Source organism: Callorhinchus milii, unplaced genomic scaffold (genome assembly GCF_018977255.1).
Source record: "Callorhinchus milii isolate IMCB2004 unplaced genomic scaffold, IMCB_Cmil_1.0 Scaffold5, whole genome shotgun sequence".
Classification (NCBI taxonomy): Eukaryota; Metazoa; Chordata; class Chondrichthyes; order Chimaeriformes; family Callorhinchidae; genus Callorhinchus; species Callorhinchus milii.
The window spans coordinates 8,982,582-9,095,665 of record NW_024704746.1 but is presented as its reverse complement, the minus strand read 5'-3'; the positions used below and the strand labels follow the sequence as shown (position 1 = coordinate 9,095,665).

General features: G+C 41.0%; 4 protein-coding genes across 5 annotated transcripts; 2 read left to right on the top strand and 2 right to left on the bottom strand.

Annotated features, from left to right (window-relative positions):
• The first annotated feature begins 376 nt into the window (after positions 1-376).
• smg7 (SMG7 nonsense mediated mRNA decay factor) lies at positions 377-57,955 on the top strand. The gene is given in 24 exon segments (XM_042335061.1): positions 377-530; positions 25,086-25,117; positions 27,425-27,542; positions 28,275-28,407; positions 29,290-29,461; positions 31,389-31,460; positions 32,026-32,176; positions 32,867-33,002; positions 33,396-33,453; positions 33,456-33,557; positions 36,547-36,703; positions 37,419-37,489; positions 38,703-38,763; positions 41,101-41,220; positions 41,657-42,077; positions 43,274-43,418; positions 44,350-44,693; positions 46,021-46,395; positions 47,818-47,967; positions 52,796-52,882; positions 53,129-53,288; positions 54,225-54,398; positions 54,540-54,688; positions 55,717-57,955. Coding segments are annotated over 24 exon segments (3,531 nt in total). The 5' UTR covers positions 377-501; the 3' UTR covers positions 55,831-57,955.
• Positions 57,956-58,390: 435 nt separating this feature from the next.
• ncf2 (neutrophil cytosolic factor 2) lies at positions 58,391-80,774 on the bottom strand. 2 transcript variants are annotated; one of them, XM_007895562.2, is made up of 15 exons: positions 80,008-80,774; positions 71,847-71,929; positions 70,881-70,989; positions 69,981-70,115; positions 69,075-69,182; positions 68,329-68,388; positions 67,604-67,647; positions 66,658-66,799; positions 64,861-64,908; positions 63,151-63,229; positions 62,814-62,872; positions 61,990-62,141; positions 60,840-60,948; positions 60,097-60,181; positions 58,391-59,569 (listed from the first exon to the last, which is right to left on the bottom strand). In XM_007895562.2, the coding sequence occupies exons 2-15, from the start codon at positions 71,918-71,920 to the stop codon at positions 59,463-59,465; spliced, it is 1,311 nt and encodes a 436-aa protein (XP_007893753.1). In that variant the 5' UTR covers positions 71,921-71,929; positions 80,008-80,774; the 3' UTR covers positions 58,391-59,462. The 2 variants fall into 2 exon arrangements, with proteins under 2 accessions (XP_007893753.1, XP_007893752.1); XM_007895561.2 differs by lacking the exon at positions 80,008-80,774 and adding an exon at positions 73,197-73,730.
• LOC103180068 (nmrA-like family domain-containing protein 1) lies at positions 75,317-78,701 on the top strand. The gene is made up of 4 exons (XM_007895686.2): positions 75,317-75,614; positions 76,058-76,313; positions 76,670-76,863; positions 78,312-78,701. The coding sequence occupies exons 1-4, from the start codon at positions 75,351-75,353 to the stop codon at positions 78,504-78,506; spliced, it is 909 nt and encodes a 302-aa protein (XP_007893877.1). The 5' UTR covers positions 75,317-75,350; the 3' UTR covers positions 78,507-78,701.
• Positions 80,775-83,673: 2,899 nt separating the features above from the next.
• arpc5b (actin related protein 2/3 complex, subunit 5B) lies at positions 83,674-93,378 on the bottom strand. The gene is given in 4 exon segments (NM_001292877.1): positions 83,674-84,126; positions 84,888-85,064; positions 85,601-85,673; positions 93,105-93,378. Coding segments are annotated over 4 exon segments (453 nt in total). The 5' UTR covers positions 93,245-93,378; the 3' UTR covers positions 83,674-84,063.
• Between the last annotated feature and the right edge of the window lie 19,706 nt (positions 93,379-113,084).

Sequence of the window (113,084 nt, the reverse complement as noted above, 5' to 3'; positions counted from 1 at the left end):
CCACCACCACCGGGGCCTCGCTCTCTCGCTCGGCGTGAGGAGAAACACGGTCAGGACAGCGAGCCCGAGCAGGGGGGAGACCCCCGACCTCTCCGACCGCCGCCGCCGCCGCCGAGAGAAAACCTCATCGAGAAGAAGAAGAAGAAGGAGGAGGAGGAGGTGTAGGGGGAGAAAAAAGCGTCCGTCTCTTTCTCGCGCGCGGTGACTTGACTCCCCGTTAATATCATTATTATTATTATTATTTGTTGCTGTTGTTGTTGTTTTTCGGGCCCTGCGGGGCTCCGCTCCTCGCCACCCTGGCTTTTCCTCTCGCCCCCCAGCGCCAGGAGCGATGAGTTTAACCTTCTCCTCCTTCTTGCCGCCGCCGCCGCCGCCGCTGCCGAGCACACGGACACGGACACGGACACCGCCGCGGTCGTTCTCGTCGCTGTTGTCGTCTTCGTCGGGGCCTCGGGAGGTTACATGGCGTCTGCCGCTGCCGCTGGGCGCTAGCGAGGAAGAATGAACCCGCTCTGCGCGCAGTATTTACGGTAAGAAAAGAAGAAGAAGAGGAGGGAGGGAGGGAGGGAGGGTGGAGGGGGAAGAAGAGATGGACTGGCTCGCCGTTAATGGCGGCCTCGGCGACGGTTGGAAGGAGCGCGCGGTGTGTGTGTGTGTGTGTGTGTATATATGTGTGTGTGTGTGTGTTGTTAGGGAGTGAAATAGCTTTTATTATTGTGGTTGGAGCCCGTAGGCCTGTCTCGCACCCTCTCCCTCCCTCCCTCCCTCCCTCCCTCCCCGCGCCCGACCGCAGTGCGTGTGTCTGTGTGCGCGGCGTCCGGGAGCCCCGCTCGGTTGCTTAGCGTCGCTTCTTCCTCGGATGCCAAATAGTGAGCCACCGCCAGCTGAACTCCCCCACTCCCTCCCTCCCCCCACACACACCACCACCACCGTGCGGAGACATGCATCCTGCTTCCTGCCAAATAGTGTCCGCTTTTTTTTTAGAGGGAGACCTGGTCGTGCTGGGGGTTTGTGTGTGATGCTAAGTGAGGAGGAGGGAGGGAGAGGACAGCACAGCGCAGGGCTTCCTGTTGCTGGCTTTGTGCACTATCATTTTCTTTTACCAGAAAACAAGAAACACCCACTCTACGCACCCGCAGGTTTCCAGTAACCCTCCTTCCTGCATGTGCTAAAATACTACAGGAAACCCTGTCTCCAATGCTATCTGTTACCTTGTCTGAGGGAGAGTGGTCCATCGCTTTCAGGGCCCATCCGGTCGGTCTCTCCCAATCTTGAAATTGCGCTCGCTGTGACCCGTTTTAACCTTGTAAGTTCCAAGCATTGATGGTTAGGATGATTCTAGCCGGACAAGCACCGGGAGAGCTTGGCGCTCTTTGAAGGGATGGAGCACGCTTTGTTTTACAGAGCAGACTTTAATTTTTGTGTATGCCAGCAGCAAAAAGCCACCTCACTCGTACTGAAGCTTTTGACAGCTGCAGTGTGATGTACTGCCCATGATTTACAGGGTTTTCACTGTTATAAGTAATATATTTCTATGGGAAACTCTTCGAAAGTTTGCGTAGGTCGTGACTCCCTTTATTTTCGTTCCTGCAGTAAATCTTTGTTTTAAAAAATTAAAATATCAAGATGTTTGAGTGGGTGTTGTATCAGTAATGTTGGTAATTTCACAAGCTGATAGAATATGGATCTGAATCTCATTTTACCAAATAGTGTGTTCCCTGTGTTCGGGAAGATGTGGAGGAGGAGTCAACTGAAAGGGAAGGGGGGAGAATTGTTGGAGGCAATTAGGTGGCTTTGAGCTGAAATTCTTTGCAGTGAATGGAGCCTAAAAAAAGGAAGAAAGATGAAACAGTTTTCCTAATTTTTTAAAGATAATCAGTAATGGAAAATGTTTTGGTGTCATTAATATTCACATCCCTACCTTCAGCATGAATTCTTTATTTATGCAAGTGTGTATTCTAGTCGGTAATCTTCACCATACTCCCCAGGCTAAATTTCTGGGGATGTCTAAAGGAATATAGTTTACTGTAAGGTCTATCGTTTACTGTTCACAAAATATTTTTTCTATTCAATTGTTTATGTTAATAGAAATTCCGGTAAAGTTCAAGGTATTGAGCCACAGAAAATAAACCGTTTTGAAGTTCATATAATACTGCAAATCATTGATTTTTAGAGTGTATTATTCCTGATCATCAGGTGTCACAAACCTGCTGCTTGTATACATATGGTACCCACAGCATAAAGGTAACACTGATACAGGAGACGCCAGTGTTTGATTAGCTGCTGTATTTGAGATGCAAGAATAATACCAAGCCATCTCTGGTTAAAAGCTTGTGCTGCTGTCAGATACCAACTCCTCTAGGACAAACATGACTGTGTCCGTTGCAGGTTTTGTTAACTGTTTCCAAAGGTATGATTAGTAAATGGAGTATACTTATAAATTTGGATTTAGGGGCCAGCAGTTTATTGTAGGCCCACTACCTGTGTCAGATGCTTTTGTCCTTTATCTTGGAGTCTGATATGTTTGAATTACCTTCTATCTGAACATGCTTGTAGCAGATATTTGTTCTGTTCTTGGCATAAATAATGAAATGCTGCTGAAGTATTCTAGTGTGAGGATAACGTTGGATTTCTTTTGATAAATAGTGTAATTTCTTATTGTACAACAACATTACATTTATATAGCGTCTTTCACGTCGGTAGGACGTCCTGTACAAGTTTACAATAAGTTTTGAGGAGATTAAAAATACAATAGTATGATTTGCTGTTTTCTGAAATTTGCAAATTGGGGGAGTGAGTCGTTTCCTGCTTTTGTGATTGACTGAGAAATATGAGGAATGGCAGTTTTTAATATTGTCATTGTATAGTTCGATTATTAGATGGTGTCACACCTATCGTCAGGAGCCTTCCTTTTAATAGGGAGGATGCCATTTGATATCTTTTGAAGAGTTTGTCTATCTAAATTCTGGTTCACAGGATTCTTTCAGTGAAGCTGTTAACAAGTTTGATTAGGCACTGAAATTTGACTATATTGAAACAAACTATTCCATATTTCATTTTCATTTATGATTGGATGCAATTTTGGTCCTGTATATTGGAGGTGCTTCAGTGAATAGGTAAAGTAAGCTTCTTGACTTGGCCCTAGGTCAGAAGGAAAACCTTTGGAAATTTATATCATCTTATGATACCTGAGTACTTCCAAAAAAAATTGGTTTGTCTATTTCAATTTAGTAGTACTCTTGTCTCTGAGTCAGAAAATTGTGGGTTCAAGCTCTGCCGTCTGGGTATTGATCTCATGATCTTTGCTGGATGTTGAGATGTTAAAATGACATCTGGTTTACCTGTTCAGGTGGAAGCTAAAGATCCCATGGCGTTTCGCCCACAAAATATACAATCAATTATTATTATCAATTCACTTTATAGTATATTCTGTGAAGTGCTTGGAGACATCTCGAAGGCACTATATCAAATGCAAGGATTATTATTTTTATGTCACTATTCAAAAAGAGAAGGTAGTTTTTTCCTGGTGTCCTGACCAAATAATTTGTTCATTCATTTCATGACTAGTTTTGGAGCATTGCTGTCTGCAAATTGGTTGCTGTGTTTGCCTACAAATACACAATGTAATTCATTTAAAAATTGCTGGATAAATATATTATACATAATAATAATATAATTTGGAATTGATTTAAAGTTATAGTAACGTAGTTGGAGATATAATTCATGGTCTGTCATTGGCAGTGCCTTAAGTAACTACGGACCCACCTGGCTCAGGAACCAGACTACTTAGATTACCACCAGTGATGAATTACAAAATTATGTTGCCAAGCATGGCATCTTGGAGCCATCTTAGCTCCAAGGAGGATAGTCACGAGTTGGTTATTTGACAACTGGCATGCGTAAGTTTGATCCTCACTAGGTGAAACAGCAGGTACCAGGAACTCCCTTTGAACATCTTGGTGAGCAATCAGCATGAAATATGTGTGAGGATTGCTGGACAAGCAGCGGGAAACTGACCAGACAGTGCTTTCAGTGGCAAGCTATTTGCTTTCAGCTGGTTGAATTCGAGCAGCACCCCAAGACATACTGGGGTCCCCAATCTTTGACTCTTGCCAAACTGTGTCTAATCGTCTAGACATGCTGTACTGTTGAAGTCAGTGAGATGTAATTTACAGACAGCAACCGGCCTGAATTAAAGAATAGACATGCAGCGATAGCTCGCTAGAGATACTGAAATTTTGTTTACTTTTGGGGTTTCGGAGAAGTTTTCAAAATTTAACCATCAGGTGATTTTATACTGCTGTCACACACTCAACAATTTTCTCTCTGACTCCTTCTTCCATCTGGTGGGACACAGGTACTGGTTGCACTCTACTGCTGTGGAGGGGCCTTAACAATACACTGTACTCACCTAGATTATAAACTTGAATCCTAATTTTGCTGATTTATCAGTACATTTCTCTTATGTCATAATACGTATAGCAGAGATAATGCAAAATAATACATTTTCTTTAGCATGATAGAATCCAGAAAATATAATAATCCTTGCATTTGATATAGTGCCTTTGTGTCATTTCAAAGTACAGTGCAGGATTTATTGTAAAGTAACTGTGTTTTGTAGGCGAACACAGCAGTCAATTTGCACGTAGCAATATCCTACTATCAGTCATGAAGTGAATAAACAATTTCATTGGTAGATTGTTGGCTAAGACACTAGGACAAAGTCCATTCACTTTTCAAAAAGATTTAATAAATAAAATGTCAAAAGCTTGTTTTTGAATGAGATATCAATAAGAAATTCAATGGGAAGTTAAGTATAGAACTGTACAATCGTCTTTAAAATATGCAGTGTGACTGGCATCAGTGTGTATATGTAATGTGTGAATAGAATTTGCACAGAAAATATATGTAATTGTAATGATGCTTCAGTTCTAATACAGTATATAGTTGAGGCCACATAAATACACCTGTAATAAATGTTCCATTTCTTGTTTTATTCACAACTTTTAAAACTGAACATAAAATTTGAACGTAACTATTGTCTTTAAATCAAATAACATAGTTGATCACACATTATCAATGGGTGCTCAATAAAATAGAGAATAGTGTTTGAAAGTCAGCCTTAAAGTGGAAAGTCCAGGCTTCCAGGTTAGGGAATTTTTATAGTATTCAATTGCCTCTTGTGGAATAAATATTGTAAAACATTGTAAAGTTAGTATAAAGCTTCCAAGGTCCCTGGAAAGTTTGGAGAACTTGTTTCCAAAAAGCTGAACTCTGTAGAGTGCTGGTATTTTATAGAGTGGTTCAGTATTTAAATTTTTTTTGATTGTGGCCCAACAGTAGTGCTCTCAGCAGATGTCTAACTGTAAATGGGATAATTTGTACAGTAATTGGGACAAAACACCATGCTTGATTGTGCTCTGGTTAACATCTTTGATTTTTGCTATATCTATTATCTTGTTGGTGAGGATTTTAAACTTAGATTTTGGAGTGGGAACAACAGGTCTTTGAAGAAACAGTTTGATGAATTTTGTGGAATACTTTTCCCCAAAGTCCATCCTTGAACACAGGTTATGTCTGTAGGATAGTTGTGGAAATTGTGATCGTCGTTACTTGTATATACTTGTACATACAATAGCACATAGACTTGAACCTCCCCCTTTCTCATAGACAGTACAGTAGTTGAATTTGTTTATATTCAATTTCTGTACGATGGGAGTTATTTGCCAAAATGATTGTTTTAAGTATTCTCTCTCTCTAGGTACATATCGCACTTCTGTAGTGGCTTTTCAGCCGAGTACAATATTTTTCACAATAAGTAAGTTGGTGTGGTCTATATCGCCTGCCATCAACTCGTCTTCTACCAAGATAACAGCGCATGTCCCATTTCATCAAACTTCCGTATGATTTTATAGCAGTTTTGAACACTTGAATACTTTTTCCATGCAATTGTCCCAGGAATTGTGCCATTTTTATACTTCTGCAATGTTAGAATTCAAAGTTTGGATCTGTGATAAACATTGTAGGCTTCCTTTGAATATTGAAGTTAAATACAATTTACTATTGTAATACTATACTGTGTGGTATACAGTAATGCAAATACTTACCATCAGGGTTTAAAGAGGCTACTTGGTGAAATAATGCTAGTACATTCTTTGGAAATTTGACTTGTGTGCTATTTCAATAATATACTGATATTTTTAAATTGTTTTAAATCAAAGTCAACAATATTGAGGTGACAACCTTAAACTGTTTCTTGTGGTACTTGGAACAAATCTGGTATCGTTTTAAAGACCAGTTTCTGAGCTACTCATTAAATAAAGAAAGTCAAACTCATAGGTACAGTGCAATTGAGATGAGAAAAACAATTAGATGGGTATTGTGGTGATGTTTTGGGGAAGTATTTTTCATCCAGGTTTAAAATCACTGCTCTCGTAGGCTGCTTCCTGCTAGTTTTCAGGGCATTTTTGGTTTTCTGGAAGGTTTATATTGGAAGATTTCAAAATCTTAATTGATTTAAGACGCATTAAAGTCTCCAATGCAGTTTGTTTGCCCCTCTCTACAGGGAGCAAAGTGATGTGTGGATTTTGAACTTTTGACATTAACATTCTTTTTGTCAGTATTAATTTTGACTTGTCTTTTTTCATTCAAAATAATTCAGTTAATCATGTCTCAAAACAGTTTCACAGTAGACCGATTGTAATTACAGAAGATGGTAATTGAGTTGATGTCTATTCTGTAGCTCGGATCATATTTAGGATTATATCACACAATTCAGACCCGATGCCCTCGTCTTAGGAAAACCTGTCAGTAAATTTGCAATTATTCTGGTATGTGTAACTACTTTTGGATAAGTGTATGGGTGAATGTTTTTAATGCTTGTGTCCTTGTGATTTTTAAAGGAGGAAATTAGAGGAATGTAGAAACTGGTAATTGATTGAAAAAATAATTGAAGTCACTCTGACAAATCTATATTTTTTAACATTGACATTTCTAGGATTTTAAAAAAATCAACAATCATAATTGTGGTTGGCTTGGTTAAAGACATGATTAAATATGAAGAATAATAGCAGTTGAAATCTATTAGAATTGAAGCATTTTTAAGATATGCAGTGGGTATCACTTTACTGATGGACAAAGCAGTTACTTTGCGTGCATCTTGTACTTACAGAGCAAATTAGTTGAATAAAATTTTACAAGTTAGCATTAAGTAAAGCACTGTAAGTAATTGTCTTGTTAATGCAATACTTTTAATGTGCTTTTTTAATTGAATAATACAATAATGCTTGCATTTTGCTATTGTGGATGATACTTGTAATTGTAGTAAATGTGACATTCAATTATAGCAAGATCCCACAAACAGCCATGACAAACTCATTGATTCACTTTTGCTCATACATACAATATTGTAGAAAAACAAAGTAAATGTAAAGGAGTTACAGTGCTGTTCAGGCTTGTAGGATGTATTTTGGATGTTGTGACATTGGATTTGATGTATTAATGTTTTATCACAACCCTCTGCTTCAAGGTAGATTTGCTCTGTCCAGTGTGTTAGTACATGCTCATAAATAAATGTTGGTGACCTGAGGCTTATAGCCTCAAATATGAAAAGAACCTGCTGAGCATTAGCCAACACTAGAAGCCAATAAGGTCTCGTAGTCAATTCATGACAACGTACACTTCTGTTTCTTTATTTATCCACCTCAAAATCCACATTGCTTTTCACAGTACCAAACTTATAATTGTGACATTGTAGAAGTTAAAAATTGTGTTTATCACTAGATGTCAGCCTGGCTGTTTCTCTTTTGGATCAGGTTTTGGGTTCAAGCCCCACGTCGGGGCTTTACGGTTACATCTAGGCTGATACTTGTTGGAGGAAGAGGTGTCGTCCTTTGGATGAGACATTAAACTGAAGTCCCGACTGCCTATTCCGATGGGCTTTACAAATCCCATGGCACTACTTGAGAAAAGAAGGGAATTTCTCCTACTGTTCTGGCCAACAATCCCCCAAATAAAATTGGTCACTCATTTCATGGAGCATTTAGCTGCCACATTTACGCGTAAATACAGTTGATGCACTTTTCTGTGAAACACTTTGAGGCGTTTTGATGACTTGTTCAGGTGCTAAATCAAATGCATGGAACATTCTAAGAATAAACTGGTATATTTATGAAATTATAATAATAATAATCCTTGCATTTGATATAGGGTTTTTCACTTCTTCTAGATGTCTCAGAGCACTTCACAGAATATACTGTAAAGTGAGTTGACTGTATATTTGTGGGCAAAACGCGGCAGCCAATTGCGCACGGCAGTGTCTCACAAACAGTTGTGGATTGACGTGACCAATTTATTATTTATTTATTTCACCCTGCCAGGAATCGAACCCAGGTCTCTCGTTTGCGTGGCGAGTGCACGAGTCCTGTAGCTAAATTCGCAAGCGAGAGACCTGGATTCAATTCCCAGCAGGGCAATACCTTGGACAAGTTTCCTTACTCCACACGCCTGATAATCCCTCAAGAAAAAAAACAATAATAAAATTGGTTATTTCAATCCATGACTGTTTATGGAATCTGCTGTGCACAATTGACTGCCGCGTTTTGCCCACAACTATACAGTCAATTCACTTTACAGTATGTTCTATGAAGTGTTTTGAGACGTCTAGAAGACTTGAAAAGCGCTATATGAAATACTAGGATTATATAAGTACCAAACTTTGTGTTCTCCCATTCTCCAATTTGATAGTTTTGCCTCCTACTTACTTGTTCTATTAATAAAGTTGAAGGGAAGGGTAAAGCATTCCGGAGATAAACGGGCAACCTGTAATTGTGAAGGAGTTGTTGTCAGTGTAGTTAGCTCCGAAAAGAATTGAGATATAATTCATCCGTGTAAGCTTTGGACGTATATCTAAATTTGTCAATTCCAAATTGCAGGGATGCTTGCCTTCCCTTAACTTCCAATGGAACACTTAATGCTGATGAACCCCATGGCAAATTTGAGTCTCTATTTATGCCTTCAATGGCTTATGGAAAAACTCATCTGATATTTTTCATGCAAATTAAGTGTACCTTTGTGCATCTTTAAATGCTTTTGTGGAAATTATCAATTACTATTTTATACATTAAAATTAATAATTCATCTTCACAGTATCCTGTCAAAGGGACAGGATTGACAAAAGTTTGAGTAAAACCATAAAATAATTTGGTCGCTCAGTCCACGACTCTTTGTGGGATACTGCTGTGCGCAATTGGCTGCTGTGTTTCGTCCACAAAAAAACAGTCACTGTATTTTCTGTGAAGCACTTTGTGATGTCTTGAAGACGTAATAAGGTGCTATATCAAATGCAAGTATTGTTATTAATTTGGATTATTTTATACTCGCTGTCATTTAGTAAATTAACTGCTACATGGAGCTGAAAGCACTCTGTTCTCTGTTGTTCTGCCAATGACATAGAAGTATTCTGTGGAAATTTTAAACAGAATATGTGAAACTTTTATGATGTCAGCTGGGGGAAACATGCAGTGATGGTTTCACTGCACTGGTTGGGAATTTCCTTTTAATGGATCTGTAGGATCTACAGCATTATTTGTGAAAGAGAGGGGAGTTTCTCCTGGTGTTCTGGCCAATAATCCCCCAAATAAAATTGGTAATTCACGTCATGACCGTTTGTAGGTCATTGCTGTGTGCAAATTGGCTGCCGCCGTTCGCCTACAAATTACACAATCGCTGGACTTCGCAGAGTATATTCTGTGAAGCACTTCTGAGAAGTCTTCAGACATCCTCCTGGCATGAATGGCGCTATATCAAATGCAAGGATTATTATTAACAAGGATGCAGTTCCATTTTCCCTGTTCTCATTGACTATGATATTTGATAAAGTGGCAAAATTCTGCAGACGGTTTTTATTGTTGGAGGAGGATCCACTCTGTGAAGACATGAGGTTGGAGAGCTTCTCCAGACCCAATGAGTGGGACGCAAAGCATCCTTATGAATCTTTTACTATCTCTGGCTAATCTTGTTCTGACTATCTGATATTGCGTTTCAGGTAATTAAAATTGTATTTTAGTTCTTTAAAAAGTTTTCTTTTAAAATGCCACCAATCTTCTAAGAAAAACTGTGGCGTACTCAGGCACCTACCAATGGAATATGCCCAGTATCTTAGGTGAACAGAGTGTTGTGCAGAAATATAATAATAATCCTTGCATTTGATATAGTGCTTTTCACGTCTTCTCAACGTCTCAAAGTGCTTCACAGAATAGACTGTAAAGTGAATTGACCGTATATTTGTGGTCGAAATATGTGGAGACGACAGGAAGGTACAAACACTCGTGAAACTGAATGCTAATCTACAGTTTTATTTGGGCAAAGTAATTGTTTTAAAACTGATATGTTTGGGGTATTTAAGAATAGGCCAGTCCTTGTCTGTGTAAGCAGCAGATTCTAAGTGTGTGTGGGCGATTTTATTTTAACTTATTTCGGATATTCAGAAGGTTAGTAAGTATTAACTCTTTAACGTTTGAGCGACTGATGATGAGAATTGGTTATAAGATGAAAGGCTGGAATTCTAAACCAAATGAAACCCCAAATCAAAGTGAGGATTGGGGATTCAAACATGAAAGATTTGTCATTAGTCTGATATTTTGCATATATTTTGTAATTTACCCGTTGAATATATTCTAGAAAATGAAGGGTGATGGAGCAGGAGCTACATTATGCTTATAAAAGACTTGTGTCTTTACAAAGGCTTGTCACTTACATTTATTGCTATCATCTGAAAGAGCTGAGGTCTGTCCATTGTGATGCTATATTGCATGGATATTTATCTGGGGAGTTTTACTCAATTTCGGGGAGGGGGGTGCCCTTGGTCCATGCTATATTGCTCTGCAGATTGCTGTAATGTTTGAAAATCCTGATATTTTAAAATGTTCTTATTCTCAGGCTGCCAACTGAGTGATTTAACAGCGTAACTGATTGAACGTTAACGTTGGCAGATAATTTTGGTCGTTTTATATTGCGGAATGTTAGCTGTGGACTAAGTTCTGAAAATCTTCACAAAGATAATTAATTCATAAAAAATTGATAATGTAATTTATTAGTAGTTATCACTGTGTAAATTGGGACAACTGTCAGCCATGAAAAAAGTTCTGAGAATAATTTCTATTGTTACCACAGCAACATCATTACCTTACACAAGATGACTGTACGAGCTGGGTCCATTTCTTTGCTGAGATAAATTAATTTATTGTGGAGAAGGGGGGGGAAAGAGTAAATAACTGCAATGTATTTATGGTGCGATTAACATTTGTTTAAATTATAAAGACTAAGTAACAAGTGGTGTTGCTATAGCACAGACAAGAACGTATCCAAAAAGTTTTTCTTAATGCAGCCACTAGCAATAGCACAACTGACAACCTTTCGTGTCAGGTGGTCTCAAAGCATTTCACACAGCTGACTGGGTTCCCGAGTTGGGGGTGTGAGGAGCTGAGGAGGATGAGGGAAAGTGTAGTTGAAAACAAAGTTCTTCATGTGGCTTTTAAAAAGCGGGGAGGAAGGAATGAGGTGGAAGTTCCAGGGAATGAGGGCAGAATGGCTGAGAGCTTGCTCACCAATGGCAAGGCGGATTGGGCAGTGGATATGAAGCAAGCCAGTGTTCAATGAGCAAAGGGAGAGTGGACTGATTAGTTAACTTATCCGATGAAGTCAATTTACATCTAATGTATTTTATTTAGCAAAACTTCAATGAATCAGAAACTGATGGAGAAACTTGCTGGAGGTACCAAACATGTTTGTTGCACCAGGTTGAGTTCCAGCTTTGTGGCTGTTAAAGCACTTCTGTTCATAGTGTTGAGTTGCTGATATGATTGCATTAAAAGAAAAGTTTGAACTGTTGTAAATCCTGTTTAAATGGAAGGCATCAGAAATCAAAGAAAAATATTTAAGCAACGTGGTAAGAAATGGTAAGTCTTGCCCGTGTTAGTTAAATAACTAGTGTACATATATCAATTAAACCAAGATCTAGAAGAGCTAGATATAAAATAGTTTGATTGTTAATGTGGCACAAAATTTTATACAAATCTCATCTTGGTGTAACTCCCTCAAACATAAGGAGCAGGTCTATGTGGGTGGAGAATGAAGGGAGGGAAAAGTTAAAAGAAAAGTTCAGTAAGGAATGAGATTTTACCAGAACAACCAGTCATGCTTGTCTACTCTTTCTTCTGGGAGGCAAGTAGGAGTTTGAATACAAAATAATTTAATGCTAGTTTTGATGGGGAAAATAATTTGTGATATCTGGGAGAAGTCAAACGTCAGTTACGGACTCTCCCATATATACCCATCCACACCACAAATTCTGTTTTTCAATTGAATGCAAGTCTTGAGTATGCTTGTATGATATCAACTAAGTAAACCATTTGATATGCCTTATGTAGGAATAGTGTTTAGCTGACTGCAGTTATTCACAGGTGGTAGTGTCTTCCTCAACCAGAGGGCTAATAGCACAAGCTATTTGATCGCTTGTGGTGCTATTCTTGAGAAAATCATATTTGAATGTTGCTGGAAAAGCGGGTAAGGAACTGGAATGTTTTTTACCTCAGAGTTCAAAAGCATTAAACTGGGAATGTGTATGTAGGAAGGGCTCTAAGTTGGTCAATGTGGTGCATGAATGTTTCTTGGTTCAATGTGTTAGGAAGCCTGCAAAAGACAGCTCTTGTGACGTAGTACTAATCAGTTATTGTTCAGTTAGATGTCACAGGAGAGGGGGTAACTCCACCAAGCTTCAGTCATTTCTTAGAAGCACCCCACCTCTCTAGTCTGGTAAACCTGGCTTCCAACACTGACTCGCAAGTCTCCTGAGCTAAGAGATGGCTGGCTTCTAAATCATTGGGTCATTTACTTTCTTGCACATTATCAGCTATACAAAGGAAGTGTTTGATGCCAATCTTGTTTATTGCACATGTGCTTTATGTGCACAAAGTGCTGCTAATATTAGTTCACAGAGTAAGTGATGTTAGCAGGGCATGTTATGCACAACATACAGGAAGTAACAAATGATTCCGAGTCGGACCTTTTATCATTCTTTGTTATACCATGGCCTCTGCGATATTTGACTGGGTGACTGCATCATAACGGAATTGACTGTTTATAGACTGATGTGACATCTGATTCAAAAATGGCTCTGGCATCTTACAAGTGATTACTTTCATGCAGATGTGTCTACATTTTTGTAAGTTTAACGGATGCATGAAAAGGAAGCTGATTCATAAGTGTTGAGTAAAGGGAGGGGAAGCCAACTGTTGCACCGTCAACCAACGCAAAATTCTATGATTTTTGTCTTTTCAGACAGTTTAACGCACAGTGCAATTAGCATACAGTACTGTTTGGGTACTGGTGTGTTCTCGCTTGCAATTGAATATTTAAAGCACACTGATCTTATACTCCTTATGATACGATGGTCTGCTGAAACTTGCTGTTGCCGCATGAAAATTGTTCACATGGATGAGGTATTGGAGAGTGGATGGCAACTGCGCCCAGCCTCACTCTTCACCCTTATAAATTGCCGTTAGGTGAAACATAGTTCCAGCAAAGACAAAAAGAATGGAAAATGAAATGAAGAAACGTACAAAATTACTTAAGAAGCAGTTGGGAAGGCTGACATCGGAGAATGGTGTTTCTCCAAAATGTTGGTTTTTGTGTATCTAAAAATCTATGTTGAGTGTAGTCACTAGGTGTAAGCTCTGTTCCAGAAATCACTGCGTATCGAAAGCAGACATTTGTTTTCACGATCACTGCTGCAGTTTTTCTTCAATTTTGATCTGTCCTTGTGTTCCCAGCTACCCAGCTACTCAACTTAGTTAGTCTGAAATGTATTGATTTTCCTAGCCATGGACCAAAAGAGGGTTCTTGCTGCAGAACTGACAGTGCAACTTGATTAGTTCCTGTAAGGCTTCCAGTGTAAGTTATGGTTTTGAAACCCTACAATATTGTTTAGCAAGAAGGGTCAACTATACAAAGTTATTTCATCCTCAAATTCTCATGCAATTATAACTTTTTCTAGCCTTTCCTAGCTGAACTTTGTGTAAAATTAAGAGTAGGTACATTATCAGCAGAATTTCAAGGCAACACCAGAAAACCAGGTGGAGTTTGTTTAATCGTTTTTTTCAGTTTTTCCTTCACATCTTGCTTGGGCATAGATAATCGTCTGTATGCATTCATGCTGGAACCTGTATGTGAGAACCTTCTCAACTAGGTGACTTTGATGAGCAATTGATGATCATTGTTGTGCTGAGGCAAGACTTCATCACATCAAAACCTCTAGGATCTTGAGTGCGTCAAGATAGAATGTAATAACTTGACAGATTGACTCAACTAAAATTTGCTATTTGCCAGAAAATCTCTCAATTGGCATGGTCCTTTAAAGTGAAAGGCAGCATGCTTCAAGATTAATTTGAATCATTCATAACTTGTTCACAGAAGTCACACGATGGTTGAAAAACTTCAATCCATCTACTTGAGTTCAAACTTGAGTTCTTGTGGTACTCCCCCAGGACTGTTAGTTCGCTGATGTTGGGAGAGTAGTTTATAATAATCCTTGCATTTGATATAGTGGCTTACCACATCTTCGCAACATCTCAAAGCGGTTCACAGAATATACTGTAAAATGAATTGACTGGATATTTTGTGGGCGAAACGTGGCAGCCAATTACACATAGCAGTGTCCCACAAACAGTTGTGGATTGAGTGACCAATTTATTATTGTTTTAAGGAATTATTACCCCCGGAAAAGCCATCTGCCCCCCAATTGAGTAACGACTGGGTTTCTACTTACTGCCAGGTAAACAGAGGCTGTGGAGTAAGGAAACTTGCACAGCATTTCGCCCTACTGGGAATCGACCCCTACTGGGGTCTCTTGCTTGTGAGGCGAGTGCTCTAATCACTGAGCTACAGGACTTCATAGGACTTTTATGTTAATAAAAGGCATGGAAATCCAGTGTGGTTTTGAATTCGATGTGTGTAAGCTGCTATGCCCTTTATTTGAACTGTTGAAATATTGATTACATTTCTTATATCTTAAAAGTATTATCTAGAAAAATTGGTGACTCATATAAGCTTGTGTGGATTCAATTAAAATAGATCAACGTCAGTTAGTTTTTGCAATTGTTACCCAGTCCATTGCTGATTCTCTTCAATAAAATCTATCATTTTTTCATTGATTCCTTGAAAGTGAAGAATTGAAAAAGAATGAACGCAACTGGATCTTTAGAAGTGGTATGTAATGGTCTTATAATGTAGTGGGGTTAAAGGTCAGAGAGGAGGACCTGAAAAGGGCATCTCACCAGCGGGTATCTGAAATGTATGTTTTGACTGAATCAGCAGAGGAGTTCCGGAAGTCTGTGGCTCATCCTCCAATTGCAAGTATCCAAGTGGTGTTGTAACAACTGAAAAATTAAATTTTTTAAAAGGTTTTTAGTTGACAAAAATCAGAAAAAATAAAGCTTAATTTCCACCAGCCCTAACCTTGTAAGCTCTGGATGTTGATCAGATAAGATGGACTGTGACATTTTACCTGTGCAGTTAAAATTTCCCTTTGTCACAAAATGTTGATTATGGCTTTTTTTTGTCTTTAATTCTCTTTGGCAACTGCACACTAATTCTACTATTAATTAGGAGTGACTTAACCTTATTTGCAAGGATTATTTTGGACATTCGGCACACATTTATTAACTGTATGGACCTGTAAGAGGATTTCAGATTTGGAAAGTCATTTGAAGTGCAGAGTTAATTAGATATTGGGTTCTTCCTAATTATAGTATAATAAATATAATGCCTTATCACATCTTCAAGACATCTCAAAGCACATCACAGAATATACTGTCAAGTAAGTCATCTGCTTGCATTAGACATTCACCCTATTGTCCTATCTTAGCTGATCATCGGTAGCAATCTGCTCTATTAGTGTTCTATGATTTGACCTATAATAATAATAATCCTCGCATTTTCGGGATGTTTCAAAGCGCTTCACAGAATATACTATAAAGTGAATTGACCATATTTTGTGTACAAAACACGGCAGCCAATTGCGCATAGCAATGTCCCACAAACAGTTGTGAGTCATGTTATTATTATATCCTGTAGCTTTATTCTTAAATATGCAAGTTTTTTCAAGTGACTTAATCTAAAACAATGTGTCTTGTTCTATTACTGTCAGAGTTATGCGTATTCCTGCATTTTCTGTGGTAAATGAGTCAAATCATCAGTTGGGAACATTATTTCTTGATGAAATGAAACTCATTACATGTTGGTACTTTTAAGTATTTTTAAATAGAAATTTCAACTGGCATTCGGGATTCTTTTCTCCACAACCCACTGTGAATTACTGTTGCCATCTGTTGACTTGATGCATGAGCAAATGCAGTTGTTGGCATGTTCCCAGGTGATGATCTAAATGTGTAAATTGGTATATTGTAAGCACAGGTGATGGTTTTTCTGGTTGTACTCATGCTAGTTGCATTATTAGAACTGTTGTTGCAGTGCTGTGTTTTTGCAGCTGAAGCTCTTAAGAATTTGGGAAATAAAATTTGCAGCAGAAACCACAACTTAATCCACACATTTCATGGACCCGATGGATATTTTCTTCATGCCTTGTAGACGTTTATACCCAAACTCCAAACATATGCATAATACTGATGGGAAAAAATGTGTATATGCAATATTGTGCAAGCAGAAGTTTTCAGCATATTTAAACCAGTCGTTTCTTGGAATTGCTCTTCAGCAATCAGTTTTTTTTCATCCTTGCAAATTGCAAATCTGTGCAAAAACTCACATGGTAGTATTTGAATTGCAGCACTGCACATTTTCTTCTTGCGTACTGCAGTCAATAAAACTGGAATGGTGCATCAGCGTATTTGAAGATTTTGATCCTTTTTATTTTTAATTTCTAACAGGTTCTTGTATATCATAGAATAAGAAATTACACTAAACCTAAATTAGAACCGCTGTATTTTTTCCTAAATTGTTAGGAAAATACTAAAGTAATATTTTCCTGCATATCAAGCCTGGAATATTCCAGCAGTTGCATTAATTATGCAATAATGTAGCCAAAATGTTTCATTATATCCTGCACCTGAATTATTCTTAAATCTGCAAGTCCTTTCAAGTGATTTAATCTAGAACATGTGTCTTGTCTTTATTATTGTCAGAGTTGTTCTGTTCAACAATCCCCTCATAGAATTGGTCATTCATTCGGGAGATGGTGGAAACAGAAAGTGTTGATCCTTTCAAGAACAATTTAGATAGATTTCTGTTAGGAAATAATATCTCAGAATACAGTATATAGTTTAGAACTCCACGTGTCAAGCGACTGCCAGGATGGTGGAAGGCAAACTGGATAGACTTGGTCTTCTTTCACCTCACAAATTTGTATGTTCTTATTCACTTCAAGGCTGTCCGTGGGACATTGTTGTGCACAAATAACGACCACATTCATCCAGAAAAACAGTAATTCCAATTGTCAGTATATCCTGCTTTGTAATGTCATCCTGACTTGAAAGGCACTATGCTAAAAGTAAGGATTACTATTTGCTTGTGCTGGAGAAAATTAAGGGCAAAATAAATGGAGAAGGAAATTTCAGAGAATGTGAAAAGACACATTTACTTATTGTCATTCAAACAATATCTTGCTTCTAAGAAAATCTGATTAGATGTTCTATCTTGCATTCTGCAATGCTAAGCATCATGATGGTTGAATGCTGAGAGTATAGGAGATGTCCATCTGATTGAAGTGTTTGAATAATGAAGTGAAGCCAGGTGGGCAACACTGGTATTGCAACAAGAGTGGTTTGAACAGTTGTTGTGAAATAATCTTGTGTCAATAACACTGTATATGGACATTGTGTGTGTATCTTGCCCTAATTGTGGAGGGGTTCAGAACGTGAGTAATAGAATTAGTTATGTTAGTGGTCTGATTGGAGCTAATCAAGAGCACTGGGAAGACATCTGGTGGAGATGAAGCATTGTGTAGGAAAACAGACGGATTGATGTCCTGAGGAGAGTTAACTGTACAAAAGCCTGTTTTTTTTAAAAGGATTTGTCCATGTCAGTACTAATCTTTATTGCTTTGTTGCGGAAATACAGTTTTCTTGAAAGTGGTGCAAGATCAGGAAAAAGACGGTTGTTAAAGCTTAATTGTTGCACAGACTTGAAATGACAGAGTAGCTAGTACTCAGGTAATTTTAGTCAGGATTTTCATATATGTTGCACATGCATCGTACTGAAATGTGTGTTAAACCAATTTCTGAAATTACCATTATTTAAATGGATAAACATAGATTGCAAAGTAGGGTGATAGGATTATTTCTGCTTAGCAAATTTGGTGGTTGAAAAATCTGGACACAGTCATTGTGTCAATCATTGTAATTCAGCCGTGTATATTAGAGGCATCAGTGAACAGGTCTCAAAGATATCTGTGATCACCTTCCATGCTGATGAGGAGGCATCCAAGGTGTGATGATTATACAAAATCCTGTATAACAGATAAAACTGGTATCCAGAAATGTACTGAATAAAATCAAAATATTCTTTCATTTATTTATTGGACACATGATCCGGTTGATATTTGCTGCAGAGGACTCCCAACATTTTTTTCAAATGACCTGAATTTGGTAAAATAGTATCCACTGATATATTTAGTAATGGAGAAGTTGAAAGCTGTCTGTCAGTTTACACTCGTAAAATAAACAGAACATATAGATAATAATAATCTTTGCATTTGGTATAGTGCCTTCCATGTCAGGAAGATGGTGCAGAACGCTTCAAAGAATTTACTGTAAAATGTAATGACTGTGGGTTTTGTAGGTGAACCAGTCTTTCAAAGTTATGAGACTGTTAAGTTGTAGTTCACACAAAGGCACCGGATCAGAGTTTGTGCATAAAGCAGCTCAAGGCAGCGTTGAGTGAATTGAAGTAACTAGTACTAGATTCCACTGAAGATATAATTCATTAATGTTATAATATTCCTTGATTAAGTATTTCTGGTATAGCAGTCAAAGGAATTTATATCCATAGTTTAGTACTGGATAACTATTGCACACGTAGAACACTTATTACATTCCTGTGTGATATGACTGAAATCACACTCTGCATAAGTTAACTCCACAACTAAGGCAAGATGTTCTAGATTCACTTCTTATTTCGTGACGTGAGCAGTTGCTGTAGCTTCCTTTTTTTTGTTCCCATTAGTAGGTGATATAATCATTTCTCTTTCTAGTTATTATTATTTGACCGGAAACTATGCAGGCATTGTTTTGCAAGTTTCACCGTGAACTGCATTAAATGCAGGGTCAATTTTTTTTGGCTATGGAGCACCTGACGTAGTGGGGATTCTTTCATTAGAATGAAAATATTGGAAATGGCTGTGTCCCATAAAAAAAGAAGAGGTATTTCCATCATGTGGTAGATTTTCTTCAGAACGGATATTGATTCTGCATGCCATGAGCACTCTGTTAATATGCTTATTGTAATCTGCTGCCACAACTAGACATTTAGTTAGGCAAGAGAGCTGTCACAGAGTTGTTTGGATACAGTGGTTGGTCAATGTAGGTAAGATCTGGATATGTTGACAGAAGTAGTATAGATTTATACTGTACTTCCATGCAGTGGCAGTTAGTGTTCCACGTTGAAGCTGCTTCATGTAACACGGAGGTTCTTTCAGCGCCTTGGGACGTCCTCCCGACATGAAAGGCGCTATACAAATGTAATCTTCTTCTTGTTTTAAGATAAATCTACTGCTCAGCTACCGAGGCCACACATGACTATTGCGGACAGCACCACGGTCATAAACCCCTTCATGGTAACGCTCTCTGAAGAGCTGTGGCATGGTTAACAAACTATTACAATAAATTAAATGTTTCTTTTTCCTGAGCACAACAATGAGGTTCCAGACTATCTGAACCCTGGGCCAAGCGTGTCGTGCTCCCACCACTGTGCACCTGGAATTCACAAACAAATCCACTGTGAGCGTCTCTCTCGCGTAATATACAGTTTTTTTTACAATTTCACCCACAAATATACAGTCAATTCACTTTACAGTATATTCTGTGAAGCGCTTTGAGACGTCTAGAAGACGTGAAAAGCGCTATATCAAATGCAAGGATTATAATATGCCGCTTGCAGGATTTTTCTTTCATATTGTAGAACACTTTACCACCGAACCCGGTTGTTGCTTCACTGACGGTGTTTTTTTCGGTGCGGAAAGTAAACTGTTCCCGGGCTTTGTGTCTTAACACAGTCAGTGCTCTGTGAAGTCGGTCGCGGCCCAAGTGCCCGTGTGGTGGACTGGTCGTGTTTTAGTTGATGTGATAGTACTTTATTGGAGTATTTCCTCAAATCTGTGCCTGGTTATCAGCTGTTATTTTGTGTGGAAAAGCTCCCGAACAGACAGTCGTTGCTCCTGTGCATCTCCTAAGAAGGGAGGCTGACAATAGACATGCAGATGCATTGTGGAGTCCTGGAGCTCAGTGGTTAGAGCATTCGCTTTGCAAGTGAGAGACCTGAGTTCAATTCCAGGCAGAGGGCGAAACCTTGGGCAAGTTTCCTTACCCCACAGAGCCTAATAATAATCCCTCCAAAACCAAAAACAATAATAAATTGGTCATTGTCAATCTACGACTGTTTGTGGGACATTGCTGTGCGCAATTGGCTGCCGCGTTCGCCCACAAATATACAGTCAATTCACTTTACAGTCTATTCTGTGAAGCGCTTTGAGACGTCCTCCCGACGTGAAAAGCGCTATATCAAATGCAAGGATTATTATTATTATTATACCCCCAAAATGCCTCTCCCTTTCGGCTGTTGTAGTCACCACTTGGCGCCTGCTCTCCCAGACTTCTGTCCGCTGTTGCTGATACGCACACGTGTTTGTTTACATGGCAATGTGCTCGCAGAGAATCGGATGGAATAACGGATGGGTGAAGTCGATTCCTTCCACTCGGGCTCCGGTCGGCAAAGAGTCCCTGATTTCTCCGCCAACAGCTTCTCTTCGCTGTGCAGTCCAGAGCACCGCGTCTTGTGTGTGTGTGTGTGTGTGCGTGAACGAGACGAGAGCACCGCGGCGAGTCGCTGCTTCCCCCCCTCGCCCTGTTCCTCCTTCTTTGCCGATGTCCCAACGTGGCATCGAGTCCGATCCGCTCCCACCACCCGCCGTGTGTGTGTTTTGTAGGGAAGGTCAAAGCGTGTGCCGGCGCCGCGGCGGTCAAAGTGGGACGCGGCGCCGGTGCCCCGTCCCCTCTGTCTCTCTCTCTGTGCCCTGTGTTCCCAACGGCGGCGCTCAGCCAATCAGAGGGCCAGTCACATCGTGCCAGCACCACGCTGGCTGTCACGGCTATGCTGATTGGAGCTCAGCACCGCCCCGAATGGTGACGCTGCTCTGCCGCTAATGAGACACATTTACGTACATTCCCCTCTCCCCCCACACACCCCCCCCACACCCACACACACCCCCACCCCACCCCCCAGCCATGCAAATCATGAGATAGTGGGAAGACCTCGCTGCCTGGTGTGTACCGTATCATGCAGCCATCTATCTATGTGCAGCATTCGATTGTTTTCTCAGCCTTTCCGAAAGCGATGCACAATTTTAAGATGTTTTTGGTTTGCGGGGGATGGAGAGGGGGTGGGGGGGGGGGAGAGGGGGTGGGGGGGGGAGAGGGGGTACGTGCGGGAGGGAGAGGCGGCATTTTTAGAATGGAGGAGCTTTGAGAGTATTTGCTTTTAGCTGCTGGTTTTGCTGCTGGCTGCCGTACGCGGTGTATTTTGACCTTGTAGATCGGACTCCTGCAGGTTTTTTTCCCGCTGCATCGCCGGTGGATTCCTCTCCCCCCCCCCCCCCCCCCCCTCCCCGGGGACTGTCGGCATAGTAACTGTGACGTCCCGGGTCCGTGTCTCCTGGCTGGAATGGTGCTGTCATGACAACAAATGGCGTCTGGCGGCCAATCAGCCGGACAGTTGGATCCATCTATTCCGAGAGCTTGTGCCGGGAGCTCTGCCCTGTGTGTGCTGCACACAGAGTGCTTTGTAATAAACCAGTCGGTCATGCTGCACTGCAGCTGTTTCCTGTTCTCGGAAAATAATACAGAATCATCTCCCCCCCCTCTCTCTCTTCCCCCCCCCCCCCCCTCCCTCTCTTTCTCTTCCCCCTCTCTCTCTTCCTCCCCCCCTCTCTCTCTTCCCCCCTCTCTCTCTTCCCCCCCCCCCCCCCTCTCTCTCTTCCCCCCCTCCCTCTCTCTCTCTCTCTTCCCCCCCTCTCTCTCTCCCCCCCCCCCCTCTCTCTCTCTCTCTCTCCCCCCCCCCTCTCTCTCTCCCCCTCCCCCTCTCTCTCTCCCCCCCCCTCTCTCTCCCCCCCCTCTCTCTCTCCCCCCCCCTCTCTCTCTCCCCCCCTCTCTCTCTCTTCCCCCCCCCCTCTCTCTCTCTCTTCCCTGATGAACTCCAACCATTATTTTGGAGAATGATCCTGGAACAACAAATTGGCCTACCAGGTCAGAACAGCAGTCTCCGATATTTCTGCAGAATGTGTTGGGTCTTTTCTGCCCTCTAAGTCGGATAGGAAGGATATTGGGCCGGGGTTTCTTCCAGATCTCTGTTTCTGTCTAGTTTCAGACCTCTTACCTGCATAAATTTCAACTTTTATTACAACTGAAACACAAACCTGAATGCATTTGTTGCACACCACCATGGCAGTGCCACTTCCACTCTTGTCTAAATCCACTCACAGCTGCAAGCCATCTGGCATCTCCCTGAATGAGAACCTGCAGTGGGAAGAGTGCCAAACAGGTCTCAAGTAATGTGAGTTAAAGCCACGGTGTCTCACATCTAAATTAGATACATAAAATGATTTATTTTACTTTTGATTTTTGCTCAGTTAATAATACTTGATTCCAAGCTAAACCATTTCACAAGTCCATTGGACCAAAGGAGAGATGTACTCCTTAACGATGCACCAAGTGCACTTTTTCCAGATCATATCTGTGCTCTCAGCAACTGGTGGGGTCAACTTGTAAGCTCTGGAAAGATTATGAGAGTATTTCTCCTAACAGTTCTCTTAAAACAGTGGTTACCTTTTGATACAGTCATGTGTCTTTATTTTCCTGTTAGCTTAGTTGAGTAACTGCTTGAAGGCAGACAGTATTAAACATTCATTTGGTTAAAGTAAAGCTTGTTGTTTTCTGATATTGCAGCTTTAATTACTCAAATGCTATAATAAGGGTACGTTTTATGTGAATCCAAACTTGATTACTCAAACATGTTGCAAATTACACAGAAAGTGGAGTCGTGTCTTTAAAAAAATCTTTGTACTTAGATTTTGGAAAATCATTAGATTTCATGTGAAAGACGTGAACAACTAAGTTTTTATAGCATCTTACGTAAATGTCTCTAGGCGAAACAGTAATCACCGACAAGTGTAGGGATTGTTTTTATAGGGAAATAGAACAGCTGTTTGGCATAATGTTCTACAAAAGCCATGAGAAAAAACATGAAAATTATTGGCTAGATCTAAGGAATAAATGTTTACTGGCCTATTCTTATGGGTCATTGCATGAGAGCACTGCAGTGCCTATATGCATATCCAAAGTGTCATTTTGCTTTTAAAAGCTGATGCAGCTTTTGAATAGCTTATTGTTTTTTCTGTTTAGGCTGCCATTGTTACAATTTTTCATTCTTCATATACTCAGTGATTGGCAGAATGTATATCCTTGCAAAATTGGATTCATCATGGTATTCTATTATTGGCAAATACAATCAAACTGTTTATTTCATCAAGTGAAATAAGGATACACTGGTACATTGCCACAATTTACTGCAGCCAGATTTCACTGCTCCTGAACTACTTGGTAGAGTGTGAGTGCTGACGTAATCTGTACAAACAGTTTTCTTGTTTTGAGGAATGAGGGTTTATACAATCTTTTTATAAGTCTCCCTCCAGGCAAGGATGCGGCTAATGTACTGTCCTGGCTTCAGGAGATGTAAAAATAAGCTGGCACAAAGTTATTTGGTTTCTATGATGTGCTTTTTGGTATCATTAATGGGTCAGCATCTTCACTGTGATGAAATATTAAATGTGTTTGAGATTAGTTACAACAGGGAAAGATTGCAGCTTGTCTATAATAATAATAATAATCCTTGAATTTGATATAGCGCTTTTCACGTCGGGAGGACGTCCCAAAGCGCTTGACAGAACACACTGTAAAGTGAATTGACTGTATATTTGTGGGCGAACGCGGCAGCCAATTGCGCACAGCAATGTCCCACAAACAGTCGTAGATTGAAAATGACCAATTTATTATTGTTTTTGGTTTTGGAGGGATTATTATTAGGTGTGTGGAGTAAGGAAACTTGCCCAAGGTTTCGTCCTGCCTGGAATTGAACTCGGGTCTCTCGCTTGCAAAGCGAGTGCTCTAACCACTGAGCTACAGGACTCCACAAATGTGCACGTTTCCAACAACAGCATTGCATCTCCATCAACAGGGTGATGGTGAAGTTGCAAACACCCGCCTTAGGAAGGCAGATTGCTAGGGAATTTGTTTAGATATGAAATACTGTATTCAGTGTAACAACGAAAGTTCCTGGAGGTGAGTTTGTCAGTCTGCTAAACTCATAATTTGTTTTGATGGTGTTTACATAGGAGATCTTAATATTGAGTTTAACTTCAATTTGTCTTTGTTGCAAACTTTCAAATTATTTCCCAACTTCAACACATTGAAGCTATTCATCATTGATGCCAATTAATTGGTATTTAGTACTGGTATCCCAGCACCTTGGGATGTCCATCTGATATGAAAGGAGCTAGATAAATGTAATTTGTTGTTATTTGTATCTAATACAGCTATTCTATATATTACTGTGCATGCATGGAACTATGTATCTTCCATTTGAGCTACCCTGTAGTGAGAGAGTAGATGGGATCTTTCTAATCTCTCCAAGTGTAAAATATTACCAGAAAAAAATTGTACTTAATGAAAGTGTAACCAGCTTAAGATTTTCAATGAGAAAGGGATGATTATTTTTATTTTAACATTTTTCTTCTTCCCTCTTTCTAGGCAGGCAGAGGCCCTAAAGGCTGACATGACAGGTAAGACTCTTTTTCCAAAAAAATGTGTATAAGTAGGGCATCTGATTTGAATGGGACATTACAATGACTACTCTAACTACTTAGTGATGAGTAATTCAGACATCTGACCATTATATCCAAGCAGTTGTATTGAGATGCCAGAGGTAACTAATTGGATAACTGGTAGGGCGCCCAGGTCATGAACCACAGCACAAATATTGTGCTATTATCAAAAGCTGTAGTATCTAGCTTCAAAGGTAAACATGGTCTTGATTGAAGCAGCTTAGATTGGGCTTGCTGAAGCTACCTCATAGGCTCATTCCTCTGGAAAATGAGCTGACATGAAAAGACATTGCGATGAATATCAAAATGTCTTGCAGCATCACTATCCATGGAAGCACTCTCCACCTCACTGAGCCAGTACAGAACTTTGGTATCTGGTTCAAGTCTCAACTGTCTTTAAAACCTCACAGCCATGCCATGACCCCACATCTGCCTTCCCCTACCTCCGCAACATTTCCCATTTCTGCCTCCCACTACCTCTCCCATCAGGCTGCTGAGACTGTCATCCACACTTTCGTAACATCCAAGATTGCCTATGCAACTCCCTGCTCTCCAGTCTTCCCAACTCTTCCCTTACTTGCAGAATATTCAGAACTCTGCAGCTCATGAACTTTCCGCACTAAGCTCCGTGGGCCGATCACCCCTATCTTTGCCCGACTTCACAGGCTCCCCATCCTCCAGAGGATTGAGTCAACCTGCTGTGACTGTCACATATGGGAATTAAAGTGACCGGTCACAAGTGTGGAAAGGACTCTGATTGACTAAGTTTCAGAATGGTCGGAACATAGCATTATATGTTTAAAAACTTGAGTTAAGGATGTAGCATATAGCGCCTTGTCAAATGAAAGTTGTTTTTCTGAGTGAGTGTGTGTGTGTGAGAATCCATCTATGTCCCTGTAATTGGGACTGATTGATAACATAACTAGACTAGTAAGAATGCTTAGTTCCATTACCTGAATGGAAATTTTTCTTTTGCGGTTTTTGCAAATGCTCCTTTTCTCACACTCCCCCAAAATTAGAAGAAAATGCCCACCTGAATAGCATTTATCATCTTTATTTAAGACACAAGTAAAAAATGTGATGCACTGATTATCCTTGATGCACTTCACAAGATACTCGATTTTGAGCTAATTTGGGATCCCGTGAAATGAAGCCTCCAATGGTAAGATGCTGTTGGTTGAGGCCCAATCACAGTGCCAAAGTTAGGTTGGGTTATTCTCATTCACCTTTAGAAAGCATTATGTTTCATAGGTAATTCATTAAAATGCCTAAGGAAAGCGTTTGTATTCCAGTTGTGGAGTAAATTCAAATGAAGAAGGTTACATTTTTTTACTTTTTTGGGGAGTGGGGGAATCTATGAAGTTTTTATGTACTAGTGTTACATTCGGTGGCAGGAACAGCGTGAAATGCTTAGTTCCATTACCTGAATGGAAGTTTTCCTTTTGCGGTTTTTGCAAATGCTCCTTTTCTCACACTACATTAGACTTACATTAGTATACCACAGGGGATTGCATGTTCAGTAGTACAATTTTGTATACTTTTTTTTTAAAAGAGCAATTTGTTCTTAGGACATTTCTATTTGCAGGGTTTTAAAAATGTGACAAGAATTGTGATTAGCAAGGTTTCCCCCACTGGCAGAGCTCCAAGGTGAACCTCATAGTTCCCTAGCTTTCTATTGCTTTCAATAGCCTTGCAGCTTATCACCTTATTAATAATCTTGCACTTCATTCATCTGTTTATACTCACCAAACTAGCTCTAGTCATCCTTAATTGCTGTCTTTCCTTAAGATTATGCAGAATCGTTCTGTGTCTTTTCTGCAGTAAACTATTATGCTGTTCACTGTCCATTAGCATTAAACAACCGTTGTCAATGTTTAAGCTATCATGTATGTCCCTCACTGTTGAAACAAGCCTGAATCCTGCCGATATTGCTATCAGTGACAGATTAACAAACCCAAAACTCCATCTCAGCTCTTCAATTAATTTTCTTTAGGTTTGGAAATTCTGCAGCTTTGTTTGTTTGTGTGTGTGAATGAATTAACATTTGTAAGTAGGTCTTCCATTTGTCCAAGTTATCGACTAATGTAGGATCTTTCCAATTTTGATATTAATCCACTGTTTTTACGTATATGATCTTTTCCAAACTTTTCTTCCCAACATTTTATAATGCAGAATGAAACGAGAAAGAAATACACACACATATGTATGGGAAAATAGTCTTTTTTTTAAAAAAAAGTCTGTACTTATTGCTGTTTTTCTGAGCAGATTCAAAGCTGGGTCCAGCTGAGGTCTGGACATCCAGACAAGCTCTGCAGGACCTTTACCAGAAAATGTTGGTCACAGACTTGGAGTATGCACTGGATAAGAAGGTGGAGCAAGACCTGTAAGTATGTAATACGTTTCAGGTGGAAATAGATATCTTCATTCTATTTCATTACTGTTAGAAATACAAAAATCTTTTGGTTTGGGATAGTATTTTCATTTTTGACATAACCATATGTTGATTTCTAGTACATCTGAACTATAGAGGCCCCAAAATGGTTCAGTCTTGGCTCTAGAGATCTATCAAAGCTGGGCTCTGTTAACCAGCAGAGTTAGTCTTCTGAATTTGAAGACTCTTGAGACTAAAGCGTTGCAGAATGTCCAGAATCGAGTAAACTGAAACTCAGAGTTATGTTGTAGAAATATTGCTGATATCCTTATCTTTGCTCCTCTATACAATTATTTCCTTCTCGTCATTTTTTATCTGTCGGCTGGTTCAAACCTACAAATCTGACTTGATCGGCTGCAGAAAAGAGAAAAGGGGCAAGAAAATTATTGTAATTAACGAAAGGGCCAAATTATTCCTTTTTTTTCATAAAAATCTTATGTCCTAGAAGTTATAAACAAATAAGGGACTAAACTGGTAATTAAAGAAAGAATGAGTAATGTAATGGAGGGAATGACTTAATTCATGACTCCTCCTTTATTACTGGTTCAGTATTTAGCTCTCCTGTAAGAAAACCCTTTTTTAAGACTTTGTTTTGCTGGATTTTTATTTTTTTTAAGACTTTTAATATAGTTCTTATATGATGTTGTACAATGAATTCATCTCTTCTAATTTTCTGATCTACAGTTGGAATCATGCCTTCAAAAATCAAATTACTACACTACAGGGTCAAGCCAAGAATCGAGCCAATCCGAATCGTAGCGAGGTACAGGCCAACCTTTCACTCTTCTTAGAGGCAGCTAGTGGCTTCTACACACAGGTAAGTGCAGAGATAAAACTTGTGGATTCACTGTGAGAATGAAATGAGTTTAATCTGAGCTTCAGAAGCCTGGAAATATTTAGCCACGGACAGACGAACAGAGGAAAATGCTGATTGGGAGGAATATTGGGTAAGAGGATTGCTAGCTAAGAGATTGTGTGAGTTTGAAAGCCATTGGGGTTCCGAACCACGGAAATCTTTACTGGAAGTGATTCACACAATATACTGTAAAGCATAGTGACTGTATTTGTAAGCGAATGTGGCTACCAACTTGCGCACAGCAGCATCGCAGACATAATAATAATAATCCTTGCATTTGATAATAATACTAATAATCCTTGCATTTGATACAGCGCTTTTCATATCTTCTAGACGTCTCAAAGTGCTTCACAGAATATACTGTAAAGTGAATTGACTGTATATTTTGTGGGCGAAACGTGGTACAAAAGTGTTGATTTACATCAGAGAGACACCAAAATGCTTAATGAATACTGAGTTTGGGGAAAACACGGCAGCCAAATGCACACAGCAGTTTCCCACAAACAATCGTGGATTGAGTGACCAAATTATTATTTTTTAAGTGAATATCCAAGGTTAGGTTTTGGGGGGGTTCGGGGTGGGGACGTGGTATTACTGAAGGAAGGTATAGGGGGCATCAGAAGTTGGAATTTTGATTCTAATCGACAAAGGTAAATTGCTAAATCAATGCTTATACCAATTTAGTAGGCTTCAAATATTAGTTTTCCATTAGTGTAAAGTTTATATTGTGTGATCTTGATTTCAGTGATGAAAACAATTTATATTGTAGTCTTAAAGTTTGATTGTTGAATTTTAAGTATAATATTGACCATTTATAATTTGTGTTTTAAAAATTCCTTTCAGTTGTTGCAGGAGCTGTGCACGGTTTTCAACGTGGACCTTCCCTGTCGTGTTAAATCCTCAGAGCTAGGAATTATCAGCAATAAACAGTGCAGCACCAGTGGCATTGTGAAGCCCCAACCTAGTTCTTGCTCTTATATCTGCCAGCACTGCCTTGTTCACCTCGGAGACATAGGTATGTTAAAGCATTGGTTGGGGGCAATATGTATATGATGGAATAGGCAATTTGAGCAGTTGATGGCAATGCCAGCCAATTTGTTGGATATTTAAAGACTACTAACTTACTAACAGGAAAATGAATGACACAACTATCTAAATGTGCTGAAGTAACATTTCTGTGCCAAAATGAAAAACATAGCCAATTTATAGCTTTTAAAAGTTCAGAAATACTCTATGGTTCCACCCATGTGAGTCTGTTTAAGATGTCTTTTAGGAAAATTGACAACCTGTATTTAGACTCAGATATTACATGGTAGGATGATCCCATTGGGAAATTGTCTTAGACGAGTTACTCATCCAACAATGGGCATGGCTGTGTCGCTGAAGCATCCTGTGTTAATGATTATTTTCAAGTATTTCAACTCCCTCAAATCTCGTTCCAGTCAGTTCTTGCGGTGACTGTCAGAACTTGCCCTTTAAACAGAGAGATGTTTTCTACTTAGTTTGTCATGACTAAATTAAAAGTACATGAGTAGTTAGCTAGAGATTCCATGTGACTATTTGAATCTATTAGTGCTGGTGAACACGAGATATTACATGTTTATTTTGCACTCTTCATTCTTCATCTTTTTTAAAAAATGCCTGGAAGTAGATTTTTGCTCCTTGCCTCTCTCCTGAAGATATTTGGATCCAGTGTCCTTTTACTGGGTTAGAATTCCATAGCTAACCTTTAATACCTTGCCTAAGAGTTTTAATTCTGTGATCAATGAATCTTAAAAATTGCACATTTAAAGACTATAAACATGATGTTAAACTTTCAAATCACTACGAAATCACTGATATCCGTAAATTTAGTTATGGAAATTCAATATTTGCATGAAACGTTGAAGTGATTGTCAGCAGCTATTGTAGACAACCAGGCCTGGAATTAATAATATATATGCACCCCAAGGGGGACAACCATTAGATATGATCTGGAATGCACTGCATTTTCTGAAAAAGTGGTGGAAACAGATTCAATAACAACTTTCAAAAGGGAATTAAATAGGTACTTGAAAATGAAAAATTTGCAGGTGTATGGGGAAAGAGCAGTGGAGTCGGACTGGCTTCCAAAGAGTCGGCACAGGCATGATGGGCCAAATGGTCTCCTGTGCTGTAATATTCTATGATACGTGAGTCAGGAGTAGGGACTCGGCATGAATGCTCAAGTCAATGGTGTATTTGAAGGAGGGGTCAAGCTTTCTGAATTTTGTTCTAATTCTGCATTCGCTGAACCTTAGGTTCCATGTTTGAAAACTACAAATAACTTCAGAAGTTTTGAGAAATTGCTGACATTTGTAGAAATCCTCTCCTTACCTACTTAGCAGTGTTCAGAAAACTTAGATCAATGTTACTTGAGTGTCCTCAAATGAGAAAGAAAGCCATGGGGAGTGGGGATGGGGGGACTGCTTTTCAGTGCACTCATTTTAGAAAATGGATTGTTTGATGCTTGTCCAGTAATTGTTGGAAAGGCATGCAAATGGTGGTGTACTTGAAGTTACTTCCCCAAGCTTTTCTTTGAATGTTTTAGCAAGTGAGTGAATGAGTAAACAAGGGCATCAGTGTGGTAGAGGTGAAAGAGCAGCATCCTGAGTCCTGAATTCCAATCCAGCCCAGATTGATGGGATGAAAGCGTCCGTCTGTTTTCTGTAACAATCTTCTCTAAATGAAAAGGATTTTGGTGGGTAGGTGCCAAGTTTGCATCACAAATTTTCTGAAATGTGGCAGTAAATCAATGGACCAAGTAAAAGGGCCACAGGGATGAACAATGTAGGAATGAATTCCAATTTTGTGCAAGTAAATTGGTGAGCAAGTAATATGGGGATAATCGGCTTACTATTCTTGTCAGCCATGTTGATGTTGAAGATGTGAGTTCCCTGATGTTTTTGTTCTTTGGCTTACAGCTCGATACAGAAATCAAACCAGCCAGGCTGAGTCTTACTACAGGCATGCAGCTCAACTTGTTCCATCCAATGGTAAGCTCTATCTTATTATCCATCTATCTTTTTTACAGTTACTCGGGAGTAAAGTTTAAACTCTAGCTACAGTGGACTGAATACTATTTTAAAAATGAATTCTAATAATCAGGCTTATCTAACATTGGGAGATAGCCTGATGAAAATGACATCATAAGGCATGGTATTAAATTCCTTTATTATTTTCTGCCCTTTTAATTTATGGTGGGCGACAGTCTTATTTGCTTGTGAAGATCGATTTTTTTTTTAAATGACGAACAACAACAAATTGTATTTGTATAGCATGAAGTTGCTGCATTATCAGGGATTTAGACCCAAGCTGGGATTGGGATCAGGAGGAGTGGAGGGTAGGGAGGGTAGGGATAGGGGGTGACCGAAGGCGAGGTCGAAAAGGAGGGGGGTCTTGAGACGGGCCTTGAAGGAATGCTTGTGGTAGGTAATCCAACATACCCAGGTGAGTGGGTATGTAGGATAAGTCGTTTAAAATGGAGCAGTGACATTTCAGTCTAAATCTTTGCCAGTGTGTTCTATTTCATTATGTTACTTGTCACCTTTTCTATTTCAGGTCAGCCGTATAATCAGCTGGCAATCCTGGCTTCCTCTAAAGGTGATCACCTTACAACAATCTTCTACTATTGCAGAAGTATTGCTGTCAAATTTCCTTTCCCAGCTGCTTCCACTAATCTGCAGAAAGCGCTTTCTAAGGCTTTGGAGAGGTGAGCAAAGAGCAAAAAAATCTATTTAAAAGTCTCATGAGTAGACTTAAACATACATGTTGCATGCCGGGAATCCTTATTCAAATTCATGTAGTAGCTTATAGTATTTATCCATTCTCCTTGTTTTGTTATTTTGATATAAATTCACTTATCCGGGTTATAAACATTGAGGTTTTGTTGATTGAAGGAATGTATTTATCAATGTGTTCAACAGAGTGACAGGACATAGTTTGCACCTGCAGGCCACCAAGTTATATACTCTAGGACATCGGTTAACGTCACCCCACAAAGGCTAGGTGCTTTTCTACTGAAAGGATGAGGGGAGGGAAATAATCTTGAGGACATGATCTGTGAGGGCAGAGTACAAGTAGCTGAATCCGAGTTGTAGCCAGCCTGTCTGCCTCCTCTCCAGATGGTTGGTCCATTAGGAAGGGGAAAGAAAATTAACTCAGTGTTTTAAATCATGTTTATTTTTGTAATGCCCAAAATAATTTAAATATACTCGTATCTCAAATGAGGATTCTAGCAATTAGAAGTCTGGCCTGCTATTTTAGCTTTGAGAGTGAAGCAAAGCAAATGGCAGATTTAACAGCATTTGAGGCTAAGGATACTAATTTGGTCAAAGTAAGCAGCGAGTAGCTAAGGATTTAGCAGTTATCTGCTAATTCAGTTAATATTATTCTTTTGTAGCCGTGACGATGTGAAGACAAAGTGGAATGTTTCTGACTTCATAAAGGCTTTTATTAAGTTCCATGGACATGTCTATCTGGCTAAAAGTTTAGAGAAGTTGTGTGGACTGAGAGAGAGGCTGGAGGAACAATTCAAGGTAAGATGTATAATGCAGTGTATTGTAATTTCTACAGCAAGTTCCCAGTGTTGCATTTGCTAAAACAGAATGTATGCGTGTTGCTCATTCTTGTTCTTTTGGACTTTTTACTACAACGGAGAAATTTGAAAATAGTTGGGGAATTTGTAACATTTTCTTAGCTTGGGAAATGTCGTTAAAGAGAAAACAAATTAAAATTATTGCTAAATTGATTTAGTTTCTGCTTATATATCAAACCACCCATTTCTGGTATCCTAGTAAATCTCCTCTAAACGTTTCTCTACATTCTTCCGAAAGTTGGATGACCAAAACTTGACACAATACTTATGATGGTCTTTGTAACGATTTATCCTTTTGGTTTTGTAATTCTTATCTAGATTTGTTTGTTTACAGAAACTTCTTCCGCAGAAGGCTTTCAGTTCTCAGCAGCTTGTACATCTCACAGTTATCAACTGTTTGAATTGCACCATTTGCGGGATTTTAGCACGGAGGCTGATGACCAGAGCTATAGTGAGGAGGAACTACTTTGCTGGACGCAACTCCTTGGCCTCTTCAGTAAGATTTTTTTTAAAAAAACCTCTGCAGATTATTATGTGGCAATATAATATTTTAGCTGCCCAACATATCATTCATTGGTTTAAGGAAAAACAGTGTGGTCCACCTCAGGAGTGACTGACCAGCTCAAATTATCCATATTTTTGTACCTACCTCTACCCTGGTATCTTGGCTACTATATAATCATAACTGTATGTTAAATGATCTATTACATTTGCATGATCAAACCTGTTAGTAGTTGTGCAAAACAAAGGATTTTGTACCCTTTGATCTGTCATGTAATGCCGGGTCCATGGCAATCAGCTCGTAACGGCTTACAGACAGCACACTTAATATGTGAACCAACAATAAATGTATAGTTGCTTGGAAAGAAGTTGAAGGCTGTAGCTGGGTCATGGATTTTCAGAGTTGTGAAGGGTTCTGAAGGAATTTATATGATGTCATCTGAATCCCAGAACTTTCTCTGTGTCTTCAAGGATGGAGACTTAAAAAGGAAAATTGTATAATGTTTAACTGCCCAAAGAAAGTATACTGAGAATTAACTTTGTGTCATAATAGGAGTAGCAATATTGCTAATAGAGAATGGTTAATGGCTGACATTTATCTAGCCCCAGCTTTGAAGTAGGGCAGTGAAATCGCACCTTACGTGTCTGACTTGGTGTTTTGAATACCAATTGAAGTACCTCAAAGACACCCTGATGAATATTTTAAACTAATCAAATCGTAGTTTGCTCTGTAATCTGAACATTCACTTTTATTCTAAAACATGTTTACCAGGATAGTCCCTGAACTGTATGTACAGAAAACCCTCCATGTGGTTGGCTGGGTCCTATGTCTCAACAATTGTAATGAGCTAAATGCAAAAAAATTCGCCACCTTCCAAGTTATCCGGTCACTTCTTTCACAGAAACATTGCACAGAAAGTGACTTAAGGAAAACACAATCAAAGCAGTTTCAGTTCAAACCAAGCTCAAATCTGTTTGCAAATTTAGTACTCATTGAGTATGAGTATTTGGGTGTCTCTCCGATGTAAATCAACACTTGTGCCACGTGTTTGTGCACAAAATATACAGTCAGTTCACTTTACAGTATATTCTGTGAAGCGCTTTGAGATGCCTCGAAGATGTGGTAAGGCGATATATCAAATGCAAGGATTATTATTAAAGTGCTGCCAAACCAAATTGATGGACAAATGCATGCTAAGTACCAGAAGATCCCATAAACGTTACAATGGTGACTAGTCTAGAAAAATGCAACTTAATTCATTGTGCTTTTAGCTGAGAAAAACTAACACATAGTAGCGAGGCTGCTTAAATTTCTTTCTGTAGTAATCTCAAATTCAAATATTTGGGAACATTTTCAATGAATATTAAAATGTGTTTGCTCACTTTGTTTATTACCCTGTTTTATTTTACCACTTTTCCAGCTTTTCTAACTTTTTAAAAGAGTAAAACCCACTGTGTTTCTGCCTCTTTGCCCCCCTTCCTTTATTTTAGAAATGGGAACAATATTTTTGTAAAAGTTCCCATGTCTAAAAACTGCCTTGAATCTGAAGATTTGATATGTAATCAGGTCATTATTTTTGGATGGAGTCAAAACCAGGAAGCTAGTGCTGTCAACAGGAATCCTTGTATGTGGCACTCGGCTGCTTGTTGGTATTTAAAATGATGTGACCTTGTCATTATTCTATGACATTTTTCTGTAGATGTTAGGTTCACTTTTGTTAGGTTGACATTTGTGTCCACGTTGCTTTTGTGCATTTTTCGCTTCTACCCAGCTCTTTAAATACAATTTCAGTCACTTGCAAAACGTCAATTCGAATTTGATTTATTAAAAAAATTCTTTGTGAATGATAAAGTAAGCATTCCAATCTGCTGAAAGTGAATAAGCCCAAATGTACTAATGATGAATGTGAAGGTATATTGGAGGGTAGTTGCCACACATGGATTACTATAGTTGCTTGTGTAGTTGTATATCCATCTTTGAGTTTATTGCCATTTGATCCCATTGAAGAGGAAGAATTCAAACTCATTCACTTGTGTTTTATTTCAGACAGATCAGGTATTCATAGATTAAATGCTGTAGCAAAATATTGCCATTATTTTAATGCAGTTTTAAATTTGAACATTGAATAATTATCCGTTATTAGTTAGAATGTTTAAAATAAGATTACTCTTGAAATAATTTCACCGTTAGAATCAATCTAACAGGAAATATTTCCTATTTAAGATTTTATGTTGATGAGGAATGACTAAAGCGACATTTTTGTTCTCTTATTATTTCCTTTTTATATTACTCAATGATTCAGACACTAATCCCCCACCACACCTACTAAGGCTTCAGTTTTCAAAATGAGATGGATTAAAAAAAAACATTTTTTTGAATGTAAAGCCCTGTAACTCCATGCAAATCTTTACTGCAATTAGGTCTTTAGTGGTAAGCTGTTGAAGTGAATGTCACAGAAGTGACATAGAATTGTTTTACTTCAATAAGTAGAGAACTAGTTTACCGTACAGTTGAAACCACCTCCAGTTAGTACAGGTATTTCGGTCATATGCCTGGACTGAATTCTCTCCCATGTTGTGCAGTCTTGCTTTGCAACAATGATTTAAGAAATCATCATATATGTGGTAAAGTATTATTTCTTTTTGAAACCTGAGACCAAATGAACTGAGTCTCTGCAAGATTGAATTAAAATAACCCAGGAAGCAGGCAGCTGCATGTTATAGTGTGAGAAAACTAGAATTGTGTCTGTAGCCTTGGTAACATCGAGCACAGACAGATGTTTCTTACAATGATTTAGTCTCAGTACATGTGACATTACAGCACAAAATTCCTTGAACACATTGTCCCCATTCATATTGCCCAGAAGCTATGATATTTGGGAAGTGAAAAGGTAAATGTGGACAGGTGTACAGATTTGTGCCAAACATCTTTTTAGTAGTAGCTTACGTTTGTTCTGTTTATTTCCACTCTCTCTGTTTTCCAGTGACGTTCCTTGGCGTCATGTGCAAGTGTGCATTACAGGATGAGAATCTTAAAGAAATCTTGGGTGAATGCCCGCTACCAGCTGTTAAAGTTTCATTGGATTGGCTGAAACTCAGACCCAATGTCTTTCAGGAGAGTGCATTAGAGGAAAGGCAACAGTAAGTATTGCTCTAAGAACAAATATATATTGCTATTGACGTTCCCACTCTAAACATTGAATTTCTGAAGCAGTTGGTGGTTATGATTAATGTATTATTTTTTGGTAACTAATAATTTCAGATGCAGCCCTTTCCCATTGTTAACTATTAATTTGCTTTTGCTCTAATTTGGCTTGTATTCATGGCCAATTTAATGACACAAATGCGTTTAAATTTCATGCAGATTTTCATGCTTACAATCTAGTCTTTTGACTCCAATGTGGTGTGCTGAATTTTAGGAGCTGCTGTCCTTTGGATTAAACCCTTTTTCAAGTGGATCATAAAGATTTGAAAGAGAAGGGAGTTTTTTCCATTGTGCTGGTCTATAATTCGGCAGACAAAATTGATCATTTTACTTCATGGCTGTTTGTGGGACATTGCTGTTGGGTTTGCGTACTAAATACAGTCACTACAATACTGTTTGAGATGTCTTTCTGATATGAAATATCAAATGCAAGGGTTATTATCACAATTTTCTGCTGATAATTCCTGCTCTGATAATCTGGTCAAAATACCTGTCTCTAGTTTCCTCTTGTTCAGCACTATAGTTTGGGTAGGAGGACCATTGCAGGTGAATCAGTGCTTTCCCTGTTAGCTGTAGTAAAGGTGTTATATCAAATACAAGGAATATTTATTATTTATTTATATTTTAGTACCTATGGTGTTTCTTTTGCAGCATTTGGCCCTGGGTTGTATCGTTGCTGAACAGTTTTCATCCACAAGAAGATGAGCTGTGTAGCTTTAATGGTAAGTTTGTTTTTAAAAATGGTTATTTACTTCATCGCTGTTTGTGTGACCTGTTGCACGCAAATTGGTTGGCTTGTTTGCCCACAGTCACTAAACTTCACAGAAAATTTCTGAGGGTTTTGAAATGTTTCTATATCAAATGCAGGGATTATTATTTTTTATAAAGACTTTTGACATGATGAATGATTTATTCTGAAGTTCCGCACCCAAATAGGTAAGCTGAAGACATGAAGCTTTCACAGGAAGAAATACTTTTGATTTTTTTTGCATTCAGGCTCAACAACTTGCGTGAACTAAGTGTTTGGTTTGTCATTTGGGTACCAACACATGAAGGTACACAGAGTTCTAATCATACTCGCACTCTTTCAAGCATGAGCTGAGTCAGGAAACCTGGTCTCAGGATTGTTGTTGTAATTGGATACTAAAATGTGAGAGGATAGCAGATATCCTGTTTAATGTAACAGACTGGTTCACTATAGAGAAGCAGGGAAGAACTTTCATTGATAATGAATTGAGGCATAAGACAAGCTGGTTTGTAAAGCGCTTTGTGTTTTCTCTAGCCACAAATTATCATTGCATTTGTTATAGCACTTGCATGTCGGGAGGATAGCTCACCCAAAGCACTTCACAGTGAAAGGAAAATGACTATCTTTCGCCTGGCAAGGCAAAACCTTGGGCAAGTTTCCTCACTTCACACGCCTGATAATAATCCCTCAAAAAAACATTAATAAATTGGTCATTTCAATCCACGACTGTTTTTAGGACGCTGCTGTGCGCAATTGGCTGCTGCGTTTCGCCCACAAAACACAGTCAATTCACTTTACAGTCTATTCTGTGAAGCGCTTTGAGATGTCGAAGACGTGAAAAGCGCTATATCATTTGCAAGGATTATTATTATTGTCTTCCTCTAGAACTTGTCTATAATGTTTGTTGAGGACACATGGTGGCCATCTATTTCTGTAGGGTTTCCAATGATTGTTATAATTTGTGCAGTGACGGAAGTTGGATTCAACAGAAATTTGAAATGCGTTAGGTAGACATGTTATCCCTCGTCGGACTGTCGGACATTGTAATAAAAAACAGCAGACCATAAACCTAATGTACAGAGTGCCCAATTAATTTTTTAAAAAAGTAAAGTGACTTCTGCAGCAATGTCTTAAAATGAAAATGTAACAAGCTTTTGACACAGATTATATATTTTTCCCTCTTACAGCCACTCCTCTTCCTGAAGAATTTGAGCTGCAGGGATTCCTTGCTCTCAGGCCTTCCCTAAGGTAAACGTTTGTTGTATTTTGCTTGTTGCAATCCTAAATTGCTAAAAACATATCTTCCCTATTGAGTCATCAATTTGAATGCAATCTACATTTGCTACATCTGACGTTATATATTAAAGTAAAAAGGTTGCTTGTGATTTGCATATATACTTAAAATGAAACCTTTTAAGCAAATCATTTGAATATATTCTTCAGAAGATTCAAATGCAATGCTTAAAAAAAAGGTGTCGTTGCTCAGTTGGGAGCACTCATCTCTGAATCAGAAGGTTATGGGTTCAAGTCCCACGTTGGAACTTTGAGCTCATAGTGGAATGTAATGCTGTGTTGTGTTGAGATGCTGTCCTTCACATGAGATGATGAGCCAAGGTCGGTGCTTGTTCAGGTGGGTGTTAATGATCCCAAGGCACTATTCAAAAAGAGAAGAGGGATTCTCCCAGTGTCCTGGTCAACAATGCCCTTTGCAGTAAATCACATGAAGCACCTTGAATTGTTTCAACAAAGTGATAAGACAACTGAATCAAATGCAAGAATCATTATTACAGTGGTTCCTGCTTGGTTTGAATTCACTAACCTAGTACAAATTTCAATTTTATTAATAAAAATGCAGATCTCCTCTGTTTAGACATCCAATTCATCCATTTTTGATGTGTGATCTGTAGGCATTTTGAAAGGTTTTGTAATATATTGCTTGGTTGGTAAAAATGGTCCATCAATCCACCTTATGGTCATCCCTTCACATCTGATTATATATCAGTAGTGCTTATACCAGCTGTACCACGGTGTCATGAGACATAGGTTCTTGCCTAGAGTTTCTTGCCCACTTTCCAGACATGGAAGCAAGTTAGTTATTGGCAAGGGATTTAGTACAGTTAACCTGCCTGCCCTATTTTGCCAGAGAATGATGTGAGAAGAATTGAATGAGAAAAATAATATCTATTTCGGTCCGAAATCAGTGTACAGTCTGACAAGCCAGCTTTAGGTTTTTTTAAGTTTGCAAACGAATGTGAAGGGATTGTGTTAGTGGAGAAGGCCAAGAGTGCTTGGAGATCTTGCTGCCATTCATTTCCAGTACAATGTGTTCAGTACCCTTCGGGAAAGATGGAAAATGCAGTGATGGCATTTATCAGTAACCAATTACTGAAGTGTCAGGCTGTTTTGGAGTCTGTCCAGATCTGTTTCAAAATCTTGTTTTGTTTATGAAACAGAACTACAATAAATCCACAAGTGTAGTTGCGAAGACTGTCATTTTGTATTGTTGCTTTTTACTAACAGTCACTTGAGTGCAACTGGTGCCACTTCAGAAAATGTGCACATGATGGTCTGTATGAATCATTAATGTGTTTGTGAGGTACTTTGCAGCTCTCACTTAGGCAATAAGATTAGCTTCAACACAGTAGGTATCTGCAGGTGCTCCCACTGAGAAACAGTAAATGGGGATTAGCAGGCAGAGAAAGCGCATTGTCCCCAGGCAGGGTGACCAATGTAAGTACTTGCACTGCTGTTTGCAAATTTTAAAATAGGTTTAGAGTACAAATTCAAGCTTGTCCTTAATCAAAATACTTAACCAGCAACATTTGTTTTTGCAACAAAATTATTTAACTCATGGTGTGACTGCTGATGCTACGTTTATCTTCTGAGGTTGTAGCTGATGGCATTGCTGAAATCTATTGCAGATGCACAATATATTTAACAGTAATGGTGTGGTGGGTATTAGTGAACTGAGTGCATTTGACACAGACTTTAGCTGCGCTTTGACATGGGCATCGTTCTGGCTTGCAATGTAACCAGAAGCAAAGCTGATTTGGAGGCAGGATACACAAACATGACCCTTGTGGCATTACTCAGTTCCACAGTTGAAGTGATGAGTAAGGCTAGTATTCTGTACCGGTTTTTNGGATGGTAGAGGATATTAAGGTACAGTTTCAGTGTGTTAGTTCCTGTCCAATACATTCTCTCACACCTATTGGAGGAATAGCTTTGTGACTTTGTTTCCCATTAACTGACGGATAAAGGGAAATGTGAAGTATTATACGAAGCAACCCTGATGACATGCCATTTGTGCCAGATGCTTTCTACATTTGAAGAGTATTGGTGCAATCTAAGTTTTGAAGATAGCAAGAAAAAAGCTTCTCTGCTTTCTTACTAGTAACTGATTTGGGCTAACTAATTTTTTTTAATGAAATGTTCATTAGCAACTGAAACTGGAAGTGTTGTATTTGGTTAACATTTACGTGTATATTACTGAGAGGATGATTGTATTTATAAATTGTTGTTACGGTGTGATGAATAGGACACATTCTCTGCATTAATATTGTTGCATTTTGCTTTCTTGTAAAGGAATCTCGATTTCACAAGGGGGCACCAAGGAATTGTAGTGGACAAAGAGGGCCAGCAGCTAAGGACCCGGCACCAGCGATTGCTTATTTTTGGAAAATGGATAGCAGAAAATCATTCCAGGTATGGCGTGACAAAGTAGTCTGCCATTCAGATTGACTGTCGACAGTTACCATTCGATGCCTCAACTTAACTAAAAGGCCTCCCAAGAGTGGAATAAATTTTATTGATGGAATATTCTGAGGAGCAATTTAAAAAAAGAAGCTTGATGTCAGGCCAGGTGAAAATAAAAAAGGATGAATCCTTTTATGATATTTATATTAAAACTAGACAAATGGCGCTGGTAGTCGTAGTATCTGTTTCCAGTCAGTCACTCGTGCATGCTTGCTGTCACCTGGAGCAGTATGTGATGCCACTAAATTACTACTGCACATCAAATTCAGTTGTTCAAATATCCACAATCTATATGCTGGCAACTTTTGACTGTCGTAAAGACTGTTCCATAACCAATTCATTGCATATTTTTGCTTAGATTTTATTGTGTTTTTTTTTTCTCCAGACTTATCCAGAGCAAAAATGAGGAAGGCAAACTACTGTTCCTAACTAACATCGCAGAACTGGTTGAGGATTCTGAGTCCACAGATGGACTGATCCTCCTGGATTCTTCCTTTTCAGAACCCACCACAGAGATTGGTCAGGGGTTAAAATCAGTCTTGTCTTCAGGCAAGACTCAGGGCAACAGCTCGGAAAGTGGGGAGAAACTCGTTACTTTCAAAGAGAATATTAAACCACGGGAACAGAATCGGAATCACCACCAGAAAGAAGGTGTGAAGGATAGGCGGGACTTTAGCAAAGGAAGTGACAGTGCAAACAAAATGGAGATAAAAAGAGACAGCAATAAGAGAAAGACTGAACCAAAGAAAAACAACAATCAAGAGAAGAATATGGAACATGTGCGAAAGCAGAATGTGGCTGTTCAGGTAGGGTAGCACATGCTGGATTTGGTCCTTTGGTGTTTTGGAGCTTGTACAATGAAATCAGACATTTTCTATTTCCATTTTGTTTCTTGGTATGGGAATTTTGACATTATGAATGGGAAGTACTGGTCAGGAGTCCACAGCCCAGTTATTAATGTCACTTAATCTTGCAACAAATCTACTTCTCAGCAGTCTCCAAACAATTATAGATATATTAAATGATAACCTGTATTAACAAGTCACTTTCCAACTTTAGTAGTCAGGTTTTGAAATTAATTTACAAAGTGTGGTAATCCCCCCCCCCCCCCCCTTATGCTAATATTCTATCTTTTAAATTGCATCTTGGTTAGACAAGTCTTTCATATAATAGTTCTCTGTGACGGAGATGTTACAATTGGCCTCAGTATCTATGGGCTTGTAGTCAGACAGCGTTCGTCCTTATTGCTACTGAGCTATGATTCCTCCATTCAAAGCGGCACCAGGTTGGGTATCATTTTAGGCAGGATGACCCTTGCTGTCTCAGTTTGGGAGATATAACTTGAGGGCAGTATTGGCTGTGAAACCCAATCTTTCTGTTCGAGTGTAGTACATTCAGGTGCAAGAAGGGGGCAGATGCAGTGGGGTTCCCAGTTTTAATTACAGTAAGAATTGAGGTCCTGTGACCAAACAAGGAACTCTATAGTCAGTGATGGTGAGAGCTATGTCTCAGTAACATTGGGAATCTGTGGAGTTAACCATGTTATAAAAAACAACTTATGAGCAGTTTGCCAGCACTTTCAGAGCCACTGGGTTATATAAAGCCCCTCAATCTATTGGGCTGCCTCTCATAATACTCTACGTGCACTTACTATTGTTGGAATATTGAGAAGCAGAATTTGGATCATAAAAAGCGCTATTTTGGGAGTTGATTAAAAAATAGGTTTCACCCCTTGCTCTGCAGTATCGTGAACATTCTGACTAAAATTGCCATTGAACAAAATCTTTTTTCTTTATGAAATGACATTTTAACAACTGGTAAATTGTCTCCAATGGTTCTGGACAACAACAATCTACTGATAAATATTATAACTTTATTGTGGGATTTGTCGAGTATCACAAAGATCCATGGGGTTAGCATTTGATACATGTTGTAAGAATCCAATGTAGAGTATTTTGATGTAACTGGTATTTAACTGATAATGTATCATTATGCTCACTAGGTAAAAGCTCAAACGGATCTGAGAAAAACACCAGTGTCGGAGGCTAGGAAAACTCCAGTGAGTCAGTCACAGACCCAGACCAGCAACTCGCAGTTTATCCCCATTCACCATCCAGGAGCATTTCCTCCTCTTCCGAGCCGACCAGGTGAGGCAGTCGAGGCACTTAAAATTGCGAATATTTCACACGGCACTTGATTTAGTTTTACAGTGGCTGGCATAGTGGAATTTAGAGGACTGGCTCTACTGGAAACTGTCCCTTATCTAGTCCATGGGGTCGGGATAAAAGTTGTAGGAATCCTAAATCAGACTGGCTCAGTTGGTAGCACTCTCGCCTCTTGAGTCCGAAGGATGTGGGTTCAAACCCCAAGTTGGGACTTTGAAATTGCATAGTCCAGACTGATCTTCAGTGCATTACAAGGGGCGCTTAATGTGGGAGGTGTGGTCCTTCGAGTGAGATGATAAACTAGGGTCCTTGCCTGCTCAGGCGGATGTTAAAATTGGCACAATTTGAAAAAAGAAGGGAGTTTGTCTCAGACTCCTGGCCAACAATCCCTCAGATAAAATTGGTTGTTCACTTCATGGCTGTTTGTGGGACATTGCTGTGGGCAAATTGACTGCCATTTCATTGTCGCTGCACTTTACAGTATATCCTGTGAAGTGCTTTGAGACTTCCTCATGATGTGATATAAGGGGATATATAAAATGCAAGGATTAATATTATAAATCAAGTGAGTTTCGTTGGTCTCAATCCAGTGAGATGTTTGTGTGTGTGTTGGCCTTGCAATGCACTTGAAATGTTATCCTATATAAAACCATGAGCAGCTTAATATTCTGTGAATATTTAATACTGGCTTAGTTTGCTTTATAGGATTGTTACTTCCAGTTGTGTAGAAATTGGAAAATAATGAAAAACAAAGAAACATATCCCTCCCAGCCCTTTAAATCTCATGCTCTAGAAAGACTGATTATTGATGAGGTGCATTTTATATTGTGCCAGATTGGGAAGTGCCACGGACACTTATCAGAGATTAAAATGCCTGGTGATGGCCATAGTAATACTTGTTGTTTTGTTGCAGGGTTTCCTCCACCTCCCTATCTGGTGTCTCCACCTGTTACTTTCCAGATGAATCCTGGTTATACATTTCCACCTGGGGTCTCCATACCAGGACCCTACCTCCAAGCCGCTGGCCACCCTCAGTCAGGAAACCAGGTGCCAGGTGGGAAACAGTCCCATGTCCCTTACAGCCAGCAGCGGCCATCGGGGCAAGGGCCACTAAACCAAGGTCCCCAACAGCAACAAGGTCAGCAACAACAGGTGCCCCAGTCCCAGCTCCAGGTGCAGACTGTGAACCAGCAGCAATCACCCACCAAGCCAGCACAACAGATGGGAAAGAATCAGCACCACCTTGGACCTCAGCAGGTAAGCTGAAACAGATGAATCCTTCAGTGTTACGGGAAAATGCAAACAGTAGAATTTTCACATATTTAGATATTTAAGTTTTGTTTTTAGTTACTTGCTTAGAAGTGGGTGTTCCCAGTGTCTGCTGTTTATGATGTAACTGAGCTGTAAGTATTGAATCCACAGACAGGTTTAGAATATTGATATTTATAAAGATTTTTGTACCGTAATGGTTACCGTGCTCGGCTTGCAAGCGAGAGGACCCTGGTTGGATTCCTGGACAGAGCAAAACCTTGGGCAAGTCTCCTTATTCCATGCGCCTCTGTTTGACTAGCAGCAAGTAGGAACTCGGTTGTTAGTCAATTGGCGGATTGTTTTTTGGGGTAATTATCTCTTCAAAAATAAAAAATAATAATAATAAATTGGTCGCTCAACCCACGACTGTTTACGGCACACTGTTGTGCAAAATTGACTGCTGCATTTTGCCCACAAAATACAGTCAATTCACTTTACAGGATATTCTGTGAAGCACTTTGAGACGTCTCAGCAACATGATAAGGCGCTATATCAAAATGCAAGGATTATTATATTTTAAAGAAAGTTTTAAAAATACGGTGGTTTATATCAACAGCTTTGCAACAAGTGCAAATTTTGTAACTAGTTTTCAATTATCTGCACCGAAATTATCCTTCACTGAAAGTTAGCAAATTCGTATTTTCCGTTACGGATTTTATTGTACCAACATCTGAACTGACACCTTTTTCTCAGATGTTACTTTCAAAAGAATTCAAGATTACAAAAAACAATTGTACATTTAATAAACACTCAATGAAAATTTGTCGTCTTCCGCATCACATTAAAAGCTAGTTAACCTACTCCAGTCCAAGGTTCAAACCCACCCCAAATAAAGACCTGCTCGGTCCTGACCATGTTATTGTGAAGGATAGCCAAATGAGAGCGGGGGAAGGGGAAGTTATATCTTCTCGTTTTTTTAATATTAATGTCAATCTTATTGAGTGATGTTGGAGATATGCTCACTTCACTGACAATGGGGGGGAAAAAGGATAAAGGATGACCATGAATTGTATGTTTATAGTATGCAACTTGGGAAAGAGGAGAGCACTTGGAAGAACAAATTCCATTTAGCGCATTTCACGCGGGGTAGCGGTACCCGGAGCACTTGTATGGTGCTGTAGGCATGTAAATTACCTTTGGACCATGGTTGATTAATTTTCTTTGTTTACACAAGTTGTGCGGATAGAAATGCTTCCCACAAAAAAGATCACTGAAGGTAGGTGATTCATTTTTATTTCCTGACAATTGATGTATTTTATTTTCTCACATTTAGTATCTGCAGGCTGACCAGACCAACCAGCTGTGGAACCACCATCACCCGGTCCCCTCTCAACTTCAGAAGACTTCTATCCAGATGGCTTTAAAGCAGCCCTATTACATCCATCAGGACCCATTAAAGCTGTTTGAACAGTCACTTCAGCAAAATCAAGTGCAAATGGAAAAGAACATGAAGGTTTTCCCAATGGAATCGTTTACTCAGAGTCCTTCAGATGTGCATAAAATGCAGGAGTTTGCCTGGGACTATAGCATGTCAGATATGCGGCACATGATGGGGGGGCAGCATATGAATAACGATCGTCTGGTGAAGCGACAGCAAGGCGTCTTCCGATCTGACCAGGACAGTATGCCTAGAATGCAATCATTTGAGGTAAGCTACCAACTGATCCAAATATAGATCATGTTTACTGCAATGCATACAAGCCATGGTTGAAATGTTCTGCATGTCAGTAGACAGCTTATATTTCACTCCCAAGAAAGCTGTTAATTCATTTAGTTTACACAGGATAAATCCGTTCAGTAAAATGATGTTGCCAGGCAAGTCTCAGAGATCAAAAGATTATCCTTGTCCTCCTTTTAGCTCTCCCGTTCTTCAACATTAGAAGCAGATTTCTGCTCCAGATTAACCTGTTGGGTTTAACTGAATGAAAAGGTCCCTAGACTTGGTGCAAATTTGTGAAAGCCTTTGCTCATGGAAATACAATATTATAGAAGAGACAAATAGGAATGCAAAATGGTTCACCCTCAACATCAAGGAAACATCTGAATTTGATCAATACTGCATGGCTTTGGTTTGGCATATTTTGTGTTTTGATTTATTCTGGATAGTTATCAGGTCTACAGTTTTTAGGAAAGGCTTTTCATTACTTGTTAATGTCCTCCAAGCTAGTTAGGTAGATTTTTTTCCCCCCAGGTTTAAACCAGCATCCCAGCCTGATGTTTCATGAGAAAAGTTTGAACTTTTTACTGAGTGAAATTGACTCCCTTTGCTTCTTCTCCCCTCGCCCCACTAAAGTGTTTCAGAATTATTGACTTATTTATTGCTTGAACAGAACCTAGGGTACTGCCTCGTCGCTCTTTTTTTGCAACTTTCTATGTCTGTCCTACTCCACCTACCATAATCTATATTTCACAGTTAAGTTCAGCAGCCTCTTAGTCTTTGTATTAACATCTTGAAATATTAATCATACTTTGATATAGTTAGACTACTTGTCAAGAGGGCTTGCTTAATGGTTTGACAGTGCAACAGATGCGTGAAAGATTTGATGATCTTTAAAGTTCAGCTGTAAATGCAGAACTGTGTACAAATAGCTACTTTCTAGATGTTTTTGCAAATGTAAACAAAGGTGAATTACTATGTCCAAGGTTCTCCATAAATACATTAGACTGATGTAAACTATTACTGCTGCACACAGTTTAACAGTAATCCAAGTTACTATCACTATATGTAAATGTTCCTTGGTAGTCCTTTTTGCATTCATGGTTCACTGACGTTAACACTGTGCTTTAGACTGTTTAACATTATCCCTGGACTTCATTTGTTTGAAATCTTCTCTCTTAATACACACAAGCAATCCCCAATTCCTCAAGTATTGATTCAGCTATTAGGTAAATTATGCTGAAAGGGAACCACTCAGTTAAAAGGTCTTTTTTATAATGTAGTCACAAATCTCTGCTCTGCTATTACATTTGCTGTATTTTTGGTCCTGAGCCAAGATCTAAGTCTTTGCTGATTTTTTTTGTTTCCTCTGTCTCAGTATACTTTCTTCCTCTGTTCCTCTTCTATCTGTAGGATGCCAAGAGCTCACCTCTGTTGCCTCCTGACCTGTTAAAAAGTATTGCTGACTTTGAGGAGGAGGAGGAGCTGGCTTTTTCCAAACCCCATGATTTCTACCAGGCTTTGGCTGGCTCTCTGGGCAGTGCTTCTGGGAGAGGTTTCTTTGTATGTACTTACTTTGTTCTTCTGTTTCTGTCTTGTAGTTCCAGTCTTGACAAGTGCTTAAAGCGAACAATAGTTTAAGTATTGTTCTTAGTTCAAGCAGCGACGGCAGTAATTTGGCTGTAGTCTACATATTTACCTATTTTGCATTTACCTTTAATGTTCTGTTTAATGCAACTGTTGTAATGGAGAATAAGAGACTGCTATGGTTTGGGGCGGAGGGGTGGAGGGTTCAGACGGACGGACTAGGAACCAAAGCGGCTGTACTCACTCAATGGTTTTAAGTTTCTGTGAAACCATTGTCATTTTAGTTTAAATTAAACTTAGTTTAATTTAAACTTTTTTTTTTGCTTTTGTATGTGTTTCTGGTTGAATATTTTTGAAAAGAAGCTAAAATAAGCTCTTTGCTAAAATCAAGTAGGACTGGTCAGTCCCTAAGGCAAGTCTGCAAGATTAATTTCACATCAGCCTTCATGTCCTTGCTTGGCAGTAAATTGACAATGTTTTGGAAGATGTGGTCTGAGAGAATGAAAGGTTCCGAGAGGAACGCATCTATAAGTTGGTAGATGAGTGCGATATGGAGTAAGGCATGAGAGGGGCAACATATATTCCCATTCCTTTTTACATTGGCTATGGCTGGAGATTGAAAGGAATCAGGATTGAAAGGTGACTGGTATAATACAGAAAGTACTGCACATAGAACAGGGAGACATTGATCATTATTAAAGAATGGTGAGATGGCAAAACTAGGTTGATTCATTGAGGACAGGGAGTTGTATCATAAAAAGGAAGTTGGCTGTACTACATGCAGTAAGGATATAGTTTAAGTTGATGAGGGCTAATGCAGTTTTCAGCAGTCTTAACACCTGCAGTTTATTGTATTTTAATAACTTTGAAAACGAGAAATCCTCTGGGCTTTGAGTTCATAGTCTAGGCTAACATGTTAGTGCAGGGGGAGCGCTGCATTTTCGGAGGTGCTGCCCTTCCATGAGACGTTAAATCAAGGTTCAGTCTGCCTGTAAATTGGCTGCAATTTGCATATAAATGCAATCACTACACTTTACAGAAATTTCTGAAATGTTTTGAGATGTTTTGACATAAGGTGCAATATAAAATGCAATTATTATTATCAAGTGGTGAACCTATTCTGTTTATTGAGCAAAGGTTGGACTAGCCAAAGAATAGAACATTGGCCAAAAAAACTAGTTACCAGATTAACAAAGCTTACAAATATGTTGAAGTGAAATATTGTTGATTAAGTTGCAGTGAAAATGCTTCCTTTAGTGGAGTATTCTATTCCGCACTCAATTCCATTTGCTTCCCTTCATTGGTCTTGAATTACACCTTTGGCTTCCAAGTACTTTGACTAACATCCGTTTACTTCAGGGATCCATTACATTCATCCAGCTCGGCCTGTATTGGAGACCTGATAGAAATGTAAGGAGCATGAGTGTTTCTGTCAATACAAGTGACTTAATGGAGCTTTTTTATTTTGTTCTCCAATTTTCTTCTCCAGATTGGGAGTGTTAGGAGGCTCTTGGGGACATCCTAACCAACTCCTGATCTTGTCCTCTTCCCCCAACTCCAGAAATCGGATTTCAGTACGGATTTCTAATAAGCAATCAGGAGCAGAAACTCTGACTTGATTGTATTTCAACCTCACATCCTTTCTCACCTAGGTACATTAATTGTAACAACCCAACTGTCTGCCTGTTCAGGTAGACGTTAAAGATCCCATAACACTATTTGAAAAGAGAAGGGATTTCCTCACGATATTCTGGCCAACACTCTCCCCAAATAAAATTGGTCATTCACTTCACAGCCAATGTGAAAATTGGCCACTGCATTTGCCTTTGAATACACAGTCTCTGCATTTTAGAGTATATCCTGTGAAGTGCTTTGGGACATGCTCCCGACGCGAAAGGCACTTTATGTAAGGGTTGTATTATTATGTAAGGATTATGTAAATGTAAGAATTATATTATTAATTACCCTGACTGCAATTAGCTAACTCAGCAGAATATTTGAAACTTCAGGTTTCTGTTCTTGTCATCAAGTGCTGTACTGGGTGCAGTCTATCTTTGTTTAAATATCAAATGAATGTACCGTTAACTCTTGGGCTACCTTAGGTTGTAGATGAATGAGACCATCAAATCCAATCTGCTCAGCATTTTCTGTTTTTAATTGTGGTACTGGTGCATAACATTAGCAGCAGCACTCTGCTTGAATCAGTTTTTCAAATTGTTTTTAACTGGAGCATGTTAAATTGAAGAACAAAGATTCTATCGCCAGCAATCTTTTGAAATTGCGTGTGATCAAATCATGATGGAAAGTTGCCAGCAGAGATTCTGAGGATACATTGTCCACTCCATTTTTTAAAACTGTTCTCAAGCAACACTTGTGTGTGTGTGTGAGAGAAAAAAATTATAGTTATGAAAATATTCAATCTTATCAACATACTGCAGAGTATTGCATGTCAGAGCTTCCTCCCACTGGAATTGTTGGGGTAACTTCAGGTTGAATTAAAGACTATTTAGATGTCCCAAGTGTTTTCCCTTTGTCTCTAATATGATGTTGGCATACAATGTAATGCGTGCAAAACATAAGTCACTGCACTTCACATTGAATCCTATGAAGCACTTTGAGATGTCCTCCTGATGTGGCCTATATCAAATGCAAGAATTATTTATTATGGAAACAATAAATTGCATTTATATACTATCTTTCACATCTAAAGAGTGGGGTATGGGAGGCTTGAGAGGGGATTAGGGTCAGTGGAGGTTCAGCTGGAATATAAACTGTCTTGGATGAGTTGGGCCAAAGAGCCAGTTTTGTTGCTGTAGATTCTGTGTAATTGATATATTTGGAGTAATTTGAACCACAATTTAAACATGGGGTGGGGGCAGGCAAACCGTTCTGAAGTGCACTGTACCATAGCTCTTTAGGAAGTGCTAAAATGTGCTAAAAGGTTTCTTTTTAAGTTGAAACTCTAAGGTAATACTGGTCTAGTCTTATCTTGCACTTTAAAAAGTATTGTTAAATTACGTCAATTTTCTCTTGACCATAAGTGTAAGGAAAAGGGCTAACGGGACTAAGGAAAGGTATGAACTCCAGTACAAAATTGAACAGACATGTCTTTGCCCAAAAACTATACTTTTCAAAGCAAAGGTCGATAGAGGGAGTTCCTGAGGATGGGGGGGACATAGTTGCTGAAGGCTCGGCTGCTGATAACTAGGAGGAAGGAATGCACAGAAGGTCTGCGTTTGCTGAGCGGAGGGGACGAGTAAGAGAGTGAGTTTCGAGAAGCCTAGAGGAAGGAAGGTGTGAGGGCATGGAGGGATTTGTAGGTGAGGGTAAGGATTTACAAAGGCTGGACAGTACGGATCTTGAAGTCAATCTTCTTGGAGACAATAGAGCCTGACAACCGCGCTTACGGTCACACTAAGTTTTTTGTGATAAGAATATGGGCCATCGAGTTTTGGATAAGCTGCAGCTTGTAGATGGTGGTCCTGGGGAGGTCTGTGTGGAGGGAATTTGAAAAGGTGAGTTGAGAAGTGATGAAGATGTGGATGAGGGTTTGATAACAAACTGCTGAATAAACTGAATTGATCTGCATTACTTCTTAATCTCAAAACTGAGTACAATATTTTGCGTGCATGCAACTCTAGATTATGTTGAATAAAATGTCTTATCCTTCAGGTGATATGTTAAATTGAGGCACCGTCTGCCTGTTCAGGTGGATGTTAAAAGATCTCATGGCACTATTCAAAAAGAGAAGGGAGTTTCGCCTGATGTCTGGGCCAACAATCTCCCAAATAAAATTGGTCATTCACTTCATGGTTCTTTGTGGGACATTGTTGTATGCGATTGGCTGCTGCATTTGGCCTCAATACACACAGTGCCTGCACCTTACAGTATAGTTGAAGCAGCTTGGGATGTGAAAGACGCACCATCAAATGCAAGGATTACTTTATTAATAACATTAAAAAAAATCTAAAAAATTGTAATTGCTTGATGACATCAATAAATTCCACATCATATGAATACCCAAATATCAAGTTCCTGAAACTGACCTGTACTGCAAAAGTTTGAAACTTCTGCAAACCAAGTACAGAAAGACAACCTTTTAGCAGGTTTCTTAGCTTCGTTGTGTTTTGTGCAGAAAGAGTTTTGAGGGTGAAACTACAAGCATTATCGCAAATGGCAGGCCTTCTAGTGGGAGCATCGGGTCAGAGTAGTGGTTTTGTTAGTGATTGATTCAGTGAATTTAGCTTGATATTAAATTTGATCAGTGTGCTAAATACCATTCTTTGTACATGCCAAGACTACAAAATGCTGCCTTGACCATCCAGAGTTAAATCTGCCACAACATTACAACTTTTCCCATGTTTGCATGTTGGAAGTTACTTTGTGTTTTATTCATAATTTAATTTTCTTTTCCACCATCCCTACATTGCCTACATTTCTATAATTCGTACATACGCATGATCTGTTCAGAAATGCATATATGGAATCTGTCTTTCCTTTTATACTTGAAACTTGTTAAGGAGGTGTGTTGATGATGTCCCCTCAGCACTATCATCAGTTACCTGTGAAGATTCCTGGCTACGTTTAGTTAATAGCAACCATGCTTCTGTGTGTCATAAGTAACCGGCAAATATACTATATGGCCATTGGTATTTAAGTCCAGCAGTGAAATATGCTCATCATAAACCAACTTAATCTCACTCATTTTTGCTCTGCAGCTATTGTAGATTCTTCATTTGATTTTGTAATTGACATGATGTATTAAAATAATGTTTCCCGTTCTTTCTCCATTTCTTCCATTTAGATGCCTAACAGATCTCGGCTGGACAGGTCCTCGGAGTTGATTTCTTCCTCCTCTTTATTGCCCTTGCCTCCTTTTCCACTCAATCAGGTATATTATCTAGTAAAATCCATTTAGAATTCAGAGAGTGAGGAAGAATTGTGCTAATGGTAATGTTTTCCTGTTGTAATCTCTGTTAAACTAATCGCAAGACACTGCGTGTTTTGCTTATTGCTCTTGTTCAAAAAAATCTTCTGATCAGTATGAGACATTTGTATAGATCATGTGGTTTAACATTGCACGTCTAACTGATTGTGAAGTTCTCCGTAGTACTCATCTCTTTCCACTTGCTTTCAGGAAAACTGTCAGAATAACAGCATTTTCAGTGAGGTTTATGGCAAGCACCTAGCACCTAGTGGCAAATCTGAGAATATGCCACCACACGCATTCCACGAGGCCTCCTGTTATTCGCTGTTTGATGGAAATCCTTGGTCTCCATCCCTTCCTGCCAGTTCAGGTGAGTTGTTTCGAAGTACAATTCGCCTTCATTTATTATCTGGCAATTGTAAGAATATCACTATTTTTTCCACCTTTGCCTCACACCCAAAAAATCTCCCAGTAACTTCCAATTTGATGGGATTTTCGCATACAATAATAAAGTAATGCAGGTTTCAATTTATCTTGTAAAATTTGAAGGTTGAAATTCTGTTTAGGGTTGCAGAGATTAAAAAAATAATAATTTGGTCATTCACTCCATGACTGTTCGTGGGACACTGCTGGGTCCATTGATTGTCGCGTTTCACCCACAAAATATACAGTCACTCAACTTTGTAACTTCTGTGAAATGCTTTGAGACGTTTCAGTGACGTGATGTATACCATACTATATCAAATGCAAGAATTATTATTTTGTAAATTATTTCTCCACAAATTTAGCTGAATAATTTGATGATTGTATTTCCCTTCACGTAGGTACTGTGTTTGTCTGAGTCAGGAAAGCATGATTATGACACCTATGTGATATCTTAACCTTTCTAATGACTCAGGCCAATAGAAAAGTGAGCCCGCAATTTTACTGCAGAATTTACTATACCCCCTGACATCTCCCCTCCAACTGCCCTCAATTTTCCACAAAATTTGTCAGATTTCCCTGTATTTTCTGTTGGCCCTGAAAAGTGTATCTCGGGTGCTGTTCTTTAGATTATTTTAACCTACTGTTGTTTTGCTTGTTTGAAATGAGCTTCGTATTATTATTAAATGTTTATGTGATCACACTTAAAGAGACAACTTGTGGGTTACTCCATTGTGTAATGATATCTATATATGTATCAAATTAGGAGTTGAATAAAAGTTCCCTCAGCAGACCCAGAGATATAGATAGGTTTTTAACATGCAAGTCACGGGCTTGAAATAACTTCAATTTTCTCCTTTTTCTCTTTTTTAAAAAAAAATAGATCACTCAACACCAGCAAGCCAGTCTCCTCACTCCTCCAATCCTAGCAGCCTACCCAGCTCTCCTCCAACTCACAACCAGAACTGTTTCTCTGGTTTTGGACCGATTGGAACTCCTGACAACAGTGAGAGGAGACTGACTGACCGCTGGAACATGAAGCGTACAGACAAGCCAGGTAGGGTATGCAGTAAACCTCAAATGACCATTACAGCAAAAAGTAACAAAATTGAGTTTCGATGTCTACTTAAAGTTTGGAATTTTTTTTATAGTTTGTGGTAAAATCAATAACACTTTTTTGGGGGGGTTATTTTCAAAGCAATGAGTGGATTTGGCTTGGACTATCTGCCTGCTGCATCTTCGTCTTCGGACAACAGCTGGCATCAGGGCAGCACTCCCAGCAACACATGGGCCGCCCCAGACACCACACTGGACGACTCGTCCACGCTGCTCTTGGACAGTTTCAAGGTATTAGATTTTATATTCCTCCCTTTGCCCCTTTACTGCTACTGCTGAAAGTGACTCTTGCCAGGGCTTAAGAACATACAGTACAGAACAAGACCATTTGGCCCCATTAAGAACACTCCCTCCACAAATATGCACTACATTACGGACTCACTGACTCAAGCGTTTGTTTAGGGGAGGATTTCATTCACACAGTAGGTAATTCAGCACAAACTCCAAAGACTAAAATCTCCAACGTATCATCCTCGTCTCCATTCTGACAGACAGTTCCAACATTCCAGGCCACATGTGTCTGTCTGTCTTTGGCTTCAAAATGACCTGAATATGGACCTTGGTAGTGACGGAATTAACTTATTTGAACAGTTTGGTGATAGCACTTGTCATCGAAATGGTTGGTCTAAAAAGCTACTTTTTAAAAACTAGTACTGAATCCAAATTAAAATTGCTTCCTGGCGTTCAGGATGAATGTTTCTGCTTCTACCACCTTTGAGGAAATTGCATGTCCCAACAACTGTGTTCGGGGGAAAAATTCTTCTAAATTCTTGTTCTTATAATCCTCTAATCCCCCTACCAGTGGAATTTATCTTCTCACTATTTATACTGTCAAACCCTTCATAATTTTGTACACCTCTATCAGGCCTCCTTATCTTTCTTTGCTCCAGTGAAAACTGATCCAACTTATCCAGTCTCTCCTCATAACTATAGTCTTTCATCCCTTGCATCATGCTTGTCAATCTCATCTGCACCCCTTCCAAGGTCTTAACATCCTTGAAGTAAGGTACCCAAAATGAACACATTATTACAGTTACAGTCTACCCATGCTTTATGCAAACGTAGTAGTATTGCTGTACCTTTCTTACTCTATGCCCTAAGTATAAAACCCACAATACCATTCCAAGTGTCTGGACTTTATCTACCTAGAGGGTATAGGGGAATGCTTGTATGGCAAATAACTGAAGTAGCATCAAGGATTACTGCAATTCATAACTGAAAGATGTCGCCTAAAGAGATTTTTGGGATTTTCTTTTCAGTCGATCTGGTCCAGTTCGATGATGCATCCTGGACCCTCCGCACTGGAGCAGCTGCTAATGCAGCAGAAACAGAAGCAGCAGCGAGGAATCGGCACACTGAACCCACCACACTGAGCGGCACAATGGCATGACCGGTGAATCCAGGTTACACAACTCAAGGCATGTTGGGTTTGCATTACAGCCCACGGTCCCCTGCGGGTGGCAGCCCTCTTCTCTGTTCTCTTGCTGTTGAGAGGGCGTAAGCACTCCACCAGTGCTGAGTGTGCACAAAGCTGCTGCTGAGGAAAAACAAACAAAATAAAAAGAACATTACATGCTTCCTGTCACTTCCAGAGGAAGGGCCATCATCTGTTTCACTCAGTTATCTCAACCACTTGATCTGCTCGTTCGAAAATCCCTCCTAGGTTCCTGTCCATTTTGTACATCACTATTGCAGTCAGGCAGTGAAAGGGGGATGAGATGGGAGATAACCAGCCAAGTGGGCTGAAGTTAGTGTTACATTATAACAGCAAATCTTAAAAAGAATCAACTAATGAATGCTCTGCTAGAGAGGAAATGGTTTAATTTTTTAATCCTCTATCATCTTGGTTGTTGAGAGTGATCATTTTGTGCTCTGTTGAGGAACAGGCGTGCTCGTAATCTATAAGTGTAGTGACACTGGCCCATTCATCAGCTTTCCTCGAACCTATTACATAAGGATGTGCAGAGGCATTCTGTCAAAGAATTTATATGAAGGCATCTTTTCAGACAGGCAAGGGTTTTGTGTGTATGAAACAAAACAGCTTCACATCACTGCACCTTTAGCTCTAGATTTTTTTTTTAAAAAAATAGTTGTTAATGTCAATAGCTGCAGTAGGAATTACAATATTAAATCTTTGTGATACTGTTCTGTAGCAGTCCTAGCTAAAGCGGGGGTAAGATGTGCAGCAGAGGGCTCTGCTTCAAACAAAAAAAGGCAGTACTTGCTAGGGATTTTAAATTAGTGGTTTTTTGATTATAATAGTAGCTATAAATTTTACTATAGCATACAAACCTTGAAACTGGTTAATTTATCTATTTAGTTCTAGTTCAGGCTTTTAATTACTAGGTAAGAACAGCTTCTGTCGGCTTGTTGTGTCGGATGGTCATTTTTAATTCCTGATTTGGCCATGTCTTGCAAAAAAAGTGAACGGGTCCAGCAATGCTGCTGGTTCAGCAAAACGGGGCACAATGCAGGTGAGTGAGTGAGCGAGTGGGTGGGCGAGTGAGTGGGTGGATGGGCCACTTGTACTGTGGGTGTGTCTTACTGCGTGTGCCCATGTGCTGCTCCCATTAAAACTGGGGGAGGGGGGACTAAAAAGCATGGGTCATTCACTGCTCGTCACAAGTAATATTCAGGCTGTTGAATGTAACAAACATTTGTCCTTTTGAGCTTCGCGGAAAGATCAGAATGTAGAGTTTATAAGGCTCAATTGGGACTATGCGTGTTTAAAACCATCCTCGGGTCATCCTAATCTAAATCTGCTTGTTGAAACTCCTACAGTGGATTTCTGGTGCAGAAAGATGCTGGAACTGTGTGGGAAAAGAATGTTTGTTATTTTCAGGTGAGGGGGTCACATTGTGTGTGTCACTGTGAAGTTTGTTTGAAACTAAGGTCACATGCTGCTTGGCACATCACTATGTATCTCAGACAGGTGCTAGGACAATTCAAACCAGAGCGGTAATAACTTGATGCTTGGATGGAAAAGTGGGGGAGACTAAAGGAACTAGAATTTTCCAGTAGAAAATTGCCGTCTGGTAACTAGACTGCAACGGCCTCTAAGATGGGAAGCAATTGTTTAATGAGATGACGACCCTCCCTTTTCCCAACCCACCCACTGCAAACCAGCACTCTGCATCACAAGTACAACTCGACACCCAGCCCAGCCCACAGAAACATTCCACCGTTCTGCTCTGGTCACACATCTCTAAATCTACTCTTGTACTGAATCGCCTGGCCCCAGGTCTTCCTTCCCACTGAGCCGACAAGTCCTAGAAGGTTAACAAAAGCACCAGAGCAAGTTGTTCACAACCTGCATGCATGTACACTGTTCAGAATAGATTATATTTCTGGGGAACAGGAGCACTGCAAGAAAGAGTACAGGGCCCTCGGGAAATGGTTTATGTTCTAAGCTTTTGTGTTCATGTCCTTTTTGTGTAAGAACTTGTGCAGCAATTGCTGGAATCAGCTTTGCCTTCAATAAATGAAACCATGTTCTAACCATGTGTGTTTGTTTGATGCTTGTTTCTCTGCATGTTTTTTTATCTAATGAACTCCTAGAAGAAAATCTCTTAAGTGCAAAATGTAGTGCATACTTTACAATATCTAATGTAAAGCACATCCCAAAGCTTTTCAAGAGGAGTTTAGCTGTAAAGACATTGCCATTATTTCCTAACTGGATTCTTTAATTAATCAACTGTAAGGTTCACTGAATAAAGTTGTCCATTTTACAACTGAAGATTTCCATTCAAAGCGATCAGGTTCTGTGTTCTGGAATTCCAGACCCAGCATGAGTATGAGGAGTAACAGTGCTTTCATTGCAAGAGCAAAGGTAAAACTGTTGAAACGTTCACAAAAAGTAGTGTGCTTGGAAATCAGGAATAACTCAAATAACCTTTTTACAAAACTGCAAAACAATTGAGTGAAACTGAATAGAAATTTTTACAAATATTTTATTCTGATATTAAATAAGTGACACTTACATTAGCATGCTTTTAAATATAAAATGTTACCTCGATGTACTGGTTGAATCCTTTTCTATTTGATAATGCTGTTAAAATTCTAATATTCACAAACCTGGTTTGTTTTTGTTCTTCCATTGCAAACATGACCATGGTCTCTGAACTCCTCACACTATATAAGATGAGTAAACAGACCTTGAATGTTTTGGAAATATACATAAAGTAGGACCCAATACCTTCACTGATTACTATAACAACAACTTGCATTTATTTAGCACGCTTCACGCAAGGTAACGTCCCGGATTAAGCTTTAGAGTACGAATGTCACAGTTGTAACTCGACTGAAATGCTGTACATAATGTTCTGCTAGCGACTTGGTGTAACAATTTTGACGATGTGTGCCTCTAATCCATCCACCGTGCTCATGCCATCAGTTGCTACACTCAAAATATCTCGCTTAGGGTCATTCAAGCATCAAGCAAATGCCACTAAACCGTTTAAAATAGCCTGGTTTCAAAAAATGTGTGGGGAGAAATTTGTCCTGGGTTTAGATTGACTAGCATTTTATGTCCTGAATTTGTCAAATTCTTAAATACTGCCTTAAATTTGAAAACTTCTACAAAAATTTGCAATGAATGTACAGCATGGAAATGGCCCACTCGGCCCAAGGGTCTGTGCCGAGTTTATACCCATAAATACCACACAAGTTTTTACCCATAAGTTCCTCCCTTATCCTGCTATCCCTTTCTTAGGTGAAGGTCTGGCTTCTATCTGGGTCAACCACCGCTTCAGGCAGCAAGTTCCACAATCTTATTAATCGCATGAAGTAGTTTCTCCTAAATTCTCTTTTAGATCCCATGGTCATTCTTCATATATTAAATGCATTATTATAAGTTCTTTTAACAACTTTAAAGTTAGGGTGGAATTCAACAAATTGCCAAATTCTGGACACTCTTAATATGCTACGTAAATGAGAGAATCTACATTCAGGTGGAATTTCTCCCTGCTCAGATTTCTGTCTGGGAGGTGAAAAATTCAGCACAAATTTAAATGTTTGCATCTGATATGTTGTCCATGTTCAACTGTTTGACGAAGATTGAAGGGAAGATACCAATATTTTCTTTGCATTGCCCTTCAAGCCAGTCCTGATTCACTGCGGAGAGATGCAAGAAACTCAAGTCACTGAAACAACATTGAAATGAGATCCATGCAAGCTAGAGAAGGGGAGTGAAATGTACCTTTCAGAATGCACTGGTATTCATTTTGATTATTACCCAAGTGCTGCTAAATAGGGCCTTTGGCAAGATATGCGTACAATAGGAGTCGCGTAGCATAGTGCTTAGAGCACTCACCTCGCAAACGAGAGGACCTGAGTTGGATTCCTGGGCAGGGCGAAACATGGAGCAAGTTTCCTTACTCCACACGCCTCTGTTTACCTTGCAGTAAGTAGGAACCTGGTTGTTAGTCGAATGGCAGATTGTTTTCTGGGGGTAATAATTCCTTCAAAAAAAATTAATAATTTGGTCATTCAATCCACAACTGTTTGTGGAACCCTGCTGTGCTGTATTTTTTCTGTTTTAGAAGCTCAACTGTGAAACAACAGACATGTAACACACATACTGTGCTTCCATTCTCTTTCTCCCTTTTGAAATCTTAGGTGAAGAATTCCTTCATTCTTACCTTGTGCTAAAACGTGAATGATGTCACCCTCTTGAAAGAGCAGATCGCCAGGTTCTGAGGTCTCGTAGTCATACAGTGCCATTACCTGGATACATCACAAGATTGGTTTGGATGAAGAAGGCCCTTCGGCCTATTTGATCATATCTTTCCTGAATTACCTCTCTCTTCCCCCAACCCCACACTTCATCTTCCCATCACAGCCTCAACCACCTTTCCTGGCAATCTGTTATGGTCATTAATTACCCCTATAAATGAATAATAATGAAAAAGAAATGAATTTAGAGATGTTTCAAAGTATAGTCAAAATAGTTTTTCAGGAGGTTTAGAAAGCAGGGTTTGAAATAGCAAGGTGAAGATGATTTTGGAAGAGAGTTTCAGAGATCAAGGGTGTGTTTGAGGGTTCAGCTTACAACAGTGAAGCGTCGGGGGGGGGGGGGGGGGCTATAAAGTTGCATCAGAAGAGGGATGAACGAGGGTCTAGGAAGTACGACTAGAAAAAATTACAAAGATAGGAGGTTGCAAAAGCTTTGGAAGGTTTTGAAAATGATCCCTTTACCGGGGCAGGGATGAGAGTGATGAAAGTGCAAGGGAGATTCAGATCAGAGCTTCAATGCACTCCCTTTCTACCATCTCATGTCAATTACAATGTACTTATATTAGCAACTTGTGGCCATCCCAGATCCTTGGGACGTCTTCCCTACGTGAAAGGCGCTATATACATGTCATTTTGTATTGTATATTACCTTCAGATATTTACACCAAATTGTCAGACGTCCATTGTTGGACTGACTCCACGCGCTCTTCATCTTGGTTTCGCTGGTAATGGGAATAAGCTCATCACTCGCCTTGTAACTAATGGGAAGAACCGTAAGAGATGGGAAAGAATTGAGCATATCCTCCCACATGAAGCAAACAGGTTGCACGTAGACAGTCATTAAGAAAAGTAACTGGCTCTGCTAACCCAGCAATTAGCCAGCATTTCCCAATAGCTTCTTGATTTTTTCACATAAATGACCCGGCTTTTCCAATCACCTCCTAACTTATAAGCAGTAAATTTAATACAGTATCAACGTTGATGTGAGAGTTGCTACGCTATCCTTATGAGAAATTAATGACAAATTATGGGTTTTCAAACTTGTCAAAGAAACCTTATAGTCAGCTTCACTGATGTCTGACATGGTGAATGCACAGACCAGTTAAAACATACAGTCTCGAGTTTGATCTGTAGTCTGTGCTCAATTAGTGATCTCACGCGGAGTGGCAATAAGGGAACTACAACTGCTTCAGGATATCTGGGCAACAGGAAGGGGGGTATATCATCTATTTAAAGAGGGTATAAAGCGATTACTAATTCAAGAAACCTGTTATTTTAATTTAACTTCATTTATATTCCTTTCCCTCCTAATCCACATTAACTAATCAATGAATTACTCATCTCGATTATGATGCTGTGCGTTAGCTGCCTATATAGCAATTTTCACTCCATTTCTAATCAACTATATTTTGTGGAGTGATCCGAGATGTTCATTTTCAGGTGTAAAGGGTTGCATAAGTGCAAGTTAATATTGTTATTGTTACTGCAGAGGATGCAATCAACATGTATTATAATAATATTAATAATTTGGTCACTCAATCCATGACTGTTTGTGGGATGTCGCTGTGTGCAATTGCTAACGCGTTTCATCCACAAGGTAACGCAGGCAAGCCACTTCAGAATATATTCTGTGAAGCGCTTTGAGATATCTCAACGATTTGATAAAAGCACTATATCAAATGCAAGGATTATTATTATTATTCGTTCATCTGAGGAGCACAAAAAAACAAAACAAAATGTTTTGGAAGGCTCCTATTTTGATGAAGCCATCGAGAAGATCTGAAAAGCCTTGATCTTACCTCAGACCAAATATGCACTCGGTTAGTTTGAACTTCTTACAAATAGCAGCCTGCAGTTCAATGTGCGTTATTCCTGGCTTCACGCGCAAAACCACCGTGTACTTGAAGTGCACTTTGACAATGGAGGGTTTTGGTATGGGTTGCTCCGTGTGCTGCCTCACAAAGAAGAAATTATTAGCAACCTGTCATAGACCCACTCCCAACTTTGTGCATCGAGCTGCCAGCAATTCTAGAACATGGCCTGGGGGACTGACAGCTGCAGTTATCTTTACAGCCTTTGTATTCTGTCTCCATTCAGTTTTGTGGAGTCCTGCAGCTCAGTGGTTAGAGCACTCGCTTTGCAAGTGAGAGACCTGAGTTCAATTCCAGGCAGAGGGCGAAACCTTGGGCAAGTTTCCTTACTCCACACAGAGCCTAATAATAATCCCTCCAAAGCCAAAAACAATAATAAATTGGTCATTTTCAATCTATGACTGTTTGTGGGACATTGCTGTGCGCAATTGGCTGCCGCGTTCGCCCATAAATATACAGTCAATTCACTTTACAGTGTGTTCTGTGAAGTGCTTTGGGACGTCCTCCCGACGTGAAAAGCGCTATATCAAATGCAAGGATTATTATTATTATCATTTTACTCCACAATCATAATTCGAGGAAGATGTGCAATCAAAGGACAGTTCATTGGTACAGAGCAACAACAACAATAACAAACTGCATTCATCTGCAGCCTGTGGAGTTGGGAAGTCTGGCGAGCAGGGAGTCAACATAGTCAACAAAGTTAACACAATACAATGGTTCTTTTCTTGGATACTCTTTGGCCTCCTTACCTGAACCTTGCGTGCAGGTTCTCCCGGCTGATGGGATCTGCCTGCGAATTGATTCTCACCTGAAAGGCAAAAGCCAGTGTGCGAATAGTTTCACTGAACCCTTAAGAAAAAACATTACATCAAACTCAGCACATCCTCCCGGAAGCAAACTGTTGCGATTTTCGCTGCTTGCTTGCAAAATTGCACATCCTCCACTGCAGCTATCTGAGCAGATCCCATTTCCCCATTCTGCAGTCGAGGCTTGATGTTTGCAACCTTTTCCCATTTGATATGCGCAACTTCCAACCCATTGTACATCCAAAGGTCACAGCAAAGAAAGGCGAGAGACGGCTCCTACCTGTCACTTTCAAGCTTGTCTTTTCAGGGGCTACTGTGGTGGGAGGTGCCGGGATTTGAGGAGGCGGAGATTTTTGTTCCTAATTGAGAAAGACAAATCACTTAGAGAAAGACAATTCACTATTCCTAATATTACATTCGGAAATTAAATATTTTTTATTGTAAGTGGAAGGTGATGGCTTTGTGTCCCAGAGCCATGTCACCTCACTTTAACAATAATAATCCTTGTATTTGATATAATAATAATAATTGTTATTTTTGCATTTTGCATAGCGTCTTTTACATTAGGAGAACGTCCCAAGGCACCTCACATGATATACTGTGAAAGGACTGTGTGTTGTGAGCCAACCATATTAAGACGACAAGATGTTTCAAAGTGCTTCACAGGATTTACGATCAAATATAGTGACTGTGTATTCTGTAGGTGAACGTACATAACAATGTCCCACAAACAGTCATGATTTGAATGACCAATTTTATCTGGGGAATTGTTGGCAAGGACATCCGGAGAAACCCCCTTCTCTTTTTGAGTAGTGCTGTGGGATCTCTAACGTCCACCTGAACAAACAGACAGACGTCCAGGGCCTTGACCTAATGTCTCATCCCGAAATCACCTCCAACTATGTAATCTGGATTGTCAGCCTACACTGGGAGTTTGGGTGAAGCTCAGTGTTTCTCAGCATGGCTGCTAGTCTGATCACCACACATTTGTGAGAAAGACACTGGGAGCTTAAACTGCAGCATCTAACCTGAAGGATTTCTTAACAAGATTCCTCCATAAAGCATTCAAGCCAATGTGAAGTGGAAGTCGGTCAACCTGACTCTGCTCCGCTTCACTGCAATCCACTTCTAGAGTGGAAATCCTATTGCTTAATGGGAACGGAAGAAGATCCAGTCGATAATTAATCCTTACTTATCCAACAGTGACATCTCTTTACGTGAGAACAGAATGGGTTGCACACTGTATATCACAAGGCACCCAAACAAGCCAAACAAGATATTATTCTCTCAATAAAATCCAAACCATTTATTCATGCATACGGCATACAGGATACTAGGCTTTATAAATAGGGCCATAGAATACAAAAGTCAGGAAGTTATGATGAACCTTTATAAAACACTGGTTAGGCCTCAGCTAGAGACTGTGTTCAGTTCTGGGCACCACACTTTAGGAAGGATGTCAAGGCATTGGACAGCATCCAAAGGAGATTTACCAGGATGCTACCAGGAATGAGGGACTTCAGTTATCAGGAGAGGTTAGAGAAGCTAGGATGATTCTCCTCGGAGCAGAGAAGGTTAAGAGGAGACTTAATGGAAGTTTTCAAAATTATGAAGGGATTCAATAGGATGAAAAAGGAGAAACTGTTTCCACTGGTGGGTGGGTCAGTAACCCTAGGGCACCAAGTTAAAACAGTTAAAAGAAACAGAGGGGAAGTGAGGAGAATTTTTTTTCACACAGCGAGTCATTCAGATCTGGAATGCATTGTCTGAAATGGTGGTGGAAGCCGATTTCATAACAACTTTTAAGAGAAAAGTAGATAATTATTTGGGGAGGACAAGTTTGCAGGGCTTTGGGGAGAGCGCGGGGGAGTGGGATTGATTTGGACAGCTCTTTTAAAAGAGCCAGCTCAGGCACGATGGGCCAAATGGCCTTCTTCTGTGCAGTATAATTCTATGATTCTATGATTTTATGCTTGCTCATTTTTTTTACCTTCGCAGGCTCCAGTTGCTCCAGGTAGTTGGAAGGGACCAAGCCAAACTAGCAGGAGAGGACAAAAACAGTTAAACACCGGAGACTAGTATCCATTGGTATGGAGCAGTTACTAATATGATAACATCACCCATCTTAAACAGGCTAATCTAGAGTAAAACACCAAGAAGCACTGTAATAAAGACCTTTAACGCCCTCCTTGGTCTTGCTCCTCCCTACATCCGCGACTGCCGGAAACTTTACCAACCCGTTCACTTCCTCTGCTCCGCGAGCACTGCCCTGCTCGATGCCCCTCGCCCAGCCCGCCCCACCGTTGGCAGTCGGTCTTCAGCCTTTTTCCCCACCAATCTTTAGAACTCCATCCTTGACCCCCACCACCTTGCCCCCTCCCTTGCCTCCTCCATGGCCCATCTCAAGACCTTCTTCTTCGACTGCGCCTTTGGTCATCTTCCCACACCCCCATTTGGTATAGCGCCGTATCACATTGTTGTGGTGTCTAAAAGCGGTTTGCAGAATTTTACTGTGAAGGGACTGGAAGTGACTGGGTATTTGAAGGCAAATGCAATACAGGAAAAGCCACGCAAATGACCATGAACTGAAATTTGTAGACTGGGCAACTAATTCATATAGTGAACGGGATTAGAGTTCAGCAACAGAGGGTGGGGAGGAGATCTGAATATCGGGAGGTTTGTCACTGTGAGCAGTGAGTAAGGGCAGCCTGTCCATGAAAACAGTGAAAGGGGCCCATCAGTATTATCAGCGTCTCAGTGAGGAGAGAAAGGCTCGACAGGTAATAGCACCACCAACATATCGTACATACCACCTCCTTGCAAATCAGGTCATTTTTATTTATATTTCTGGAGTGTAAGCCTAGCCAGGAGCTCAAGTTTCAGACCTGCAAAAAACCTCCTGGCCCTGAGACAAGTGTGCCATTGAATCAGCCCAATTAACATCACCCTCAAACTGGCTGAGTTTTGAGAATTTTGACTGGCCTGATCAGAGGAAGCTGCAAACAGGAAGAGAAACTGAAAGTCCAGACCAGCTCATTGAGCACAAGATGTGTTTTGCGCACAAAAAAGCTGCTTCCTCTTCTTGTTCGAAGCGATTTCCAACACGCAGCTCCAGTTACTGGGATGGTGCAAGGCTGATACAAAGGAATTGTAATTATAATAACAATAATCCTTGCATTTGATATCAGCATCTTACACTTTGTGAAGGACGTCTCAAAGCACCTCACAGGATTTACTGCAAAGCGCAGTGACTGTGTGTTTTATGGTTGAACGTGGCTCAACTAACTTGCACACAGCGAAGTACCACAGACAGAGCCATGAAGTGAATGAGGGGGATTGTTGGCCAGGACACTGAGAGAAATTCCCTATCTTTTCAAGGCGAAACACGGCAGCCAATTGCACACATAGTAGTGTCCCACAAACAGTCGTGGATTGAGTGACCAAATTATTATTTTATCGAGGGATCTTTTCAAATAATGCCAGGAATATAGGACCTTGGTCAAATATCTCATCAGAAGAATGACACCTCCGACAATACAGCACCCACCCCCTCCTCCTCACATTGGCATATCAGCCTGGACTATATGAGTTCAAAGACTGCAGGGCTAAAGGAACTCACCACCTCCTGCCTATTAGCGCACAGCTCTGCACACAGACATAGACCCAGAGAGAGAGACAAGCTACTGTCTGACTCAGAAGTGAGAGTGCTGCTGACTGAGCCTGTCTGACACCTGGCCTCATTGCTGCCTTTGACGGAGCAGAGCTCTGGTCTGGCTCAGGCACTCACCTTGTTGTTAAACATGACTGTAGCCCAACTGTCATCTCCTTTCTCCAGGACACTGACTATGTTTCCCGACTGCACTCTCAGCTCCTGTTCATTTTTAGGAATGAAGTTAAACAGAACCCGGTAAAGTTCTCCCTGCAGGGACCTGGAACAAGAGAGAGAAGTCTTGGAAACATAGAAACATCTGGAGATCTGCCAACAAGGGTCCTGACTGCGGGGCTAAAGGAACTCACCACCTCCTGCCTATCAGCGCACAGCACTGCACACAGACACAGACATAGACCCAGAGAGAGACACAGAAGCATAGACCCAGAGAAACACATTGACACAGATAGAGAGAGACACAGTCATGTAGAGACACTCACACACTCACAAAGACACACGCACAAACACAGAGAGAGCCACACAAACAATCGCAACAATGAGGCCTCCGAGCGGAGTGAAGCCCATTTTCTGCATGTGTGTCCGGAGCCGCCCCACCCACAGTTGCGTTGGAGGTGGTTCCTCCCAGGTCCACTTCACACCTTGTTGAGGGTGTCTCTAGTTGTTGGTATGGCTGCCTGGTCTCTCGCGGGTCCGTTGGGCTGCACTGCTGTAGCCGCTGCCCACAGTGATGTCGGATAAACAGACAGCAGAGGACATGGGGGGGCAGACACTTTAAGGGGTTTATAGCAGGGCTAATAACCCACAATATGGGTGTAGAATCCAAAGTACCAAACCCTTTATTTAATCATTTCCCCAAACATTTATTCCACTTCCTTTCCCAACTCTCTATCCACCTCCCCCGAAGGCATGGGATAATAATAACAAATAATAATAATACATGCCTGTGCCGGCTCTTTGAAAGAGCTGTCCAACTAGTCCCCGGCTCTTAAATCATTGCCCTGCAATTTTTTCCTTTTCAAATATCTATCCAATTCCCTTTTGAAAGAGAGCCACTGCGACTTACTTCAGTATTTCTGGAGGTTTTGTTTTGGAGACGGTTTCTGGGACCTGTTAAGATAGAATTGAAGAGTTATATGTGATGAAGCGGTAACCACAGTTGCTAGGAAACATCAGGCCTTGCACTGGAGAAAGGCAATTACACTGCGCACATGAATCTACTAGATACATAGAGAGCCGTGGGCCACTGTGGACACATAGAGTTACAATATCTGACTAAGCAGACAAGGGACAAGACCTGATATCTTCCTATAATTGTTCAAGGTTACACTCTCTACAGAGGACACACTCTAATTCAGTTAGACCTAACCATGCATTCACCCACTAAGCTTTTTGTTAAGACAGTAATTCACATTTCTTCAATATAAAAAAATCTTGCTTATCATCAATAACTTTCACATATGACATATAATAATCATTGCATTTGATTAGAGTGCCTTAACACTTCGGGGTTACATCTCAAAGTGCTTCACAGGATTTACTGTAGAGAGTAGTGACTGCGTATTTTTATAGGCAAACACGGCAGCCAATATGCACACAGCAATATCCTACAAACAACCTTGGTGTTAAAGACCAATTATAGCTGGGTGTCTTAGATGTAGAAGAAACATCTCAAGAAGTTACACTATCTGGAGAAGACAGTCTCTTCATCAGAAAGACTCAATGTTAATGGCCTGACCCTAATAAGCCAGGTCCACAACCATCTTAAACAATTCAGAAACTAAAAGTTACCAGAGGCTGCAGAGGTGCAAAGCCCGAGAATTCATCATTGTCAACGATTGATGCCACCACCTGAAACAGAAGGAAATGGAAAACCAGAGCTAAAGATTAAGAGATTCAGACAACTCTCTGTCTTTCCCAATCACACCCTCCACTTTCTATCACTGAGCCAGTTCAATTCAACTGGCTAACTTGCCATTCATTGCCATAATAATCCTTGCATTTGATACAGCATCTCATCACGTTGTCGAAATATCTGAAAGCACTTCATAGGATATACTGTAAAGTGGATCGACTGTATTTTGTGGGTGAAACGCAACAGCTAGTTTGTGTACAGCAGTGCCCCACAAACAGCCATGGAGCGAGTGACCAATTTTATTTTGGGGGCATTTGTTAGCCAAGACACCGGGAAAGAGAAACTCTTTTTTCAAAAACTGCTACAGGATCTTTAACGTTCACTGAACAAACAGGCAGGACCTCGTTTTAACATCTCATCCAAAGGAAAGATATGAACTTTAACACACGAGGAACCTTATCAAATGCCTTCTGAAGATCCGAGTAGTGTAAATTGTCTCCACCTGAAAGCTCCCATACAATAACTTAGCTACTTCCTGAAAGAATTCAAGTAGATCATTCAGACAGCCAATAGCAGATCAATTGATAGACGTTTAGTGTTTAGATTACAGCAGCACATCCATTCCTCAGGAACTTCCAAACGGTTCTTTTAGCACCAGTAAGCACTGAGTTTCAGCTGGTACCTTGGCTTCTCCCAGAAAGTCCTGTTTTTCCAATTCGGCGACTTTGTTTTTCTTTGGTCTGAAGAGCTGTCCTCTCGGCAGCTGCAGTAGTTCAAAGAGCTTCTGGTTCTGTGAACAGGGATCAGAGTGCATATTTATATTCCTGCCCTCATACAAAGGAGGGACAAGATGTGAGAGGGGGAAGGTTCTTTTTAAAGAGCAATGCTGAATTGTTTTGTAATTAAAAATACATATTTCCTCTAGCGGGAGACAACAACAACAAATTGCATTTACCATAGAAGGAGGCCATTCAGCCCATTGTGCCTTTGCTGGCTCTTTGAAAGAGCTACCAACTAGCCCTACTCACCTGCTCTTATCTCAAAAATGTGCTGGACTATGAGGGGTTTGCAACTGATCTGCGGGTTGGGCTCAGAGAGGGGTGGCGGGCAAGATGGAGTTGCCCACCACTCCAGGCCTGACTACTGATGGTGGGGCAGCAGGTCAGGGGACATGAGCCCGCTTAGCGAATGGAGTGGGCAGGTCGGTATGAGGTTGGCTCAGTATAAAACTATATTATTGTTCAGCACTTCAAAACGCTATCCTGCATTAGAGTGCTATATAAGCTCAAGTTATTGTTATTTGCTGTATTAGTCCAGGCAGGTTGGTCAGACATGTAATGCTGTGCGTTCTGCAAACATAATGGTACAAATTGAAATGACAGTCCTTCAGTGAAATAACAATAAAATAATTCTTGCATTTGAAATAGCGCCTTTCATAGGAACACAAAACATTTCACGTCAGGAAGATGCCTCAAAAGCGCTTCACGGAATATACTGTGAAGTGCAGTGCCTGTGTTTTGTAGGCGGATGCAGAGGGAACAGGACAATTTGCAGAGGAAACCTGCGAATGTATGAAAGAAGCCAGTACCCGAACAGCTCCCAAAGCCTCGTCCACAAAGTTATGCTTGGGCTCGGTTTTGAAACCCAAAGCATTCTTCAACACCTCCTCCGCCTCGGTCCACGTCTGTAGCTGGGCATGAGCCAGTGCCTGGTTATGGAGCACCTAGGAAAACAGTCAATCAAGTCAACGTTTACTGTGGTTAAGGCTAAATAAAATAATAATCCTTGCATTTGATACTGCGCCTTTTATTTTTGGAGGTCATCTCAAAGCTCTTCACAGGATTGAAAAAAAAACTCCACGACTGTTTGAGGAACACTGCTGTACGCAATTGGCTGCCGCGTTTAGCCCACAAAAGACACAGTCAATCCACTTTACAATATATTCTGTGAAGCGCTTTGAGCATCGCAATGACATGATAAAGCGCTATGTCAAATGCAAGGATTATTATTAGTAGCATTTAACCGAAATACATTGTTAAGGATTCAAATATCCTGAATTGGCAGCAGGAAAACTTCAATGACCCAAAGTCTAAAAGCAGGAACCTCTTTGGCATCCCTTATTCTTGGATGGTCTTAAAAATACCGCTTTCTACCTTACAGCAAGTTCACTTGACCTTGCGGACAAAACCAGTTCAGCGAGATTAGATTCCTTTAATAAATTGCTCATGTGGTAAATTTTAGTGCAGTTCAAATCCATCAGCAACATCATAAATTTGCTCCACTCGATGTGAATTGATCACTTGTTCGGGCTTGCCCAGAAACAATGGGTGAACGTCTAATGTGCTCAGAAGGAAGAAATTTCCCATCTGGTCCAGTTAGAATTGACTTGTGGGAGCACATAGTTAACAAAGACTCTTAGAATAAAATAAAAGAATATGAAAGCGCTTCTGTCAGCATGAGAACATGGACTATTCAAGAACCCACATACCTCACAAGCAAACAGCTTGTATCTCAGGCCTAGCTGGTGATAGTCTATCAGCAGATTCCCTCTAAGTTGATGAAATGCTTCCTTAAAGTCTCTAATGGCTTCTTCATAACTGTAAGACAACAGAGAAGGAAATTAGGAAGGAAATGGCTTCAGTACTCCAGGGATAATTTCACCATTTTCAAAGTGACTATAGATTAAGGGGATGTCAAGGGAATATCAAATGAAATGATTCTTGATAATAATCATCCTTGCATTTGGTATCGTGCCTTATCACGTCTTTGAGACATCTCAAAGCACTTCACAGAATATACTGTAAAGTGAATTGACTGTATTTTGTGGGTGAAATGCAGCAGTCAACTGCGAACAGCGGTTTCCCCCAAACAATCGTGGATTGAATGACCAAATCATTTTTTTTAAGGGATAATTACCCTTGGAACAACCGGGTTCCTACTTACTGTCATATTGTAAACAGAGGCATGTGGAGTGTTGGGTGGAATGTCATACTTCGACATTGTGTTGAGCCAAAATAATTTGATTAGATTTATTTTTCTAAACAAGTTTACCTTTGCCTCATTTATTTTATTTTATTTTTTAAATTATTATTGAAATAAATATCTTCTACTTATTAATATCACCCACATTGCTTGGCATGGAAAGTAAACGAAAATGAGAATCAGTTTGGGAGGAATGTACTCCCTGAACTAAGGGGAAGGTCAAGGTGCTTTACTGCCCTTGACTGTCAACAAATGCCCCCCTACGGAAAGGTGTACATGCATGAACCCTGTCTGAAAAGATCATTTACCCCTCACACAACAGAATCTCTCACCAAACATTTGAGAGAAATCGTCTCAACCCCTCTCTAAGCAAAATCAATCTGAATGCAAAAGCTTCTGTCTGACGAGCAGTCAAGTAGTGCATTGCACACCTGGCTCACACAAACCTCTTCAATGTACAGAAGTGGCTTACTTTTCAGTTTTGAAGAAAGTTATCCCACGTTGATAGAAAGCCACTGCCAAATGCTCATCCTTGCAGATGCTCATATCGAATGCCTGGAATAGAGAGAGAGAGAGAGAGAGGGGGAAGAGATCAGCTCACACAATACACAATTTCTTCCATTTCAGTTAGTTAGGACAACACTATTTTGCGTGTCGGCCTGTCTCAGTTGGTAGCACTCTCGTCTCTGAGACAGAAGATTGTGGGGTCAAATCCCATGTCAGGACTTTTAAGTCATATGGATTTAGGCTCACATTCCAATCCAGTGTTGGAAGTGTGCTGCATTGTCGGAGGTGCCGGCCTTTGACGAGATATTAAACCAAGTTCCCGTCCACTTGTTCAGGTGGACGTTAAAGATCCCATGACACTATTCGAAAAGAGAAAGGATTTCTCCTGGTGTCCTGTCCAACACATCCCCCAAATAAAATTGATTACCAAGGATTGGATTTTTAAATGCAAATGAACGAGATTGGTTAATGGCTTTTAGGGTGTTTCTGCAGTGTTCACATGACAGTCACATAACTAAACTCAGCGACTGTGTAATTGTTACATACTGTTTGCAGCAACTTGAATACTTGTGTGGGGGGTGAATATTCATTCATTCCTCACTGGACATGTTGCCAGCTTTAGATTTTCTTCACATTAAAACACAACGGCTGCAACAGTTTCACAATCTTTCATAACACAAAAAAATTACATCCGTAAAACGCAGCGAAAACAATCTCACTGCTCTCCATCCCCACACCCACCCATATACACACACACTCACACACAGATACACCAAAATCTTTCAGTTCTTGCCAGATGGAATCATTTCAAAAGGATCACATCCTCATTCACCTGTTAATGTTTCTATTTGTGTAGTTGGGATTAAAAAAAGCATTTAATAATAATAATTCTTGCATTTGATACAGTGCCATATCACGTCGTTGAGACGTCTCAAAGCGCTTTACAGAATATATTGTAAAATGGATTGACTGTGTATTTTGTGGGGGAAACACAGCAGCCAATTGCACACAACAGTGTCCCACAAACAGTTGTGGAGCGAGTGACCACAATTTATTTTGGAGAATTACTACCCCTGGTATGTGATCCACCAATTGACCAACAACTGAATTCTTACTTACTGCGAGGTAAACAGAAGCGTGTGGAGTAAGGAAACTTGCCTAAGGTTTTGCCCTGCCCAGGAATCAAACCCAGTCTTCTCACAGTGTGAGGCCAGTGCTCTAACCAATATGTTACAGGACTCTATTTCAAATGGTCGTAATAGTTCCACAGAGAAAGGCCTTGTAACACACTAAAATTTCCTTCCCACTCACTTACTTTCTGAGCCTTCTGCAGCTCTCCCAGTAAAAGGTGTAGGCAGCCAATGTTGAACCAGATTTTGGAGCTGGTCTCCTCTGTTGAAGTAAATATCTTCAGTGCATTGGCCCATTCTCCACGGTCTGCCTCAGTGATCCCTTCATCCCACAGCTTTAAGATTTCCTTTAAACCCATGGTTAACTTTGGGTTTGTGTGTCAAACTCGCACACAAGCTGAAATGTGGAAGATGGGCTTAGGGCAGCAAAGTCCTCACCAATGCAGTTATAACAGCAAGTACAAACTACCTCTTTTTCCCCATCTGGTTCCTACCCTGACTGAAAAATGACAAAGTCATTACAGGAAATGTGATCATAACTAGAACTGAGCCACAGTTACAATCTACAGAATACTGTTAGCCGTTATATTGTGCAACAGTCACAAGCTGATGGTTATGTGGAAATAGAATAGGCCTGGAAGATAGAATCCTGCACATTTATATTCCTGCAAAGCATGAGAAAGCTAGAGGAGGCTCAAGACCTTCAGAGAGGATGTTAAACCAAGGTCTTGTCTCCCTTTTAAATGTATCAGGACTCTGGTCTGAGTCACAAGGTTGCAGGTTCAAGCCCCACGTCAGAACTTGAAATGACATAGTCTAAGATGACATTCCAATGCAGTGCTGGGGGGCGGGTGTTGCATTGTTGGAGGTGGCGTCCTTCGGATGAAACGTTAAACCAAGGTCCCGTCTGCCTGTTCAGGTGGACAATAAAGATTATTAAGACAAGTTTGTAAAGATAAACATGGCACTTAAAAAAAGGGAGCATCTCCTAGTGTTCAGTCCCAAATAAAATTGGTCACTCACTCCATGGCTCTCTGTGAGACATTGATGTGACAAACTGTTGCTGGTGCATTGGGTCTAATAACAGTGCACTCCCAGCTCTGTGTGCAGTCTGTACACTGGCTGCTGTCTTGGAAATCTGGCTCCGGCTTGCTGTTTCCCTGACAACTACAGTAGAAACAAGCATTAGTTCAGGAAATGGCACCCAAGTAGCCCCGGTAACGGCAGACTCCGACTTAGAAAAGACACAAAGCAAGTCAGTGTCACGGTGAGTTTTGGAGCAAATGTATGAAAATATATATCTGATTCAGCCTCTAATTTTTTTTGAAATAAGGTTTGAATCTGCTGAAAGTCTCACCACTTCCTCCTCCTTCCCACACAAATCTGGGATGAGGTCTTCAAACAGTCAAGAGTGCAGTTTTGCCTAGAGTCAGAGAAGGTAAAAAATAAACAGTATTACTATGATTCTAATAATATTACCTGTATTTGATATAGCGCCTTACATTAAATCCAAGCACTTCACGGGATTGTACTGTAAGAGGCTATTTGTAGGCAAACGCGGCAGCCATGAAATGAATGATCAATTTTATCAGGGGTTCTTTGCCGGGACACCGGAAGAAACTCCTTTTTCTCTTTCAAAAAGTGCCAAGGGATCTTGAATGTCCACCTGAACAGGCAGATGGCTCCTTGGTTTAACATTTCATCTGATGGGTGACAATGCTCAAAAACAGTTTGAAGTGTCAGCCCAGTCTGTGAGCTCAAAGTCTTGAATCAACAACCTTCAAAGTCAGAGGTAAAAGTGGCATTGACTGTTAAATCACAGCAATAACCCAACTCTCACTCTGGGGACCCAATGCTGTTAGCCAATCTGCGGCTAATTCTCCCTGGACTTAGGTAAACAGGGTGCATTGTTCTGGAGAGAGAATGCACTCCATTCCAAACCCAGGGAAATTTTCACATGTAGATGTCACACATGGAACTCGATTGGTAGATCGTTTTTCTGGGCTAATAATCCTTTTAAAAGAAAATAATAATAACGTGGTCAGTCAATCCATGACTGTTTGTGGGACACTGCTGTACGCAATTGGCTGCCGCATTTTGCCCACAAAATATTGTCAATTCGCTTTGCAGGATATTCTATGAAGTGCTTTGGGACTTCTCAACTTCTTAGAGCGATAAGACTCTATATCAAATGCAAGGATTATTATTATATGTAAATCTGTGTTGCTTTGGATAGTCTTAAGCATGGTGGCGTGTCTCCGCACGTGTCAGACACCTGGGTGACCCCCGCCAAAAATCCGAACCTCTTGCGACTCTCTTGTTTCCTTCTTCTTCAGAGGATGGCTGAGATGGTAACGGTGTTCGGTGCTGATGGCAGTGAAGGCAATGAGGTTGCCTCAGCCTTGCTCCAGGACGGAAACTTTAAACTTCGTGCGGCAGTGAGCGAGTTAGCCAGCCCAGCCGCTCAACACCTGCAGGCCTCCGGGGCACAGACTGTGGTGGTGGATTACAACCAAACCTCAACCATCGACTCTGCTCTGAGGGATGCACACAAATGCTTCGTTGTCACCGATATGGATTTCAACAGCACAGACCCTCTGTGGGTCAGTCACACGGCTTTAATATTGATTTTCCAAAGGTTTATAAAGCTAAAATGCAGCAGCTGTGTTTTTATTTGCCTGCTTGAAAGTCTGGTTATTTTTTCTAAGTGTCAAAACATTTCAAAGCGCTTCGCAGGATTTTTGCAGTAGTGACCACGTATTAGGTGAACACGTTAAAACAAACAGTTTGTCTGTACAATGGCACTGAGTGAATAACAATAATAATCCTTGCATTTGACAGAGCACTTTATCACATCATTGAAATGTCGCAAAGCGCTTCATACGATTGTTGTAAAGTGGATTAGCTTTATTTTGTTGGTGAAATCCTGTGATGTTGTATCAGTTTTAATAAGACTCTGCAAGGTTTTCTCTTTTCATTCATGTCATTGCTGATTAATAATAACTAATTATAATGAATAATAAAGAATATTATTATGATGTCACAGACTGAAATCCAACAAGGCTACAGAATTGCTGACTTGTGCAAGAAGCACAAAATCAAGCAGGTTGTGTTCAGTGGAGCCCATCACGTCCACAGGAAGTACAGCCTGCCAGCGAGGCATATGGATGCAAAGGCTTGCATCAACGACTACATGAATGAAATTGCTTTGCCCAAGACTGAGATAATCGTTCCTTTTTACTTCGAAAACTTTCTTACAACTTTCAAACCAACCCCATCTGGAAAAGACACTTATAAAATTGGTGAGTAGTTTACTAGAATCACAAAGAATGAAAAGACATGGAAACAATTCCCTTCAATTCAGTCATTGTTGTCAACCTGGTGCAGCGAAAGTTCTCTCGCCTCTGAGTGAGACGGTTGTGGGTTCAAGTCCCACATCGGGACTTGACATTCCAATGCAGCACTGTAGGGCTGTTGCACTGTCAGAGGCTCTGTTCTCCGGATGAGACATTAAACTGAGGTCTCATCTGCCTGTAAAGATCCCATGCCATGTGTGAAGGGCGATATAAATACAAGTTGTTATCGTTGCATGAAGTGCCAAGTGGAAATACCCGAGTTGTCAATGCTCTGCTTCTTATAACCTGTGTATTGGTTACAGCTATCCCGATGGGAGAAACAGCCATGGACGGAATAAGTGTCAAACAAATTGGTCCGATCGTGACAGCCTTATTTAAAGCCCCCGAGCGCTGGACAGGCAAGAGCTGCTTTCTGTCTGCTGACAGGCTGGAAATCAAGGAATACGGACAAATCCTCAGCGAGTACCTGGACCCCAAACGGATTAAGGATTCACGGGTATAATCACTGTCAAAGCGAATTCATCCTTGCATTTTCCTATGGTGTCTTATCGTGTCATCAAAACATCTCAAAATGCTCACAAAATTTTTCCATGAAGTGTTGTGACAAAATTCAGAACACATTACAACAAAAACTAAATTTATAGCGCTTTTCACATAGGATGGAATCTCAGAGCGCAGGATATACTGTAAAGTGCAGTAGACTACCTATTTTGTAGGCAAATGCTGCAGCTAATTTGCACACAGTAATATCCCACAGAGGTAAAGTGAATGACAATTTTATCTGGGGATTATTGACCAGGAAACCAGTACAAATTCCCATTTATTTTTGAATAATGCCACACGATCTTTAACTTTCATTCAGGAAGCAGATGGAACCTCGGTTTAACGTCTCATCTGAAGCATGCTACCTCCAACAATGCAGTGCAATTCCTAGCACTGCATTAGAGTGTCAGTCTAGACTAGATGCGTGCAAAGTCCTGACTTAAGGCTTCAACCCCTAAAGCTAATCACTGAAAGGATATGAGCTGAACCAGGCTGGCACACATTGTGCATCTCAGATATTTCTGGATGATTCTGACATGGGTATTGTAATGTATAGAAAGTTAAAGCAGCTGCCAACAACACCTGACAAAGAGCGAGTTGCTGGCATTTTATTGATGCTTGAAAGCACATATCCTCAGCACATTCTGAACTACCAGTTGATATATTAGTTTCCAGATCTTGCTGCCAAGATTCATCGATTGACAACTAAAGACTGGAGGAAAAAAAACACACTCAGCAGCCAGAGAACGGATATTTAAAAAACCCAGAATTTAAAACAGAATCTTTGTCATTCGAAGCATAGATATACACATTCTGAGATCCCGATTACAAAATCGCACGGGCGTGGAAGAGTCTTATCATTTTAAAATCACCATCCCCTCTCCCCCCCCCCCCACCCCAACCACTATTTAATGCTTCACAAAAAAAAAAAATTTAAAACATGAAAATCCTTATGTAAGTGCAGGTTGTTATTGTGGAAGCTCATGTGAAATATAATTACTGGCATGGAACAATTGGGCCAAATGGCTTATTTCCATGCTGTGCTTTCGTTCTTTCTATTGTGTGGTGTTACAAACATTGTACAGAAAACCTCACATACATCGTATCAGTTGGAGCCATATATTTAATATGACTTATGCAAAGTGTGAGTTATGTGAAACTTGCATAAGTTATAGGATATTCAGTGGGACTTGGGCAGATTGGTCCCAAATTAGGATGGGCAGACTTCGGCGATTACACGATTTATACAGATCAGACTTATGCAAGTTTTCCTGTATTCCTTAAAACAAATGCTAACTGCGTGAATCCACACAAAGCAATACTTATCAGAATCATTCACCCCAGCCTGATTCTTTTCGGTTGAATACTCTGAACAGTTTAATTTTTTCTCCTTTGTGACAGATTTCGGTCAGAAACTTTGTGGAGACGTTCGACGGAGCAGGTGCTCAGGACCTTGGGAATATGTTTGAATTCTGGAAGCGAGGGGGCCAGAAAATGAACAGGACTTTAAGCCTGGAATTGCATCCTGAATTACAGTCCTTCAGGCAGTGGGTTTCGGCCAATACTGACTTATTGAGGGAGGCTCTGGATAGTTGACGAGCACCATGTAAGCATAGCTGTGGATGGTTACAGTTCATTCAGAGAATATTTACATTCCTTTGGTGTGACGGTCAAGAAAATGCACTAGTAGGATCTTAGTTTACAGCTCTGAAAGAGCAATCTGCTTCCTTGCCCTTTCCCAGACCCTTTAAAATTGCTCTTTTTCACATATTTCTCTAATTTCCTTTTAAAAGCTACTGATTTATGGATTCTGCTTCACCCACTTCAACAATAATTTGTATTTAAATAGCGCCTCACAGTGGCGACGCACGACACCAAGCTGGAGGGAGGAAGGGCAGAGGGATTGAAGAAGAGTGTTCCAGAGTTTCGGGGTGTAGAGGCTGAAGGTGCAGCCGCTGATGATGGGATGGAGGGCATTAGGGATAAAGAGAAAGTTGCATTTTAACACTTTAACATATTAAATTATAACACTTGGGAGTTTGAGTAACTGAAGATGAGGTACAGGCCAGCCATGATGTAATCAAATGGCAGAACAGGTTCGAGGGTCTAAATGGTTCCTATATTCTTATGAGGTCTTGGCCTTGGAGTAGAGCTTACAGAACTCCAATAAAGAACTTGCCCGAGGTGAGTCAACACATAGCTAAATGGCTACATGAAGAAAAAAAACACTTCCTTATAGCAGGTCTCTGTTCCCAAATCTAGTAGGACTTGCTACTTGCGAATCATTCAATAATTTAAAAAATAATAATTTGTTGTTTGAAAGGCAGATGGAACAAAAATTTACATTCCTTTGGTGTGAGGGTCAAGAAAATGCACTAGTAGGATCTTAGTTTACAGCTCTGAAAGAGCAATCTACTCCCCTGCCCTTTCCCTGACCCTTTAAAATTGCTCTTTTTCACATTTCTCTAATTCCCTTTTAAAAGCTACTGATTTATGGATTCTGCTTCACCCTCTTCAACAATAATTTGTATTCAAATAGCGCCTTCACAGTGGCAGAACTCAAAATAAAAACTACTCAAAAGTTGCTGCTCTACTTTGAGTGAACAGCTGAATACAAACAATGGCAACTCATTAGCTTTTCTAACTACCAAAAATATGGTCCTGTATTAAATTCCCAGGGTCACATGAATTTGTCTGGTGCTGAAGTCAGCTTACATCTGAATCACTAGGTGGCGTTTCTTGCTCCAATGAAAAATGATGACTTGTTCAGCTGAAATCCAACCTCATTTCAGCAATCGGGAGACAAAGTGGTGACATGCACATTCGCAGAATACTCTATCCTGCATCTCTTGGCTGATGGAAGTTGTGTTAAGTCAAGGTCAATAGTTCTCGTTTCAAAATAAATACAACTTAATCCATTTAATTGCATTCAACTCAATGACACCATTCAAATTGGAACCCACATTTCCAGCCAAGGAACCCACACACAGGTCACTCGGTGCAGTGCTAACCTTAAAAGGAGTAGATCTCAATTGTGGCACCAGAACATTTAAAAAGTGACTTCAACAGTTCATTCATGTTTTGCCACAGTTCTTACCACATCCTGCTTCTTTTCAGCTCTGCAGAAATTCAGTTCAAAACTTATCTGTTTCTCAGGGTAGTGTCCTGTTCCTGCAGTCAGCAAATGGATGTCCTCCCCAACTCAAATCCCTGCTGAACGCAATATCCAGATTACTGGACTGAGGTTGCTATGGATAAATCAGAAGTATTGCAATGGGAACAGATGCACCCATTACATCTGTGAACCCAGTCCATTAATGAGTCAGTTTTTCTTTTCCCAGAAAAGGCAGTTTAAGGAAGAGGAATTTAAACAACTCTTGAAATGAAAATATAGCAATGTTACAAACTAATCGCTTTATTACGAAACAGATTTTGGTAACACCACCCTGGTACAATTGGAGGGCAAGTAGGAATAGTTTTATAAATCCTTAATTCTTATTTTGAAAATAAAATCAATTGCAGTCCATCACTGATTGGCTCTTTTTAATTTACTTTCTGCGCATTGATCGCACCAGGGCTTATACGAATATGAAACCAGAATATTGTTCACTGCAAAATCTTTCCTGTGACGTTTTACATGATTGATTCTCTTCCTCCTTCCCACCACTGCAAGATATGGCAAGAATGTCAGCCTAGCTCAATTAGTAGCACTCTCACCTCTGAGTCAGAAAATTATGGGTTCAAACTCCACATCTTTGAACTTATTGATTTTGAACTGGTTTTGTCCAGGCCGATCACTCCCATTGCAGTGCTGTGAGTGTTAGAGATGTCATCTTCAGATGAGATGTTAAATCGTGGTCCCAGCTGCCCATTTAACAACTTACATTTGTATAGCGCCTTTCACGTTAGGAGGACGTCCCAAGGTACTGGACAGAGCTGGTAGTTGGGATCAGGAGGGGTGGAGGGTGGGGGTGACCGAAGGCTCGGTTGAAAATGAGGGTCTTGAGATGGTTCTTGAAGGAAGCAAGGGACTGTGGGATGGAATTCCAGCGGGGCAGAGGCTGAAGGCCTGTCTGTCAGTCGGGGGGGGGGGGGGATGGGACGGGAAGCAGGCCAGAGCCCACTGAGTGGAGGGAGAAGACAGGTTGGTAAGGGGTTAGGAGGTCACAGAGGTAGGGAGGAGCAAGGTGGATGTTAAAGATCCCATGGTAAGATTTGAAGCCAATGGCGTTTCTCCCAGGAGCCTAACTAATAATGCAAATAAAATGTCATTAACTTCATGGCAGATTGTGACATTGGTGTGTGTGCAAATTGGCTACTGCATTCACCTACAAAATAATCACTACATTTTATAGCATATCTTGGAAGTGTTGCGAGACATCCTCCTGATATGAAGGGGCTTTAACCAAATATGTCAAATTGCATCTTTAAGCACTCCTGCACACTACCCTGCATGAAGGACATTTTGTAAATGCAAAATGTTGTTACAAGGATTAGAAATCTGGATACATGCAATCCTCAGGCCAAGAGGGGACCTTACTCTTACATTCAATTTCTGATCTAAGGCAGGTAGAAGCATCAGCAGTCAAAAACAAACTCCTAGTTCCAATCAAAGTTTTTTCCCCATAGAAAAACAGATTTCTATTATTTACGATAAACAACTTTCTATTTGATTACATGCATAATTCAAGCAGAAGGAGAGAAACTGGAGTATAAACATGCTATGGTAAGATGTAACATCTACATACTGCCAACTTGCTGGTCTCAGATAAACTCCCTCTCCTCATTTGATTTTATTGGAGAAAACAGAGAGGCACCAACCAATCTGTAGCTAGTGTAACATAGGATAGGGGCAGGAGTACACCATTCAACCCATCGAGCCTGTTCTATTTTATTAGCATAAAATGTTCTGGGGAAAGCAAAGGCAGCTCACCGTCAACTTTAAGTTTATCCTGATTCCATGCAATAAAAGGTTACAACAATTTCAACAATAATTTTTATTGTCTTTTCAAAAAAAGCATTAAAAAATCTCAGGGCAATTTCATAATACATTTCCAGCTAGAACGAGATTTGGTCATGAACTTAAAATATTTTATCACATTAATACACTTGTTTCAAGACATTGTAATTAGATACAATACGAGGGTGGAGCTATCAAGGTCGGCACCCACATTAATAATCAATGACATTGTGGGAAGGGGGGGGGGGGGGGGGGCATGGTTCAATGACTTTGCAGACTTCTTAACCTGAAGTTGAGCTGTTTTTGAAAGCAAAAAAATAGTATTTACCCTGTGTTCACTATTTGATAATGTACATGGGCACCACGGTGCTCAAAGTGGAGCTGACAGTCTGTTAGGAGATTTGGAATTGTTGTATACTGATCTATACATTAAGGCAGTTGCCTCAATGAAGCTCTTCACACAGGCCAAGATCATAGTTTCTTTCTACTCTAATAGGTACCACTTGAGCTGCAGAGAAATACAAATTGTACAGCATGCAGTTTCACTGGAGAGCCTGTCTAATATTACTGACTACATCCAACACACGCATTTTAAGGCTACATGCAGAATACCAGATTCAGCAATCGAACATTCAAGTGTAAACAATGCCTGAACTCCAAGATGCATCACCGTATTAGTATTTTAGGAAAATGGCAGGAGAGATTTCAAATTCGATACGGTTGTCACTTCACCACTATAGTGCTATCCTGCCATGCATCTAAAGCCTGCCGTGTTATAGACTTTTATTTAAGCCTGTTAAGAGAAATAACAGACATGTAATACATTAGCTGGAAAATAAGTCATAAATACTAAGATTTGACCTAGGAACTAAATAATCAGACAAAGTTTCAGCACCTATTAACGATGCTACACAATGCATAAGTTTCCCCGTCGACCCGTTTTCATGCCCACTGCTTTAATCTACCACTGTTCACAAACTTGTTTTCCACAGATTTTAATTTATAGAATTCTGTGAACTTTAAAAACATTTCAGATTATTAATACATCGTTCTGATACTGGTTGGCAGAATCTCTTACTCCTCGATCACTCCCACAGAAGATTTGAAATTCAATACCAATTTAAGGTATATTCAAACATGTGTATGTGGTATAAACTGATAGAATGAAGAACACCGACATGCCAACTGTAAGTTGAGTTCTTCCTCAGTTAAATCACACCGATTCTTCCCCCCTCCTCTAAAAGCATCCACCAACATTATGGTTCCATTCTTAAGATTTAGGCAACGCGATAGTGTGAGATTACCTTTGAAAACTGCAAGTCTGCAAAACCTTGATGCCCTCACTGTTAACGCAGTGCAATGCAGTGGCTGAGAGTAAGCCGCTAGCATGCTGACTCAGGACATTTCTTCCGGGTTTCTATTGTGCCCTTTGGGCGTTGCCTGGTCCTGCTGCTGATGCAACCGTCATTTTTAAGTTTAAAAGTAAAAAAAATTAGAAAACAGCTTACTGATCTATTAGCAAGCATTACCGCCAAAGCATGCAATTAATTATTTTTTATTCCCCACACCAGTGATCATTTTAGTATGAAAACACTGCACAGTAAAGCCTCTAGCAACCACCATTTATCCAACCCCTTCATTTCACATGGATTTTTTTTTTAATAATCGTACTCCATACCACCAGGATTACAACTCATCAAAAAGGCATGGCGTCAATCTAAAACGACCATATGGAGCTGTATAAGTAATTGTACTTGAACACGTCGAGTTTCAAGCAATGATTTGCTGTCTGCACCACACATTCATCCACTGTACCCTTTATTCAACTGAACATTTAAGGAAATGGTACAACCTCAGTAAAGATTTTCTGAAAAAAATATATATCTCAGTTGTCTGGCAATTCCGCATTGTTTACTTTTTAAAAGGAATGTAAAACCAGGTGTTTGAAATGTTCTAATTCAGGTACAAACATTGTACTGAATACTGTGCATATAAAACCAGGATAAATTGCACCATGGATTCTGGTTGACAGTAGAATGGAGATAATAATGTATACAGATTAGCCATAAAAAGCAAGCCAAAAAATAAAGTAAAATAGAAAGATTATATGACTCCAAAGTTGCACAAACTGGTTCTTTTGGTCTGGGCGCCAACAATTCCTCTGTACCAGACAGCTGCTCCTGCCTTCAATAATTAAACTGTCTTCCTTGCTGTTAGAACTCTTACAACACTTCCCACTCCTCCGGCTGCTAAAGTCTAAAGAAAACACAAAAGATTCAGTTAATAATCTAGTCAGAGTCCACATGTTTATCTTGGGAGGGAAAATCACTTCTCATCTTTATTCCACCAGCACCTCTAGGTAAGAGCACTGATTGAAGTACAAATTACTAACCACTTTACAGTATCCTAGATATTTGGCTGAGTCTCATCAGGGCAAGATAGACAGAATTATTAATAATAATCCTTGATTTGATAAAGTGCCTTATCACATCATTGAGACGTCTCAAAGCACTTTGATGTATGGTGTAAAGTGGATTAACTGTATTTTCTGGGCGAAACAAAGCAGCAATTTGTGCACAGCAATGTCCCACAAAAAGTCACAGAGTGAGTGACCAATTTTATTTAAGGGATTGTTGGCCAGAACACCGGGAGAAATTTCCTTCTCTTTTCGAAAAGCGCCATCGGATCTTTAACGTGGGGCTTGAACCCAGAACCTTCTGACCCAAAGGCAAAAATGCTACCACTGAGCCAGGCTGACACATATTGAAAAGAAGCTGGAAGGAAATCTCAGGACAACCATTTGCATTGTTGAGATAACATCCATGATTTGGGACTTTTCACTCACTGTGTATGTATAATACCATCTGCTAAATATGAATAAAATAATCAACACTTTGGCTTATGGTAAGAAAAGAAAATGTCTCAGCAACCATCCTGTTAAACACAGATGCTTCCTTCAATGGTGCAAATTAGTACATTAGAAATCAATGGATATACGAATACCATGCTGCCCTTACCTTTTCATGCCACAGTAGTAAATTTGCACTGTTGTTTTCCGATGGCTTCTCAAAGCCTTTGTAGACGTACTGCATCAAGAGATCAACACTATTCTTGTCGAGGGACTGAACTGCCTTTTCAATATCATTATTTTTAAATGAAGTCAAAACCTTCAGAACAGTATTTTCTGCCCGGTCCTAGAAATGGAAAGGACTTAAGTTTAATCCAAGGCACAAACTCTGTAGAATGCGAACTTTGATCTTCAATAATATCCGATCAAATTAAATTTAAGGAGTCCTTCCACTACGATTTCTTAGGTGTCATCTGAGCAGTGAGGTTAGCTCAACGACCTCTCATTCTCCATGTCACAATGTGCTGCCAAATTGTGAATACATTAAAACTATGGAGCGCAGTAATGCCGTTGGCCGTTTCACTCCAACCCTTCTTGCCCTTATTGTATATTTAAGCATGCATTGGCTCAGGTAAGCCAGATTTTAAACTTGTACTGATATCTAAATAAGTTATTACCCAATGGACAGAATGCCCCCCAGCTGCTGTTTGGTAGATAGGAACTAATAACTAAGATTCTTGTTAGCATTTTTAAAACTTTGAACATATTGTAGGGAAGACGGTCCAATTTCAACTCTTCAAATTTGTTTTTAATAACCATCCAAAACCTGCACGAAACAGCCAGTCAAGGCTCACGTAAAGATAATGCAATATTCAGCCTTACCTTAAGTGCCTGATTCTTTGTGTTAATTGGGGGATTTTTCAGTGCAGCCTGGAGAGCTCCAATCATATTTCCTGTGCACCAGTCATTAAGGAAAAATATCCATAGGAAACAAAGTACAGGGTTGCATTGAGGCCTTATGCCTTCAGAGTAAACATGAAAAATTGCCATACATTACAAGTTCCTCACCTTTTCTCAGCCATCACCAGAGGCTCAATGGAAGTTTAACTTTAAAAGTTAGAAATGAGAAATAGGCTCTTTACTGCTGTCCACGTCCACTTTTTAACATGTCAATACACAGCAATGTGAGTGGTAATCATTCATTGCTGTTGAATTAATGCACTATAAATCCTTCACGCAGCAAAGTTAAGGATGCATTTATAGCCAATACTCAGACTATCATGGTCCGCAGTACTCCAGGGCACTGCTAATGGCCGCCCAGGTCATCGGCAGGACTTGGAAGGGCAGAGAAGTCATTCGGGTAACAGATTCTTCCCACTCAGCTCCCGCTAACCCTCCAAGCCAAAACGTTAACGGTAGGGTGGTCCCAGCTGAACAAATAGTGGAAAAGGTGATCAGACAGTGCTTTCAGTGGCTAAAAACGATGTGGTTTTAGCTGGTTAGATTCCAGGAGTACCCAAATGCACACCTGGTGTGCCCAAGCCTGGTCTCTTGCCAACCTGCGCCTATTACTTTCTGGAATGAGGTAAACAGGATGCATCCCTCCAAGGAGGGAGTGCACATTGCATTCAAATAAATATCTCTGGAATTGCCTTATATGGTGGAATGCATGAAATTTTCAGTTTGGTTTGGATCCTCAAGCATGACTTAATAACAGGTGCATGAAGTTTCATTTTGGACCCGGCCACCATGGTTAACAGTAGGACTGGATTGGTATCTACCACCTATTTATCTCTGATCACATGCTCATGTGGCATCCGCTAAAACAAGATGGAATTGACGAATCTGGTTAACTCAAGACAGGAAGTGACAATCAACATCACTAAAAGCTGAAGCACAGAAATAAACAAGTTAACACCTATAACACATACTATGGAACACCAGCACAAGCAACATCTTCAGCAAAAGGAGAGAGAAGGAAGAAGTTGGAGATGTCCCAGAAATCCACATCACATAAAATACTTCCCTGTATGGAAATCTATGAGGGTATTTGGTACAAAAGATTTCAGTTAATTGATCTGCATGATACAAAAACCACAATGGATTAGACCCATCAATAGAGAAGCCATTTTATATGGTTACCAGCACAGTTAAATATAAAGCAGTAAGCTTGCAGATATGACCTCAGAATCACATTAAAGAAGCTGTAATTGGGAAGTCAGGAAATTGCATGTACATAAACAGAAGTGGTCAGAAAAGCAACAATGAGCACAGTATTAGCAGAAATAACACACACTTTGGAGGAAGCAAGAACTTCCACTGTAGTTTCTGCACACACGACTGAGTACCTACAAATAAAAGAGGATTTACAGATGATCTAAGATACTGGGAGTCTATAATGGAGTGTTTACACATTCTGTAAGCTTTTGACATTCCACAAGCTGTCGACATACCACACCTTAAGCACATCTTAACTTGTGCTTGCACTTCCTTACTCATGCAAATTTTCACTTACATTAACTCAACTCCTACAGACATAACCATCCACTGCTCTCACCACAGCTACAGTGACATCAAGAACCAAAACCCAACACCAGATTGGGGTATTTTTCACAGTTTGCTACCAAAGATTTTCCTTAAAAGGAGCTATACGCTATGAATATGGCCCAAGGCCAAAACATTCCTGGAACGCTTACATTTAGTATTTTTCAGTAGCAGGAATTTTACAACATCCAAGCAATTGCTTAATAGTGTTAGGAAAAGATCAAGTCCATAAAACCTGTTTTTTTTGTTACAAAAAGCTCTCATGCATTCCACAAGATGAGTTTGAACAGTGAAACAAATATTTTGGTGATACCATATTAATGATTGTCAGACTTCTTAGCTCTTCCACGCAAGCTGCAGACCATTCAGAATGTTACAGCCTCTGTTCTCTTTCCACATCAAGCTCCATAGCCCTCACCCTTGCACCATTCCACTGGCTCTCCATGCCCCTTCTGTGAATCAAATTCAAGATCCTCATCCTCCACAGGTTCAAATTCCTCCACAGCTTCACCCCACCTACCTCTGCAACTTCCTGCCCTGGCTGCTCAGTGAACATCAGCCTGCTTCATGACCCCACCATCAATGGACTAGCTTTCAGCCATTCTTTTCCAGCTCTCTGAATCTCTAAACTAGAATCTCTGGATCTCCAACCTAGAATCCTTCCACCTCAACCCCTCCCTTTCCACCTTTAATCTACACTCTCACCTTTCTTCCCTCTCCCCTGTTCCCCAGGTTGGCTTTAGCTGTTCCTGAAGCACCCACCTGCCATGAGAAATGCTCCATAACCATACACTTTTACTGGACATTAATATGAACTATTCTATTATTTAACCACTATTTAACACTAGACACAAATCACACAGATTGATTGAGGATTTCTGTAGCCTTCACTCTTCGTGGCTACTCCAACTCGTTTACATTTAACATAACATGTAGGAGCAGGAGTAGGCCATTCGGCCCTTCAAGTCTGCCCCGCCATTCAATCATGGCTGATCTTCTAATCTAACTCCAGCTAATAACCTGACCCTGCCTTATCCCCATATCCCTTAATCCCTTTTGCAATAAGAAATCTATCTATCTCAGTCTTGAATATGTTCAAGGAATGAGCGTCAACAGCCCTTTGGGGTAGTGAGTTCCATACATTCACCACCCTTTGAGCGAAGAAGTTTTTCCTCAACTCAGTGTGAAAGGGCTGGCCTCTGATTTTAAGGTTGTGACCCCTGGTTTTAGTTTCTCCAACCAGGGGAAACAATCTCCCACTATCTACTCTATCATGCCCTTTGGTGATCTTATAGGTTTCCATAAGATCCCCTCTAATTCTTCTATATTCTAGAGAATATAGGCCCAAATTAGTCAGCCTATCCTCATAACTCAACCCTTTCATCCCTGGTACTAACCTAGTAAATCTACGCTGCACCCTCTCCAAGGCAAGTACATCCTTCCTTAAATGAGGAGACCAAAACTGGACACAGTATTCCAGGTGTGGTCTCACCAGGGCCCTATACAGTTTACAACAAGTCATTACCGAGCAGCAAATCTAAACAACTTTGGTTTCCACCAACTTACTTCATTTGTAATTGTACAATCAAACATGCATGCTGATATATCAATTGCAACATTTCCTATAACTCACAAGCCAGACATTCTTTTATAAAATACCCTGTCAAATCAATTAGTTTCCCGATTGCATGCATATGTGGAACTCAGTCTGGTTTTGCGCTCTATAAATGTAATTTTGTTGTTGTTGATGATACATGGTGATGTGTTTCCTAATGTGTCAGATACCCAGATCTGTAACTTAACACAATTTTATCTCATTCAAGCTTTATGCCTTCAAGTTGCTGTGAAAAAAAACTGCTTAAATGCCTATATAAAGACGTCTGGGAAGACCAGATTCTCTTAGTGTTTTCTCTTCCAAAACATGAAGCAATTTAAATATTAGCTGAAGGTCCCAGTGCTGGGGAATACACCCAATTTATAATGCAGGACAGATTCCACAGAAAGCTTGTGCGTGCACTGAAGTTACAATTCATAACTTCATTTCATGCTGCTACGGCCTCCCCAATGGCCGGGAAGGTCAGTACAGGTAAAACAAATCTAAACACTGTACTCTGGGCTAGTGCTAGTGGATGCCACTCTCAGACCACTGATGGCCAGTAAAGATAATTAGATCTTCAATCCTCAAAAGAAATGTCCTTTGGTTCGCTTCGCCTGCCAAAGTCATAGGGTTACAATGACACAACAAGGTAAAGCAAATTATGTTATAACTAACTTGAAATGAGGTTCAGTTTCATTGTTATTGGACTGCTCATCTCTGTGCAGGCTTGCCCCATTCAATCTGTCTTATTCTCAAATATCAATCTACTTACCACATGGATTTAACTTTCATCAGTAGTCAATAATCTAAAAACCTGCTTCAGCAAAAAATAACTAGCACTCCTTTACCATTAAAATGGTGACTTGACTTTTTAAATGAAACAGATTTTCAGACTTAAAGGAGTTATTAACTGGAGAAAAACAGAACTGATTCTATGACTAAGGAAGGTCCATTGAGTGATTTATAAAAAAAAGTCAGTATAAATGGTCTAATCCTCATTTGATTTTTGAATATTCTGTTTATAAAAACAGATTCAAAGGGTTCTTCTTTCAATTTCTGTCATACTGTAGCAAAATAAGAAGTGTAGGAAATGACAATATTTTGATTCATCAGAAAATGCAAATGAGTTAGTTTATAAATGCAAAAGTTACATAGTGTGATACAGTAAGGAAACAGGTCTTTCAGCCCAAATAGATTGTGCCAGTAAACTCTCTGGGTTTATGGTGTCATCGAGTGCTTGATACATTAAAGTCTTGCTGTGCAGGCCAGGAATACCTTCAAAACCTAAGATGTATCAGTGACATTTAGTTCAACTGCAACAAACTTCCACTTTACAGCAATGCCAAACTATAGTATAGTACTATATAGTATGCAGCAAAAGCAAATTTGTAAAGTGTCTTTCACATCAAGAGGACGTCCCGACGTATACTACAAAAACATGATGGCAGCTCATCATTACTTTTAAAAATAAGCAGGACAGACCTGAAAAAAATGCAGCACACAGAGTACACTATTAAAAGAATATTACCCCCAACAGTTGCATTCTTTCAATATAAATCTTGGCACCTTTCCCTGAGGTGCAAAGTAAAAAATTAAGAGAAACTTGCTGTTTTCCAGTCAAATTTCTAAATTTGCAACCTTCCATTGCACGTAAAGGCTGCAATGTCAACAGTGAGATATGACTGGTACCCAGCGCAACACAGGCATCATAGCTTGTGAAAGCGTAATTTATTGAAGAACAGTTGACGTGTCCTGCAACACTTAGCAAGTCCGCTAGGAAAAAAAAGGTTCCAAGATTCAAGAGAAAACAATTTAATGAAAGCCAAGCCAACACTACAAAAGATTTTTTAAAAAACTAGTGACTCACAAAACAATCGGTATTGGAAATGGTTACTTGAAAACTCTAGGTCAATGCAATTTCCCAGCACTACGATCCAATTCTAAATGGTTTACCATCGCTGTCAAAGCGTCTTGTTCACCCTGCAACACCTCACATTATGTGCAATTCTGAAGTATTGGGACAGTGCACTCTACATCACACAAAGCAGAAATATAAAATTTCACATATTAAGTTTTGTATTCAAATAAACTTGTGGAGTCCTGTAGCTCAGTGGTTAGAGCACTCGCTTTGCAAGTGAGAGACCTGAGTTCAATTCCAGGCAGAGGGCGAAACCTTGGGCAAGTTTCCTTACTCCACACAGAGCCTAATAATAATCCCTCCAAAACAAAAAAATAATAAATTGGTCATTTTCAATCTACGACTGTTTGTGGGACATTGATGTGCGCAATTGGCTGCCGCGTTCGCCCACAAATATACAGGTCAATTCACTTTACAGTGTGTGTTCTGTGAAGCGCTTTGGGACGTCCTCTCGACGTGAAAAGCGCTATATCAAATGCAAGGATTATTATTATTAGTTTGAAAGTCTCCACCTCAACTTTTTCTCCTCTCCAGAGTGCGGCAGTTATGATTATGGCTTGACAGGGGTGAGTAGTCTCCACTGCCTTACTCAAATATTGATCTTATTGAGTAAACCCAGATAGAGGCAATAATAATAATTATTATTATTGAATCAATCACATGAGCATCACAGTCAAGCCCAATCTTTTCATTTTCCAAAATCCACACATGTATTTCTCTGCAGGAATTACACGCAGAAACACAATGTGTACGCTCTTCAACCTTGGAACTCCACTAGTATTGCCCCAGTATTCTGTATCAGAAGACTCAGCACAGACTAACTATTGAAGCCTTTCTGGTCTTCAGTAACATTTCAGGTGGGACATGAACCCACCGATGTGGAAAAATGATTTAAGTACAAAAAAAACTTGTGAAGAATGTATGCAAGACAAATGTTAAAACCATTACAATGGTTGCACCCATGACTTCAGGCTCGTGATAAACAATAACTAAAACTACAAATCATGACCAGACTAAAACTAAGAAATATGACCAGAAATTAGCAGCAGACACAGGTGCACACATTTCTTCCTTGTGGTACCAACCTGGCTCTCATCTGAGCCAGGAGGTTGTTGGGGGAAATCATAACTTTTTACTCACAAACTAGACTGACAGTCCAATCTAGTGCTGGACAAGCACTATATTGTCAGAGGTAATCTTTTCTGGGCGAGACGTTAGAACTGACGAGGCATCATCTGCCTGTTCAGGTGGATGCTCAGGACCCCAGGGCACTATTCAAAAATAGAGGGAGTTTCTCTCGGTGTCCTGGCCAAAAAACAACCACAGATAAGACTGGTCGCTTGCTTCATGGTTGATTTTGTGGGGCACTGTTGCACGCATATTGGTTGCTCTAAATTCATTTACACATACACGGCAACTCCTATGAAATTGTTTTGAGACGTTTCAATAACGTGAACAACAACAGCAACTTGCATTTATATCACGCCCCTCACGCAGGGTCGCACACAGAGCACTTGACAATGGCGGAGCCAGGGAGAAGGGGACGGTGACCACAGGCGCGGTCGAAGAAGAAGTAGGTCTTCTAACCCTGAAAATGGGGAAGGAAACGGCAACAAGGAGGGATAGAGGAAGAGTTCCAGAGTCTCGGGCGTAATGGCTGAAAGCGCAGCCACCAATGGTAATAAGGCACTATATCAAATGAGGAGATTTGTATACATACTCTGATGGTGGTGGGGAGGGGGGGGGGGGTGGAGAGAAAGAAACAGACATTTTCTCCAATTTCTCCATCAGATCGTCAGACTGACGAAGCCTCCCAACTGAACAGGACATCATTCACGTCGAAGGAGGAGAGGAAGAGGGTGAAATCATTCAATGGAAGTCACCCTGTAAAACCATTTCCTCAAATGGCTTTTGGAGAGAGATGACAAACCTTTTTATCGTGATTTCCTCGAGTTATTTCTTGGGGGGTGAGGGAGGGGGGTGGTGAGGGGGGGGGAAGAAACCCCCCCAAAAAATCTTGAAATCTCACACAGTGAAGAAACTTGCCAACGTAGAAACTTTTTTTGGAGAGGGGCGGAGGGTGGGGGGTGGTGGGGGGGGGGGGGGGAGGGGGAGAAGTAAGGCGCCTCCGCTGGGATGAGAAAGAAACCACGCCCTGAGCTGAGCGGCCAAGCAGCTGGAAGCGACAACCCTCACACACACACTCACACACACACACTCGGCCTCTCTCATTAATACTCATTCCCGCCGGCGGTGTCTCCGAGGACAGGCCGTGGGTGGGTGGGGAGGGGGTGGGAGGCCGGAGCCGCTGTTTTTATAAAGGATATTGCCTGATACACGCGTCCACCTCGGCCGAGTCGGGTCCCGACTGGTTCTCGCCTCCTTCCTCATCGTCCACGTACTTGTTGTCGTCGTACAAATCCACGTCCACGTTGCGAAACTTGGCGGTGGTCGTGTTCTTGGCCATTGTCGGACTCGAGCGGCGTTTAAACGGCGACCGTTTAACCGTGGATGCGTTTCGCGGGTGTGTGAAAATTTTTTTTTGAGCTTTCGAGGGAGTTCCGAGACCAACGGTCGCACCGCCGCGCGCTTCCGCAAAGTGACAGCCTCTCCTCCGCATCCGGGCCCGCCCGCCGCCGACCAATCGCAGCCCTCCTCCCACTTGAAGCCGCTCTGCTGCCGCACGCTCGCTCACCCCCGATCACGTGCCGAGCTCGGGTTGCCTGCGCTCCTTTTTTTCTTCTTTCCTCCCCCCCCCGCCCGCCCCCAATCACGTGGCGCTGAGCTCGCCTTCCGCACCTTCCGTGAAGTCGCCTAGTTCCCGGCCGCTCGGATCACGTGACGCGGTTAGCTTTCGCCGCTGCCGGAGGCAAAGAAAAGAGAGAGGGGGCGGGGCTGAGCGCTAACGACGTCATCGCCCTTTGTCTTGTCACTCAAAGAGGGCGGGGCTCCTCCATTCACCTTTTTTTGGGTGATTGGCAATGGATACACCACACGTTCACATTTGTATGGCTCCTTTCACTCAGGACAGGACCGGTCTCAAAGCCCCGGTCACTGGGCAGCTGACAGTTTCAAATCCGATGAGCGATGGCTCCGCAAAAGCTCTAGCGCCTTCTACGACTGTTTGCGGGAGGGGGCAACGCCGTGCGCCATCGGCTGCCCCCCTTCTGCCCTGCAAAATACGCCGTCGGCCCTGGCTTTGCGGCGTATCCCTGCGAAGCGAGGCGATAAGGTGCCGTATCAAACGCAAGGGTTATTATTATTGTTGTGTTCCCCAAAACTGTGCGGCCCGTATCCTCGCCCGTACCAAACTCCGCTGGTTCCCCGTCTCCCAAGTGGGTTGATTTCACGTAGCAGTTCCTCCGTGCCCCAGCACCTCTATGTGATTTTCTCCGACCCCCACTCCCCTGCTCACCTCCCCTTCTACCCAGCTAACTTGCCCATTGCCACGAAGTGCTTTGGGACGACTTCAAGTCTCGGTCTAATCCTTTCTGAATACCCATTCTCTCGTCTTCCTATCTCAGTATCAAAGCTGTTTTTATAAGTGAATTCAGTGTTGTGATCTCAACCAGTGGATCTCAACCAGCTACAGTGGAGTCCTGTAGCTCAGTGGTTAGAGCACTCGCTTTGCAAGCGAGAGACCTGAGTTCAATTCCAGCAGAGGGCGAAACCTTGGGCAAGTTTCCTTACTCCACACAGAGCCTAATAATCCCTCCAAAACCCCCCAAAAAATAATAAATTGGTCATTTTCAATCTACGACTGTTTGTGGGACATTGCTGTGCGCAATTGGCTGCCGCGTTCGCCCACAAATATACAGTCAATTCAATTTACAGTGTGTTCTGTGAAGCGCTTTGGGACGTCCTCCCGACGTGAAAAGTGCTATATGAAATGCAAGGATTATTATTATTATTATAACCACTCTTCCTGATAATCTGTTCCAGTTGTTAATTACTTTCTAGGTAAATAAATACTTCCTGGTGCCTGTTCTGAAATTGCCCTTTGTAACTCCAAACCTATTTTGTTTTATTCTATTGCTGAATTCTAAAGTATTCTTCTGGGTATACTTTTTCAATCACCTTCAAAATATTATACACCTCTATAAAGGGCCCCTCCGAGCCCTAGCTTATCTAATTGTTGCTCATGAAACTCATCCCTCTAACATTGGAGATCTTCCTTGTTGCTCTCTTCTGCACTGCCTCTAGTGCCTGGGCAACCATCTCATGTCATGGAGACCAGAACTGTATGGAGTACTCTAGATGTGGCCCGACCCCCACATTATATATCTTGAATAAGGCTTGGAGCGAAGGGAATGACCGGTTGAGCAGGAAAACAAGAATTAGCAGAGATACGATGGCGCAAGGGTATTACTCTGAAACTCCATGCCTCAATTCCTCCGCCATGCACCCCCGCACTGTTTTTAAATCTCCACTGAAGATCCTCCTCTCAACTGTGCCTATCGTCAACTCCCCATTCCCCCAGGCCCGGTGCCAAGCTCCACCAAGGTTAAGCGCTCCAAGACTACCCCAGGTGTAGTTTTATTAAGGTGAACTAGCTGGGAAATGGAGAGCTAATGGAGCCTGCGGATGATGGGGTTTGATGGGCTTGAGGAGCCTTGTGCAGGGCTGAGGAGTTCTGTATGTCCTGGAGATTATTGAGGGTGGAGCTGGAAAGGCAGATGAGCAGGGCGTTGGAGAGGTTGAGTCAGCGGGTGATAAAGGCATGGATAATGATTTCAGATGTTTTGGGAGTGAGGTAGTGGCATCCAAGCCATGACCCGCTCTGCCTTCCCTCACCTCCGTAACATCATCCAACTCCGCCACTACCTCACCCCTCAGGCCGCTGAAGCTCTTGTTCATGCCTTCATCCAGGCTCGACTATGCAAACGCTCTGCTTGTCGGTCTTCCCAACTCCTCCCTCCACAGGCTGCAGATAATCCAGAACTCTGCAGCCCATGTTCTCTCCTGTACCAAACTCCGCGACCCCATCTCCCCCACTCTCGCCCGACTCCGTTGGCTCCCTATCCTTCAGAGGAACCAGTTCAAGATCCTGGTCATCACCTACAAAGCCCTCCAATGGCCTCGCCCCACCCTACCTCTGCGACCTTCTAACCCCCTACCAACCCGCCCGCTCCCTCCGCTCAGCTGACTCCGTCCTGCTCCACGTCCCCCGACCCACCCGCCCCACCATTGACGGGAGAGGCTTCAGCCACTCTGCCCCCAACCTCTGGAATTCCATTCCTCAATCACTCCATCTCGCCCCCTCCTTAAAGTCCTGCCTCAAGACCCTCCTCTTTGACCATGCCATCGATCACTTCCCCTCCCCTCCCTCCTCCCTCCTGACCCCAGCTCGGGTCTGAACTGCTGTACATTGTCCAGCGCCTTGGGACGTTCTCTCGATGTGAAAGCCGCTATACAAATGTAATCTTGTTGTTGTTGCTGTTGTTGTTGATACAGCGCCTTTTCACATCGTCGAGCTGTCTCAAACCGCTTCACAAGATATACTGTAAAGCGAATGGGCTGTGTATTTTGTGGGAGAATGTCACTCTCTCTTTCAAAATATTTTCATCTTGCTTCTACTGCCTTTCCTTCAAAATTCTTTAAAAACATTTCTTTTTAACTGTGATTTCGGTCCAATATTATTCATTCCTGCCGAGTGTCTGCTCAGTACTCTGGTGAGACAGACATTCATTCTGTTGTGACAGTGAGACCATTTTACCAGCAATAATAATAATAATAATAATCCTTGCATTTGATATAGCGCTTTTCATGTCGGGAGGACGTCCCAAAGCGCTTCACAGAACACACTGTAAAGTGAATTGACTGTATATTTGTGGGCGAACGCGGCAGCCAATTGCGCACAGCAATGTCCCACAAACAGTCGTAGATTGAAAATGACCAATTTATTATTGTTTTTGGTTTTGGAGGGATTATTATTAGGCTCTGTATGGAGTAAGGAAACTTGCCCAAGGTTTCGCCCTCTGCCTGGAATTGAACTCAGGTCTCTCACTTGCAAAGCGAGTGCTCTAACCACTGAGCTACAGGACTCCAGCAATGTTATTCCTCTCGTAGCCACAAGATGGCAGCGTCACTCCGTTTGAGTTTGAGATAACTTGTGAAGCTTAAATAATTTTTATGCAGTGGTGATTATCTTACCTCCCTATCTCTTCTACCATGCATGCACTATTACTAGGTGATTGGCATCTCCACGGCCACTGTATAGTCTTGGTTCTGGTGAGGTTCCTTAGACATGACAGCAGAACTGATATGCAGTAACAATATAATAAATAATAATAATCCTTGCACTTGATATAGCACCTTAATCATGTCATCACGACTTCTCAAAGCACTTCACGGGATTTTATTGTAAAGTGTTGTGACAGTGTATTCGCAGGCAAATGCAGCAGACAATTTGCACACAGCAATAATAATAATAAGAATCTTTGCTATGATTTTTATATAGTGCCTTATCACATTGTCGAGACATCACAAAGCACTCCACAGGACATCCTGTAAAATGCAGCACCTCCATCTCCCTCCTTCCAGCACTGCACCATCACCCTGAACCATGAGGTCAAGTGCCTGAACAAGGCAATCAGCCCATCAAGAACATTCCTTCCACAGATCAAATTCAACAACAACTTGTCTTTATATAACGCCCTTCGCACGGGCACTGTCTTAGAACATTTAACTGTGGCAGAACGTGATGCTGAGCTAGGGAGAGGGGGCAGGTGACTGGTCAAAAGAAAGGTCTTCTGTTGTGATCTGAAGATGGTCAAGGAGGAGGCAAGACAAGGGGATTGAGGGAGAGAGTTCCGAGTTTCGGGGCATAGTGGCTAGAAGCCCTTGATGGGAGAGTGGAGGGGATGAGGAACATGCAGAAGGCTGGAGCAAGCTGAGTAAGCAGGGCGGATATGGAGTGGCATGTGAGCTGGTTGGAGAGGTAGGAAGGTGTTCATTCATGGTTTAAATCCAACACATCTAATATTCTGACGAAAGTTACCTTGAAATATTCTGACGAAAGTTACCTTGAAATATTCTGACGAAAGTTACCTTGAAATATTCTGACGAAAGTTACCTTGAAAGTTACCTTGAAATTTGTCAAAAGTAAATGAAGCAAAGCTTCACTATGTCAGGCCAACTACGTCTTTTGCCCACAGTTACTGCACTTCACTGTATATCCTATCTTTGAGATATCCTCCTGACATGAAAGGCGCTATGCCAAATGCAAGGATTATTATTTTATTTGGTGACCTGTTGTAATGACAGTGATCAAATTTCCCTTTGCTTTCCAACGTTTAAAGATAACCTGAGGAGATCAATAACTGATTTGTTTCTTGGTACTGACACAGAACCGTTCCTGGAAATTGTTCGGGGGCGAGAGAAAAGAAGGATGTGGATTCCGTAAACTGTTTGGCATTCTTTCCAGAGAATGTGTTTGATTGTTAATGAGTTGGCAATGTTTGCCGATACAAGTGCCAATTTTTTTCTTGTTTAAAATAAACAAGCACCAGGATTCAACAACGACAACATCAAAATTACATTTGTATCGCGCCTTTCATTTCAGGATATTAACATCCGGTGGCACCAGCCCTGTCGGGCAATAGACCAAGGCAATGACTTACCCAAGATAGGAAGGAAAATTCAAGGACCCTTAAGACAATTCTATGAGTTGACTAAGCCCTTGACTAATTAATTCCAATGTACAGTTTTTTTTTCCTTCCATCTATTACCTAATGAATAGCAAATGAATGAATAAACCATAATGGTTATGATGCACTTCATTGTTTGAGATACTTGAGCCAAGTAGTTTTATAAGGAGATTTTGAGCCTATTGAAAAGCTACCACTAACCGTCCCCTCTGCATCGGTCTGCAGAACATCCGCTCATTAACCAATAAGTCCCTCACAATCCATGACCTCACCGTCGAGGAAAATATCGACGTCCTCGCCCTCACCGAAACCTGGGTCACCCCAGGTGACACCTTCCCACTAGTTGAGGCCACACCTCCAGGTTACATCTTTGACTAAACCCCACGGCTTAATCGCCGTGGCGGTAGTGTGGCTCTCATCTCTCGGTCCCCTCTCGTCCTTTCCCCTTACTCCTCCAGAACCCTCCCCTCCTTCGACCACCTTACCTTCAACCACCCCTCCAGGCTCTCCCTCTCCCCCAGGGCTCTGTCCTTGGCCCTCTCCTCTTTAATATCTACATGCTCCCCATTAGTGACATCATCCGCAGACATGGGGTCAACTTCCATACGTATGCGGATGACACCCAACTCTATCTTTCTGCCTCCACTCTCAACCACTGCTGTCCTGACAAACTGCCTGTTGGACATCAAGTCCTGGATGAGGGCAAGCTTCCTACAGTTGAATGTGAACAAGACTGAGGCCCTCCTGATTGGCTCGGGCCAGCGCCTCTGCACCTCAGGCTCTGGCAGCATCAACCTCCATGGTTGCACACTTCAACTCACCAGCCAGTCAGGAACCTAGGTTTCTTGTTTGACCCTCAACTGTCTTTTCTTCCCCACATCCAAGCCATGACCCACTCTGCCTTCCCTCAACTCCATAACATTGCCCGACTCCGCCACTACCTCACCCCTCAGGCCACTGAAACTCTTGTTCATACCTTCATCACCCCCAGGCTTGACTATGCAAATGCCTTGCTCGTCAGTCTTCCCAACTCCTCCCTCCACAGAATTCTACAGTTCCTCCTCTCCTGCACCAAACTCCGTGACCACATCTCCCCCACTCTCGCCCGCCTCCATTGGTTCCCTATCCTTCAGAGGATCCAGTTCAAGATCCTGGTCCTCACCTACAAAGCTCTCAATGGTCTCGCCCCACCCTATCGCTGTGACCTCCTAACCCTGTACCAACCCTCCCGCTCCCTCCACTCAGCCGGCTCTGGCCTGCTCCATGTCCCCCGACCCAGCCGCCCCACCATTGGCGGGAGAGCCTTCAGCCACTCTGCCCCCAACCTCTGGAATTCCATCCCCCAATCGCTCCGCCTCGCCCCCCTCCTTAGCCTCCTTCAAGTCCCGTCTCAAAACTCTCCTCTTCGACCATGCCATTGGTCACCCTCCTTCCCCTCAACTCCCCTCTCCCCCCTGACCCCAGCTTGGGTCTGAAATTCTGTACACTGTCCACCGCCTTGGGACGTTCTCCCGACATGAAAAGCACTATACCAATGTAATTTTGTTGTTGTTGTTGAGGATTAGCATTGGGGTGATCAGATACAATACTTGTACCCAGGGCTGTCCCATTGTTAAAGTAATAGATAGAACTAGTCAGGAGCAGCAAAGTCCAAGATAATAATAATAATAATCCTAATGCTTGTTTTTGAAATAGCGCCTTATCATGTCATTGAGACATCTCAAAGTGATGCACAGGGTATACTGTAAAGTGAATTGACTATATTTTGTGGGCGAAAAGTGGCAGCCAATTGTGCATGGCAGTATCCCATAAACATGCACAATTGGGAGGTGACAAGTAACTCAAAAGTAATTAGAAGGTACAGTCAGATCCTTTTGCAGCAAACCTTGGTATTGCAGGTCCAATGCAATCCAGTGCAGCTGTACCGTGGTATTATACCATTATACTAGACAGACCAGCTTCCTGCACGTAGCCAAAGGCACAGTGCCTAGTGTACAGGGACTGATGCCAGCAATGATCATTTCTATAAGTTGCCCTGTTGTAATGCAGGGTCTGATTATATGATTATATGTAATCTGCAATAATAATAATAAATTATACACCCAAGAAATATACAGTCAATTCACTTTACATATATTTTTTGAAGCGCTTTGAGACGTCTCAATGACTTGATAAGGCACTATATCAAATGCAAGGATTATTATTGTAAATAAATAACATTCTTTACATTTGGTAAGCATCTTTCACAAAGCAGTGAACAGCCAGCTGTCGGGGCCCGAGCATGGGGGAGGGGTGGTGTAGGGGTGAGGGAAGGCAGAGAGTGGGAGGGAGACCAAAGGCACGGTCGAAGAGCATACCCTAGGGTCCACAAGCCTTGGCTTTTGCCCAATCCCTGCCTGATACTCTCCAGAATTAGGTAAACCGTGTGCATTTCCCCTGCTTAGGAAGACAGTGCCTATTCCATTCCAAACATAAGAATATTCATATGAAATGAGACACGTGGAATTCTCAGTTTGGTTTGAATGCTCTTAAGCAGGGTGATGGGTATCTGTACGTGTCAGACACGTATAGACCAGGAAGGAATAGCTTGCCAAGGGTATATTGACCTTAAATATTAATTGACAGAGCATTACATAATTACATAGAAGGGAGATTTTGAAATTCCATCTATTAAACAGTGAGCTATTTGTTCCACACACAGCCAAACATATTCCCTGGTCAATGAAAGTCTTTAGTGCATGGTTTAGATATCAGCTCCCAATTTGTCTCGGTAAAGCATTTTGAGACGTTCTCATATGTGTAAGGCTCTGATATAAAATGCAAAACTCCCTATTCCAGTCTTCTATACTTGTAAGAACTGTAGATAATAACAAAAAAACAAGAGAGGACCCGGGTTCAAATCCTGGGCAGATCGAAACCTTAGGTAAGTTTCCTTACTCGACACTCCTCTGTTTACCTAGCAGTAAGTAGATCCCCATTTGTTAGTCGGATGACAGATCATTTTCCAGAGATAATAATCCCTCAAGAAAAAATAATAATTTAGTCACTCAATCCAAGACTGTTTGTGGGACACTGCTTGGCCAATTGTCTGCCACGTTTGACCCACAAAACACACATCACTACACTTTACAGTATTCTGTGAAGCGCTTTGAGACGTCTCAACAATGTGATCAGGTGCTTTATCAAATGCAAGGATTATTACTGTCACTCATGGCTGTTTGTGGAATATTGCAGTGTGCAAATTGGGTTCCGTGTAAATAATGATTTTTGTTGAGTATTTTTAGCAATTCTGTGCAGTTGTAAATTGTAAAAGGATAGGTTGGCACGCTGTGTTGAATTTCAGGCCATTAATGCATCACAGTATTATCTTGGTAAAATAAGATACCTGTTGGAACAAGAATTGATCCAAGGAACCAGATAATATCTGTAACACATATTGAATTTAGTCGACAGGAAGTACAGTTGAAAAGTTGAATTGGGAAATCAAAGGATTAGAATAAAAGGGTAAAACCTTAGCTGGACTGAAACCTATTTCCTTATCAATGACACTGTGGTTTTGAGTTAAATTCCGATCACCTTTTAATAACGGCAAAATCCACAACAATTACATTGGAATTGGGTGGTGGTGGTGGTGGGAGGGATACATACTTATTACCACAGGCCAGACCTTTGGGGCAGATCTATCTGGGATAGAATCGTCTTGAAAATCTGGGAGTGGTGTGTGGGAGCTATCAAGAGGGACATCATTCAGGGATGTGAAGAGTGATTTCAGAACAGGTTGCCAGGAAGGTTGATTGAGACCAGGATACTGGATTCATTAAAAAAAGCATCTTGATGCTCTGATGAGAAGATGTTCTGGAAGGATGAAATCAAATGGGCTGAAGGTTTTTTTTTATCCGAACCAATCTTGTGATCTAGTGACCAACAGCCAGGAGATGGAGCTGCAACACAGTAATGTGGCAGCTGTAACCAAGTGACTGCTGCAGAGTTTGGGGTCTGTCCAAATGTAATAGTTCCTTAGCGTAGTGGTTAGTGGGCTCGCTTCGCAAGCAAGAGGACCCGAGTTTGATTCCCAGGCAGGGCAAAACCTTAGACAAGTTTCCTTACAAGGACTGTTAATCGATTGGCGGATCGCTTTTTGGGGATAATAATCCCTCAAGAAATATCACTCAATCCAAGACTGCCGCATTTCACCCACAAAGTACATAGTCAATCCTCTGTGCAGTATATTCTGTGAAGCACTTTGAGACGCTTCAACAATAAGATAAGGTACTATATCAAATGCAAGGAATATGATTAGTGATAATAATAATAATAATAATAATAATAGTATTAAAAACACACTGTCCAATTAAATGGAAACCCCAAAAGAAGAAACAGATTTAGACTTGAAGCAAAAGCGATTTCATGAATCCTTCCAAAACACTTTTTTTTCAAAGTGAGATAAATAATACGTTCACACAAGAGATCAAAGGAGAGGTTCAGATGAAGAAGACCTTTTGGTCCGTTTGATCTCATCCTTACAAAATATTCACCCTACTATTTTCCCATTGCAACTTCAAGCCATTTCTTAAGTAAGACCAGGGTCCTGACTTCAACCGTCCTTTCTGGTATTTCATTCCAGTTGTTAATTACCTTCTGTGTATAGAAACACTTGCTGGTGTATGTCCCAGAATGACCCTTTGTAAACCTGAACCTGTATCCTCTTGTTTACCTGCCTTGGCATATCCAATGTCAAATGACCATCGACTAAGGTAAACGGGGTCTCCTCAGAGCTGAGCTGGTTCCAAGATGACGTGCTTAGCATTGTCACATTTGAGTCAACCCAATGTGGCAGTCTCGGGTATATCCCCCAGGGAGAGAGTGCGTCTCCCATTCCACGCACATGACAATTTCCATGTGGAGATGGCCCACATGCACTGAACTCTCAATCAGGTTTGGGTACTCTTGAACTTGTTAATGCGTCTCCGCATGGTTTCAAACAACGGGGCTGACAAATAAAAACGCAATATCTGGAAATATAAATAAAGCACAAAATACTGCAGATGGAGACGCTGGAAATCTGAAAACAAAAGCAGAAGTTGCTGGGAACACTCAACAGGTCAGGCAGCATCTATGGAGAAAGGAAAGTGAGTCAATATTTCGGGTCCACGACAAAGAATCATGGACTGTAAATCTGGAAGTATGTTGGTTTGGCTTGATTTTCTTAATCTCATTTCCTTATTGCTCTTTGATTCATTTCAGTGAGTCCTTCCATGAGGTAGCAAGACATATTGATTGAGCAAGATCTTTACTCCCTTTCCGTAGGAAATTTGGCCAACATAAGCAATTCTCAGACAGTGAAGCGGCTGATTTAGGCTTCACTCATGGAATGTTAACAACATGAATGTGAATTAAATCCTTACAATGGTCCAAGTGAGGTAAAATACATGACTGTGTGAAGCGCTTTGAGACATAATAATAATCCTTGCATTTGATATGGTGCCTTATCATGTCATTGAGACGTCTCAAAGCGCTTCACAGGATATATTGCAAAGTGGGTTGACTGTGTATATTGTGGGCACAGGTGACCAAATTATTATGCACTTTCAACATTATTTCTCCCAGTCAGTGTTTATCTTCAAATACTGACGCTTTTCACACCAGTAGGAGCATCTCAAAGCAATTCACACAATATGGTTTTCTTCAAATGTCACCACCACATCCTTAACATTCCTTAATTCCTGTTATTATTGCTCCATTTTGCTTCATGCTAATGCTCTTAGTTATTTTTGCACCCACACCTTCACACACACACCTGGATCTTTGCGGTTAAGAAAATGTTTTAAAAATCAGTCAATCACTTCATGGCTGTTAGTGGGACGTTGCTGTTGACAACCATGCTTTCAATGTTTGCTCATAAAACCCACATATCCTGCAGTATATCCTGTGAAGTTGCATGTCCACTTTCGGATGTCCTCCTGATGCTAAAAGTGCTATATACACCACTGCCCCTTTGCTCTGAACATCTTTTTGAAATTGACATTGTTAGTAACCCCATTAATGGGTTAGTCGGTGTGAGATTCCTGATGGTGTCCACCTCAGTTTTCCTCCTGATCTTCCTGTTCAAGAGGTGGTAACGAACAATGGTTCACCACTTCACCCAGGTGGCTATCCTTTATGTGTTGGACAACACAGTGAATGTCCATGAGCAATTGAGTAACACGAGGCATCACAGGGAAGACTGATCTGGGCGCTCGTCTGTGGTGCAGGTGAATATCCTTATCCTCCGCAACATTGCCCACCTCCACAACTACCTCTCCCTTCAGGCTGCAAAAACCCTCATCCATGCTTTCATTACATCCAGGTTTGACTATGCTAACTCCCTGCTTGCTGGACTTCCCTCTACAAGTTTAAGATTATTCAGACCTCTCTTCTCAGCAATCTCATTTCATCTGCGCTGCTATCCTTCGCCTGCGGCATGAAACTGAGGTCTCATCTGCTTGTCCAGGTTATAGAGGGAGGAGACAATCCCTGAATGGTATAGACTATATAGATAATTGCCAGTCTATCCCCTCCACAGTTAATAATCAGCGAATAGCTGACTTAAAGCAAACAAAGGAGGGAATAAAAATAACAAAAGGAAGGAATCAACAATCACAAGTCTTCAGAAAATAACTGGGTGTAACAGTTAATTTCGGTGACAGTTCTGTACCTCCAACCATTCCAAGTAAATTAGTCATGAGCCCTTCCTATAATTGAATTCAGTTTTTTTAATATCTCAAAGCTCGATAGTAACAGTTCTGAAATTCTCAGCCATTTAGCCCTAAGCCATCTGTGCCACCGATTGTGTGTGCCCATGGTGTGGGTGGGGGTGTGTGGGGGTTTTGATATCAGGTGCCCCTGTGCTGAGAGACCAGAGGAATGTATTGATGTTGCTTTCTTTCAATGCACAACATTGAAAGAAAAATGGTATTGGTACATGGCGAGCGCTTTTGTAAATGAGTTTTGTGTGATCTGACTACACACAGCATCTGCTAGGTCACGTTACGGGCTAACAACGAATCTGGTTGGTGCTTCAACTATCAGGAGACAGTGGCCTCATCTGGCAAGATCTCTTTCTGTTTGTGGACTCTTAACTTTCCCATCAACCTGCATTCACCAACATCAAGTCAAGCATAGTCTTGCAAGGTGTCTGGTTGATACATCTGACTAAGCAGTTGGCCCATATCCAATGAGCCAAGCGAATTCCAGTAGATTGTCATGTAACCTCCTGCAGAAGTAGCCTGGCACTGCCAGAGAACACAGCAAAAAAAGCAAATACGCTTCACCCACAAATTACATGGTTACTCCACTTTACAGTATATCCTGCGAAGCGCTTTGAGACATTTCAACAATGTGAGAAGGTGCTATATCGAATGCAAGGATTATTATTATTATTATTATTATTACTACATTGAGAGCTGGAATTAGGTGTCTGAGCCACCAGGAGAGGTTACGAAAGCTGGGAATATTCACACAGTCTCTTCTCTTTGTAGTCTATCCTGGATACATATTCTGTATATGTATATACAGTATATACACACACCCTGTCTATATGAATATAATATCAATAATCCTTGCATTTGATGGAGCACCTGATCATATCTTCGATATATCTCAAAGGGCTTCACAGAATATACTGTAAAGTGAATTGACTATATTTTCTGGGCGAAACACGCACAGCAGTGCCCTTCAAACAGTTGTTGATTGAATGACCAAATTATTATTTTTTTTAAAGAGATTATTACCCCCGGAAAGCAAACCACCAACCGACTTACAACCGGGTTCCTATTTACCGCTGGGTAAACAGAGGCTAGGTAAATCATCATCTACAATTCTGAGCATCGTTGCATTTTAAGCTTTTATTTAAAACTCTGTCTCGGGATAACAATAATAATCCTTGCATTTGATATAGCTAGTGCCTTATCATGTTGTCGAGACATCTCAATGCGCTTCACAGGATATACTGTAAAGTGCAGTGACTGTGTGTTTTGTGGGTGAAACATGGCAGCCAGTTTGTGCACAGCCATGGAGTGAGTGAACAATTTTATTTGCGGGATTTGTTGGTCAGTACAACAGGAGAAACTCTTTTGGAATAGTGCCAGGGAATCTTTAACATCTACCTGAACAGGCTGACAGCACCCGGTTCAATGTCTCATCCGAAGGACGGCACCTCCGACAATGATAACCCCCCTCCCCTCCGCTACTGAACTAGGGTATCAGCTGAGATTCATACCATTCATTCCATAGATTCAGCAACATAAAGACAGGTCCTTAGCACATGGCTGACAGTCAGGTACAAGGTTGTCATGGTCGTTGCACTGTTTGGGTGCAGCTGTGAGCTGTAATATCACCACCTGCAGGACTTGTACAATATCGGACAAGTATGAATATCTTAAGCATGAAGTAACTGCTCAGGATTGGCAATAGAACATTCAATTTGTGTGTATTTTCACGAAGCTCATAATAATTCTTCATTAGTTATAGAATAAACACAATTATCTAATTTGCGGGGATTATTCTGGTAATAGGTGCCAGTCAGGGCGCTTACACTTGTTCCAAGGGATAGCAGTAACTGTCCACCACGTGTCAGGAGTCCGCTAAACGTACCAATTAAGATGATGTCTCCCCTTTTGCTCTCATCTTCCATGAATAGACTGAATTGATCTCCCTAATTCACATAACTAAACCTCACCTAGAATCCTGGGTGCAAGTCAAAAGACCAGGACTCGTTGGATCGTTTGCCAGCAAAGGCTTTGGCTGGTTTGGAAATGGGCTGATGGTTTGTTTTCGGCCAGACCAGTGTCTGACACACACAGCAACCCATCAACCTGCTTCCAAATCTCCAAACTGAACTACAGAGAGTTTAACATACGTTAGGATCTCCATTTCCATCCAGCATGGCGTGCTGTTATATAACTCTTCCTGTTTACTTAATCCCGGAGAGTTTAAGCACAGGTTGACAAGAGACCAGGCTTGGGGACACCAGAGAACTGCTGGAGTCTAATCAGTTAAAATTGCATATCTTGCTATTGAGAGCACAGTCTGGCAAGCCTTCCCGGTACTCTAGTCCTGGTACTCTAGTAAACCTCACGCAAGTCGTATCAGTTGGGACCAAACATTTAATATGACTTATGCAAAGTGTGAGTTATGTTAAACTTGCAGAGAATATAAACTCTTGAACGGGACTTGGGCGATGTACGACTTAGGTGATTATACGATTTATATTTACTGTACTGGAGTTTAATCAGTTAATGCGGTTCAGCTTGTCTTTGCAGATTGCGACTTGTCCAACTAGGACAACCATTTAGGTCTTTGGCCTTCAGGTTATCAGGAGCCAAGGGGGAGGAATCACAGCTCCAGTGAAAGGTCTACTCCTCCAGGCACTGGCCATGAGGCTGGCTGTCCAATCCAGTGTCAACAGCGCCCTGCAGCCCTGCGTGGGTCAGGTACTGAAACCACCACAGAGAATCCAATATTCCATTGTCAGGTGTGTCACTTTCGAGCCTGCTCACCTCCCTCACACCCCCACCTCATGATTGAGAATGAAAATGAGTCGAGACCACTGGAAATCACTTCACGTGGTGAGACGTTCTAAGGTGTCAGCGAGAGGAGACCTTTATCGTATATGTATTTGCTGGGATGTGGCCTGAGAGGAAGGGATGTCATATGTGAAGCACATCTGACCAGTGATGAACAGTGGCGACATGGCGATGGACAAATCCTCCTGGGCTTGTGCTTGCTTAAATCAAGGGATCGGGAAGAGTTCAGGATATTAAAGGAGCATGGAATCAAGATGGTAGTCCTGAGATGCTATGAGTTGAATGGTTTGGACAGAGTTAAGTTTACGGCATTTCTATTTTTAAGAAATCTGGATGTCTGTGGTAAAGGTTCTCGGCAATTCTAACTTTTTCTTCATTAAGAAATACCGCAAGTTAACCTCAAAATAGGCAAGTGCAACGTGTTTCAACACAAGTTCTCATGAACTGCTCTATTTAGGTCAATTGATACCACGCAAATTCTAGGTTGCAACAGCACAGCAATGTCCCAACATAACTCGTAAACCTTTTAAATCCTGCATTTCTCCATTTCTTTTAATACCTCACTTTCCCATAAATGTGTATATCTCCCTCCCAGTTCACTTTCACAATCCCGAGTGAAGAAATAGCTTCTGACCTCACTTCTGATCGTCTTAGCTCTAATATTAAGATACATTGTTTCTCGTCCAATGTTTTAGATCCCTCTACCAGAGATTCACTTCACAGTATATTCTGTGAAGCTCTTTGAGACGTCTCGAAGACGTGATAAAGCGCTGTATCAAAAGCAAGAAATATTATTATTTTCCCTTCTTTCAATCAGATCAGCTCCTGTCACCATTCTGATTGTTAGGGAAGTTAACTCACAGTTACTCCATCTCTGAAATGGATATCGAATGTCAAAACAGTCTGTCAAAACAGTCAGCACCAACTTGCTCACCATTTCCTCTAACCCTGGCAGACCTGGAGATAGGCGGGGGCCAAAACAAAGTAAACTCAATGAACCTAAAATTCTTTCCAAATCCCTTAATCTACTAAAACAGTAGCCTCAGGAGGAAATGTTTTGATAGATTTAATTTCAATGAAAGACAACTGCTCCATTGAAATCCACAGAACCTAACCTTTAGTAACCCTGAGACCCTGACTGGGCGCTTTAACTGATATGGATGTGCATAAGCATGCTGGACAGCTTAGAATGAGGAAGTGAATCAGTTAAAATATTTGCTTCGTGGCTGCTTGTGTGCAAATTGATTGTAAAGTCACTGCATTTTACACTAAATCCCGTCAAGTGCACTTAAATATTTCAACATGAAAAGCGTTATAATCAAATGCAGGGATTATTATTGTCAATTGAAATGTGGAGTCCTGTAACATATTGGTTAGAGCACTGGCCTCACAAACGAGAGGACCCGAGTTTGACTCCCGGCAGGACGAAACCTTAGGCAAGTTTCCTTACTCCACACGCCTCTGTTCACCCAGCATTAAGTAGCTCCAAAAGTAGCTCTTGGAGTCCTGCAGCTCAATGGTAAGAGCACTCGCTTTGCAAGCGAGAGACCTGAGTTCAATTCCAGGCAGGGCGAAACCTTGGGCAATAATAATAATCCCTCCAAAATAACAAAACAGTAATAAATTGGTCATTTTCAATCTACAACTGTTTGTGGGACATTGCTGTGCGCAATTGGCTCCCGCCTTCGCCCACAAATATAGTCAATTCACTTTACAGTGTGTTCTGTGAAGCGCTTTGGGACGTCCTCCCGACGTGAAAAGCGCTATATCAAATGCAAGGATGATTATTATTATTATTAAGTAGGAACCTGGTTATCAGTCAATTGGTGGATCTTTTTCTGGGGGTAAAAATCCCTTCCGAAGAAAAAAATACATATAATAATTTGGTCACTCAATCCACAATTGTTTGAGGGACACTGCTATGCGAAATTGGCTGAAGCGCTTTGCCCACAAAATTTATTGTCAATTCACTTTACAGTATATTTTGTGAAGCGCTTTGAGACGTGTCGATGATGTGATAAGGTGCTACATCTAATGCAGGGATTATTATTATTATGATATCTCCATGGGATTTTGTAGCCTGCAGACATTATTGTTTTGAGTGGGCACTGTTCCTTTTACAGTGAGAAAATATTTCCAGCATCTATTTGAATTGGTATGGAGCTAACAACAGGACCCATTGAACTTTGATGGCATCTCTGTTTCCTGTTACTGGAACTCATGTGGGACAGCCTTCTTATGCAAAAGAGCTTCCTCTTGCAAGCGTATTCTTGTTTGTGGGAATGTTCCTAGATTCGATCACAACTTTACATGTAGGGACATTTCATTGTTTGAAAAGCATCTTCCGTTTGCACAGTTTGATGCCCCAAATTCAACCCAGCCTTAGCTGTTTTACCTTAAAATTTTAGTCCAGACAGAACTGTGGAGGATTATTCAGTTCAGTGTTTATTCAGAAGCCGCCTGTGTCTAAGAACTGCACAAAACAAGCTTTCAATCCAATCACTGAGGCAGGGAATCATCCCATTCAGCTCCTGTTAACCCTGCAAGCCAAAGCCCTAACCGGTAGGGTGGTTCTAGCAGGAAAGCTTGCCAGACAGCGATATCAATGGCAAGCTATGTGCTTTTAGTTAGTTAGATTCCAGCAGTACCCCAAATCACACTCTGGGGTCCCCAAGCCTTGGCTCTTGCTAGCCTGCGCCTAATAATTTCTGGAATAAGGTAAGCAGGATGCGTTCCCCCAGGGAGAGAGTGTGTATTCCATTCCAACAATCTATCTCTGGAATTTCCATGTGTAGGTGGGGTGCATGGAATTCTCTGTTTGGTTTGGAGACTCTTAAGGATGGTGATGGGTTTCCACATTTCGTCCACAAAATATACAGTCAATTCACTTTACAGTATATTCTGTGAAGCGCTTGTGATCAGAGAACACGTGATATATCTCTTGTGTTTTTTCCCCCTTCCCACCATCACACAACCAACCCCAATAGGGCAACACTTCTGGAACTGGATAACAAGACAGTGACTGTAAACCACTTACATCTAATTCCCAAGACTGACTGGCTGTGTGGGGCGCTCTGTTTCACTCAGAGCAGCTCCTGGTCCAAGCTGCCTTTGAGCAGATCACCATAGGTCTTGGCAGGCTACTGTTACCACCCTGTACACCATCACCAACCCATTCAGAAAGTGTAGCGCCCCTCCTCCTCCACCAAACAAGAGCCGTTCAAAAAAACACTGGCACGCAGCACTGCTCAAAACGCATGATCAATCTTTTGGCAAGAAAAAAACCTCTTCAATCTGCATGCAGAGGTTGTGTCCTCATGAGTTATTCGACGTCTGAATGTAAGGGAGTGATGCGTTTGCTGTTGCTTTACAGTAAATTAACGCATCACTTGAAAGGCAGGAAGATGTTAACCTCAATGTTAACGTGCACAGAAACACGCTGCTCAACACACATGTTTGCCATTACACATCCCTGCGGGATTTTCAGATAACTTCTGACTGAGCTGCGAGTGGCTACTCAACTTTCAGTCGACCAGGGTTTCATGACTACCAGAGCGCCAGGATTGAGGGAATGACTCACGGGGAGAGAGTGACGCTCATCCCGGTCCATTTCACAAGTGCTTTAATGATGTCAGGGGCTGCAAGTAGAATCTCCCAGTTCACTCAGTAAATGTTGAAATGGAATCGGGATGTTGTGGAGTCCTTTAGCATATTGTAGCACTCGCCTCGCAAACGAGAGGACCTTGGTCCTTACTCCACATGCCTGTTTACCTAGCGGGAAGTAAGAGCCCGGTTGTTAGTTGATTGGCAGATCGCTTTTACTTGGGTAATAATCTCAAAAAAATGTTGTCACCCGATCCACGACTCTTTGTGGGACACTGCTGTGTGCAATTGGCTGCTGCGTTTCGCCCACAAAATATACAGTCAATTCACTTGAAAGGATATTCTGTGATGCACTTTGTGACATCTCGAAGATGTGATAAGGCACAATATCTATTGCGAGGATTATTATTGTTAATATTATTAAGCAAATTTAGATAATCCTCTCAATTAAAGTGCATGCTTAAAAGCTCCACTGATTGCCCAGTAGGTGGAGACATCACTCTGTGTTGTACAGGAGGTTGGGGATGAGAGGGAGAAATGAACAGAAATTTGGCCATTGTTCAGTGTCCCACAAACAGTTCCTTTTTACTCCTTTTTTTTTAATATCTTTATAGTTCCCTTTAGAAAGCTAATATGGATTCTGCCTCAACAACTCTGTGGTTATGATGTGTTTTCTGCAAGAATGAGATCAACTTGAAACACTGGGGTTGGCTGTTTTTGAAGGAAGTGCCATTTGCAGCGCTTAGGTAACTTATTAAGGAATCTGTGAGAAAACAGTACAATTCAACCTGTCAGTTATCATGTGAAGCCAAGTGTGGGGTTATAAGAAGTTCCAAGAAACAGTTACGTTCCATTGATATCCACTGGCTGACTGGTACAACTTAACCATGCAAGAAATACATTAAAAGAAATAGAAAAATTCCCCCAAATAATTCATGCAAGATCAAACACGTACATTGAAATTACCGGGTAAAGGAGCGCTTTATGTTCCTTTAATAAAGAATTCTCGTAGCTGCAGCCAGTGACTCAATGGAATAAAAATTCAATGCAAGCCCCGCAGTGATTTCATTCAAAATGCAGGACTTGGCGTTTGCAATTTCCAAGGGTCACGCAGGATCGTATTCAGGATCTTATTCAGGATTTTATTCTTTGAAAAGGAGCAATTATCCGGCTGTATATTGGGGATTTGCAAGTCTGTGAATGCAGGGATCTGTCTTTGCTGACTAGGTTTAGAAATAGGTCTCATTTTCTGCGCTCTGAAGTTTGGGAGAAAGTTCTCGAATGGTGAAATTGCATAGTGAACACACGTGCAGAGTGCCTTGGACATCCGTTTTCTCACATGGACTTCCAACAACACAGTATCACACCTCAGATCACGCTGAGTCAAGTTCTTCTACACCAAGAGAGATCCGCTTGAAGAATGACCCATTTGATCTCATACTTGCAGAAAACACATCATACCACAGAGTTGTTGAGGCAGAATCCATGTTAT

Excerpts from the sequence above, each read along its gene's own strand:
- ncf2 (XM_007895561.2), bottom strand. The coding sequence starts at position 73,370 with ATGGGTTTAAAGGAAATCTTAAAGCTGTGGGATGAAGGGATCACTGAG. Across the intron at positions 70,116-70,880 it reads ACAAGCTGTTTGCTTGTGAG|GTGCTCCATAACCAGGCACT; the intron begins GTATGTGGGTTC and ends CTGTTTTCCTAG. Across the intron at positions 60,949-61,989 it reads GAGTGCATATTTGGTCTGAG|TTACAAGGCGAGTGATGAGC; the intron begins GTAAGATCAAGG and ends TCTTCCCATTAG.
- LOC103180068 (XM_007895686.2), top strand. The coding sequence starts at position 75,351 with ATGGCTGAGATGGTAACGGTGTTCGGTGCTGATGGCAGTGAAGGCAAT. Across the intron at positions 75,615-76,057 it reads ACAGCACAGACCCTCTGTGG|ACTGAAATCCAACAAGGCTA; the intron begins GTCAGTCACACG and ends ATGATGTCACAG. Across the intron at positions 76,864-78,311 it reads AACGGATTAAGGATTCACGG|ATTTCGGTCAGAAACTTTGT; the intron begins GTATAATCACTG and ends CCTTTGTGACAG.